The sequence below is a fragment of the Capricornis sumatraensis genome, chromosome 8 (genome assembly GCF_032405125.1).
Source record: "Capricornis sumatraensis isolate serow.1 chromosome 8, serow.2, whole genome shotgun sequence".
Lineage (NCBI taxonomy): Eukaryota > Metazoa > Chordata > Mammalia > Artiodactyla > Bovidae > Capricornis > Capricornis sumatraensis.
This window is the reverse complement of record NC_091076.1, coordinates 77,242,563-77,362,597: the sequence shown is the minus strand read 5'-3', so window position 1 is coordinate 77,362,597 and position 120,035 is coordinate 77,242,563. Positions and strand designations below refer to the sequence as shown.

The window sequence follows — 120,035 nt, the reverse complement described above, 5'->3', positions numbered from 1 at the left end:
GTGATCGAGTTACCACCCATCTCAGCTTCACTTCTCTAAAACTGTGCGCCTCTACTCTGCCATAGAGTTTCACCCGGAAAGATAGAGCGGTCCCGTCCCAGCCACCATCTTGTTCAAATTCTTAGACCGTATTGGTCCCTATGGCTTCCATAGAGGCAATTCTACTGAATCGTGGAGTAAGATTTACATGGTATTTCTCTTTTCCCTTAGCTGTCCTCTGCGGTCTCCAAACAATTCTCTACGAGCACCCTGAGAAAATGGAGAAGGAAATGGTAACCCACTCTAGTATTGTTGCCTGGAGAATTCCATAGACAGAGGAGCCTAGCAGGCTATATAGTCCATGGGGTCGCAAAGAGTCGGACACGACTGAGCGACTCTCACGCGCACACACACACCCTTAGAAAAGAATTCTCTATAAAGTGTGGTATATCGAATTCCACTGATGTTCCCTTTCATAAGAGGTGACCATGAAACCAGAAACTCTCAATGAATTTCCCTGGTCTTCGTTGTAGGGAAGAAAGCTGCTGCTTTTCTTGAAAATTTGTAGTCGTCTACCTCTGCTGCTGCTGCTGCTGCTAAGTCGCTTCAGTCGTGTCCGACTCTGTGCGACCCCCACAGACGGCAGCCCACCAGGCTCCCCCGTCCCTGGGATTCTCCAGGCAAGAACACTGCAGTGGGCTGCCATCTCCTTCTCCAATGCATGAAGGTGAAAAGAGAAAGTGAAGTCGCTCAGTCATGTCCGACTCTTCGCGACCCCATGGACTGCAGCCTACCAGACTCCTCCGCCCATGGGGTTTTCCAGGCAAGAGTACTGGAGTGGGGTGCCATTGCCTAGTTTCTAGGTTTTCAGCACTACCTTCGTGGCTACCTTGTTTGCTTCCGTAGACTGGTGGACAGTATTGTGGAACAAGACAACCAACTAAATAGCTGGGCTTGGAATCCAACAATCCTGAATTTGGTTCCTGTTTAAGATGTGACACGGTAGATGTGCACTACGAACACTAGCTTGAATTAATACATTTACGTAGCACATTGTACCATCACCCCCAAATCCTCCCACTCAATTTTCTGAAATTTCTGCCATTTTCTTTGAGAAAAAAACATTTCCTGGATGCGTTGTTTAAAAGTCCTATTCCTGCTCTTCTCAAAGATGTCCATATGACCCAAGAATTCCACTCCTAGGTATATTACCCCCAAATTAAGAACAAGTTACTCAAATCATTGCAGGAAAGTACTTAGCGCTATTCAGTAGTAGTAAAAAGGTGGAAACAACGCAAATATTCATCAACAGATGAGTGAATAAACAAACTGTGGTGTATACATGTAATAGAATATTAATCACACAAAAGAATGAAGTATAAATGCATGCTATAACCAGATGAACTTTGAAGATGTTACAAGTAAAAGAAGCCAAACAAAAGCGTCACATATGATTCCACTGATGTGAGATATGCAGAATAGGCAAATTCAAAGAAACAAAAAGCAGACTGGTGGTCAGTAACGGCTTAATGGTCATGGGGTTTTAGAAAGATGAAGTCCTTTGGAATTAGATAGAGGTGGTGGCTGTACAACCCGTGAATTTGAATGCAGTGAACACCACTGAGCTGTTTATTTAAAAACGTGAATTCACCTCAGTTTTAAAACTCTTGTACACAGATGTTCATAATAGCCAAAAAGTAGAAACTACTCAAAGTTCATCAACTGATGAAGGAATGAATAAAATATGGTATATCCATACAATGAAATATTATTCAACAATAAAAAAGAATGAAGGACTTCCATGGTGATACAGGGATAAGAATCCACCTGCGAATGCATGGGACACAGGGTCATTCCTGGTCCAGGAAGATTCCACATACTGAGGAGCAAATAAAGCCTGTACTCCTTAACTACTGAGCCTGCCTGCTGCAACTAGTGAAGCCCACTTGCCTAGAGCCTGTGCAAGCCCACTTGCCTAGAGAAGCTCACAGGCCACAATGAAGAGTAGCCCCTGCTCATCACAACTAGAGAAAGCCTGTGTGCAACAACGAAGACCCAGAGTATTCAAAAATAAATTAAAATATTTTTAAAGAGGGGAAAAAAAAGGAATGATGTACTGGGTACACACTGCAACATGGCATAACTATGAAACGTATGCTAAATAAAAGTCACAAAAGACCACATACAGTAATGTATTATTCCATTTACATGAAATGCCCAGAATAGGCAAATCCATAGAGACAAAATTTGATAGATTGTGGTTGCCTGGTGCCTAGGGGGAAATGAAGACATGGAGAGAGATTACTAATGACTATAAGCAAAGGAGCAGAGGGTGTCTTTTGGTGAGATGAAAATGTTCTAAAATTGGAGTGATGCTTGCCCTCTTCAGATATTGAAAAAAGTTGAATTGTGCACTTTATATAATTAAATAGTATGGTATGTGAATTACATCTTGATAAAGCTGTTACTTTAAAAATGTATTGTTCGGGGGCTTCCCTGGTGGCTCAGTGGTAAAGAATCTGCCTGCCAATATAGGAGACATGGGTTTGATCCCTGGTCCAGGAAGATCCCACGTGCTGTGGGGCAACTAAGCCAGGGCACCACAACTACTGAGCCAGTGTGCTGCAATTACTGAAGCCTCCCCGCTCTAGAGCCTGCTCCACCATAAGGGAAGACACTGCAATAAGCCCACACACCACAGCAAAAAACAGTCCCCTCTCACTGCAACTAGAGAAAGCCCAAGGAGCAACAAAGACCCAACACCACCAAAAATAAATACTTTAAATTAATATACAAAATTATTTTAAAAAAACAAAAATGTACTGTTAGGAATTCCCTGGCTATTCAGGTTTGATCCCTGGTCAGGAAACTAAGATTCCCACAAGCTGCACAGGGTGGCCAAAAAAAACAAAAATGTAATGTCATCTTTGTTCTTAATTGGTTTACTTCTCTGAGAAGAGTTCTAGATGACCTAAGTCACAAGCTCCATGATTTTAAAAGGGGCTGAGTGATGACAGCTCCCAAGAATTCCCATTCAAAAAAGAAGGGGCACAAATAATTTTGATGGAAGGCTAAGACATACACACTCAAAGAAAGGGAAGGGCAGAATATTGCACAGTATTGTAAAGCAATGAGACAATCGGTATCTGGGAGACCATGCTGGCATTGCATCTATGGAATTACCACAGCCCAGGGTACAGTCCTCTGCTTTGTAAGCCCCAGCATTTCATTTTGCCAATCAAGTCACTTCTTTAGGGAGCACTTTCCTGACCTACCAGACTAAGCCAACTTACTGTTATATATTCTCAGAGCAAACATTAGAGCATTTACCCCAGATTGTTGGTTCCCACAAATCCATTTATTTGTGTGATTACTTTATTAATGTCTGGTCTTCTCCATTAGAATATAACATATATAAGGACAGGAGTCTGACTGATTTTGTTTACCATTGTGCCCCCAGCTCCTAGAACTGTGCCTGGCAAATATTTGGTACATTGTAAATTTAACGTTGAGTGAAGGTACACCTGACTGAAACCAAGTGAACTCACAAAAAATTGACAAAGAAATGGCATATCAACTTCTTTCTAAATGAATTGAATTGGTCAAGAAGAACAGAACATCTGTGTTGGCTGATCCATCTGTTCATCCTGTCTGTAAGAAAATATAAGTGGAAAGAAGAAACCTACTCAAGGAATCTTGAAATCAAAGTAAAGGAATTAACTGCACTTACTTCATGACAGCTCTAAGAGCATAGTGCATTTGTCTTCAGTGTAAAAGAGGCCTACCTGCCTTACCTTCGGAAAGAATCCTGGAATAGTAATAATCCTGGATTGAAACTGCCCTGAAAATTATTAGACAATCTTTCTGGCCTTTTTTTTTTTTCCTGATTGGCACACTGAGTATTGTCTTCAGTCCACACAGAAGACAAGAACTGATTTTGAGAACTGATTCAAAATACAATTGGTCAGATTCTGTCTTGTCTTAATGACATTCACATTCCTTTCTCACTTTCTTATGATTACACCCACTCACTGAGTTTAGAATTCAAATATTCTTGAAAAACTCTCCAGTTACCCTTATATAGACTTTTTTTTTTCTTTTTTTTTGCCTCACTGCAGGGCTTGTGGAATTTTAGTTCCCTACCAGGGATTGAACCCAAGGTCCTCGGCAGTGAGAGGGCAGAGTCCTAACCACTTGACTGCAAAGGAATTCCCTCTATAGACTTTCATTGGCTTTGGAGGATGTCTTGGCAATTAATTGCATTCATTATTTCCTCATTCCTTTCTCAGAGGGTAACAGTTTAGAGAGTACCCACATTTTGCTGAGAAAGAAGTTTGTCAAATGAGTCTAAATCTGTTCTGGTAGACATTTTTGGTAAGCTTTTTAAAAGTTCTATTTTGAAATAATTTCAGATTTACAAAGAGCTGCAAGTATAGTACAAAGAGTATTTTAAAGAATGTCAATGAAGAGTTTTAAATGGGAACCAATGGTGTGGTGAAGGTTGATTATATAGGCATGTGTCTTTAGTCACCAAGTCATGGCCAATTCTTTTGCAGCGCCGTGGACTGTAGCCCACCGGGCTCCTCCGTCCATGGAATTTTCCCAGCAAGAATACTGGAGTGGGTTGCTATTTCCTTCTCCAGGGGATCTTCCTGATCCAAGGATTGAATCCATGTCTCCCGCGCTGGCAGGTGGATTCTTTACCATTTACCAGGGAAACTGTTATATAGGCATATGAGAGCCAACTGTGCACACCTCCCACTAACTCTGAGTTCAATAAAGTCTTATTAGTAACTTAAAGTTGGCACTACAGAAGTATTTACACCATGGAAGTTAGCAGATATTGCAGATCGGGGTCCCTTTACCCTGCTGCTGCTGCTAAGTCACTTCAGTCGTGTCCAGCTCTTTGCGACCCCATAGACAGCAGCCCACCAGGCTCCCCCATCCCTGGGATTCTCCAGGCAAGAACATTGGAGTGGGTTGCCATTTCCTTCTCCACCCTTTACCCTGAGCTGGCTGTTAAACATTTAGCAGCACACCACACATAAGGAAAATATAGGGAAGGCAGCTCTGATGTATTCAAATAGTGTTAGATCAAGATAGTCCAGCAACAGTGTTAAGAGGTGGGTTGAAACGGTGAGAGATTGGAGGTTAGAAGGCCCTTGGAAAGTTGTCATGTAGTTCAGACCACAAGCAATGAGAGTTTGGACTAGGAGTTCCTGGGGTAAGAAGTATTTAAATAATTGGACTTTGAAAAATGGGTGGAATTTGGGGGGGAAGGTAGAAATAAAGGAAAAGTGCATTCCAAACAATGGGAACTGTGGGAGCAAGAGTGTGGAGGAAGACGTGCGAGTGAAGAGAGAGAGTTGTGTCAGTGGTTGGGCATGGAGGGCAGAACTGGTAAACGAAACGTAGACGGGGAAGGGAAACCTGGACAAGACCATGGAGTCTTGCATCTGTGCAAAAGAGCACACTTTTTTTTTGTCTGTATTGGAGAGACAATGCCAGTCACTGATGCCACTGTGCTCTAGGAAACTCGTCTCAGCCATGTGTGACAGATCAAAATGAAAAGGCAGTACACACAGAATTTTTAGGGCAATGAAACTACTCTGTATGATACTACTGTGGTAGATACAATCATAAATTCACCCAAACTCACAGAATTTATGACACCAAGAGTGAACCTAATGGAAACTATGGACTTGGTGATAATGATGTATCAATGTATGTTCGTCAATCACGACAAGTGTGCTGCTCTAACGGGAGATATTGATAATGTGGGAGGCGATGCATGTATATATGCATGTATATATGGGAAATCTCTATACCTGCCTCTCAGTTTTGATGTGAACCTTATAACTTCTCTGAAAAATTAAAGTTACTATGTTTGAGGGGAAACAATGGAGCTGGACTGGAAGCAAGGGACCAGTGAAGGGCCTCTGGCAGTAGCCCAAGCAGACAAGAATAAAGGTCTGGATCAAGGCATTGGTGGTGAGGCTGGGAGGAAAAGATGAGCACCAGAGAACTTTTGGAGATCTAATAGACGGAATTTGGTGGGTAGTTGAATGAGGAAGATGAGGTCAAAAGGCAGGTCAAAGATGTCTTCAATCTGTGTATTAATCAAGTCATTCCTGAGGATAAATGTAGTAAAACAGGAATGGGGAAATCCACTAAAGGTTCTTGGATTCTGAGATTCTTGGGGAGAATTCTTGCTCAGAGCCAGATGGTGCACGCTCGTTAGTCTCACAGCAAAGCTGGGCTTAGAAAGGTGACTAGGACTGGGGTTGAAGACATCTTTTTTTTCAATATTTGTTTATCTATTTGGGTGCCCTGGGTCTCAGTTGTGACATATGAGATCTTTGGTCTTTAGATTTAGTTGTGGCACATGGGAGCTATTTCCCTGACCAGGGATCTAACCCAGGCCCCCTGTAGTGGGAATTCGAAGTCTTAGCCACTGGACCACCATGCAAGTCCCCAGATCAGCTATGCTTTGTAACACGTTTCCTTTACCTGGAAGGGAAAGGTCTCCAGTTGTATCAAGAGGAATGGTTTTACATGGTTAAAAAGACTGTTAAGTTTCCTTTATTATAAAAATACAAATCTATTGTGGAAAAAATTTTGGAAGCTATAGAAAAGAATAAGAAAAAAACTAACCGCAAACCCAACACCAGAGGCAACTGCTATGAATCATGTATTCCGTCATCCTTTGTTTTATGCCCTTTAAAAAATACATCTCAGGACCTAGTGAACAGATTCTGTGTTGCATGTGAAGATAAATTGTCGGCTGATGGAAGGAATTTCCAGATGCAAAGAAAAGCGAGGTCAGAACTGGCAGGGGAGTGGTGGGGGTTTTCTGTGGTACAAATGTTTCACAGTGAGAATTTATCCTTATCAGAAGACCTTGGCAGGGACTATTTTCCCTTCTACCTTCAAGGGTTGCATGAAAGTCATACATACCAAATGAAGCTTTGGATGTGTGCTAAGTCACTTCAGTTGTGTCCAACTCTGTGTGACCCCATGGACTGTAGCCTGCCAGGCTCCTCTGTCCATGGGATTCTCCAGGCAAGAATACTGGAGTAGGTTGCCATTTCCTTTTCCAGGGAATCTTCCCAATCCAGGATCCAAACTGCATCTCTTATGTCTTCTGCATTGGTAGGTGGATTCTTTACCACTAGTACCATCTGGAATGCCAAATGAAGCTTGAGGATGAGCAAATGGGTAATGCTAAGGTGAGGGTGTGTGGTGAGGGGTTCTTGGACCCACTTTTGTAGCACCCAGCTGCTGGGATCAGAGCAGAAACCTTGACTGCATTTGCTCACTCATCCATTCATTCAGTTACTGAGTCAGTTAATGAGCTTCCCTGGTGGCTCAGATGGTAAAGCGTCTGCCTGCAATGCAGGAGACCCGAGTTTGATCCCTGGGTTGGGAAGATCTCCTGGAGAAGGAAATGGAAACCCACTCTAGTATTCTTGCCTGGAGAATCCCACGGATGGAGGAGCATGGCAGGCTACAGTCCATGGGGTCGCAAAGAGTCGGACACGACTGAGTGACTTCACGAGTCCATTAAGTGCCAGATACTCCTGATACAAGGGTGGTGAGTTTAGCAGTGTGGTCCCTGCTCCACAACTGGGAGGAGGAGATTAACAGATATATAACCTTGGCTCAGTTCAGTATCAGTGACTGAGGGGTTTATGAGTGGCAGTTGGTATGAGATAAGAAGATCACTCTGAGAAGATGCCTGAGGGATATTTTGTGATTTTTGACCTTGCTTCTTTGGAAGCTAAGAGGGTGGAGATGGAGAAGAATGAAAGTGGAGTGGTTCTGGGCCTGAAAGAAAAGCCCAGAAATTCTCCCCACCCTTCATTCCCAGAGGTCTTGCAGAACCCAGGTGCTAGGGAGGGAAGTCAGAAAGTTTCTTACAAACTGGACCAAGCAAGTAGGGAATCGGGCTGGAGATGGAATAGGGACCCAGCTCATAGAGGAAGGAAACTCAGTGAGATCATCACAAATGACTCTAGAGCATTAGCTGTGATCATTCATTTGCTCAGTCATTCACTCTCCAGGTGGAAACTGAGGCCCACTTTGTGGCCAGAGTGAAGCAGTAACCAGGCAGCTGCAGAGCAGAGCAGTGTGGCTGATGGCAGGGTAAATGGGGGCTGAGAGAGCACCAAGATGGGAACAAACCCAGTCTGGAAGCCTGGCAGTTCTTTTGGTGGGGAGACACCGGAGCTAAGGAACCTGGAGAAAGATTGATCTTCAACAGGATGAGGGACGGCCTGGGAGCTCAGTAGGAGTGGGGAAAAGCAAAATCGACTGGGTGTGAGCCCTTCTTGAAGGATTTAGACCCAAGAAAATAATACCTCAAGGTTGGAGGCGGGGAGAGGGGTGGAATGAATTGGGAGATTGGGATTGACATAAATACAGGACTATGTATTTTATCTTCTTGGGCTCTGAAATCACTGCAGATGGTGACCACAGCCATGAAATTAAAAGATGCTTGCTCCCTGGAAAGAAAGTTAGGACAAACCTAGACAGCATATTAAAAAGCAGAAACATCACTTTGCCAACAAAGGTCCATACAGTCAAAGCCATGGTTTTTCCAGTAGTCACGTATGGTTGTGAGAGTTGGACCATAAAGAAGGCTGAGCACCAAAGAATTGATGCTTTCAAATTGTGCTGGAGAAGACTCTTGAGTTCCTTGGGCAGCAAGAAGATCAAACTAGTCAATCCTAAAGGAAATCAACCCTGAATATTTATTGGAAGGACTGATGGTGAAGCTGAAGCTCCAGTACTTTGGCCAACTGAAACAAAGAGCTAACTCACTGGAAAAGACCCTGATGCTGGGAAAGAGTGAGGGCAGGAGGAGAAGGGGGCGACAGACATGAGTCTGAGGAAACTCCAGGAGATACTGTAAGACAGGGAAGCCTGGTGTGCTGCAGTACATGGGGTTTTAGAGTCCGGACAAAACTTAGCGATTGAACAACAACGATGAGAACTACTATATAGCACAGGGAATGTTACTCAGTGCTCTGTGGTGACCTGAAAGGGAAGGAAATCCAAAAAAGATGGGATATATGTGTATGTATAGCTGATTCACTTTGCTCTACAAGCAGAAACTAACAAGACATTGTAAAGCAACTATACTCCAGTAAAAATTAATTTAGGAACTTGCCTGGTAGTCCAGTGGTTAAGAATTTATCTTCCAATGCAGGGGACATAGGCTCTATCCCTGATCGGGAAGCTAAGATCCCATATGCCTTGCAGCCAAAAAACCCAAACACATAAAACAGAAGCAGTATTGTAACAAATTCAATAAAGACTTTAAAAGTGGTCCACATTAAAAAAAAAAAGATTAGGAGACCAAGGACTTCCAGGTGGTCTAATGGTTAATATTCCATGTTTCCACTGCTGGGGGGTATGGGTTCAGTTCCTGGCTGGGGAACTAAGATCCCAGACCAAAAAGAAAAAAAAAAAAAGATTAAGAGACCACCTGAGAGAGGATGAAAGCAGTCCAGGCGCGGACACACACCCATATCTTACCCTTGAACCACTGCCATAAAAACTCTTCATTAATTCTTCCTGGGGTCTGGATACACAATTTTGAGAGGCAAGAGTCCAGTGTGCCTCTCTTTGCCTGGCAAAGCAATAAAGCTATTCTTTTCTATTTCACCCAAAACTCTTGTCTGTCTCTGAGACTCGATTTGGCGCTGGTGCATAGAAGTTGTTTTCAGCACCACTTTGGTCCAGTCACTTAGCCTCTCTGAGACCAGCTCCTCACCTATGAGTTTAGGGAGCTCAGCACTTACTTCATAGGGAGCTCAGCCTGACCTGTGCCGTAATTCCTATCTATGCGCAGGGCTCCAAATGCCTGACTTCAGTCCCAACTTTCTCCTGAGCCACAGACCCATCCCTCCAAATGCCTGCCTGAGCTCTCTTCTTGGATGTTTCAAAGAAGCTCCAAACCAAACTCCTGATTATGTTCCTCTTTCAGGGTTTTTCATGGAAATAAATAGCATCATCATCCACCCACATTCAAGTTAAAAACCTAGATTCCTTGATTTCTTTTCTCTCACCCCCACGTCCAGTCCACCATCAAACCCTGCAGACACTATTTTCAAAATATACTTCAAACTGGTCACTTCTCTCCATCCTCATTCATCCAGGCTGTATCATCTCTGCCTCCCTCCAATTTTTTTCGCCCAAAGCAACCAGCCAAGTAGTATTTTTTAAACATAAATCAAGTAAGGGAGGTTGTATGTACCTGGGGACAGAGAGTATATGAGAAATCCCTGTGTTGTCTCTTTAATTTTGCTGTAAACCTAACATTGTTTATATATATATAGGCTTCCCTGATGTCTCAGTAGTAAAAGAATCCCCTTGCGATGCAGGAGATGTGGGTTAGATCCCTGGGTCAGGAAGATCCCCTGGAGAAGGAAATGGCAACCATTGCAGTATTCTTGCCTTGAAAATCCCATGGGCAGAGGAGCCTGGCGGGCTATAGTCCAAGGGGTCGAATAGAGTCAGACATGACTGATCTACTGAGCACACAAATATATGTATATATAATTACATATTTATTTATTTTTGGTCACACTGCTAAGTATGTGGAATTTTTAGTTCTGCACCCCCTGCACAGGAAGTCCCTAAAACTGCTTTAAAAGATACAATTTATTGGGGATTTCCCTGGTGGTCTTCAGTAGTTAGGATTCCATGCTTTAACTGGTGAGGGTGTGGGTTCAATCTTGGTCAGGTAACTAAGATCCCACAAGCCATGAGGAGCAGCCTCCCCAAAAAATGCTTATTGAAAAACTAAAACAGACCATATCACTCACTCCCCCTTTTAAAACCCTTCAAAGACTTCCTATCATTCTTAGGATAAAATCCAGATTCCAAAGCTTTGGCTGGTCTGGCCCTACTTATGTCATTCTTCTTGTTCTTATTTTCTTCCAGTCTTTTCTGCCTCAGGGCCTTTGCACTAATTTTTTTTCATGTGCCTGGAGTTCTCTTCCCTAATCCCGACATTTGGTTGCCTTCTTCTCATCCTTCAGGTTACAGCATAAACTGCAACACAACTCCTAGCAGTGTCTTCCTGAGAGCCTAATTCTAGATTATTCCCCTACATCCTCCTCTCCTCCATCACATCAATCTGTGCATTTCCTTCATGGCTTTTATTATATCTGTTATTATCATGTATCTCTGTTGACTTATTACCTCCTTTACTAGACTGTAAGTTGTGTGAGGGCAGGGAAGATCTTGTTGTTCAGTCACTCAGTCATGTCCAGCTCTATTTGAACCCGTGGACTACAGCATGCCAGGTTTCCCTGTCCTTCACTGTCTCCCAGGGTTTGCTCAAACTCATGTCCATCAGGTTGGTGATGCCATCCAACCGTCTCATCCTCTGTCGTCCCCTTCTCCTCCTGCCCTCAATCTTTCCCAGCATCAGGGTCTTTTCCAGTGAGTCAGCTCTTTGCATCAGGTGGCGAAAGCATTGGAGCTTCAGCTGCAGCATCAGTCTTTCCAATTCACCACTACTTCCTCAGCACTTTTCGTTTTTTTTTGCCACACCTCGAGGCACGTGGGATCCTAGTTCCCTGACCGGGGGTTGAGTATAAATATGCATATTTTATTGCAAAACACTGGAACAATGTTTGGTTATTTATTGGCCAATCTGTGCAGCTTGTGGGATCTTAGTTCCTCCACCAAGGATTGAACCCAGGCCCTCAGCAGTGAAAACATGGAGTCCGAACCACTGGACCACCAGAACTATTTTAGTCCCACCTGAAGTCCCACCTGAACTATTTTTAGAAGATACACAGAGTTGCTAAGGAGCACTGTGATGATCCCACCCTCGTCTTCCCCATCTCATGTTCAGAGGAAGATACTCAGTAAATGTCAGTGAAGTTAATTCAAACAGGGAATCCCTGGAACTTTGAGAACAGGTTTAGTATTGTGGAAGCTGAGGAAGAGGGTGGTCTGGATGGGAGGCATCTGTGTTTGGGTTGTCTGTTTCCTAGGGTTTCTGTAACAAAGTGTCACAGACTTGGTACTGAAAACAACAGAAACATATTCTCAAAGTTCCATAGGACAGAAGTCTGAAGTCAAGATGCTGGCAAGGCTGTGCTCTCTTCCAAGTCTTGAAAAGAGGATCCTTCCTGGCCGCTTTCAGCTTCTGGTAGCTCGGGGGCTCCTTGACTTGCAGCTGCCACATTTCCGCCTCTGCTCCATCATCACACAGCAATGTCCCTATGTGTCTGTCCTTACATGGTACTTTCCTCTTAGAAGGACACCAGTCATATTGAATTAGGGCGCAGCCCAATGACCTCATCTTAATTTGAGTTCATCTGCAAAGATCTTATTTACAAATAAGGTCACAGTCACAGGTACCAGAGGTTGGGGCTCCTACATATTTTCTAGGGGAATACAGTTCGACCTATAACAGGTGATCGCTGAAGCAGTGTGAGCGGACAAGCTCTCCAAAGGTTATAGAGCCAGGACAGAAGAACTAGGGACTCTGGGATTTAGGAAGGGGCAAATAAAAGACTGAGGAGCCCACAGAGAAGTCTAAGAAGGGGATGGTCTCCAGTCACACCTGTCACACAGACAGAGGTGAAAGAACAAAGGCAAGAAAGTACCCCTTGAACTAAGTAACTGGGCAGATGTCAGTGTCTTTCCTCATGTACACCTGCCACCCCAAGGGAGGAAGCAGTGCCTGGGTAACACAAACAGCCTTTTAAGAAAGTTAGTTTTGAAGGCTGGAATATATAGAATGGATAAACAACAAGGCCCTACTGTAACAGCACAGGGAACTATATTCAATATTCTGTGATAAACCATAATGGAAAAGAATATGAAAACTAATGTGTATATATGTATAACTGAGTCACTTTGCTGGGCAGTAGTAATTAACACAGCATTGTAATTCAACTGTGTTGTTGCTGTTGATTAGTTGCTTCAGTCACGTCCAACTCTTTGCAACCCTATGGGCTGTAGTCCACCAGGCTCCTCCGTCCATGGGATTTTCCAGGCAAGGATACTGGAGTGGGTTGCCAATTCCTTCTCCAAGGGACCTTTTCAACCCAGGGATGGAACCCTTGTCTCTTGCTTGGCAGGTGGATTCTTTACCACTGAGCTACCTGTAAAGCCCCAATTCAACTACAATTCAATTTTTTAAAGTAACTTAAAAAAATTAGTTTTGAAGGAAAAGTCTGACATATGGAAAGGACTAGAGGGAAAGTGGGGCCAAGGGATTGTTAGGGAAGATGTGAAAGTGGAGTCCCAGCATAGTTGAAGGAGGTTGACAGCTTAGAAGCTGGGCTCTGGAGGTGGGCTACTCTGCACTGGATTCTTAGCTTGGCTTGTTCCACAACTGTGTGATTTTAGGCTGATTGCTTAACTTCATCACACCTCTGTTTCCTTATCTGGAAAATGGGCATAATTATACTAGTATCCACTTCCCAGGGCTGTTGTAAGGAGTAAATGAATGAGGACATTGAACGTGTTTACCATAGCATGTGGCACATACTAAGTGCTCAATAGATATTAACTCTTACTGCAATTAGGTTTAAAAAAAAAACAAGCAAGACAAGGAGGAGGTTTCAAGAAGGAGGCAGGAAGTAATATCAGATATAGTAGCTAGGACAGGAGGTAGAGAGAGGGTAGAGAAAAGGTCAAGGATCTGGCAGAGTGCTAGCAAAATCTGGAAAAGGAGAGGGCAGAGCTAACACTAGCTAAAGAGCAAATGGGGGAAGAGAGAAGGAGCTGTAGGTATGAAACACTCGGTAGCAGCTGAGAAATAAGAGAGCAAGCATTAGAAGAGAGGAGAAGAAGCAGACCTTGTTTTGGGCTGCATGGAGAAAGTCAGAGGGGAAAGTTGCTGAGTGTTTGGTTCTAGGAGCCAGACAGAGGCAACCGTATCTTGTAAATCATTCAAATATTTCAATTTGGTACCATAAATTTTCACCTTTGCTGAGCTGAGCCTGGGCATCCAGGGGAAACTGTTTTACAAAGAATGAATGGCTACCAAGGAATGATTGTGGATAAATGGTGACATAAACCAGCATGGGAGTGGGAAAAGAAGAACCTGGATGAGGACTTAGGTTTCAGAAGCCTGAGGTGCAGTTGGCTAGAGGATGCCTGGCTCAGAGTCTGCTAAGAAGGTGGGAAAGACACAGGGCTGGAGACACAGGGTTTAAGAACCATCAGTAGCAGAGTCATCAAAATCAGAGAAAAGGATAAAATGTACTACAGAAGGTAGGGAGCAGAAGACAGTCCAGGAAAGATTGAGGCTGGTGGAGAACAAGGCACAGGAAGACAGGTATGAGGGCATGGGGGGAAGGTTAGGCTGTGGAAGCTTTGGCAGGAATACTTCTGTGGTTGGAGTTGAAAGAGAACCCCAAACCAGGTCCCGAATGTCTCAGCAAGAGGTTGTGGACCATTGCCAAAGCTGTCTCAGTGGAGTGCTGGGGACAGAAACTAGGTTTGGGTTGGTGGGGTATGAAAGAAGGATGGGGAAGTAGAGACAGTAAAGACTTGTTTCTCAGGAAGTCTGCTGTTAAGGTGATGGACAGATGCAGAGCAAGAGTTGAGCAGGCGGGGGTTTTTATTTATTAACAGTGAACAAGATCGGCAAGATTGCAGGTGGGCAGGGAATGACAGAAAGAGAGGGACAGAAAGAGGAGAAAACCTGGAGCCCTTGTTATCTACAGCAGTTAAAAGTAATGAAATAACAGGACAACTACATGCACAAACCCTTCAACTGAACAGGGATAGTAATTTGTAAATCTCTGTGGCACCTGCTACTTCTTATCCAAGGGAAAGGAGAGTTTATAACTGCTGCATGTCTAAGTATTGTTTCATGCCTCGTCTGCCAAAAGTCTTTTTCCTGTAGCACCATCCCACCCTTGGTCTCCTGACGTTTTCAATTTTACTACCAACAGGGCTCACGCTTCCTGTGAGCCTCCTCTCATCCTCTAACCTTAGTTACCAGTCACACCTGAGCTCCCTCTGTACCTTCCCCACGTTTCTGTGGTTTTTCTTTTGTTCCCCCAGCCTTGGTCTTCTGCTTCTCCTATTCCTGGAGCTCGGGCTGTGCATTCTAAGTTGCTTCAGTCTTGAAGCGGACTGTAGTCCGCCAGGCTCCTCTGTCCATGGAATTCTCTCGGCAAGAATACTGTAATGGGTTGACATTCCCTTCTTCAGGAGATCTTCCCAACTCAGGTATTGAACCCGCGTCTCTTACTTCTCTTGCATTGGCAGGCAGGTTCTTTACCACTACCTCCACCAGGGAAGCCAGGGAGGACACAGGTAAGTCGGTCCTTAATAGTCTAAAAGAGGGTGGTCATTTCTGTATCCTTTACATTCTGGACTTGATTTAGTTGTTTTCGCATCTTGTCTGTTTTTCCGGACCCGACGCCCTGGGCAAATAGAATCTTCAACTACGAAAGGGCTGGAGCGGTGGGGCGGGCTGGGTAGCAGTTGGAAGGACAGAGAGGAAGCCAGGGCAGGCTGCCTCCCGAAGCGGCAGGCAGAGGGCGCGCGGGTACCGGGATTAGCAGCGGCCGCAGCTGGAAAGGGGACGCCTGCCTGGCGGGGGCGGGGTCGGGTGGAGCGCACGTGGGGCCGGGCAGCGCGTGGCTGCACGTGTGGTGCCCTGGGGCTTGCTGTCCCGGCTAAAAATACCCGTCCTGCTGGCGTCAGGAGACTGCCCTCGGCGGGAGAGATCTCTGGAGCGGCATCTTTCTGGGTGGGAGATTGTGACTCTGAGGCCCTGACACCAGGGCTCCCAAGAAACCCGGGGCAAACCTCGCACCGGGCCTCAGTTTTCTCATCTGTGGAATGAAAGTGAACGTCTCTCAGTCATGTCCAACTCTTTGTGACCCCCATGGACTCTACAGTCCAAGGAATTCTCCAGGCCAGAATACCGGAGTGGGTAGCCTTTCCCTTCTCCAGATCTTCCCGACCTAGGAATCGAAAAGGAGTCTCCTGCATTGCAGGCGGATTCTTTACCAACTGAGCTATGAGGGAAGCCCCATCTGTGGAATGGGGACTGTTTATCTGCTCAAGAAATATTGAGCGCCTATGTTGTGCCAGACTGTTCCAGGCGTCAAACATAACTAAACAGTTCTTGCCATGGAGTTCACTGGTCTAGAGTTTCGGAGGAGGGGGCAGGAATAATGTAAATAAGCAATTTCTATTTCCAAAAATGCCATAAGAAAAGTAAAGGATGAAGTGATAGTGAGGAGTGATATATAAGATGATACTTGAAGAAGTCACCTATAGAGACATAGTAGTCACTATGTCACTTCGGCTTGAGTCTGAAGAGCGTGACTAGTTGGATAAAAGAAAGAAGGTAAATGGAGCTGCCAGGGAGAGGGCAGGGAGCTGGAGAGCGAGGCCCAGCCGGAGTCCAAAGCACCCAGTACTGTGGATCCTGAAACTGATCTCCGGTGGAAAAGATCGTTTGTGAGGAGTCTGGACCTGCCCAGAAAGGGTTCAAGAGCAAGGAAAAACACCTTGATTAGGGTGTTGATTGCATAGATGAACGCGTTTATCAAAACTCAGCGAAGAATTGTGCATTTTGCTGTATGCAAATCACACGTCAAAAACAACCCAACAAGTGTGAGAGTGCTCGGCCTGAGAGAGCAACCGTGACCTGGGAAAGTCTGGTTGGCCCCGCGGGCTGATCCCACAGACCAGGGTACAGGGCATCCTCTAGGGAGACTGTCGGGCAGGCTGGGAGAAAGCAACCACACCCGGCGGTGTGCGGGCAAAGGTGGTCTCCAGAGTGTAAGCGAGCCGTGCCGCCCACAGCCAGGACCAAGGTTACGAGCTCAGGCCCCCGCCCGGGTTGTCAGGGGCAACCTTGGAGCTGCGCCCTCGCCCCGCCCTTCGCCTAGAGGCCAGGTGGCGGTTGGGGCGCGACCAGCCCGTTTGATTTCCCGCGGCCGGTGGAAAGGGGCGGAGGGGGGAGGGGAAAGCGGCCGTCGGCCAATGGGTTGGGTTGGGGATGTCACGTGATGGCCTCGGGGCGGGGCCCAGGTGTACTTACTAGGCTGAGGGCGGGGGCCTCAGCCTCCGCGCGAAGTCCGGGAGGCGGGGCTGGCGTGCGGGCCCTGGGGTCGCTCCTCTAGGATTGGCCTGTGGTCGGGAGGCGGGGCCTGCACGCGCCGCGGCTGCGGGCTACGATTGGCCTCGGTTCTGGGCCGGCTGCCGGCGTGCAGGCTAGGCTCGGGGCGCGAGGACCGAGCGGGGCGGTGGGTTCGCGAGCCAGGGGGAGGGGCCGGGGCGGTGGCGGCGGCGGCGGCGGCGGAGGAGGAGGTGGTGGTGGTGGCGGCGGGGGCCGGTACTGGACCCGGTGGGATGAGCGAGGCGGAGGCGGCAGTGGTGGCGACAGCAGCCCCCGCGGCGACGGTGCCCGCGACGGCGGCAGGGGTGGTAGCGGTGGTGGTCCCGGTGCCCGCAGGGGAGCCACAGAAAGCAGGCGGCGGGGCGGGCAGCGGCGGGGTCGGAATGGCCTCGGGCCCAGCTGTTGGGACCCCCTCGGCGCCAGGCCCCCGCACCCCTGGAAACCTGGCGACGGCGGCCTCGGGAACCCCCGCGCCCCCGGCCCGGAGTCAGGCGGACAAGCCGGTGCTGGGTGAGGGGCGGGGCACGTGCCAGGGCGGCTCTAAGGGGGAGGCGGGGGGAGGGGGGTCGACGGGCTGGGGGAGGGGCATCGTGGAGACCGGCGGGGTCCGGAAAGCCGAAGGCCGGTATGGCTCGAGGCTCAAAGGACCAGCGGACCTTAGTGAGTTTACCTGGTGGGAAATTCTGCAGTGTCTTCCTGGGTGAGAAGGAGTGGCTGGCCGGTCCAGCTAGGCTCTGACCACGCCCCCGGGGCAGGAGACTCGATCTTGTTGATTTGGTCTAGTATTAGGTAAATATCTGAGCCCGGGACGCAAGTGCACTAGTGACCCTTAAAATAGGAGGGCTAGAGAAACCCCAGTTATGACCTGAGGGCGGAACTTCGTGGACCAAGTAAGTACCCGCTTCTAGGTTAAGGGCCTAGATTTGTAGGATGTGAGGAACATGCCTTAGAATCGGAAGAGGTTTGAAACCCTGAGCCCCGCTGTATGGGCAGTTGCATTTAGTGGAATTGGGTAAGAATGCCTTGGAGCTACTGGGTAAAACCTGGTTGGCGTGAAGTTTAGCTTAATAGATAATAGGTTGGTTAGATTTTGGAGTGTCCCAAAACTGAGTCCAACTCCATCTCTTCCCCCTATCCTACTGCCCTCACTGCATCTCTGCCTGGCAGCAATCCAAGTCCTGGGCACTGTCAAATGGTTCAACGTGCGGAATGGTTACGGATTCATCAACAGGTATCTGAGGAACCCAGGGAGGGGGTGGAATGGGTGTCTTCCAAACTGATCTATGGGACTGGACACCTTCCCAGCCTCATCTCTACCCCAGCAAGGCACATGGTTGCAATGTCCAGCTGATGGTGATTGAAAGTCTTTAACCACAGCACAGATGTGGGCATGATGAAGCCTTCTCCACATCTTCAAGGGCAGCAGAGGGTTAATGATCTAGGAAGTTGGCAAATCTGGCTCTGATCCTCGCAGCTGGTCTGTGTCACCTTCTGGTTTAGTTTGCCGCCGCCTTTGGGGCAGTATGTACCTGCTCTCTGTGCCTCCGGCCGGAATCCTCACTCATTTCCTGTTTCGGGCAGCACACATAGCACTCTCATAACTCATCTCCCTTAGAGAGCTGTTAGCTCATTGAATCCCCCACCTGACGGGACTGAGTCTGGTGAGGGTTGGGGAAAGAAGGCACCAGCCCAGCCTGAGGCTGCTGCTTTCCTTCTACAGCACCCCCACACCCCCAAAACTGGGAGGGGCCATAGTGTCAGATTCTGAGCGGAGTCAGGTCTCCCCCAGCGGGCCCTTCCCGAGTCCAGGCACCCTGCCCGGGCTAGCCCTCCTGGGAGGCCTCAGTTCCCTCTTAGCAGGCTGACCTTTGTGCAGATCCAAGTGCTTTAAAGCCAGAACACTTGTTCTAAGGACGGGTCCTTCTCTAATTCTGGAAACTGAGGACTCCTGGGAGGTTCTGAGGGAAGACCTCTTCACACCAACCCCCCTACTGGGGTGCTAGGGTAAACTAGGGTGATGGGCAAGGTAGTGACAGAGAATGATCTAATATATTCTTTCTTACCCTTGATCTCTTGGTGTACTGAGAGGGGAACTGACCCTGGGATTTAACCCCAGGCTGAGAAGAGCCAGTTCTTGACACAGTTTTCCCTCCTCAAAGGTGTTCTGCACCTCTGCTCCTGTCTCTACTCACTCCCTCCTTGACTGCAGAAGGAAGGAGACTGAGAGGAATTCTCCACCCATGGGTTGGGGAGCAGGGGTTGTTGGCTGGCAGTACCAGGTTCTAAGGTGCCCCGGGGTAGAGGGTGGAGAGGTCCGCAGGTAAAGGCTGAACCAGCTCCTTCAAGGTGCCTTTACTGACCCTGCAGCCCTTTCCTCATGAAGCCCAGGTTTTTCATGGAGGTTTTAGGGATCTGCTCTTCATACCCGCTTCAGGGGGCCCTGTTTAACCCCAAGCAGCAATGGAAGGTAGAGAGGAAGGGGCCACAGGTCTTGGGAATGGGCAGCTAGGGAGGCCTCAGCAGAGGTGAGTGCCTTACCAAAATCATCACCTAACACCCCATCCTCTCCTGCAGGAACGACACCAAGGAGGATGTCTTTGTTCACCAGGTAAGAGCTGGGATGGCTTTCTGATGGGAGGAACCTGCCCTCCCTGATGGTCTTTGCCACTGTCCTCTTAGCAGCACAAGTTCTGGCTCTCCAGCTTTCACCTCCCACCAGGAAATAGTTCACTATCCATCCCACAGGTGCTGTATTAACTGCATTGGCCCCACTTGTGTTGGGTTGTCTCTCTAAGAAATGTGCTTGTTGCCCTCTGGGCACGGCACGGCTCACTCCCTTCTGGAACCTGTGAACATCCCAGGAACGAATCACAGGCGGTGTCCGAGGGAAAGGACACAGGCTAGCGCTACTTGGGCGCAGTGGTTCTCAAAGTGTGGTCCCCGCACCAGCAGCATCTCCTGACATCTGGATTCTCAGGCCCACCCCAGACCTAGCCAATCAGTCAGGCTTGGGGGCGGGGCCAGTTGCCTGTTTTAACTAGCTCTCCAGGTGATTGTGATGCCTGCACAGTTTGAGAACCACTGCTTTGGTGGAAAGCGCGCTCAGTGGGACTGAGGTAAGAAACACAGTACCTGTTACCCACTTTGCAACTTAAGACTATTGGCTTTTTGTTTGGCTTTTGAGTTCATGTTTCTTGCTTCCCTTCTGGAAATCCCTGAGGGGTCAGGGGAAGAGGGAGTGAGTCCTGGGGACCATGGTAACTACACAGTTGTTCCAAGGCCCCTAGTTTGTGGCTTTTCCCCTGCTGAACTTTGCCTTCTCCTTGCTTCACACTCCAGCCCCAGCTCACAAGTAAAATTTTGAAAAGAATGGAAGTGGGTGGTGGGCCCCACAGGGGTGCGAGAGATCCTGGCCATTCTCACCTTTCTCCTGGCCTTTCCTTAACCAGACAGCTATTAAGAGAAACAACCCCAGGAAGTTTCTGCGCAGCGTTGGGGATGGGGAGACCGTGGAGTTCGATGTCGTGGAAGGAGAGAAGGTTCGGGGGCTGCGGTTGGAGAGCCCGCCAAACCAGGGGAGGGTGCCCTGGAGGTTCCCCCCAAGGCTGTGCCCGGGTAGCACAGGCCGTGGGACCGGGACCATGTTCTCGAGCAGAACTTGTCATCCTTAAGGCTCTGGCTGCTTCAAGGGTGTCCTAAAGAAGGTACCCCTGTCACAGTCAGGGCTCTCTCTGCAGTTCAACAGGTTCATGTCTGTTCTCCATGGGGCACCTGTGCCCATGTTCTCCTCTCAGAATCAGCCTTCCACGAGATGCTCCCCTGCTGCCAGCCCTGTTTCTCCATCCCCACCACACCTCCAGGCTAAGCCTCATGACGGTCCAGTGGCAGCTATTTCAAAAGGACCAGTTGCAGATGTGGCCCCTTCCAGAAGGGTCCAAACACCACTGGCCCCTGCTTCTCTGGGGAGGGTGGAAAGAACCAGAAGTTAGAGGAGCTGGAGAGGGGGCAGTTATCTGGAAGGATGGAAGACAGTGACTCAAGCCAGACTGGGAGAGTGGTGCATCTGTTGTGGTAGCTGGTTCTCACCAGTTCCTCCCCACCTCCTCCCCAGGGCGCAGAAGCTGCTAACGTAACTGGGCCTGGGGGGGTGCCAGTGAAGGGCAGCCGCTATGCCCCCAACCGACGCAGGTTCCGCCGATTCATCCCCCGGCCCCGCCCAGCTGCCCCGCCACCCATGGTGGCAGAGACTCCATCGGGTGGAACAGAGCCAGGCAGCGAAGGGGAGCATGCCGATGACTCCGGGCAGCGGCCCAGACGACGGCGCCCACCACCCTTCTTCTACCGACGGCGCTTCGTGCGAGGCCCTCGGCCCCCCAACCAGCAGCAGCCCATAGAGGTGAGGGGGACTGGCAACATGGGAACCAGCTGCCCACATCCTGGAGAAGGAGCGAGAGTTAATGAGGCCGGAGCCCAGAGGAAGCAGGGTGGAAGATGGGCTGGGAAGAGCTGTGGACACCGAAGCAGCTGGTGCCACCAGGCTCCCCCCCCCGGCCTTTGCATGTCCCCAGGGCACAGACGGGGTAGAACCCAAAGAGACAGCCCCGTTGGAGGGAGACCAGCAGCAGGGGGATGAGCGGATACCCCCACCCAGATTCCGGCCCAGGTACCGAAGGTGAGACTCCCTTTCCTGGGCCCTGGCTTCCCTTTCACCAGCCAGTGTGGGAACCCGGGGATGGGAAGGGGAGGGGCCTGAAGCCAGAGGTCAGGAGGGCTGGGCCACTGAGCCATTACTGCCCAGGTGCTCAGGGTTAGCAGGCACCTCTAGGATGGGACAGGAAGGCAAGCTAGTCTCCCCCTGCTGGGGGGATCCTAGGAGGGAGGGACGTGATCTGCACTGGGCTCCTGTCCCTTCAGGGTCCTCATTTCTTGCCCTAGGCCTTTCCGCCCCAGGCCACCTCAGCAGCCCACCACAGAAGGTGGGGATGGCGAAACCAAGCCCAGCCAAGGCCCCACGGACGGCTCCCGACCTGAGCCCCAGCGCCCACGAAACCGCCCCTACTTCCAGCGGAGACGGCAGCAGCCCCCGGGACCCAGGCAGTCCACAGCCCCAGAGGTGAGGACCTGGGACTGTCCGTGTAGGGGGCCAGAGAAGGAAAGAAAAGCCTGGAGCCAGCCAACTTCCCCCTGTCCCTTCTTCCCCCACTCCTGTCTTCCTTTCCCTTCCCACTCTTTGTCCCCTCTTCTCCTGGCCCTGCCCCCACTCACCCTGGCTTCAAGGCAGCCTGACACCCAAGAGCCAGGACTGCCGGGTCCACCGCTGGCAGCCACTCCCCAACCCACCCACCAGGAGAGCCCAGCAGAGCCGTTGAAGCCCACATCGCCCCTTGTAGACTCCCTCGGCTCTGCTGGAGCCCTAACACCAGCCTGTGGATGGGAACTGAGGGAGGAACGGGAAGAGAAAAGGTGCAAGAGGTTGAAGCTGGGGGCCCTGAAGAACAAGAGGGTCTCAGTCGACCACCCGTGTTCTCTGTAGACCTCAGCCCCCATCAACAGTGGGGATCCCCCGACCACCATACTGGAGTGATTCCAACTCAAAGGACACCCAGAGCCACCATCTGGTGAATGGCAGGCCCAGGGCTGGGTACCAAGAGGTGAGGGTGGGGCTGGGTGGTGATAAGTTGCTGGTGTGACTTTTTTCCATCTCTCTTCCTCTCAGGTATCTGCCAGTTTTTCCAACTGACCTGTATCTTACCCAGCACCTCCCTCCCCTCTTTCCCATAATTCATGACATCAAAACACCGGCTTTTCCCCCCATTCCTTGAGACTCAGGAGGGCCAAAGCAACAGCCTTTTGCTTTTTTTTTTTTCCTCTCTCCCTTACCAAGGGTTGAAGGAAGGGATCCATCCTTATTGTTCAGAGGCATCAACTCCCTCCCCTAAATCAGGCTGAGAAGGAACCAGCCAGCTCTTCCCTCCTCCTGGTTGTTTTTCTTTCCCACCCCAGTTTATTTTTTGTTTCCCTGCTCCCCCTACCTCTGAAGCCATTTTATGAACTGTCATGTGCCACCTGAGCCTCCAGTAAAAACAAAAACGGGCTTTCCTGTTGTCTTGGTCTCTGCCTCTTTTCTGTTTGGAGCCTTGTTGGTAATGCACTGTTGAGGGTGGCAGGAGGGAGAGGGGTTGGTGGGCAGGGCCTACTCTCGGATCCTTGTTCCCATAGTTCTAGCTGTGCAGTTCTGCAGAAGTGCCTTCATCCCTGGGACACTGACTTTTCCCATCTGTGAAATGGGACAAACTGCCAAGAGCAGGGTCTGGCACCTACAGCTTCAACTTACTGAGGCTTTTACTGTTAACAAAGGCAATGATCCCAGCTCTTAAGTGGAGGCATGAGTGACAGCGTCCAGTCCAGAAGATTGTGACCTGGAACTGAGGCAGGATGGAGAAGAGGCGGGGGTGGGGAGGCTGTGGTCTGGGTCTCAGCCCGTCTTGGAGTGCCTCCACATGACAGGATGCATATCTCATACAGTAACTTTATATATGGATCTCTCTATATATACATTTAGTACAACAGACCTTCAGTTTTTTCTCCCTGCCCCTGCTTTTTCAAACATACAAAAATATCTGAAGGCTCCTCCCAGCCCAGTGTTTACAGGCAGCCTTTCAAATCCCTCTTGCCCTTAGTTGGTCAAAAGCCCATGGGTATAATACCCTCCCAGGATGGGAGAGGAGGGAAGAGCCGGAGCTCCCACCTGGCAGCCTTGTGGAGCAACGGGGGTGGAGCCCAGAACCCTGAGTCTAGAGGGGAGCCCACTGTCCCTTCCTCTCGCCATGGATGGATGTGTGTTCCCTCTCGGCCTGGAAGGCTGAGCAAGAGGACTGAGCCTGCCGTGTGAGAAGTGAGATTAAATCTTGGGAAGGGGGTGTGTCCTTTGCCCTGGAGGGGACAGACAGACCCCCTCCCCTTTCACCCAGAGTCTGTGGCAAGAATTCCAAGGAAGTGCCAGAAGGGGAGGAGTCCAAGGTGGCAGGAACTGGATCTCTCTTCTCCTGTCCTGCTCTTGGGCTTTGGTTCACCCCCACCGGAAAGTCAGTCCTAGAGTCTCTCCTCCCTGTAAACCCCCTTCACTAGCCAGGGCACAAGTATTCTGGAGCTGAGGTGGGGTGGGGATGGCTACTGAAGAAGGAGGGGATGGAGGGGAGACTGACCCACCCCACAGCCACTGCCTAACCACAACACAAATAATCCAAGAGGTCACATGAGGGGAATGAGGGGGTGCTCAGACCACCCTTCCCTCCAGCTTCCCAACCCCACCAGGCTGCAGGGGTTTTCTCTGCCCTGGAAGTAATGGGGAAGAGAGGGTTAAAGTGCTGCAGAGGAAAGGAGGGGGGTCTCTGGGCAAGTGGAGAGAACTGGCTCTCCCACCCCTGTGTGGACCCTCAGTCATTCTCATCCGGCCCTAAGTACTCCAGTTCTGTGCTGGGTTTCACTTCCTGCTCCAGAAGAGAAGGTGTCCGGCGGAAGACGGCTGAGATCTGGTCAAACGTCCTGCCACGGGTTTCAGGCACTTTTAAGAAGGTGAAGATGAAGAAGCCAAGCAGGAGGACCGCAAATAGAAGAAAGACGTAGGGACCCATAGCATCCTGGGACAAGTGGAGAAAGAGGTGTTGACAGAGGGGAGGGAACGGGTGGCCTTGGGCAACCAGGACTAAAGGACTGGCTTGGGGCCAAAGATCCTCACAGGGAACTGGGACACTGCACGAAGCAGGTGGCTCCTTGGTGGGCAATGGAAATTACCAGGAGAATTTAGTGAAAAGAGAATTCTCTGAACCCCATCTCTCCTGGTTTCTCCCTCTCTTACCATCCTGAGTTACTGCACTCAGTGGATTCCTGGCCATTTGCACTATTAATACAAAGTTTGTAATTTTACTCCTAAGTTATGCCAGTAGTTGGCTTTGAAGACAGCTCTGTTGTTTTCCATCTAGCTCAGTTCCCTTCTTTGCTTTGATTCTAGTGGAGCAGGTGGTATTCAGAACCCATGTGGTCCACTAAAGTGATCCCCCAACCAGCAGTCTATGGGTGAGGCGGGCTGGGGGGATGCTGAGTGGAAAGCATCTGGGCTAGTGATGTGTTGCCCTCCTCTGGCTGACTGTGTGGGAGATGGGGGCGGGGGCAGGGGACCTACCGCCACATACTGGAAACCCATGCCAATGATGAAATTGCATGTCCAGTTGGAGAACCCAGCCACTGCCATGGCCGCTGGGCGGGGTCCCTGGCTGAAGAGCTCGGCCACGATGAACCAGGGGATGGGGCCAGGGCCAATTTCAAAGAAGGCCACGAAGCCAAAGATGGCCACAATGGAGACATAGCTCATGGCTGGAACCCGCTCCTGGGGGCCGGGCAGAGAGGGTGGAGAACTCAGGTCAGGTCTTTCAGGATCTTCCTTTGCCCTCCACCCAGGAAACTGGCATCAACCCTACCAGCCATTCACAGGCAGGGGACCTGCCACCTAGGTTAGAACAGGCCTTCAAGCATTTGACATTCAGCTGGCTGCCCTGTGCTGATTCAGGATCTTATGTCGATTCCCTCATGATTCTAGAGCTGGGTTCTTAGGAATTACTGTCCCTGAGGTTTGACAGGGGCTCTCCCCGCTGGCTGCCAGGCTAATGCTACGGCGTCCTAGAGCAGGAGGAAGTGCATGCAGCCTGGGTCCCTCAGGGGCATGGTCTTGGCACACAGCCTGGGCCCAAGGTCAAAGGCATGTATGTTGAGGAATGACCCTGGCTGTCCACAGAGCCCCTTGGGGCAGTTTCCTGGGGTTGGGAGGCTGGTCCCCTCCCTCTCCTCAGGCCTCACCAGCAGAAGCAGAGCCACAGTCATCAAGATGGCGCAGCCACACATGCCTGCCAGGCCCAGGAGATGGAGGGTCCGGCGCCCAGCCCGTTCCACCAAGAACACCTGCAGAGAGAGTCAGGGCTTGCCAGCGGCCTTCAGGGCTTGGGATGTGGGAGGGATTGGGTGGTTGGGGTCAACCAAGGGTTGGATCTTTGGGACACCCAGGTATGTCCAGAAGCCAACGGTGGGGACCCTTCCAGACGCCAGCAGTTACCGAGACTAAGGTGAAGACTGTGTTGACCACGCCGGCTCCGATGGTGGCATAGGCTGGTTTCTCTACCCCTGCTGACTCAAAGATGCTGGTCGAATAATAGAAAACCTAGAGGTGGGCCAGAAGAAAAGGTGATGAAAAGAATGTTCCTTCCTCCCTTGAAGCCACACCAAGCTGGAATGACCCTGAATTTTAACGAAGCAGAGGCTTGCTCCCTTCTTCATTCCTCTGGGGCTATTCCCTAACCCTGCCCCTCCTGGAGGTGGCTGCGTCCACACGGCATTGATGTCCGTACCGCATTGATGCCTGACAGCTGCTGACTCAGCTGCAGCACAATGGCGATGACAAGGGGCTGCCGGTGGGTGTGGCTGCCCAGGAGCTGGAGCAAGGACAGGGGCCGCTCACGCTCCAGCTTCCGCTTCTCCTCCTTCAGCTCAGCCAACACCTCAGACACGTCGGCCCAGCCCGTCAGGCGCTTCAGACCTGGAAGTGAGGGGGGTCAGGCCTGAGAGGGCAGGCAGAGGGCCTGGGAGAGGCACAGGTGCCCGCAGGATGGCACGGGAGCTCACTCTTTCTGGCGGGCCCCTCCAGGTTCCGGATGATGTAGAGGTAGCGGGGGCTTTCCGGGCAGAGGGGCAGCAGGACCATCTGCAGGAGGGCAGGCAGCACGGTGATGCCCAGGAGGAGTGGCCATAAGGTGGCTGTGCCCAGCATGGATTCCAAGCCTAGCACCTGTGGGAGAAGGCAGGGAGGGAGGGCAGGATGTTCAGCTTGTACCCAGAGCCCCAACCCCCTGCCCAACCTCCCAGGAGGCCAGGCCCAGTCACCTGGGCGATTAGGATGCCAGTGACGATGGCCAGTTGATTGAGTGTCCCCAGGGCGCCCCGCAGGTGAGTAGGGGCGATCTCCCCCAAGTACATGGGTACCAGCCCCGATGTCAGCCCTGAGCAGAGGGAAGAAGAGAGCTTCTCAGGGCAGCTGCCCACCACCTCCCCCCCGCCGCCATCCCCAAGGCCAGGTCTAGTGAAGGAGAGCAAGGCCCTGCGCAGGGCCACAGTGCCTGTGGGTACCTGAGTAGGCGCCAATGAAGAACCGTCCAAGAATGAGCATCTCGTAGGAGGCAGCTGCCTTGGCCAGGCCCATGAGGGTGCCCCCCAGCACTGCCAGGGCGTTGTTGAACAGCATGGCCCTCTTCCTGGCAGACAGAGAGTGGGGCTGTGAGAGTCCAGGAACCTATGCTCTGGCTCTCTTCCTGTCCCTCCACCCTCACCCTCCAGCCCCATACCTTCCCAGCCACTGAGAGATGATGCCAATCAGGAAGGATGAGATCATGCCACCCACAGAGAAGATGGCCACAGAGAGAGCCCAGAGGGTGGTGAGGGTGCCTGGTGGGATGGAGCTTGGTCCCTCAGGCCCCTGCCTCCCCAGCCAGGTCTCATTGTAGCTCTGTTCAATCACCTGGGGGCACAGCAAAGGAGTGATTAGCTGCTAGACTCTTCCCTCTCTGCTCACCCACTCCCCCCCACCTTGTCTGGGCACCCCACTCTGCCAACTGTAGCCCCTCACCTTCTGGGGGGCATTGATGACCCCAATGTTGTAGCCAAACTGCAGGGAGCCAAGAACAGCAGAGAATACGGCAAGGACCAAGGTCCCAGTGACTCGCTGCCGAGGGGGTTCCCCATCCTGGGCAGGCAGAAGCAGAGAGGAGGCATGTCACGTGGAACTGTGGCATCTTTCCTTCCTCCAGGGGCCCAGGCCCAGTAGGAGTCTAAAGATGCTGGGTTTCATCCAACGTGTGGGATGAGGGAAAGTGGACCCATATTAGGAATCAATCGAAGATCTCAGTGTAAACAAGAGCAGGAAGAACCCAAGAGTACCAGGGCATGAAGGAGAAACTGATGTTTGAGTCCAGCAAGCAGAGAAACGTTTGAGAACCTGGGTCTCACAATTCCTCTCTAACCTAGGGACAGGCTTGGCATTAAGAGACCCCTGTTCAGATTTGTGCGACCTTAGGTAACTCACTTCCTCACTTTGAACTGAAGAGATGGGGGTGATGTTGCTTGTCAAGTGAAAGTGTGAAAATCAAAACTGAATGTTGAGTGGCCCCAATGGTGCTGGTTTTATAAAGTAACAAGTGTGTTAGCATCATCAGTCTCTGTCCTCTTCTCTTCCATCTGCGGGTTCTCTCCGCGGGCTCCTGGAAGCCCCCAATAGGCTCAAGAAGGACAATTCCAAAAAGGACATCGCGGTCATTCCTCCTGGCTTATGGCCTTCTCTGTCTCCGCCCCAGCCTCCTCCCTTCCCCCTCCAAGCTGCGACAAAGGGCAGGGGGCCATGCTGGCTTTTGCCTGAGCGAGCCTTGTGCAGGGGATGGGGGCGGGAAGGTGGTGTGAGGGGCGGTAGCCTTGGTGGCTGACCGCTGGCGGCACAGACTGTCTCCAAAAGGAAACCTGAGCTCGGGGAGAGAGGGCTGACACTCCCCTCTACCCCTCCACCAACCGTAGGGCCGAGGGAAAGTTCAGCGTCCTGGAGGACTGCCAAGAGTGGGGGTGGGGGTGGACCTACGGAGCACCTCCGGTCTTCGAAAAACTGCGGGCTGGCGAGCCGGGACAGACGGACAGCTCCTGGAGGGCAAGACTCGCCTGAATCTGCTTTCTTGAGGGCAGGAAGTCCTCAATCCCGGCGCAAAGCGCCGCGAACTAGAGAAGAGGGCGAACCCAGGACACGCAGAATCCAGCTGTGGTTCTTGCCCACAATGATCCCCCAGACTCATTTTGCCTTTTGGAGTGCCTGGAATCTGACAGTCATGGGTTGTCCCGCTCGGGTATAAATAGACAGTCCCCCACCCCACCCCCTGCGCCTGCGCAAGGACCGCCCCCTAGCTGACCCCAAGCGCGACCCCAGCCCGAGAAAAGCGGGACCCTTGTCCCCGTCCCGCCCCCTCATGCTAAACCCTACTTCAGAGCCGATCTGTTGGAAGCCCGACGGCATCTTGTCTTAGGAACTGGAGACGCAGGAGCTGCAGTAGACGAGGGGGAGGCGACTGGGGGGGTCTGCGACCCCAGCCTGGTGGGCGGAGGACGCGGGGGTGATGGGGGTCCCGGAGCTTTGTGAGGAGGGCGAGTCTGGCGGGACCCACAGCCACAAGCCCAGGAGCGAGACAGCAGCTCCTGGGAATCTGGCGAAGCTTGGGTTGGGGGAAAAGACCCGAAGAGCAGCCCCCGCAGCCCCTAGGGCCACGCCTTTCACGGCACCCATTGGCCAGGAGCCCGCACACCCCAGCAGGCCACGCCCCTCCCTGAGCCTGGGGCTGAGAGTTTGGCACCGGCTGTGGAGTAAGCCAGCGAGGCCACGCCCCTCAGCGTGCCGAGTGAGACACGCCCCTCGGGTTTCCGCCAGCCTGCCTCCGGGAAGTTTTGAGAACAGGGTCCCGGGAAACCTGGAGGCCCTGTTCCCCTTCATGTGAAGTCTCCGCCCACCGGCCGAGGTTCGGGGGTAAAGAAGCGACTTCCAAGGGATGGGAGGGGACGGGCCAGGTAAACTTGCCCAGGAGAGAACTCGGGCGGCCCGAGACCGAGCGCTAGCCGGCGCGCGGGGTGGGTGCAGAGCAATGGCCTGGAGTAACCCACAGCGGTTATTTTTAGCTCCCACGTTGGGAGACGCCAAATGTCAGGTCCCGGGTGTCCCAGCCTGTCCTGGGCGGGGGAGGACAGGGAGATGGAGCCTTAAAGGATCCGCGACAGGCTTCCCACGCGGAGATGACCCGGGGCACAGGAAATTCCGTTCCTAACGGCTCAGGTGTCTGGCCTCGGGGGTCGTCTTTCCATGCATCCGTGCTCGGAGCACTGCCTCTCTAGCCTTTCCCCTATACCCATTCCCCACGTTGGTTCCTGGAGGTGGCCGGAGGGACAGGTGGTCACACCAACCACGTCACCAGCCCTGAGGTGCCCGAGCCGCCAAGAATGTGCTGGCCGCGTGGACGAGTTGGACACGCTCTCTGGAGGTCGCTCCAGGTTTGAATGCCCAGCGAGGAGGGTGCGACCTAGAGTTGGCAAGTCCCTGGAGCAGCAGCGTAGCGCTCTGAGCACCGACAGCGCGCGCTGTGAAGAACGGGACTCAGAAGCACGGGGCTCTAGTGCCACCTGAAGGGAGAGCGCGGATCCGCAGAGGATCGGGCCGGGGTGGTCCGCTGCCCACTGTCCCTCCTCGTTCCACATCTTTAAGGCTTCCATTACTTCAGGCCCAGGCCTCTCTCTGGAGCTTCAGATCCGAGTGTTCAGCTGCCGCCTGGGTGGGCAATTCACATGATCAGCATGTTCAAACTTGCTTCTCCTGCTAACTTCCTCATCCCAGTGAACCGTCCTGTTAGCCAGCCTGTCCCTCCTATCAGAAAGAGGAAGTCATGCTTAATTCCTCCTCTCCTGCACTCCCCACCTTTATCCAGTTACCAGCATTGGTGTTTTGACCTCCTAAACCCTCATATTCATCTGATTTTTTCCACCTGTACTGTGGCCAGTTTAGTTCAGACAGCCATCACCCTGCCTGGTCTTCCTGCTCCTCTTCCCTTACAAGGAGGGGCAGAGTACAATTCAAAAAGAGTTCAACCTCCTCACTCTCCCCTCAGAAGTCTCTGTTGCCCACTGTCAAGTTCTAACCCCATTTCAGAGTGAACAAAACCTCTTGCCTTTCCTCCTATCTCTGCCTCACTTTCTATCCCCTCCCCTCAAGTTTTAGTCAATTCCTAACTATTTTTTGTATCCAGAACACACTGTGCTGTTTCACTCTTTGGTGGCCACTAATAATCATGGCATCTGGTCCCATCACTTCATGGGAAATAGATGGGGAAACAGTAGAAACAGTGTCAGACTTTATTTTGGGGGGCTCCAAAATCACTGCAGATGGTGACTGCAGCCATGAAATTAAAAGACGCTTACTCCTTGGAAGAAAAGTTATGACCAACCTAGATAGTATATTCAAAAGCAGAGACATTACCTTACCGACTAAGGTCCATCTAGTCAAGGCTATGGTTTTTCCTGTGGTCATGTATGGATGTGAGAGTTGGACTGTGAAGAAGGCTGAGTGCCAAAGAATTGATGCGTTTGAACTGTGGTGTTGGAGAAGACTCTTGAGGGTCCCTTGGACTGCAAGGAGATCCAACCAGTCCATTCTGAAGGAGATCAACCCTGGGATTTCTTTGGAAGGAATGATGCTAAAGCTGAAGCTCCAGTACTTTGGCCACCTCATGCGAAGAGTTGACTCATTGGAAAAGACTCTGATGCTGGGAGAGATTGGGGGCAGGAGAAGGGGATGACCCAGGATGAGATGGCTGGATGGCATCACTGACTCGATGGACGTGAGTCTGAGTGAACTCCAGGAGATGGTGATGGACAGGGAGGCCTGGCGTGCTGCGATTCATGGGGTCGCAAAGAGTCGGACACGACTGAGCGACTGAACTGAACTGAATAATCCCTTAGTCTGGAATACCAAAGGACTCCCATTGGTCCTCCGAAAAACTCTCCCCCCGCCCCCGCCCCGTGATACCTTCCTTGGCTTTGCTTCAGAAAACCATGTGTCCTCAGGATAGTACATTGTCACAATTTCTTCTCTGCACAGTAACCCTGAGGACAGATAATCATCTTGTTTACCTCTGTATCCTCAACACCCAGCTCACCCAGGATGAGCACTCAATATTTATTTGTTGAATGAATGAAATGAGGGTCTGCTCCTGATGGTCAGGAATATGGACTGGGGAACAGTCACGAATGGGGGAACCTTTGGTAAACGGTTCCACATACCTGACCAAGGGGAACTAAAGTAGAAGAACTAAAGTCTGCTAGTTGAGGAGAACAAATCGCTTATGAATAAAAAGGAGCAGAAGTGATTGTTGGAAGCAGAGAAGGAAGGTAATTGGGAAGGTAAAAGGAAAACCAGGGATGCTGGAATGCCATGAAGGGAAGAGGGCAGGGAGAGAGGGAAAGCTGAGAAAGGTGCCAAGAGGAAAAAAGGGAGCTGGAGGGAGGCACAGGTTGGAGGCAGATGAAAAGTCAGGGTAGCAGATAGAATGCAGGGCTTGGGGTGTCTCCTGGCACTCAGGTCAAGGAACTTTCCCAGTCTCATTCAGATGCTTTGTTCTGATGCTTCCAGGAGTTTAAGCCCCAGGGAAAGTAGAATCAAGGAAAGCAAGTCAGATCTAGATAAAGAAGATAAAAAGAAAGGAGAAAGTGGTGGGGAGTAGAAGAGACAATGGGAATAAGGAGAGTCGGGAGGGAGGGAGAAAAATGGCTGGGAAGGTGGGAGAAAGACTAATTGAGAGAGGATGTGAGTGAAGTCGCTCAGTCGTGTCCGACTCTTTGTGACCCCATGAACTGTAGCCTACCAGACTCCTCCATCCATGGGATTTTCCAGGCAAGAATACTGGAGTGGGTTGCCATTTCCTTCTCCAAGAGATCTTCCCAACCCAGGGATTGAACCCAGGTCTCCCGCATTGTAGGCAGACGCTTTACCTTCTGAGCCACCAGGAAAGTCCTGGAGAGACAGGATGGGAAGGGAAGAAATGAGACACAGGACACTGTGGGCATTTAGCATTGGAGCATGTGTGCGTTCATCTTGCTTAGAAATTAATCCTTGGCTCATTTGATCTCAGAACCAGTTGTAGCCCTTTCTAATCTCTGCCCTATGACATGGGGAGCTGATCCCTCCAGGCTTTTGTTTTCAAACTCTTCTGACTGGATATAGCCCATAGGAGGTGAGAGATTGAAGGACAGGAGAAAGCCAGGATGTTTCTTCACTCTCTCTGCCTCCAGCTCCTACTCTTCAGGCCCACTTCGCTTTCAGCTTCTAGAGGGAAGCCTTGGACCCATGAGCTCCAGCAATGCCATCTCCTCCCTTTGTCCCATCATTGTTTTCGTCAATATATGAGGGTCTCAGGTACAGAGGACTGAATTAATGGCACAGTTCTTGGTACATGATACTCACTGATCAATGTCTTATCTTGTATTTATTTTTAAAAAATCCTTTTTTATTTCCGCATCCATTTCTCATTTTTCTTCTCTCAAAAACCCACCATCCCAATGCATTCAAGGCTCCCTTTTGTTGTACTGTTGCAAAATATGAATTGTTTTATGTGCAGGTGGCTCAGTGGTGAAGAGTCTGCCTACCAATATAGGAGATGCAAGAGATGTCAGTTGGATCCCTGGGTTGGGAAGATCCCCTGGAGAAGGTAATGGCAACCCACTCCAGTACTCTTGCCTGGGAAATCCCAAGGACAGAGGAGCCTGGAGGGCTACAGTCCATGGGGTTATAAAGAGTCAGACACAACTGAGCACAACCCAGTACACAGCATCTGTTTATATCTTTCAATCTGATCTTACTTATTTTCAGTAAGCACTATGTTTTGAAAACCCATTCATGTTCTGTGATTATCCAAGTGATGGTTTCATAATTATTTTATTGCATAATTTATTGATTAATTGCGTAATGTACCATTGCCTAATGCTCCACAGTGTCAGTCATCCCACTGACAGGCACCCATATCACCTCCACTTCCCAACCACAACAAAGAATGTGGCAGTGATCATGGAGCTATGTCTGTGCCTCTGCCTATGTCTTTGTCTTTATTTATATCTATCTCCATGAGCAGAATTGCTGAGTCATAGGGTATACTTCTACCTAATTTGACTAAAAACTACCAGCTTGCTTTTGAGAATGGCTATCACAGTCTCCACTTCTATCAGGAGTTCCGGAGAGTTCTGCTACTACCACACCACCCTCTCAGGCAGCATCCAGCCAGAAGCAGCTGAGTGAAGAGTATGGACTCTGGACCTGAATTGCCTGAGTTTGAGTCCCAGCTCTGATACTTAATAACTTTCCACCCTTGGGAAAGTTACCTAAGCTCTTTGTGCCTTATTTACCTCATCTGTAAAATGAGAAGGGAGATAATACTAGTATCCACATCTTAGGGTTTTAATGAAGGTGACTACTGTAATACTCATATAGTGCTTAGAAAAGACAGAAATAGATACAGTTTATTGTTTTTGTTTGGTTTTTGAAAAGCTCTATTGAGATAGAATCAACAAACAATAAACTGTACATATTTAAAATGTACAGTTTGATAAGGCAAAACATTTTTTCTTCGGACTTCCCTGGTGGTCCAGTGGCTAAGACTCCCTGTTCCCAATGCAGGGGGCCCAGGTTCCATCCCTGGTTGGGGAACTAGATCCCACATACTGCAACTGAGACCTGATGCAGCCAAATAAATAAATAAATAAAGTTTTATCTTGAGGTGTTATTGACATGTAACTTTATTTTTTTTTATTTTCTCTTTTTTTGACATGTAACTTTAATTTCAGGTGTACATGTACATATATGTACATATTACAAAATATATGTATATATTACAGTGATATATGTATATATTACAAAATGATTACCACAATACATCTAGTTAACAGCTAATTTGATGTTTTGACATGTATACACCTCTGAAACTGTCCCCAGAATCAAGATAATGAACACACCCATCACCCTCTGTGTTTCCTTGTACCTCTTTGTAATTCCTCCTGTCAGCCCCTAGGCAACCACTGATCTGATTTCAGTCATGAGGGACTAGTTTGCATTTTTTAGAATTTTATGCAACTAGAATCACACAGATTCTACTCCTTTTGTCTGGACTTCTTTACTTCCCATAATTTTGAGATTCATATATGTTGTTTCGTGTATTGTGAGTTTATTCTTTTTTATTGTGAAGTATTATTGATTTGATTATCAATAGTAATCAGTTAGATTGTCCATCACCTGTTGATGAATATTTGCATTATTTCCAGTTTGTGGCTGTTACAAATAAAGCTGCCATGACCATTTACATACAGGTCTTCAAATGAGCATATACTTTCATTTCTCTTGGAAAATACCAAGATGGGGTGGATTATATGACAGGTGTGTGTGTGTAACTTCTTTTTCTTTTTTTTTTTTTTAGTAAATCAGGTTTTACTGCTCACAGGGTCATTTCTGAGTTGCAAACAATCTGTCCCTGTATTCCCCTATTCAATCTGGGCTGCCACCATCAGACAGACAGAAAGTGCCAGGACACTGTTTTTCTTGCATCTTTGGGAAACTTTAACAACAGACAGTAGTGTGTGACTTTCTATGAATTGACCAAATTGTTTTCTAGAGTGGTTGTCCCACTTTACATGCCCACCCACAATATCTAAAAGTTCCAGTACCTCCACACACCAGCACTTCGGATGGTCAGTCTTTTAAAATCCAGAATTGGACTATGAAGTGAGTGAAAGTTGCTCAGTCGTGTCTGACTCTTTGCGACCTCATGGCCCATACAGTCCATGGAATTCTCCAGGCCAGAATACTGGAATAGGTAGCCATTCCCTTCTCCAGGGGATCCATCAGAATGGACTATATGAGATTTTAAATAAATGAGAATTTGTCAATTTTTGTCAGTTCAGTAGGTGAAAGGTGATATTGTATTTCAGTTTTCTCTGATTACTTATGGCTTGGAGCATCCCTTTAAACTCTTGTTAGCATTTTGGCTTTCTATTTTTTGGCAAATCCCTTCCATGTATTCTTTGCCCATTTTTCTCTTGGAATATTTTTACTGTTGATGGGCAAGACATTTAAACAAATAATATTAGTTCGTTGTCATATTTGGATTTTGCAAATATTTTCTCTTGTTCTATCGTCTGCCTGTTAATTTTTCTTTCGTGAACTTCATTTAGCAGAAACCTTTAAATTTAGTATCATCAAAATGACCAACTTTCCCCTTAGGATTTGTGATTTTGAAATTTTGCATGTGTTCTTTTCCATTTTTGCATCAAAATTTACCTTTTATTCTAAGAACTTTATAGTTTTTTGATTTACATTTTTGTTTGTTTGGTTGTACCATGGCAGCTGGGATCTTAGTTACCTGACCAGGGATCAAACCTCCCCCTCCTGCACTGGGATCACAGAGTCTTAACCAGTGGACCACCAGGGAAGTCCCCACATTTAGGTCTTTTTTTTTTTTTAGTTCTACCAGTTTATTGCTACCAATCCATCTCCCTCTACCCTCCTCAATCGTGCGTGCTCAGTCACGTAACCCAATGGACTGCAGCTTGCCAGGTTCCTCTGTCCATGGACTTTTCCAGGCAAGAATACTGGAGTGGGTTGCCATTTTCTTCTCCATGTTTAGGTCTTTTTAATCCATCTAGAGTTCATCCTTGTTTTGGGTGTTAGGGATCCAATATATTTTTCTCATATTCCCACCACATTTACCACATGTCCACTTCTGATATGGGCTTCCCAGGTGGCACTAATGGTAAAGAACCTGCCTGCCAATGCAGGAGACATAAGAGATGTGGGTTCGACCCCTGGGTTGGGAAGATCCCCTGGAGAAGGAAATGGCAGAGAAAATTACCTGGAGAATTCCCTGCAATTCTTGCCTGGAGAATTCCATGGACAGAGGAGCCTGGTGGGCTATAGTCCCCAGGGTCAAAAAGAGTCAGACACCACTTAAGTGACTTAGCATACAGCACACACTTTTGATATATATGTAAGTACCTCTGTCTCTGGTATTCTGTTCCATTGGTGTATCTCTCTGTTCTTGGACTAATACTATACAGTTTCTGTTGCTGAGTGCTTTGTAGCAAGTTTAAATTTCTGGAAGAGCAAGACCCCTCTTGTCTCTCTTACTTCTCAGCGAAGACCTAACTATTTGTGTGTGTGTGTTTTAAGGTAAACTTATTAATATCTTAAAAAAAAAACACCAATTGAATTTTTTTTTAGTAATATATCAAATAGTATGTTATTCTGGGGACAACTGATACCTTTATAATGTTAAGTTATCCCATTTAAGAGCATGGACTATTTCTGCATTCATTCATCTTCTATATTCTTTCAGTTCAGTGCAGTCGTTCAGTCATGTCCAACTCTTTGTGACCTTATGGACTGCAGCACGTCAGGCTTCCCCATCCATCACCAACTCCTGGAGCTTACTCAAACTCATGTCCATCGTGTTGGTAACACCATCCAACCATCTCATCCTCTGTCTTCCCCTTCTCCTGCCTTCAATCTTTCCCAGCATCAGAGTCTTTTCCAATGAGTCAGTTCTTCGCATCAGGTGGCCAAAGTATTGGAGTTTCAGCTTCAGCATCAGTCCTTCCAATGAATATTTAGGACTGATTTCCTTTAAGATGGATTGATTTTATCTCCTTGCAGTCCAAGGGACTCTCAAGAGAGTCAACACCACAGTTCAAAAGCATCAGCTCTTTGGCGCTCAGCTTTCTTTATAGTCCAACTCTCACATCCATATATGACTACTGGAAAAACCATAACTTGACTAGACAGACCTAGTAGAATTAAATTTTTTCTTCCATTGAGGTCTTATGAATACTTGGTTAGTTCCAAGATGCTCTATAATTTTTGCCAGTGATGCAAATTGAGTGTTACTTTTTAAATTATATTTTCTAATTAGTTATTGCTGGTGTAGTAAAATACTAGTGACTCTCTTTGTGGGTGGATCTTGTGTACAGCAAACTTGCTGAACACCATGGATAGTTCTGACAGACTCTCTTGCTTTTATCTGACTTTCTAGTAGGTGATTATATCGTTTGCAAATCAGTTTTATTTTGACCCTTTCAATCTTTGCACAATCTATTTCTTTCTCTTCCTTGTGGTATTGATCAAGCTCATTGTCGACTTCTTTATACCTATGTTCTCATCATCATTGTTGTTGACTTCAGAACCCACCAGGACACTCCATTTACTCACGGCCTCTCAGCCCTCAGTCTCATCTCCAACTGTCTTTCTCTTCAGTCCACCTTCAGGCCCTTACCCAAGGCTTTGTTATCTCTAACAATACCCTCTTCCAATTTAGTGAATTCAAGTCTGCCACCTCTGATGATCACCTCCTAGGCTTCTAGATCATCCATTCACGTATCCCCACTTCTCTCACTTTACGGAGACTTCAAAACCATTGACTGGATCAGTTTTTCACTATCCACTGACTCCTTTCTATGTTTGCTCTCGTTAATACCCAATTTATAGCACATAATCACTCTCATGCAAATTAGAATTCCTTCTCTATTCTCTGTCTCTTTCTTTCTTTCTTTTGGCAGCACTGCTTGGCTTTTAGGATTTTCAGTTCCTGACCAGGTATTGCACCCAGGCCACAGTAGTGAAAGCCTGGAGTCCAAATCACTAGGCTTCTAGGGAACTCCCCCTTTTCTCTCTTTTTAGCAAAATCCCAACCCTGGCTAATTCCAACTCTCCATCTACTTTCTCCTCATACCTGGCTCTTTACTTAAAGGATTCTAGAGCAAGAAATTCACAGTGATGGTGACTGGTGATACTTTAAATCAGTGGTTCTAGGCTGGGACCAGTTTTGCTCATCTCATCACTGGGACATCTGGCAATCTCTGGAGACAATGATTTCTTTTTTTTTTTTAATTTATTTTATTGAAGCATAGTTGATTTACAATGTTGTATTAATTTCTGCTGTACAGCAGTGATTATATATATATATATATATATATATATATTCTTTTCCATTATGGTTTATGACAGAATATTGAATATGGTTTCCTGTGCTATCCAGTAGGACCTTGTTTATTCTGGAGACATTTTTGATTGTCACACTGGGGTGTGGGAGAGGATACTGGCATCAAATCAGTGGAAGTCCAGGGTGCTGTTAAATATCCTATAATGCACAGAACCATCCCATAACCAAGACTTATCTGGACCCAAACACAATAGTGCTGAGGTGGAGCAATCCTGCTTTAAGTTAATACAAGTCTCAAAGAGACAATAGAAACAGGGCTGTAGCACTTGTTGTTCCCTATGCCTATAATGTGGTTCTTCCTGGGTGGCTCATTATTTAACAGTCCCTTCCTAGGTAGGTCTCCCTGACCTTACTCTGGAATGGACCCAACCTCATCACATTGCCCTATTTTATTGCTTTGAAAACATGCACCATTTTATGTCTTTATTGCCTGCTTCCTCCTTCTAGAATCTAAGTTACCTGAATGAAGCGTCCTCTTTTTCTTTTTTGACGGCACAGAATGCCATGCAGAACTTCCTCGACCAGGGGTTGAACCTGTGCCCCCTGCACTGGAAGCACTGAATCTTAACCACTGGCCCACCAGGCAGTCTGCAGTGTCCTCTTGTTTACAGCTGTAGCCCCAGTGTCAAGCATGGTGCTTGGTACATTATACAGGGTCTCGGAAAATATTTGTCAAATCAGTATATGAAAATCATGTTAATTTGCAATTTAGTCATTTATTCATCAGCTATTTATTGGGGATAAAATCCAGACACATCTCTTGGAACTTATAGTATAGTGGGGAGACTGACGTTGAGTAAATAATCACACAAAGTGAATAGCTTCCAGTCATGATAAGAACGTTGAACGTACAGTACAGGGAGCAGTGAGAACATTCAGCAAGGTGACCTGACTCAGTCTGGGGTGGGGTGCTCAGGCCAGGCCTCCCAGGAGAAGTCATATTTGAGCTGATAGCTAAGGATGAGTCGGTTAGCTGGGTAGAAGGAAGGTTGGGTGGGGGTAGATGAGAAGAGCACCCAGGCATAGAGAACAGAGAGCAGAGGCACTCTGGTGGGAAGGAACACTGTATAGTTCAGGAAGTGTGGCTGACACATGGAGTCTCATAAACCATAGTGTAACATTTATTTGCAAATCCAGTGGAGCAATAGGAGCCAAAGAATGCCATTGGAAGTGTTAAGGATTTTAAACAGGAAGTGATAAGATAAAAACTTTATTAAAAAAACAAACTTGTTTCTGGAAAATAGATTTTAGAAGGACAAGCAGGGAAGCAGAGAGATTGGTTTGGAGGCGGTTGCAGTGTCCAGGCAAGAGGTGATGGTGGCTTGGCCTGAGATGGTCTCACTGAGCTTGGAGAGGAGCTGGATATATTTAACTAACAAGAAACATGAAAAAAAAAAAAAAAAGAAACGTGGATTTTCAGAGCTGGAAATCACCTTAAAAAAATAAAAAAACTCACCATTAATCAAAGGTAGAAAAATTGAATAATAAAGAGTTTCTTAAAGTCTGCATTTTACAGAAAAACAGGTTAATTAGGACTATGAAGGGCCCATTAATATTTTTATTGAATGAAAGAAAGACCGAGAAATGCTTGAGGAGGAGCAAAGATGGGAAATATGAGAGACTTGAGGTTAAAAAATTAAGTGAAAGAGACAGAGTAAGAAAGGTGTGTGAGCCCGACAGTTGTCAGGTTGGAGAAGGAAAGACTGGAAGGAAACTGGACCATGAGGGAGCAGGGATGCGCTCTAGGGTAGATGCAAAGAAAGGCTACTGGGTGATGCTGGGCTCCAAGGGGGCTGGAGATGGGGCACAAAGGTAGACTAAAGGATGAGGAGTAAAATAGGAAGAGGAAAGGACAAGAAGGGGAGATAACAGAGGAGGGAGGAATGGGTAAGTGGCGGATGCTTGGTGCGATGGGGCAGAACTCAGGGAGCGTGACAGAAGAAACCTGAGGGTGAGGTGGGGATCTGAGGACTGAATCAAAGGCCACATTAGAGCCAGATGTTCTGAAGGACGGCACGGTGAGAGGGCGGGAGAGGGCACACAGACAGGCAGGTCCAGGCTTCGGATGAGGGTGAGAAACTAGTGCAGGGCTGGGGGAGGAAGAAGAGGGAAAGGTGGAGGACCGGCGGAAAAACTCCAGGGGAAGAGAATGGTGGGTGTGGCCAAGACTCTGACCCAGGCCTTATCCTGCTCCCTCCCTTCGCTGGATTCTGGCTTCAGTGGTTTCTTCCTTCTGCGGAAAGGACACCTGAGGCGGCATGAGACTGACTGCGGGGCGGGGGGGTGCCAAGGGCCCCGCCATTAAGTCACGTCCAGCAGAGATCGGAATAGGGGGCGGAGGAGACGGGTGCTGGGGCACCGCTTCTGGAAGCCAGGTGTCTGGTGGAGGCGACAGCGGTGAGGGGTGGTTGGGCGCTAGGCGGTGGCTCTGGCGGTGGAGACTCTAATTAGATGGCTGAAGTGGACAGTTCTGAGGGGTCCCCGGAAGGTGGGGTCGGCGAGGAAAGGAGACTGAAGAGAAAAACAGTAGAACAGAGGGTGGGGGCGAAAGTAGGGCGGGATAAAGAGCGAGTAGAAGCCGAGAGTCCCTGCGGGGGGAAGGCGGAGCCAGGGCTAGCCTGGGGCATCTCTCCGGCTCAGGCTCCGCCGCGTTCCTGGCGCACCTGTCCGGGAGCGGGGAAGGGATGTCCTTGCGCCCGAGGGACCTCCAGTCCGAGGGGCTTCCTCAGAACTCGGGACTCCCGAGAAGACTCCACCTCCCTCCTCCAGCGGGCCGAGCCCAGTAAGTGAAGGGGCGTGACGCTGGTGCTCAGGTTTCTTCCTCCACACCTGAGCCAGGAGGGGTGGGGGCAAGGACTTCCGGCTCAGGTGAGTGTCCCTTCGGTGACGTCAGGTCACCCTCGGCCGCCCCTCGATCACTCCCTGTCTCGCGCCCCCGACGCCCTACTTATATCCAGGTGCGCAGCACCTGTCCGCCCGCACCTGCCCGCTCACCGCTGAGCGACCTCTAGTTCGCACAGCAGCCTCGGGCCGACAGCCCAGGATACTCTGGGGACTTCCAGCACCCGGAGGTCGCGCCCGTACGGCCCCTCCACCTTTTGTTTGGGAAGAGTCGCCGAGCGCCCGAGGGAGCCGCCAGGCCTTCGCGGATCGCTTTTGTCGGTCACCAGTCCTGTTCCCCTCTGCCGAGACTCTCGCCTCGCCGGAGGGGTCGGTTTGTTTACTCCGGAGACCAGATTTGCAAGCAGTCGACCAACAACTTTTTTGCCTCTTTGGGTGACTTAAAAACTCGCCAGCCAGGCGCCCCCCGTCTATTCTGAGGGCGGAAATGGCCAATTCGGGCCTGCAGCTGCTGGGCTTTTCCATGGCTCTGGTGGGCTGGGTGGGCCTGGTGGCATGCACCGCCATCCCGCAGTGGCAGATGAGCTCGTACGCTGGCGACAATATCATCACCGCCCAGGCCATGTACAAGGGGCTGTGGATGGACTGCGTCACGCAGAGCACCGGCATGATGAGCTGCAAAATGTACGACTCGGTGCTCTCCCTGCCGGGTAAGACCGCGGGACCGACGGGGCGGATGCTCCAGAGCCGGGGTCGCGGGGTGGGTGAGGGGCCGGGCTAGAGGCCCCACGGCCCGACGCGCTGGGTTGCGCGGTAGCGCGGCTGGAGAGGAGGAAGCGGTAGGGCCGAGGTCCTGGGACTGCACGTGCGCGGGTCCGGCTGAGCCCCTTTTCGCCCGCGGACGCGCCTCGTCTCCCGGCCGAGCGGCCAGCGGACCAAGCCGCTCCCGGTAAGCTGAGTCCTGGGGCGCGGCCTTCCCCTCCCCCTACCCCGAGGAGGCCAAGGTCTTCGCCATCTCCCGCCCTTTTCTCGGACAAAAGGCGGCGCGGGCTGGAGGCCGCGGGGTTGGGCTGGGGGCGAACCAAGGGCCGAGGAGCCGCGCCTCCTGTTTGCCCCCTGGGCCGCCGCCTGCGGCTTCTAATCTTATCGGCCGATTAGCCGAAGCCACAAACCGTGGCCTCGATAGTGGGGTCAGAGCTGAGACGAGAGCCAGGACTGCGGGCGGCTCCGGGGCTGCAGCCACCGCTACCGGGGTTCAGGTCATCACCTCTGTTTTCCTTCGACGTCCCCTTTCACCCTTCCCCCTCCGCGGAGGCAGTTTCATCGAAACCCTGGCGCCCCGGGCGGATCCTAGAGCCGAGAGGGCGGGGCAGAGCGGGAAGGCCACGGAGTCGGGAGGGGGCGGGACCCGCCGGCTCCGGCTCGGGACTCGGGGTCTGAATCGGTCCGAGGGTCGCCCCGTCATTTCCAGCAAGGATGGCATCCTTACCCCTTTTCCGCAGCGGCCTTGCAGGCCACTCGAGCCCTAATGGTGGTTTCCCTGGTGCTGGGCTTCCTGGCCACATTCGTGGCCACGATGGGCATGAAGTGTACAAACTGTGGGGGAGACGACAAAGTGAAGAAGGCCCGGATAGCCATGACGGGAGGCATCATTTTCATCTTGGCAGGTGAGCCACAGGTCCAAGGTGGGGACAAGGACTCTGTTAACCATCCTGAAGGGGTAAGTGTGGACACAGTGCGGGTTTGGGGGGGTGGCTCACAGTACCTGAATCCCCACTTTTTCCCCAGGTCTTGCTGCCTTGATAGCTTGCTCCTGGTACGGCCATCAGATTGTCTCAGATTTCTATAACCCGTTGGTCCCCATGAATGTTAAGTAAGTATGAGAGCCCTATCTCCTAAGGGGTCTGGGGTTGGGAGAGGCAGGCCAGGGTTCGTGACCAGAATCCCTTCTCTCCACAGGTATGAATTTGGTCCTGCTATCTTCATTGGCTGGGCAGGGTCTGCTCTGGTCATCCTGGGAGGTGCGCTGCTCTCTTGCTCCTGTCCTGGGAGTGAGAGTAAAGCCGGATACCGTGCACCTCGCTCCTACCCTAAGCCCAACTCTGCCAAGGAGTATGTGTGAGCTGGGACGCCCCTGCCCCAACCTGACAGCCTACAGGTGCCTCCTTATGAAAGGACCTGGGGCAGAGAGCTCAGCCTGTGGGCAGGGTGCCAAGCAAAAGCCTTCAGTCACTCTAGCCCAGCACACCGTGTACAGTTTCCTGGGGGGTTGGGTGGGGGGGACAAAAAAGGGAGGGTGTGCTTTTTGTACAGTAATAAAAATATGTTTTGGAAAGTAGGCTTTTTTTCCATCCCCTTCAGGGCATCTGCTTCCCTCATCCACTCCCAGCCTCCAGTCCTGTCCACTTACGACTTTTGCTTAAATAGCAACCAAAGAACTTTTTCTTTTAATACAAAATAAAATATTTTATTAGGCTTGGGGGGAGGTGGTGTTCCTATCCTGTCACTTTCTCTTATGCCTCCAGCCCACTTCTCACTGGAAGCTGCTCCCTGGCTCATGGGTCACAGGGCAGGGCCTCCATAGAAACAGGGAACAAAGATGGAGCAGAGACAGGCTAAGGCCAACACACACATTGAAGGATGGTTACAGGCCCGTAGTCTTCCTCTTCCCCTCCTACTGCAGTCTAGTCAAATCTCCTAGACAATCAAACATCTAGGTCATCGTCTGGGTCTTCTTGATCCAGGTCATCATAAGCATCTGGCTCATAGAAGATGTGGCTGGTAGCCTGGCCCAGCCCAGGGCGCAGTAGAGCCTGCTGTCTGAGGAGAGATAAGGGGAGAATTGGTGCTGGGGAGGGTGGGTAATGGGTCACATCTGGACACCCTCTTTCTGCGTAACAGTCACTCCCTCTCTGGCTTCCATGTCTCCTTGGGCTAAATCCCTTTGTCTGACCTTGTGTAGCACCAACTGGTATAGGGATGGATACTCTTAGACAGCTCTTGCAACACCCTAACTTCTTAGCAGCTTGAGGGCAAGAATACTGTGTAGTCTTGCTTCACCCGCCCACATGCTGGGCACAGAACAAGTGTCTACTAAGCCCTTATTAACCTGCCTCTGGCACACCATCTAGCTTCCTACCCTCCCAGTGCTGCTACCTGGAGATAGGGCCACTTCCCTGGGGTCTGGTCCCGCTCAGCCCAGGCCCAGATTACTTTGGGGACATTAGTGAGCTGGGACCCAAAGCGCTAATGGAGAGAAAAGAGACATCGCGGCCCTTTGACACTGCTGGGGTTTGGGTGGGTAAAGAGCCACTCCCCAGACTTGACTCTGGAGGTGGACTTCAGCCCCTATAAAGTTGAAAAAGTTAATCAACAACCTGCTGTCGCCCCACCTCTTAGGCACAATGCTGGGCTCAACTCAGGGACTTGGGCACTGAGGCCCCAACCTTACTTTTCCGAGCTGAACTGGAAGGGCAGAGTCAGGCTATCTTTGGCTTCTCTCTCCTTCTTGGACAGATGAAGGTTAAAAGTCAAATGAGTCGTGGGGTCCACCTGCAGGTACAGAAGAAGCTGCTGGTCTGCACCATCCCTGGAATCCCTGACCCCACGCCCCCAATGTCTGCAGTTTTTATCCCCCTCTCCTTTTTCCAGACCCCAAATCCCATCCCCTTGTTCCCGCCCCGGCTCTCTTAGGTACCGAGGGAGTATGAGGATCTGAGCGGGGCTGGGATTCCAGTGGCGGCTCCGCTTGGAGCTCCAAGCTGAAGTCAGGAAGGATGGAGAACCACTGAGTCTGGGGAGAAGTAAGAAGAGGGTTAAGAAAGATTTTTCTATCTTACTGAGCAAACCAGAGAACCAGGAACTGCCACTCCAGCTCTTAGCCCCTGATCTGACTGGCTTCTTCCGGCTCATGCGTTCCACCTCTTAGCCCCTCAAACCTCTCCATGGGGACAACTTTTGGCTTTTTCTCCTTTTCCATTTCCTGGAAGGCAGTGTGTTTTGTTGGTTCAGCTTACAGTATGTGAGCTTTCCAGGCTACAAAATGGGGATAATAAAACAATCTACCTCACAAGGCATCTCACAAAGGAGATAAAATGGGGGAAATGCTACGATGAGGGCCCAGGGAAGTGCTCCATCACATCATCTGTTTTACTGCTCTCCCTCTCTGTCTGACCTCAACCTCCAGTCCCCTGCTTCTCCTGACCTGGTGGGTGGGGCGCTGTCTCGGCCTCCGACAGAGGATGTGAGCCGATGCTTGGCCCATCGTACCACTCAGGGTCACCTCGGTCTGAGCAAGGCTGCTCAATGCTCCCAAAGGGCCTGGGCCGTGAAGCTCTTCATGCAGCAGGCCCAGCACACGCACCTGCTCACCTGGGGGGGTGTCACCTGTAGAGGGACAAGAAATGTGGTGCACGAAGGGCAGTAGGGAGCATTCCAGGGATGCTTGGGATCAAACAGTGAAGAGGAAAAAAAAGGCCCACATCAGAGGCCCACATCTTCTCAGAACTCTGCCCAGATCCTGACTGACCTCAGTCAGTTTCACCACCCTGCTCTGACTTCTTTCAGGCCTCACGTTAATACACATTCTTATTCCAGCGTACATCGAATCAAGGCACTGCTCTGACCTCAATCCTCAGGAGCGCCCCGAGGCCTCCAGGAAGGAGTTCACACTTTCAATGTTTGTTCTCCACTTGCTTTCAGCCTCATCTCTTGTACACTGAACTACCTGCTGTGTCTGGAACTTGCCAAAAATCCCAGTTGGTGCCTTAGATCCCCTCCCATCTTCCCTCTTTTTTTAGCCGCATTTAGTGTAAGACACTACACTAAAGATTTGCATTTTTAGGTTGAACTGTATGAAACTGCTAACATCTGATCATATCTGACCTATAAAAACAACAGTTCCAAGTGGTTCATCCCAATACTATAAACTCCATTCTCCCTCGACTTTTACGGAGGAAACTGAAGCGCTGTCAGACCAAACACCTGTGTACTGAGCTGGGTATCTGACTCTAAAGCCCATCCGAGGACCCACTGTACTTTAGGGCTAGTCCCAGAGCTATCAGCTGGACAAACTGGCCTGACTGACCCTTCGCTCTTCAAGACATTCCTTAAGGTACTCTGTACATGGTCCTTTATCATCACAGTCCCTATCAGGCTCTCCAGTAAATTGCTTGTTTACTGGTCTGTACCCTTAACGGGACTTTGAGCTCCTGGAAGGCAAGGACCCAACACTGTATGTATATATTTAACATTTGTTGAATGAATGAATGAGAGAAAAAAAAAACCCACAAACTTGGAAAATAAAAAAAGAGTGATTGATAACATTATGATGCAATCAAGAAATAGAATAAAGATCAAAGTGTTGGAAGAAGGCCCAACTGGAGATCCCTGATATATTTCTTGTTAGGGTGGAGAGGGGCACATGGTTGGTAGGGGGAATGTATGAAGGGAAGAAACAAATGAGGAGCCTCACCAGGGCAGGAGTCCTGACGGCTCAGAGCATGCAGGGTCTGGCAGAGTGTGGGGCAGGGAAGGTGATGCAGCAACCAGCTGAGGGAATCAAGAGCAATGGTGGCAGGGCCAGAAACTGTCCTCTTGTCCAGGGCCCTCAAGGCTTCCAGGGGCCCTCCAGGAAGGGCTTTCCCAGGTTTTGACCAGCTGAGAGGGTCTCTAAAGAGATCATGGTAAACCAGCCTATAAAGGGAAAATAAAAGGCATGATTATACTGCTCCCCTGCCCCCGTCATCTCCAACTTTGGCTTCTGATCTTTGTGGTTCGGTTTCCTTGATTTTCACTAATATTTTAAACATCAGTGAAAAGCTGATTTTAAAAAACTTAAAAGTAGAATATAGTGATTGACAGCACAGACTTTGGTGTCAAACAGCCCTGAGCTCCAAGCTTGTTCTACTTGCCCAAGGTCACCTGATACATTAGTTCATCTAAGACTCAGTTTCTTCACTTATAAAACAGGAATACCAACCTTCTGACATTTAGTACAGTGCTTGACAAGTAGTAAACACTTGATAAATGTTAACTGTCATCATTATCAAATATTTCCTGAGTGGTGCCTAAAATGTATCATTCTCTGAATGGATAAAGAGGAAGGCGAGGACCTGAGACATGGTTCCTGCCTGTAAAACAGCTTAGAGAACGTCAAGAAGCAAGTCCTGTCATACTAACTACAGATAGAATAACAATTCAGGAAAAGAAACTGGCATGGACTGGAAATCCTGGGAAAGCTTCACAGTGGCAGAACTTGTTCCCAGATACCTCCTTTGTATCTCCTGCTTCTCTTGTGAGTATCATCTTTACAGCATCATGTCTACTCTAACAATGGATACAAAATTTGGGCAGATGTAAACTACCATTATCCAGCTAACTATGCAGACCAGGAAACAATTTTTCTTAACCATCCAACATAGGTTCAGGGACCTCCTGATCCGGGTGCTTTCCTCTGCCCCACATCAGTCTGTAAGTCCTCGAAGGTGTACCTGCTAACGTCCTTTTACATTTGTCCCAAACTCTCCACCCTGCCTTAAGCCAGGCCTGTCTCCTACCATTATTCTCTGAGATTTCATTGGAATACGAATCCTGTCTACTTCAATCACTGCACTAATCTAGCACAGTCCCTGGTTCACAACTAGCTCTTAACCAGCACTTCTACATCTGAGAGAACCTGCATTTTTGCAAAACCCTTCCCACTTGGTCTCCCTAAGTCCAGGCTCCCCGCCCCCCTCCCCCTGGGGCCCAGCCCATTCTCCACAGTGTGGAGTCTTTCTAACAGGTATGATGTTATCACTCTCCTTTCAAATTTTCCTTTTCATGTTCTGTAAGACTTTTCACTATTATCAGATACTGCTCTTTGGCTGACCTCAGGAAGCTCCTGCATCTCCCACGAACAGGTATGGCTTCCATGTTGTTGTTTAGTCACTAAACGGTGTCCGACTCCTTTGTTGACTCCATGGACTGTAGCCCACCATGCTCCTCTGTCCACGGGATCTCCGGGCAAGAATACTAGAGTGGGCTGCCATTTCCTTCTCCAGGGGATCTTCCCGACTGAGGGACTGGACCCGCAGCTTCTGCCGCATCTCCTGGACAGTAGGCAGATTCTTTGCCTCTGAGCCACCAGGGAAGCCAGATGGCTTCCGTATCTCCCCAATTATGCATAAATTGTTCCTTCTGTTTGTACGACAAATACCTATGTAGCCTGCAGTTGGTGCTGACATATGTTGATCACTAGACTGATTCACTCAAAAGGCAGAACATGTTTATTCTTATTCTCCAGGGCAGTCTCTAATGCTAGCCTGTACTGTCGGCCTTTTATTACTCAATTCATCTTCTGTAGTCCCTGTTTTGGATTCTCCAGATAACTACTCTTCATCATTCCACTTACTAATTCCTACCTCCTTTGAAAGACCCACTTCCATTCAATGAATTGTCGACTAGGCTTTAAGCTTCTCTGGAGGTTCAGATGGTAAAGAACCGGCCTGAAAGCAGGAGACCTGGGTTCAATCCCTGGGTGGGGAAGATCCTCTGGATAAGTGAATGGCAACCCACTCCAGTATTCTTGCCTCCGGGAAATCTCATGGACAGAGGAGCCCGGGCTACAGTCCACGGGGTCGCAAAGGGTCGGACACGACTGGCAACTGACACTTTCACACTACTACATATCAGGTTTTTTCCCTGTTGCTGGAAGGGAAATTCCTCAGCAACATTAGTCCCAAATCCAATTAAATTTCTTCCAATTTGTACTTACCGGCTGTTGATATTGGAGTCAAAACCTTCACGAAACTCTTCTTCGCTCACTTCACAGCCCAGGACGTGGACTTGCTCACCACTGAGGCAGAGATGAGGGGGACTGTCAGAATGGGACCCAGGCTCCCTCATCGGACGGAACGGCGAGACGCTGCGGGATACTCACCACAACGCAGATTTCTTGACAAGCGCCTTCAGGAGACTACGCCCCTCCCACTCTACGGAGTCTGGAAAGAGCGAATAACAAACAGCCTGAGAATACTGAGGTTTTCGCATTCACCAAGTGGTCGAGACCTCCACCCCTGGCTTGTGACCTATGACCCCTCCTCTCCACTTCCGCCCCTTGCGCCCTGTTCCGAAGCGCCTGTGCCTTCGACCCTCACCCCGAAGCAACATCAGGCCACCAGCAGCCAACAGCGACTCCAACATCCCCAAAACGCGTCCCGTCCCTTTTCGGACGCCCTCTGATGGCGTCACTGTCCACTGCCCCGCCCCCTCCACAAGAAAGGGGCGGGGCGTCCACGATCCCTCCCACCACTAAGACCTGGTATAGTCTGGAGAGGTGATTAGGTTCACTATCCCAGGAAGGCTCACGGGGAATAGCGCCTCCTGAGTGCTGGTACACACACGTAGGGACGACGTCCCTCTCTACACTTTTATTGTGACCGGGGCGGAAAGAGCCGTTGGGGCAGTTGTCCGTGGGAGGGGGAGGTGGCCGCGCGAGCCCTTCCGACGGTCTGAGGCTCGGGGACAAGTGACGTCACTCCGCTCAGCCCGTGCAATTCAAGGTGGGCCTGCTTTGCTCCAGGCCCCGCCCCCGCGCACGCGCAATATTGTGGCCCGGTTCGGGACACGCCCCACTTTCTTTATCCCCACCCCCATAGACTGAGTAGGGGGAACTTTAGTCCAGGTGAAGCGAATACACGTCACCACCGGAAGTAGTGTCAGAGGGGAAGAGGAGGGGGGAAGAAAGGAGGAGGGAGTCCTTTGGGCGGTAAAATGGCGCCCGTCAGAGTGGGAAATCCAGCTGCAGAGGCTGCAGCCCCGCTCCCCAGCGGTTGAGGCGCCCCTGACCTCGGGGAGGGGGAGGCCGCTCTGGTCCAGCCATCCGCGTTCTTCGGCTCCCCCTCCCCTTCTTCCTGGGTCCTTGGCTCACCCGGCCCGTTCGCCACCGCCTCCGCGGCCCTTCGCGCGCCGCTGCCCCCGCCCGCCCCTTTCCCGCGGGCAGCCCCCTAGCGCGCCTGCGCAGCGGGCCACCCTCCGCTTCCCCCTTCCCCTCCCCCTTCCTTCTCCCTCCCTCCCTCCCTTCTCCCTAACCCCCTCCCCCACAGCCCCCTCCCCCAATTCTCCATCCCCTTCTCTCCTGGTCTCGGAGGACCCCACTGTAGCCCGACCTGCCTCGGCCCGCAACCTCGGCGAAGCCGTCGGTGCCACTCCCCGCCCATGTGGGCCCCCGCGGGCTGCCCACGCCTGTCCCCCAGCTCCCCGTTCCGCTGGGCTTTCCCCTCGTCGTGGGTGGCTTTGTGAGCCGCCCGCTCCGTGCCCCTCTCTGCAGCCTCTTGTGCCACTCGGGGCCCCCGTTCCCCCTCCCGGTGGCGGGGGGCTGCCCCCGGGGGGCTGGCGGAGCTGGGCCGCGGGGGCCCCGGGGCCGGCGGTGCCGGGGTCATCGGGATGATGCGGACGCAGTGTCTGCTGGGGCTGCGCACGTTCGTGGCCTTCGCCGCCAAGCTCTGGAGCTTCTTCATTTACCTTTTGCGGAGGCAGATCCGCACGGTGAGCCTTGGGTGGGCGCTGGTGGTGGTGGGGACCTCTGTCAGCTGTGCTCAAGGGTTTTCGGAAAGTGTCGGGCCTCTGTTTGGGCCTAGGAACCGAGTCTTGGCGGCAGCTTCTACCGCTAGAGAATTAGAGCACCCGTAGCTGGGCAAGAGGTGGGATGGGAAAAAGGAAGACCCTTGCGGTAGAACCGAGATGGTGGAGGGGGGCTAGACGGTAAAAGGATTTGGCAATTCTTGGGGGCCAGGGTGGTGGGTGGGGCGCTCTTTAAGAAAGCTGAAGTTGTTGCTAAAGAAACCGATAGGCGGGGAACACCTGTTTGATGGCAGCAGATCCATCGATGTGGGTTAGTCAAAGACCCTCCCATTATTTGGAATCTCCATGTGTGTTTGGTCTTAAGACAAGGAATATACTGGCTCCTGTGCCAAGGGTGGGGGTGGGTGGGAGGGCGTATGTGACAAACAAGAATGGGAATTTAGGAAAAGCCCTGGGTGTGCAGGAGAAGCTCCTGCGGTTCAGATTATGGGAACTCTTCCCAAAAGGTCCTGAAAACCCAGTTCATAGTGTGAGTGTGAATATTTAGGCTTATCAAGACTCTGGGATTGAAAAACGCATAAAAATGCGTTTATGATGGTCATCTTTAGTTGCAGAAGGGAGCACATTAAAGTTTGAGTGTCCTCATCATAAGACGGTGCTTGTCAGTTGTAAAGACTTCAATCTGAGGGCATGCTTGTTTTCCCAGGAGACCCCAGCATTGTGAGGGATACTGTGGGGAGTGTATCTCTGGGTTCCCTCCTCCATAGCTTTTCTCCAAGGTCAAATCTCCTTAGGCTAACATAACTTAATAAATATGCTGTGTGTTCTCACCCCCATGGGGGAGAATACACTGAAGGAGGCTGGGGAGGACTCAGGGAGTTGGGGTGTTGAGAATCTCCAGTCTGTACTCTGGCATAACTCAATAAAACTGGAAGAAATAAAATCTGGTAGGGGCTGCCTAGGTCAAATTTCCAGACAGCCCTGCCTGAGTGGTAGTGGTAGAATGGGCCTGGCCTTGGCTTCAGTGTCTCCTTTATCAGTCTACTTTCACTTTTTGATTTAGGGTGAGGATTGTTTCTGGGTGGTCATGGTTGTAGGCAGGGCTATTTCCCCAAGACAAGGTCAGGAACTAAGAAGAATCAGGTCAGAGATGCTGAGATGCGTGTGTGGTAGCTCCTGGGGTTTTCCTTCCATGTTAGGTGCTGTCCTCTCTTCCTGGCCTTGCAGAGAGTATCCCCCTTGCTTTCCTTTCTTTTAGGGGAGAAAATAGCAGCTGTTTTCTGGGTGCAGAGGTGTGCACCAACCCAGCTAGAGACAGGTTCCTTGACCCCAAAGCCTTTTGTCTTCCTTCCAGTCTGGTTTCTCCCCCCGCCCCCTTTCTGGCAGATGCTTAGAGCATTCCCTACATGCCCAGCATGTGCAACCCGAGATAGCAGGACAGGACACCCGAGCTGTTGCGGCTCTCATCGGCAGCCCTGCAAGAAAAGAAGGGCAGATGTCTTGGGGTTAGGGGGAGAGGGCCCTTTGGTTTGCAAGTGGGGAGCAGCCTGGTTCTGATGAGGCTTGGAGCCTAGGGATGGACTGTGCTTAGAAGAAAAGGGCAGAGGAGGGAATCACCAAGCTCTGCATGCGAGAGACCTGAGTGTTGGAAACAGGAGCCTCTAGAGAGATGGAGAAGCTGGAAGGCCAGGCTGGTGACATCCTTGTCCCTTCCTCACCTCCCACTCACAGCCCTTCACTCTGGCCTTCTCGGTGCTCTATCAGTCAGCTTGGTGAGTGGGGCTTTCCGGTATTCTCTGCCTTGCCCTGGGTACCAGGATAAGGAGGCTGTTCAGAGGGCTGAGGTTCTCTGCAGCTTGTGACTTGGCTAGTAAAGACAGAAATGGACAGGTGGCTGGTTAAAATAGACCTGGTGGCCCCCAGCCAGAGGAACTTAGCTGACCTGACAACCCCTGGATTCCCTCATCCTCTCTTCCCCTTAGTGACCCAAGGACCTCCCCTCCTGATACCTACCCTCTGTCCACTAAGGATTCTGAGGTGCTCAGCTCCCAACACAAGGTGATGGGAGTTGTCACAAAGAATTCTTGAGGTGGAGGTAGGCAGGGGCATGCATTTCCACGTAGCAGGATAATATCGTGGGTAACAGGACAGGTTCTTGGGTGGGACTGCAAGGGTACAATCGTGGCTCCATCATTTCATTGATTCTAGTGTTGAGTAGCCACCCTTGCAATAGTGTTCTAGGAATACAGCCATGATCAAGACAAAATCCATGCTTTCATGGTCTTCATTCTTACTGGAGGGGCAAACCACTAATTCCTAGCTGTGTGGTCTTAGGTTATTTAACGTCTCTCAGCCTTGGTTTCTTCATCCTTAAAACATGGATAATATTGTTGTTATAATTATTATTAGGGTTGTTTTGAGGATTACATAAATAACCCTAAATTATACCATGCCCAATTTATAGGGGCTTCCCTTGTGGCTCAGCTGTAAAGAATCCGCCTGCAACACAGGAGACCTGGGTTTGATCCCTGGGTTGGGAAGATACCCTGGAGAAGGGAAAGGCTATCCACTCTAGTATTCTGGCCTAGAGAATTTCATGGACTATACTGATGGGGTCGCAAAGAGTTGGATACAACTGAGTGACTTTCACTTCATTTCAATTTTTAGTAAATGTTCAACATGTGCTTCCTATTGTTAGTAGGGAAGATTTCCTTGTCCAGGGTTTAACCTTCTCTCTTGCTATTCCTAGGTAATTCAGTACCAAACTGTTCGATATGACATCCTTCCCTTATCTCCTGTGTCCCGGAATCGGCTAAGTGAGTATGCTGGCTGGGAGGAACCCTAGGTGAGGTCGGGTTCGAGGTCTTGGCTGGAGGTAGGTTGGTGTTACCCCTTCCCCTGTGGTTCAGGCCAGGTGAAGAGGAAGATCCTGGTGCTGGATCTGGATGAGACACTTATTCACTCCCATCATGATGGGGTCCTGAGGCCCACAGTCCGGCCTGGAACGCCTCCTGACTTCATTCTCAAGGTGTGTGGGAGTAGGAAGTGATGGAATAACTTGTGTCTGTAATTCTGCTCAGATTCTTTCCCAATCCCAGAGTACCTCGTCCCTGGCCTCGTCCTTGGGCCATGGGGGCAGCCTGAAAAAGGGGAGCAAGCAGTGGGAGGGTAGGGGGTGTCCTTGAGGCGTGGGTGGAGGTGTTTAGGAGTTCTCCCAGCCCTGCTGTGTTCCTCTGCAGGTGGTAATAGACAAACATCCCGTCCGGTTTTTTGTACATAAGAGGCCCCATGTGGATTTCTTCTTGGAAGTGGTGAGTTTGCAGAAGCTGAAGGCAGTTCAGGGATGAAGGAATGGTTTTAGGGCTCTGGAAATGTAGAGGATTTGGAGGAATTAAGGGATCAAGAGAAATGGGCAGGGGCAGTTTTGGAGAGGGGAGGTTGTTGGATGGTCAGAGAAGGGCTTTCCATAGTTAGAGTTCATTTATTATGCTGATGCAGTTCTATTTTTGCATGGCCTTTCTGCTACCTTGTTCTTGCATCTGTGAATCTTAAGTGGGTATGATACCTAAAACTTGGAGTCTTAAGGACAGTTTCAAAATTTTGTGTCCTCAGAGACATGCAGTGTTGCTGAAAAGCCTGAAGGTCTACACTGGAGTCTTAGTAAAAGGGAACTGTATGTCCAAATGAACAATCACCTCTTCTGACAGCTTCCTCTTCTCTAATCTATTTCAGGTGAGCCAGTGGTACGAGTTGGTGGTGTTCACAGCAAGCATGGAGATTTATGGCTCTGCTGTGGCAGATAAACTGGATAATAGCAGAAGCATTCTCAAGAGGAGATACTACAGACAGGTAAGGGACTAGAATCTAAGCCTAAGAATGAGGCTGGGGAGGCAGGCCATCAGGGAGGGGCTTCAGTTTGAGGCAACTGCCCAGGAATGGGACCTTCTAAGGGTGTGTGTGTGGGTACTACATAATCCCCTTTTGTGGGAACTGGCTGCCTGTGGGCATTGTTGGGATTGGGGGAGCAATCACAGAGGGCGAGTCTCCTTTTGATGCCCAGCCCACCCTGCCTTCCAGCACTGCACTTTGGAATTGGGCAGCTACATCAAGGACCTCTCTGTGGTCCACAGTGACCTCTCCAGCATTGTGATCCTGGATAACTCTCCAGGGGCTTACAGGAGCCATCCAGGTAAGGGAGAAGGCAGTGAGTCTGGCAGGACTAGAAAGTGGTTCTAAGGAGGTATTTTGAATGCACGGGGCTGGGATTCCCTGGTTTACAGTAGGTCAGGATGCAAGCTGTTTTTCTTTCATATGAGAGTGTTCCCTGCCCCCCCCCAATATGTTTCATAAATCAGATTTTTCATATAAAATTTGCTTTAGGTAAAACACAAGGCACAAGTTTGACTAGAAGCCTTACCCTAGTATGAGATATGGTGATTAAAATTTAATTTTGTTTTGGAAAATAAATACAGAAGGTTTTACTTAGGTCATTGAGTTTGGGAGGGAGGTTGTGTATTTTAAAGTAACCACCCCCAAATAAAAGGGAAAACACCCTTTCTCTCTTGAACCCTTTATTCTCATGTGCCTTTTCACCCACCCTAGACAATGCCATCCCCATCAAATCCTGGTTCAGTGATCCCAGTGATACCGCCCTTCTCAACCTGCTTCCAATGCTGGATGCCCTCAGGTAAGGGAAGCTAGACACTTAGATTTCTGAGAAGAGTGGTAGGGGATCCCAAGAAGGAATAAAAGTTTGTCCTGTTTTACTTCCTTATCTCTTTTCCCTAAGAATATAATTTTTGAACCTAGGTCTTAAGAAAACTCCTCACCTTTAGCCATTGGGTTTTGGGCAAACTGAACCTCAGCCTCATGAGAAAATGGTGGTTCTTTCTGTCCCACATCTTCAGTGAGGCTGCTTTACACTAGTGTGAGGAGGCTGTCCCCATGAGGACTCTACCAATGCAAGTTATTGTCGTCCCAGGTTCACCGCTGATGTTCGTTCTGTGCTGAGCCGAAACCTTCACCAACATAGGCTCTGGTGACAGCTGCTCCCCCTCCACCTGAGTTGGGGTGGGGGGGAAGGGGAGGGTGAGCCCTCGGGATGCCGTCTGATGCCCTGTCCAACGGTGAGGACTGTCTGGGCAGGGTCTGCCCCTCCCACCCCTCTCTGCCCTGGGAGCCTTGCACTCCCTACGGAGTCTGGATGGACACAAGGGCCAGATTCTGAAGCAGCCTCACTCTAACTTCGTGTTCGCACTCCTGGAAACCCCAGACTGGGACATAAGCGGAGACCTAGGAGAGCCGCAACAGTGTCTGGTGGAGAGACACAACTGGCCAGAGTGAGACAGACATTCGGTAATCCGGGAGGCTCAAAAGAGAAGCCAAGCCAGCTTTGTTGTGATTTGATTTTTTAAAAACTCTTGTACAAAACTGATCTAATTCTTCACTCCAAGGGCTGGGCTGTGGGTGGGAAACTGGGATTTTGGGCCACTGGACTTCCCCCAAACTTGTCCCCTCCTTTACTTTTCCTCTATTTGCCCTTCCTCCTAGATTCCCTCAGATCTGTAACCAGCTTTCTCTTTTTTCCTTTCCTCTCTTTTAAACCATGCATTATAACTTTGAAACCAAAGCTGCCCTAGGTCCTTCTCTGGGGTTTGGGGAAACGAGGGAGGGGTTTTTGTTCATATCCACCCTGTTCACTAGGCAGAGAGAGAAGAGCCTGCTGTAGACCCTAAGTGTAGGGGGAAGGGTAGTGTTGGCTTTCCCTGGCAGGAAGGGTCTTAGTGACAGGATGGGCACCCTGGTGGGGAGTGAAGAGACAGCTGTGTGTCCTGAGAGAACCTGAGCTTCAGTGCAGTAGGACGAAGTATTAAAGGAGTAGAAACCTCGACGACAAGAAAGGCTGGGCTTCGACTGGAAGACTGGCATGTACTAGCTAAGCAGGCGCTTCCTTCAAGCGGCGGGCTCCCCAGCCCCCTGGCTGACCCGGCCCCACGTCCCCACCTCCCCGGGGCCCTCCTCCCGAAGCCCAAGCCGGGTCTACTTCCTCGCGCCCGCCACGTGACGCTCCGCCCTTTGAGATCACATGATTTTACGCGGACACAGCAGCAGTGTTCTTCCGCGCTGACGTAGTCCTTACCTTTTAGACCTCCTCTCCAGTCCCTATTGGTCCACTCATTATTGGAACTTAAGCGTCCAGTGCGTCTCTCCAAACACAGGTTTCGTTTCTGCCCTCTTATTTCCAGCGACCTCTTCCTCCACTTGGGTACTACTTTGTTTTGGTGTCAACGGCCGCCTTCAGCGTACCAACAGATTTCGTGAATAGCTATCCTTTATCTGCTTTTCCTCTGCATTACTTCCAAAAAGAGCTTTCGGAGAGCCAAGTCTCAAATTACGATTACCATCTTTTAGCCCTTTTCATCGTTACCTCCCTGTGGGGAAAGTCGGGAAATGGATTTTCAGTTATTTCCGACGATAGCAAAAGGCAACCATCTTTTCTACGCCGCCTGCGTAATTTACAAATTGATTCCAAAGCGATTACGCTGACGGCGTGAGAGAGGAGGTCAGTAGGTGGTGCTACGCTACTGCCGTTAGGGCAGTTACGTCAGTGGCGTAACATAGCAGCCTGGGAGCCCCCTGTTGGCCGGGGGCGGGGTTGGTGAATAGGGAAGTGGCGCAAGTCCGGGGATCGCTCCGCTGAATCCGCCCGCGCGTCGCTGCCGTCGCCGCCGCCCCCCGTCCCGGCCCCCCCCGGGTTCCCTCAGCCCAGCCCGGTCCAGCCCGGTTCCCGGGAGGATGAAGTTCGTGTATAAAGAGGAGCATCCGTTCGAGAAGCGCCGCTCTGAGGGCGAAAAGATCCGAAAGAAATACCCGGACCGGGTCCCGGTGAGGACAGTAGCCAGGGCCGAGGGCGCGGGGCGCTGGCGCTGACGCCACGGCCTGGGCTTGAGTCCGGGACCCACAGCGCAGGCAACAGGCTGCCGGTTGTGGCGGCGTTGGGAACGAGCCCCAAACCGCTGTTTCTGGGACCGGAGGTGAAAGGAATGGGGTACCAGTAGAGCTGAAAGTGAGAAGATGTAGACTCGAGAGACAGACCTTGGGGTTCCCGTGGGAGGCTGCGGGGCGTTTGACAGTCTGAGCTTCACATAGGGTTTTTGAAATTGAAGCTCTGGTTGGTCCGAATAAGTCATCCTCATCTGATTAACGTAATTGTTTTTATGACGCCGTATTCAGGGATCCTGAATGTTTAGGTGAATTAGAGTCAATGGGGTCAGAATTCCTATTCAGGGCTGCGCCGCGTGTTAAGAGACAAAGAGAAATGAGTCTGGGGTACGTGTGGGTGCTAGGAATGTTGAGTTCTTGACAGGTGGAGCTGTGCGTCTGTGTACCTAGTGTCTGCTAATTTTTATCTTCTCTTTAACAGGTGATAGTAGAAAAGGCTCCTAAAGCTCGGATAGGAGACCTGGACAAAAAGAAATATCTGGTGCCTTCTGATCTTACAGGTGGGAACCTGACCCAGTACTCAGATTTATTTCCTGGGGGTGGGAGTGCAGTCTCTGATGGAGGAGACTCCACATAGCAGGTGTTCTTTTGAGGGTATTTGTGACCTCTGACTTTTATCAAGCCTTGTATCTTGGCAGTTGGTCAGTTCTACTTCTTAATCCGGAAGCGAATTCATCTCCGAGCAGAGGATGCCTTGTTTTTCTTCGTCAACAATGTCATTCCGCCCACCAGTGCCACGATGGGTCAGCTGTACCAGGTATGGTGCCTGGGAAGTAGAGGAGGCTTTGGGGAGGAGTTGGAAGCACTTGAGAGGCAGAAAGTTTGAAGTCAGCAGTTCTTGGACCAGCTGGCTTACTTAGCTCTCAATTTTATATTCACCCTTAAGATTTCCGTATCGTTCTGGGTTAGGGATTTGGACAGGGCAGTGAACCAGAGTAACCGCTGTGGTCCAGACTCCCCTCCAGCCATTCCGTGTTCCAAGGCAGTAGAGAATAGTTTGAGATCTTATTGTCCAAGACTGTGGATAGGATAATACTGCCCAGCACTTATGGTCTGGAGCAAGTGAGAGGGAGAGTCAAAGCACTGGTGTTTGGGGTCTTCAAAAAGAATGGTTGTGGAAGAATATATCCCAGTGGTGGGTGGTTCAAGTAACTAAAACTCTGATGCCTGAACGCTGTTGTTTTCTGTCTTCATCCCAGGAACACCATGAAGAAGACTTCTTTCTATACATTGCCTACAGTGATGAAAGTGTCTACGGTCTGTGAAGCTGCTGCCCCTAAGGTGGGGGGGTCCCATTCTACAAAAAGAGAGGTGGCCCCCCTTCCTTGACCTACTCCTCCTTGAGGTTCAAACACCACCTCCCTTCTTCAGGACCTGCACTTCCTAATGTTTGAGACTCTCCTACAGACCCTCTTAACACAAGGGTTAATGGGGGAGATGGCCTCTAATACCTCTCCTTTCTTTCTTCCCCTTTCTTTACCACCTTTCCCATTCTGCTTTAGATTTCTTGATTATCAATCTCTGTCACATCTGGTGATTGTTTTGGTTTCTGTTCCCTTTCTAACTGCCCAAGGGGCTCAGAGCCCCAACAATCCTTTCTTTTCACTACCTTCTTTTTGGGGGGTAGATGGAAGGGACTGAAATTGTGGGGGAAGGTAGGAGGCACATCAATAAAGAGGAAACCACCACCAAGCTGAACTGGATTTTTTCTTTGTGTTGTTCCCCTCCCCCTTTTGTTCTCTTCAAGTGGTGGGAAAAGAGTAGGTTAGAGGGAATAGTATATTTTGGTTTGTTCTGCTTATGTTGGGCTTTTCCTTGTGTATATTAAGAGTGTGCTTTTGTTATGATGGATGGAATACTGAATATCATTTCATGAAAGTTCAGTTTTATATACGTGTATATGGGTTGGGTCCTGAGGTTATTAAAGTTTTTTACAGTGGGTTCCTGTGGATAAAGTTTGAAAGCACCTTCTTCAGATAAAACATCCAACTGTGTCGTAACTTTTTGGATTAAGGAAGAGATTTTCGAGTATGGGAGCTAGTGAAAGGACTCCGTTCTCAGATGTATGTCGCTTTGCCGGCGTGAGGGATCCAGTGGAGTGGAATCCAAGGGAGGGAGAAAACTGGGAGGAGGGAGCCATTATCACCAGGAGAACTTCATCTCCCAGCAGCCTTTCTCTGACTGGCCGGAAGTGGGGTGGTCCTCACGGAGATAGAAAGCTGCAGAATTGAGGCAGTATGGTGGCCGAGAGTTCTTATCCCTTCTTCCCGTTCTTTCTTGGCTCCGCCTAGCCTACATATCCCAGGAGCCTGCGCGTACTCTTCCGCCCTCCCCTCTGCTCCCAATCTCCCCGCCACTCCCCGGGGGAGGAGAGCAGTTTAGTGCGCCTGCGCCAGTCCGTGGTTTGCTGGGAATTGAAGTTCCGGATGCTTATACAGGCCCCTTCTCGCTCACCGCGGACTGACTACAATCCCCTTGATGCATTGCGCGTTAGCACCCGCGAAGGGAGGGGGAGAGAGGAGGAGGGAGGGTGGAGAGGAGGAGGGAGCAGGCGGCCGGCGGCGCGGGGGGAGGGGGCCCGGTCCGGGAGTGCGGGAGGCTGTGGTAGAGGGAGGTGGCGGCAGCGGCTAGCGGACTCGAGTCACTACCGAGCCGAAAGAGACACCTCTGTGGAGCGAGGCAGTAGGAGCACCGAGCACCGGAGGCGGCACCGGGATCCCCGGCTCAGGGGAGGGGGGCGCCGAACCGGGAGGAGGGTAGGGGGCGATGCTGGAAGCCATGGCGGAGCCCAGTCCCGAAGGTGAGCTCTCGACCGGCACAGGGCGCTGAGCCGGCGGGGGGCGGGCGAGGAATCTATTGGCAAACTTGGAGGTCGAGCCCCGGAGCCCAGCAGGGGAGAGCGGGGAGGGGGTCGGGGGCCTGCCCCTGAAGGTGGGAGAGTGACGAGTTGAGAGACCTTGGAGGAAAGAGGAGTGCGAGACTGGGCCGGGGGTAGTTGGAGATTAGACGCTGTGTGTGTGTAGAGGGGGTGGGGTGGGATGGGGGAGTGGGAGCTGGAAACCAGAGCTTCGAGGGTTAGGGGCCGAAAGGGCCTCCGGCAGGTTGGGGCCCTAGAACTGAGAGGTTAGGGGAATCTGGGAGCCGGAGAGTTGTTGAGGAGAGAGGATGGAGAAGAGGATTGAGTGAGGAGCTCGGTAGTTCGCCGAGGTGGGGGAGTTTGTGGCGGTGGTGCCGGAGCTCCCGGTAGTTGCCGCCGGAGGTAGCCCGGTGATTGTTGGAGGGGTGGGCAGATAGTTGTGGGGAGAAGAGGGGGCCTGGGCATTGTCTGCGGTAGAGGGACTTATGCCGGTGGGTAGCTGTGGGGAGAGGGAGCTGGGGAGCGACGAGAGCAGGGTAGTTTTGGGGGCGGTGGGGCGGGGTGGGGGTTTAAGGCCGGCGAGTTGCGCCGGAGGGGGGTTTTGGTCGGCGAGGGTTAGAGCCTGGGAGTTGCGGAGGGTGAGGGGGGCAACGGCGGCGGCAGCTGGGGTTGCTGGGCGGGCAGAGTAGCTGGGGTGGGGGCTAGAGTTTAGGGGTCCGTAGTCTTAGTGACTTGGTGGCGAGTCCGGGGGCGGAGGGGGGGCGGCGGCCGAAGAGAGCTCGGAACTGGGCCCGGGGGCCCGGCGGGGAGCCCGAGGAGCTTGAGACGGGGAGGGGCCAAAGCCCCGGATGGGGGCGGAGGGACGCCGAAATTGTGGGGAGCGCGGCATGGGGGGGCAGGTGGGGCCGCGTCCGGGTGAGAGCTCTCTGGTCTGTCCCGGCCGCGAAGTGGCGTTGGATGTGTGAGCCCATGTGTGTTTGGGGGTGGGGGTGGGGGGGGGTGAGGGGCGCGCCGGGCCTCGTGCTCGAGTAGAAGGGGCCGGAGGGCGGGGAGCGGTTCGGCGTGGTCATCCTGGACCCTGGGGGCCGGCGGGCGGCGTGTGCGGGCGCGGAGGGCCCGGGGCGGTAGAGCGCGGCGGGGTGGGAACTCGGGGCACTGAGCGCGTGTGAAGGACAGGGGCAGGCGGCAGCCCGGGCTCGGTCCAGGGAGCGGTATGGCGGGGTGGGGCGCGGAGAGAGCCGAGGAGCTCGGCGTCTAGAGAAACCGTGAGTTGGGGGGGGCGGGGCGCCAGGCCTCTGGTTGGGGGGGAGGGGAGCGCTATAGCGAGGCCTGAGAGGGCGCCGCGCCCAGGCTCCGCCCCTCGCGGGGCGGAAGGGGGAGCAGGGGCGGGCCCAGCGCCGCTGGGGGCTTGCTCGCCTGGCTGAAGGACCTGGGAGTGGAGGAGGTTCACTTGGGACCGCGAAGGTTGAGAGGTGGGGTTTCACACCGACTCTTTCCTAGTGCCTTGACTCAGCTTTTATTGCTTTTACAGATCCACCTCCGACCCTTAAACCAGAGACTCAGGTGAGGGTTTCCCATTCCTTTGCAGCCCAATATTATTGCAGCCGCGCCCCCACCCCCACCCCCCGCCCGGGCCTCTCCTCTCTCCCTCCACCTTTTCCTTTGGAGGGGACTTTCCTTTGGGGACTATGCCTTTGGAGATGCCCCTCTTAAACTCTGTGTGATTTTCTTCTTTCAGCCACCAGAGAAACGTCGGAGGACAATTGAGGATTTCAACAAATTTTGCAGTTTTGTTTTGGCCTATGCAGGTTACATCCCCCCTAGCAAGGAGGTAGGGACAGGACAACTGACTGGAGGGTGGTGTCCTAGGGCTGTAGAGGAGCTCTTGAGCTTATGAGAATTTGTTACTTTATATATAAAGCCTCAAAATTACATGTGAAAGACTTAAGGAAATGGAAATTCTGGTGGGAGAACTAGTATCTGGGGTGGGAGTGGGATTAACAGGTGGCTTGAGTGCAGTGAATGGTTTTGGGGTGTTCTTAATGGAAGGTCCTCTGGGATAAGTGTTAGGAAGCTGAAGATAGTAACAAATGGAGCACAGAAACAGCTGAAGAAATACTGCTCTGGTCTAGGGGACGCAGTGTTGTGAAGGCAGTGGGTGTTGGGGAGATGGTGAGAATTTGAGGGCAGAGGTTACATGGAAGTGTTCAAGAGGAGATGCTGAGGAGAATGGGGATGGTAATAAATTTTCTGAATATAGTGAGATTTGGTGGTTTTGGAAGGATATTTTCATCTGTTAAGTTTGGTATGTAGAGGAGCTGAGATAAGGCTGGGCCCCCTCTGACCCTGGTCTTTTCTGTCCTTTAAGGAAAGTGACTGGCCAGCCTCTGGCTCCAGCTCTCCATTGCGAGGTGAGAGTGCGGCAGATAGCGACGGCTGGGACTCAGCCCCCTCAGATCTCAGAACCATCCAGACCTTTGTTAAGAAAGCAAAGTCATCCAAGAGAAGGGCGGCTCAAGCAGGTCCCACCCAGCCAGGACCCCCAAGGTCCACTTTCCCTCGTCTGCAGGCCCCTGACAGTGCCACTCTGCTGGAGAAGATGAAACTCAAGGACTCCCTCTTTGATCTAGATGGGCCCAAAATGGCATCTCCACTGTCCCCCACGTCCCTGACACATGCCTCCCGGCCCCCTGCTGCTCTCACCCCAGTGCCCCTTTCCCAGGGGGACCTCTCCCAGCCTCCTCGAAAGAAGGACCGAAAGAATCGAAAGTTGGGGCCAGGAGGGGGGACAGGCTTTGGGGTACTTCGGAGGCCCCGCCCAGCCCCTGGGGATGGGGAAAAGAGGTCTCGAATCAAGAAGAGCAAGAAGCGGAAGTTGAAAAAGGCAGAGCGAGGGGATAGACTCCCACCTCCTGGGCCTCCCCGGGCACCCCCCAGTGATACAGACTCTGAAGAGGAGGAGGAGGAAGAGGAGGAGGAGGAGGAGGAAGAGATGGCAGCGATGGTAGGAGGGGAAGCCCCAGCCCCTGTGCTACCAACACCTGAGGCTCCTAGACCCCCTGCCACAGTGCACCCCGAAGGAGCCCCTCCCACTGACAGTGAAAGCAAGGAGGTGGGCAGCACTGAAACAAGCCAAGATGGAGATGCCAGCTCCAGTGAAGGCGAGATGCGGGTCATGGATGAGGACATCATGGTAGAATCAGGTGAGAAATTTGGGGCTGCCCAGGGGCAACTGGGTTGATGGATCTTGGGGTAGTGTGGATCCAAGAACTCAGAACACCAAACATACCTTCTTTTTTCCAGGTGATGATTCATGGGATCTGATCACGTGTTACTGCCGAAAGCCCTTTGCAGGCCGGCCCATGATTGAGTGCAGCCTGTGTGGGACGTGGATCCACCTCTCCTGTGCTAAGATTAAGAAGACCAATGTCCCTGACTTCTTTTACTGCCAGAAATGCAAGGAACTGCGGCCAGAGGCCCGGCGATTAGGGGGGCCTCCGAAATCTGGAGAACCTTGACACATGCCATCTCCAGGCTGGAACTTCAAATGGAAACGTGACTTGGGAACTGAGCCTCAGGGTCAACATGTTCCCTGAAGCTGGGATGTTGTCCCACTTCGAGGCAGAAATTCCCAGGGGAGACTGGTTTGGAAATGAGTGGTTTTCCTACCCTACCTTTCCTTCCCACCTTGTGGACTTGAACTTGGACCCATTGCAGTTGCGGGTGGGAGGCTCTCTGGGTCCCTAGACACTTAAACTGTCCGTGCCACTGCTCAGTTTCTGGGCCAGGGTTAGAACTGGGATGGAGTGGGACAGTTGTCTATAAAACTCTAGTGTAAATATAGCACTCCCCTCCCTCATCTTTTCTTCTCACTCCCCATTTATTCTACACCGGTTGTATTTTTAATTTAGGACTTCCCCTTTTGAGCGTGGCAGCTCAGAGGTGGAGTGCCAACCAGAGCTTGGCCAAGGGAGGAAGGAAAACAGAAAGGTGACGATTCCTCACCTTTGTTTTTAATAATTCTGGCCAGCTGTTTGTACAGACAGCCTGCGTGTTGTAAATAAAGCAGAGTGGGCTCTTCTGTGTTTATAGCCCTCACTGACTGCCGTGCTGGGGAGGGAGGCTTTGGAAAAGCTGGCTGGAGGTGGGGCTGAAACCCACCTGTACTGAAAATGATCTAACTGCGCCTTTCCCACCAATCCTATGACCTCAATTCAATTGGCTTTGCCCCGCCTCATCCCCAGTCAAGGACCATCCCCCTCCCCCAATTCCCACCCACACCTCCCACACGCGCGCTCCGACCCATGAAGGTTGCGTGGAGCTCCCTGCCGGAGCAGATACAGCGTGCAGGCATTGCTTGCTTGCCCCCTGAGGGCAAAGCCCAGCCTGGTCGGGGTAGTCGGAGGACGCGGGTGCGGACACACGAGGAGGAGCCGCAGAAGGTTGGGAGACCGTTGCTGAAGGCAGCAATCATGTGGCGGGGGTACTAGGCGGAGCCGAGAGGTCACGTGACCACGAGAGGATCACGTGGTGGAGGCGTTTCGAAAAGGGGGTGGGGTCGGTTCTGATCACGTGATGTGGGGAGAGGTGGGCGGGGCGCTTGGAGGGCACTCGCGAAAGCGGTGGCGGCGGCGGTGGCGGCGGCGGCGGCGGAGCCCGCGGCTTTGGGAAGCGCCCCACGGCCCGACCCCCCCCTTTCGCCGCCGCCACCCTGCTGACCCCCGCCTTCCTCCCTTTCAGACCTCTCTGGTGCTGTGTCGGTCCTGGTGCTCGTGCGTCGGTTCGCGGGACTGCGCAGGCGCGGCGGGGGCGAACAGCCCCTTTGGGTGGGCGGCGGAGCCCGGGAGCGCGCGGGCGAGACCATGGCGGGCAGCGGCGCGGGGGGCGGTGGTGTTGGGGAGACGAAGGTGATTTACCACCTGGATGAAGAAGAGACTCCCTACCTGGTGAAGATCCCCGTCCCCGCCGAGCGCATCACCCTCGGCGATTTCAAGAGCGTCTTGCAGCGGCCCGCGGGCGCCAAGTACTTTTTCAAGTCTATGGATCAGGATTTCGGGTGAGCGCGAGGCCTAGAACAGGATGGATGGGGGCTGTGCTTTTGTGGAGTGGGTGATATTGAGGGGGATCGGGCTACCTTGGGACATGCTGTGATTTTCTGGGCACTAGTGGAGCGGATTTTACTGTGCTGGTGTAGATTGGTTATCCCAGGACGGACAACGTTATGCTTGGATAGATTGAGGCGCACGGAGCTGTAGGAGGACAGACTGGGCACTGCTAAACCAGATTAGAGAAGATTAGGCTATACTGGAGTAGTACACTGATTTATTTTCGGATGTTCTGGACAGCGATGAGGTAGGTTGATGTATCCTCTGGTAACTACATTGTGAGCAGTCCTGTGCCACACAGGTTGTGGAGGGATATTGGGAAACCTGCTGATATCAGCTGGGCTATACTGGGCCAATTTGGGATGTTCTCTGTGATACTAAGGCAGACAGGATTGTTTGGGGGATATTCTAGTCTGTATTAAGGTAGTGTGCTGTATTGGGCTGCTATTATGGTCTGCACTGGGTTCTGTTGATCTTTGTTTCTTTGGGGGTCTAGTTTTTTTGGGGATACTCAATATAGGGGTACACAGGGCTGACCATGTCTATGTTAGTACAGACAGCTGTATTGGGATATTCTAGTCTATATTGGTGTAGACAGCTGCGTGAGGGGACATTCTAGCCTATACTAGAATAGTTTTGGGCTATCCTGGATAATTTGGGATAGTCTGGAACCTTAAATAATTTAGGGTAGCCCTTTTTGTGTTTTATACCTTTAGGACTGTACTGTTTGTCCTCAATCGCAGCTCTTGAAGGAAGGCTGGCTTAGGCTGGGATAGCTTGGATTCTAGGAAAGCTGAACAGACTGGACTTTATCTAGAAAGACCTGGACGTTGGGATGGTGGTACTGTCTTGGGAGTTACCTTGTATTGAAATTCAAGGTTTTCCTGTTTGTCAGCACTATATAACCTGGGGCATTTAACTTTGTTCATTGATTTCGTCTGTGAAACAGTTAACCAGAGTGAAATGCTCAGTACAAGTGCATGGTATGTCTGTTCTTGGTAAATGGTCGTTGTGTTTATTAGCATGGAGTCTACTTCTTGAACTAGGCTACAACGATACAGGATAAAATCACTTGGCAGGCTGGACTGTGTTGAGATTGGATTATGCTGTGAAGAATACAAGTGTTAGGCTGAGATAGATTGGTAGTCGCTGGGCTGTATCATCACGTTAATAATAGATGGGATTGAGTTGACATATATCCAGGGTCCTAGAATCATATTAGTCTAAAGGGTTAATTAGACAGGAGGTCCTAATTTTGGGGGTGAATGTGTGTGAGAGTGTTCAGGGCAGAATGTCTCATGATCAGTATGTTTATCAGTTTAGCCAACAGGTGTTTGTTAGTGCTTAGGCAGCATCAGGTACTTTGCTGTGTGGTCAGGGATTTGGGGTTGAACTTGGTGTTGAACAAAATTAGCACTGATGATTCCGTGTGGTGGTTGAAAAGAAGGAGCAAGTTCGGTCCACTGAAGGAACCCATGGGTGAGATCGCCCTCAGGGCTGGGCTTTGGGGTCTGTCAGGAGGAGCAAATTGCTTAATGCAGAGTTTGTGCCAGGTGAAGCACAGAGGAACGGGGATCTGGACTTCACCACTCCTTAGGAGCTCAGTCTACTAAGTACCGTTCTTTGATCTAATGGGTGTTGTTACTAGATGACAGTACATTTGAACATCCATCTGAAAGTGAGTTAGAGAAAACTAAGGAAAGCATAAGATTAGAGACATAGACGAGGAGCACAAAGCCTTTGTGGGGCAATTGTGTGTGGAATGGGGTGGCTGCCTGTGAGGCTTCTAAGGTTAAATATTGGGGGCAGCTAGGGGAGCCTTAGGGGAAGGCCTTTGAAATTGGGCTGAGAGGTTTCAATCAGACTCTTGGAAAGCTCTGGAACAACGCTGAGCCCAAGGATGAACTGGGGAGAGAAGGAGAAATAAGGAAAGGGAATTCAGTTTGGTGATTTCTTGGGTGTAAGAGTGAAGTGTCTCAGTGTCAGAGAAGAGGATTTGCCATGGTGGGAGGAAATCAACATCCTTGAGCTGGATGAAAATTGGGAGAAACTTCAAATGCAGGTGGGAGTGGGGAAAGCCGTTCCAGTTTCACTGACCTTTATCTTATCTCTTGGCAGGGTGGTGAAGGAAGAGATTTCAGATGACAATGCTCGCCTTCCCTGCTTCAATGGAAGGGTAGTATCCTGGGTAAGCGGCCTGGCTTTGAGGACCAGTCCCTTTGGCACTTCCCAGCTCCTCCAAGCCTCAGCCTGTGCCCATCCATCTCAGCTGCTGGAATCTGTGACTGTTTGCTTCCTTACCTGTTTGTTTCTTTGTGTTTGGCCATGCACCATGTGGCTTTCCCAACTGGGGATTGAACCCGGCCTTGAGAGTGAAAGCTCCAAGTCCTAACCACTGGACAGTTGAGATGTTTTTCCTCCTTAGCTGTTTGGAGAGCCAGCCAGTTGGAGCCTCTCAGTGTTCTCTTTCTGGAGCCTCTTAACACTTGCTGCTGCTTTTTTTCTGTGTGCTTTTCTCCGGGTTCTCTCAGGCCCTGTTGCCTTTTCTAGTTCTTTCTCTTACTCCTACCTCATAGGCCTTCACTTCCCTGTTGAGCTGTGTTTTTTTGGTACCCTTCTAGCTAGTGTCATCAGATAACCCGCAACCTGAGATGGCGCCCCCAGCCCACGAGCCTCGGACAGACCTTGCTCCTCCACCCCCACCTCTGCCCACTCTGCCCCCAGAGAGGACCAGTGGCATTGGGGACTCCAGGCCTCCATCTTTCCAGTGAGTCCTTGGGATTCTTGCATCCAGGGGAGGGAGGTGAGGAGGGAATCCAAGCCCCATGGGAGGGGAAGCCGAGGGTTTGGGGCCCTGTCCCACTGATGGAGGTCGGGAACCCTCTCTGCCCGTCTAGCCCTAACGTGTCCAGCAGCCGGGAAAACCTGGAGCCCGAGACAGAAACAGAGTCAGTGGTATCTCTGAGGCGGGAGCGGCCTCGCAGGCGAGACAGCAGTGAGCATGGCGGTGAGGGGAACCGGGCCTGGAGGCCGGCTAGAGCGGGAGCTGGGGAGGGGTTGGCTCCCACAGAACAGAAGCATCTAGGCCAGATGCGGTGAGGAGCCTGATTCCTGAGGTGCCTCTTCCTCTTCAGCGGGGGGCCACAGGCCCAGCGGCCCCTCCAGGCTGGAGCGCCACCTGGCGGGGTACGAGAGCTCCTCCACCCTCATGACCAGTGAGCTGGAGAGCACCAGCCTAGGGGACTCAGACGAGGACGACACCATGAGCAGGTGAGGTTCCTCGGAGCTCCCCAGGGCACTAGCCCCCCTTCCCATCCTTTCCTTTGGCCCCATGACTACTGCCCGACCTCCCAGCAGGTTCAGCAGCTCCACAGAGCAGAGCAGTGCCTCCCGCCTCCTCAAGCGCCACCGGCGGCGAAGGAAACAGCGGCCACCCCGCCTGGAGAGGGTGAGGGGCTTCTTGTGGGTCAGCTGGACCTCCCTTGGGGAAGTTGGGAGTTCAGGCCTTGGCGTAGACGGTCCGAGGTCCGGGAATCCCGTGGCTTGTCCTGGGGTGTTAGAGGCAGTTCCGCTCCTTCCCCTTTGCCCACCACAGGCCTCATCCTTCAGCAGCGTCACTGATTCTACCATGTCTCTCAACATCATCACAGTCACGCTCAACATGGGTATGGAGGGGCTGGGAGGATCTGGTCTCTAGGGTCCCTGGGGGGCATGCAGTTGGTGCTTCCCCTCATCACCTGGCTTCCCTCTACAGAAAAGTATAACTTCCTGGGCATCTCTATTGTGGGCCAGAGCAATGAGAGGGGAGACGGTGGCATCTACATTGGCTCCATCATGAAGGGTGGGGCTGTGGCGGCTGATGGGCGCATCGAACCCGGGGACATGCTTTTGCAGGTGAGCTGGAGCAGGGCCACGCACTGACTTGGCCAGCGCTCTCAGCCCCTCCCTCTCGCCTTTGACCCATGGTCCCTCCTGCCAGGTGAACGACATGAACTTTGAGAACATGAGCAACGATGATGCGGTGCGGGTGCTGAGGGACATCGTGCACAAGCCAGGGTGAGCCTGTGCACTGGTCCAAGTCCTCAGTCCTTTTTCTTTGCCTTTTCACTTTTTTTTTGGTTTTGTCATAATACAGAGTGGGGAAACATAATATAGAGCTGGTCAAAAAGTTGATAAAACTAAAATGTGTGATGTCATGAATCTGGGGTGAACAGGTGACCATGTCCCCACCGCTTAGGTCATGACCTAGAAGCTTGCTGACCCACACAGGGTCCCCCCAGTGTCCCCTCCTGGCCCCTCGCGTCTCATTCTCCCAGAGGCAACCAGGCTCTTGATTCTTTGGTCATCACCACAGCAGTATGCTTGGTCCTCATTTGACTGGCCATACACATGTCTTTGAACAACACACTTTAGTTTGACCTGTTTTTGGACTTTCTCTGAGTGAGATCGTGCAGTGTCTTCTCTCTTAAATTACTCAGCAGTATGTTTTTAAAGAGTGACCTGTGTTAGTCACCCTTATTGTGGAGCCTTTCACCATCATTTTCTCAGGCCCAGTCATGCCTTTGGTCTCTCCTCTTTCCTTCTTTCTGTCCTTCACCCATTCTCATTCCAGGCCTCCCCTCTCCTCAGGCCTCTGCCCTTACCCCCACTTGACTGACCTTCTCTTCCCCACAGCCCCATTGTGCTGACGGTGGCCAAGTGCTGGGATCCCTCTCCCCAGGCCTACTTCACTCTCCCCCGAAGTGAGTGATGCTTAGGGGGTCCTACAGCTAGGAGGACAGGGCAGGAGTGGGTACTCCTGGCCTCCACGCTCCAGGGAGTGGCACGACAGGGGGGCTCAGCGGAGCTGGAACAGGAGTCTGAGGAGGGACGGGGGTGGCTCTCTGTGGTTGAGAGGTGACCATCCTGGTGGCTTTTGGTGTTGCAGATGAGCCCATCCAGCCGATCGACCCTGCTGCCTGGGTCTCACACTCTGCTGCACTGACTGGCACCTTCCCAGCTTATCCAGGCTCCTCGTCCATGAGTACCATCACCTCTGGATCCTCTCTTCCTGATGGTGAGCCTGCTGGCCCATCTCATCCTTGCTCCCTGGAAGGCCACCTGCTGTGGTGTGACTCCACTGCTCCATGGGCCTTGGTCCTAACTCTGACTCCCTGATTGTCCTCCATCAGGCTGTGAGGGCCGGGGCCTCTCTATCCACACAGACATGGCGTCTGTGACCAAGGCCATGGCCGCTCCAGAATCGGGACTGGAAGTTCGGGACCGCATGTGGCTCAAGATCACCATCCCTAACGCCTTCCTGGGTGTGGCTGGGCTCTGGGCAAGTGGTGGGGGAGGAAGAGGAGGAGGCCAAAACTGGGAAAGGGGGTGAAAACTAGAGAGAAGAACTTGAGGCCTTTCTCTGTCTTCCGCAATCCAGGCTCGGATGTGGTGGACTGGCTGTACCATCACGTGGAGGGCTTTCCTGAGCGGCGTGAGGCCCGGAAGTACGCCAGTGGGCTCCTCAAGGCAGGCCTCATCCGGCACACTGTGAACAAGATCACCTTCTCTGAGCAGTGCTATTACGTGTTTGGAGACCTCAGTGGTGGCTGTGAGAGCTGTGAGTGCCCCTGTCCTGGCCCAGCTAGAGTGGCCCTGGTGGCCTTGTCCTGCGTCTCCAGCTTGAGGCCTAGCCCAGAAACCCAACCGGGGCCGCTGTGCACGCTGAGCAGCAAGCGTCCTTCACTGGCCCCTGAACTGGCTGATGATGGGCGTGGGGGTTGACATACACCCCTGTTGTGCTGGATGAGCTGTGCGCAGGTTCAGGGTTGTGTCTGCTGGGGAGGGGAGGCGTGGGACTAAGGGTGGCTCTGGCCACGTTCCTGCCCTGACGGCTGTGGCAGGTGGGACATTCCTTATCAGAGGCCCTCCCTTTAACCCCTGCCACAGATGGTTGTGGGGAAACCGTTCCCGGTTCCTCATTCGATGTCTTGGCATCCTGGCTTCTCAGCGCAGTGATCCTTGATCTCTTCTCTGCCTTCCAGACCTAGTCAACCTGTCTCTTAATGACAACGATGGCTCCAGTGGTGCTTCGGACCAGGATACCTTGGCTCCTCTGCCTGGAGCCACCCCCTGGCCCCTACTGCCCACTTTCTCATACCAGTACCCAGCCCCACACCCGTACAGTCCTCAGCCCCCACCCTACCATGAGCTCTCGTCCTACACCTACGGCGGAGGCAGTGCCAGCAGCCAGCACAGTGAGGGTAAGTTGCCGACAAATCCCCACATAGCTGGGTTTGGATGTGGGGGCCAAGGCAAAGCCAAGGAGCAGAGGCTGGAGCAGGGACTGGGGAGGCCGAAGAACCTGGTCTGTGGCTCAGTTGCTCCTATCCCCTCTCTCCCCACAGGGAGCCGGAGCAGTGGGTCGACACGAAGCGATGGGGGGGCGGGGCGCACGGGGAGGCCTGAGGATCGGGCCCCTGAGTCCAAGTCCGGCAGTGGCAGTGAGTCTGAGCCTTCCAGCCGGGGCGGCAGCCTTCGGCGGGGTGGGGAACCTGGTGGGACTGGTGATGGGGGCCCTCCCCCATCCAGGGGCTCATCAGGGGGTGCTCCCAATCTCCGAGCCCACCCAGGGCTGCATCCCTATGGCCCACCTCCTGGTATGGCCCTCCCTTATAACCCCATGATGGTGGTCATGATGCCGCCACCCCCACCCCCTGTCCCTCCAGCAGTGCAGCCTCCAGGGGCCCCTCCAGTCCGAGACCTGGGCTCTGTGCCCCCAGAGTTGACCGCCAGCCGCCAAAGCTTCCACATGGCCATGGGCAACCCCAGTGAGTTCTTTGTGGATGTCATGTAGAGCCCATGGTGGGGCCACATTGGATCGGCTGTCAGTGTTTGGTGCTCCTGTCCTGTGATTGGATGTCTTGTCAATCATGTGCTCATCACTCCTCTGGTGCTTGGACTCAGCCTGTCACGTGGGCTGCTGTCTGCTGTGAGGTTGTTGCCACTGTGACTTTCCAGCAGTGCCTGGTTCCTCCCCTTTTCTTTGGGGTTCAACAAGGGACCTTTGGTTATTTTTAGCTTTATTGTTTTTTTATAAGCCTTTTGGGGGGTTAAAATAGATTTTCTTACATTTTGGGGACTATTTTTTTAGTAGATACTTTTTCTTTTATATGAAGAATCCTTGTCTCCTGGGCCCCCTCCTTCTAACCCCTAAATGTGACCTCCTTATCCATTCGCCCAGTCAGCTCTGTCCTGAGCAGGGTGGGAGGCTAGTCATTGGTACCCTGGGACATGGAAGGGGGTTGGTTCCCCTAGACAGCCGTCAAAGGAAGCTGGGGTAGTTGGTATTGGGGGCCGTGTAGCTGCTTTTGTTACTCTATTTATTTTAGTCACCTGTATAAACACTAAATAAAGCAATAGGGGCAAACTCCCTGCGCCTCTGGCTCCTTTCTTTGGGAGGGAGGCAGGCAGCAAGGGAAAGGACAGAGATACAGTTGCAGAGTGTGACTTGTTGGAAACTTTATTCGTGAGGCAGTAAGTGCTCCCTCTGAGAGCAGGCACAGTCATGGGCTGGGGCCCCCTTCAAGGTAGAACCAGGATGGGCAGGAAAGGGGTCTGGGCTTTGGCTTGAGAAAAGGCACATTTTGGGCCAGGCTGTAACTGAGAGTACTCAGAAACCAAGGGGATTGCTGGTGACCACACTGCCCCGCTCCACCAGGGCCTTGGAGATGCTTTTGAAGTTACGGAAGAGCTCCTGCTGCTGGGGGTCAGACTGCAGAGCAGCCATGTTCTCTCGGATCCGGGCTGCAGCCTGGGGAGGGAGGGGGAAGGAGGGGGTTCAGACCTGTCCCTTGATCCCCTCCAGCCCCCTGTACTTAGTAACTCTGGATCTCACCTCGATACACCAGCTGTCACAGAGCATTTTCTCATGCTGGGCTGTGGGGTGGCCTTCACTCAGGGATCTTGAGGCCCTAGTGGGAAGCAGGAGAAAAACACATCTGGGCTGTGACCCTCGCCCAGGGACCTCCCCCCACCACCACCACTGCGACTCAGGTCTCCCCTACTGCCTCCTCACCTGGACAGAACCACCACCATGGCGTAGAGGTCAATGGCACTGTCTGCCAGACGCTGCAGCAGAAACTGTTCATCTGCCAGGTAGATGGGTTGGCAGAGGGGGCAGTGAGTGGGTTAGGGGGAGGGAGAAGGAAAGTGGGGGTGGGAATGAGGTCGTGCTCACTCACTGATGATATCCTTCTTGTGCTTTATCAGCTTGGCCTCCACCACGGTGGCAAACTGCTCCAGGGCCCGCACTGCCTGAGGAGATGGGATGGTGTCCGGGGTGAGATGAGGCCCGGTCCTGGCCCCTCAGCTTCTGATGCAGGCTGCCCCTCCACCTTGACTGCTTACGTACCAGCTCACCACTCCGACTCAGTTCCTGGTGGACGATGCCGCTGAGACTCAGGCCACTGCCCAGCCCTGCCCGCCTTAAGAGGAAGCCAGAGGGTGACTGGTTAGTTGCCATGCACCGCCCCGCCCCACCCCACCATACCCTGGTTTTTAAGCTTACCGCCTCAGCTGTTTGCCTGCCTCTCCTAGCAGGAGGCTGGCATTCCCAAAAGGGTTCTTTAGAGCATTGCCAAGCCCAGAGAGTTCCTTTCCTTTGTCCTGTGGGGGAGGAGAGCCCCATAGTCAGGACTCACCGTCCTCCCCACCAACTCCCCCTGATTCTCTTCCCTCTTACCATGCAGCCCTGCAGAGCCACAAACAGCCGGAGAATGTCATTTGTCCCCTCAAAGATCCGGAAGATGCGAAGATCTCGGAGCACACGCTCTACCCCAGGCTCCTACCGCAGGAGAAGACAGATCACGCGTCCCCGCTGGGATGCGCCTGCCTCCTCCTGGCCCTGCAGCCACCCCGGCAGAGAAGCGTCTGTACCTTCATGAAGCCCATGCCCCCCATGATTTGGATGCACTCATCTGTCACTTTCCAGGCTGCCTCCTAGGAACAGAAACACCCCAGATTGCTTTTGGAGCCAGGCTCCCAAACCTGGCTCTCCCTGCCCACAAGCCTGGGACCTCACCGAGCCAAAGATTTTGCTGATGGCGGCCTCTATCTGGAAGTCCGTGGATCCCTGGTCCATGTTGGCACTCACCATGTATGCCATGGACTGAGATTGGGACATAGGAAGTGAAATGGAAAAAAGCTGCATCAGACTTGATCTGGTCACCCAGATCTTACAAGACCAGGTCTGCCTTGGCCTTTGGCCCTTCCCTTCACCTTCCAATGCCATGGCTTAGGCACGTCCGAGCATTTGGTCCCCCGGTCAGTTCATCAGGGGCTTGCAGGCATTTGACTTCTTGGAAGGGATGAAATGATGAGGGCGGGGTGGGATAGACTGCACTTCAGGGACCTCTGGAAGCACCTCGGTGGAACAGCATGGCTCTCCCCATCCTGCGGAAGCTGAACTGGCTATGCCTCCCCGCATCCCCTAGGGCATTGGTGTAAAGCTGGAGACCCACTGCCCCAGGTGCTGCTGGGGGTTGTAGTCTGACCCATCTGGGAAGAAGGGCTCTGGGGACAAGGGGGCAGCCCTCACCTCAGTCACATACTGCAGCATAGCCATCCGGGCCAGCTTCTCCTGGATCAGCCCAAAGTTGTGAATTTTCTCTCCAAACTGGGTACGGTTAGCAGCATGATCCACCTGGAAGAGGACACATGTGTCCCACGATGGTTCTCTAGTCTCCTCTTTCTGGGAGGGGGGCTGGGCTGCACTGGGAGGGATGGGCTTTGGCCACAGTCAAGAGTCAGTCCAGGATGGATGGAGACCTGAGTGATCTGCTGGTGGGGAGGGGTCTCTTGTGGAAGGAGGGCCTGCAGGGGACAGGGACACATGGAAAGGGAGACAGTATGACTTAGGCTTAGATTCAGGCTGGCCTGGGACAGGCAGGGTACTCACCGCCTTAGCAATGATGCCTTTCATGGTGCCTGCCAGGGCTGCAGCCATGCCAAACCTTCCATTGTTGAGAATATGCATGGCGACCTTGAAGCCGCCCCCCACCTCCCCCAGTACGTTCTCTGCTGGCACCCGTACTCCGTCAAAGTACACCTCTGCTGTGTTTGAGGCTTTGATGCCCATCTTCTTCTCAGGGGGCCCACTGTGACAGGATGGAGAAATTGCCATTGGGGTGGGGGGAATTAGTCCCTCATTCCTTATGAGCCAGCCCGAAAGAGGTACAGGCAGCATTCCCCTGCATACCCAGAGGGCTGAGGAGGCCTGGCTTTATCCTGCTGCTGTGCTCTGGGCTCAATGGTTGGTGGAGCCAAACTTGAAATAAGTTTCCTACATGCTAGGCCCAGAGGGAACATGCTATCCAGATGCTCTGGGTTTTGCACACATCCCCAGGGTGACCTATGGCAGCCATCTGCCCTGGAACTCGGTACCACCGCTTCCCTGGCTCCCCCTCTTCCACCCCAGCCCACTCACTGGGTGACGCCGCCAAAGCTCCTCTCCACCACAAAAGCTGTGATCTTCTCCTTCACAGCGCCCGTGGCTGTGTCTGTAACTGGTGTCTTGGCAAAGACCGTAAAGATGTCTGCCAGGCCCCCGTTACTGTGGAAAAACGAGAGGCGGTCAGGGCATGGAGGATGGAGCAGTGGGGCCTGGATTGGGCAGAAGGTGGAGAGGAGAGAGAAATGGAAGAGTGCCTGATCCAAATCTTGCTTCCGTTGAGGGTATAGTATTTTCCACAGGGGCTGGGCACAGCTGAGGATCGGATGGACGCTGCATCTGATCCACTGGAGGGCTCCGTTAGACAGAAAGCAGCTATAGTCTCCCCTGTTGGAGAGAGCACTCCTTTACACTTTGGTGCCACCACCCACCCCTGGAGCACAACCATCCCCCTTTAAGGCCTCTGGCAATATTCAGTGAATTCTGAATGTCCTTTCCCAGAATCTCCCCGACGCCCCTACCCTAGCCAACACACCCAGCTATGCAGTGATCTAAGTACAGCCGACCTAATCTGCCAAGCCCCGATCTCTGGCTCTTCTAGGGCTGCCTCACCAGATGCCAGTTTGGGGAGGTATTTTTCTTTCTGGGCCTTTGTGCCGAAGAGCAGGATGCCTTTGAAACCGATGCTCTGATGGGCCCCCAGGACGATGCCCACACCAAGGTCATACATGCCCACGATCTCCACCAATCGGGCATACTGGAGGGGAAACAGGCATTAGGGGCTGTAATTGGCTAAATGGGGACCCGCTCTTAACAGGGAAGTATGGGCAGCAGGAAAGAACCCAACTTGGGTGTCCCTGCAAAGTGAGTAGACAGAGCAAGTGGGCCAGTGGCAGAGGACACTGGCGGGTCTGTTCTAGGTCTTGGTGGGAGGCAAGTACCCTACCATATCCTCAGGCAATCCCCACATTCGAGATCCATTAGGACTTGGGAACCTGGGTGAGGTCCATGACCCTTGGGAACTGCAAGTAGTTTCGTGTTAAGAAACATCCCACAGGCCCCCAGGGCAGCTCATGGCAGAGACCTTTGCCCCAGGGGCAAGAAAGTAGAAGACTGGGACGCAGGAGTTGACTGTGGGGACTCCCTCACCTGGGTGTTGCAGAGGCCCACGCCACCCAGTTCATTGGGTACTTGCAGACCAAAGGCCCCCAACTCCTTGAGCCCTTGCATGGTGGTCTCCTCCACTCTTTCCAGCATGTCATTCTTGGCAGCATCGTTCACCTCCTAGGGAAGGCACAGGATCTCACCTCCAGGCTCCTTAACCTCTCTCCACCGGGAACCACGCCCTCTATTCCTCAGGCTGGCATTGCTCACCTCAAAGAATCGGGTCACGGGCCCCACCAGCTCTTTGAGAAACTGTGTTTGGTCCTCGTTGAGCACTGCGGTGGTGGGAGTGGCGAGAAGGCAGGGCAGGTCAGGCCAGGCGGTCAGGGGAAGCTGCCCATCCCCGCCCAGCTCTGCCTACTCATTTCCTTACCAGACGGGTATGGAAACACCTGATCGGTGGTGAGCTGGCCCTTGAACATCCCCACAGCAAAGGACTTAGATACCTGCGCAGGGAGAAGGAAAGGGGTGTCAGGAAACAGTGTGGGGTGGGTCTGCCCCCGGTTTAGATCCTCCACAGCTTGGAGCCACGTACCGAGTTGGCCCGTTTTTCCCTGGTGGAAGCCTCAGAAGGCTGGGAATCAGACTGGTCCACAGCCGCCTGGGGAAAGGGATGGTTAAGGAGGCCGGGGAAAGGGATTCCGAAGTGCCAAAAAGAGCAAAGCGGAAGAGGGGAGGGCGCATCCGACACCTTTCCCCTAGTTTAATCCTCAGGGCACCCTGGTTTGCCCTTTCCCCTACTTTGGGCGCCAGGCGACTGGCAGGTGACTAGGAGGGACCAAGAGGGAGACCCCTGCCGGCGGCGGGGAGGTGGGAGCCGAAGCGGACTCCGGCTCTCACATCCCTTAAAGGTCGCTGTCACTTACCTGGGCGACCCCACTGGCATAGGGTCGTCGGGCAGGGCCGGGCCGGGGCTGCCCCAAGAGCGCACTGGACCACGAGCTGTGGGGAGTAGGTGTTCAGTCCTGGCTCAGTGCCTGGGCTTCCTGTCCCCCTCCCCTCTGTCACACACATACCTTCCGCCCCGCAGCCTCAGCAGCTGCCGCCCCATGCTCGGAGCCATTCTCGCTGCCCGCATCTCTGAACCGCTTCGGTCTCCGGCGCCCTAAAGGCTGACCTAGAGCTGTCGCGCGCCTGCCAAAGTCTAGTTTCCCGTCCCTGACTCATCCTCCACAATGCATCGGGTCACGGTGGGCGGGGCTTCCGGCCACCGGAGCATGCTGGGAGTTGTAGTTCCGGAGCGCCACATAGCCCCTGCAATCTGGTTGACTAGGGTCATCTCCAAACGAATGTTGTCTTCCCCCAAACAGCTTCATCCGAACTAGATGAACTAGTTTGTACGAACTAGAGCATAGCCAGCAGAAGGGGTGATGAGATAGGCTGAGACGGAAGAGGGAGGAACTTAGGCATCTGCCCCCAGAGGGGTGGAGGGTAGACTGAAGGGAGGACTTCCCAGCTGGAGTTAAAAGGGAGAGATGGAAAGAGAGAAGTGTAAGAAAGATACCGGAGGCAGGGGAATGGAAAGAGGACTCTGAGGTCCTGCTCAAATCCGTCTCCGCCAACACAAAAGGGAGGGAAATAAAGGAGTGGGTGACTCCAGGTGGGTGTGAATTGCCCAGGCATATTATCTTGAGTCGTAGGAGTTGTCACTCTGGAAACACCTAAATTTTCACAATAGAGAGGACCCCCCAGGTTTGCTGCCTTTCCCTTAGGGTCTCTGACATCTTCCTGAACATCTCTGTCTGTGCCCTCTTGTTCTTCCCTGAGACCATGTGCTGGACCTCTGGGCAGATGGATTCTTCCCAAGCCTGAGAGGAACTGTAGGAGTTCTCATGTCCTGTCCCCTACACACACGCGCGCGCGCATGCACACGCACACACACACACGTCTAGCTTTGGGTCAAGAAATTCTAGGTAATGTATGACCATCTTGTTGCCATTCTCACGGAGGACAAACCCAGGAGACAGTGACAATTCCCTTTCTTTTAGGGCTTCCAAAGCAGAGCACTCTGGGGCTAATCCTCTTTCCTGGCCCTCAGGAAAATGTACTGGTCATGCCTGGCTTTGGGGAGAGAGGCCAAGGGTGTAAGGAGGTGGTGATGATAGTACCTGAGGACCCTGGAAGAATGGGACAGTGGGCGGGTCAGAGACTGCCTACTTTACCTGACAGCTCACACTGGGTGGGGAGAAGACAGCTCAGCTCCAACCCTGGTGGATTAGAGAGATTAAAGTGAGAGGAGAGAGAGATGTCTGAGGGACCAGGACCAAGAGGTGAAAAACAGGCGTCCTTGTGCAGGGGAGGCCTGGGGGTGGGTGGGGCCTGGGACCCAGGGATCCCTCTCCCTGGACCTTTCTAGAGAGTCTGGGGTGAGAAGGCAAAGGCTGAGGAAGAGGAGGTGAGTGTGTCTGAGTGTGTTGGTCCCTCTGTCTCTTCCTTGTCCCAACCCCTCCCCCTCACTTGCATTTCACCAGCTCCCAAGTCGGCCCTCTGGCTCCTGGCACCCCCACTATTGCGATGGGCACCCCCTCTCCTTACGGTGCTGCACAGTGACCTCTTCCAAGCCTTGCTGGGTGAGTAGCCCCAGTTTTCTGAGGGGCAGCAGTGACAAAGGCTGGCCTGTGCTTGCGAGGGCGATTACTGAACTTGGGGGCTGGTTGGGAACCTGGAAATCCGCGATCAGTGTCCACCAGTGTTGACTGGAGGAGTTCCTCCTTTACCTGATGGGGATGGAGGTGAGGTGATGGCAGGGGTGGCCAGGGAGGCCTGGGGTGGGAGAGATAACTCAAGCTCTGTTCCTGTGACAGACATCCTGGACTATTATGAGGCTTCCATCTCAGAGAGTCAGGTAAGGGGATTGGGGGGTGGGCTCTGAATTCCTGAGGGTGCAGCAGGGCTGGAGGGGTGAGCAAACTACTGCTAATAAGAACCTGAGACTTGGGGGTCCCTGGGGACGACCTCCTGAGTCAGGGGCGAGGGGAGTGCTCTCTTTCCAGTCCTGTAGTCCATTTGCTCTCCTGCTTCCCCCTCTTCTTTACCTGCCCCAGTTTCAGGCACTTAAGAGTCGGGGACGCAATCACTTTTCAGGTTTCCTCCTATAAATCCTGAGGGAGCCCTAGGCCCCCAGGGATTCCTCCTGCCAGCCCCTCCCTCACTCCCTACCCACTACCATGGCCTCTTTCCAGTATCTCAACCACCCTGGGTGCTCCCAGTCTTTGAGAGGCTGGGTGGGTGCTTCCTCCTCTGAGAAATAAACTCCCTCCTCACTGCCTCTCTGCTGTCCTCGCTGGGGGCTGGCCGGGACTCCATGTTTGCCTCAGGGCCGCTGGGCTCCTGCCTCCATCTCCTTTCCCATTATCCGGGTTCCTGCCAGCGCGGAAGGAGTTAACTCTACCGAGGCACCCCCCCATTCTCGCTCTTCGCTACCTCCCTCCCTCCCCCTGCTTCCTCTCTCCTCCTCTCTCCCCTTCCCTCCTCGGCTCCACGGCTCCCTCGGCCGCTGCCGCCTCCGACCCCCCCCACCCTACTCCCCCGCCACGGCCCCTTGCCCCTGGCCGTTAGGCAAGACCTTCCCCTACCCCGGGGCTCCCCGACATCCAGTTCCCCTCCCCCACCTTAGCTCATGCCCCAGCCCCCGAACCCCGGGGCTGCCAGCCCCCGGTGCCCCCGCCCCTCCTGAGAATCGGGGTGTACTCCCTAAGCCCCCTCCCCTCCACTGGGGACCCCTTTTAGGGCCCCCTTCCCCTCCCTCCCACGCTCCCCTACCCTTCCCTTCTCCAACCCCCTCTTTCCCCTCTCACCCCTCCCCCCATCCTGGCCCCCCCTGCAAAAGTGGGGTGCGGAGGGGGGAGGGGTGAGAACCCACGGAGGGGAGGAACGAAATTCCGATGAAGTCAGAGCCCCTTACCCGCTGCCGCGGCCAGGCCCCCCAACATGGACTGTCTCTGTATAGTGACAACCAAGGTAAGCATGATAGGGGGCCCTGTAAACTCGGGGGAGGGTATGAGTTCGTGGGGAGGGGTTAGTCAGGCCTAATTTGCGGCTGGGGGCCCTGGAATGAGAGCATCAGCAGATGGGAGGGGGGGTCATAATTTAGTTTGGGGTTCACATCTGAGATAATGCTGGGTTTGGCCACAGGTGCCCCCTGGAGTGATCCCTTTGTACCTGTAGAGAAATGGAAAATTGGGGGGTATTCTGTGACTTGGGGATCTGGTGGATTTTGAGGTTCACCAATGATGTTGAGGGAGACTTATTTAAGGAGAAGCCTGGCTCACATGGGTGCCCTGCTTGGTGTATGTTAGAAGGTGGACTATGTGAGGGGGGGTTCCTCTTCCCTCCTGGGGGACAAGCTGGCTTCCAGTTGCCTTGTCCAATTTCAGGGGCTCCTGGCTTGAAGGTAGAAGGTTACTGGTTGTGAGTACCTGACTGGTCTGGGGGTGTCAGCTGGCAGGGAAGGAGTGGGCCTTCAGATTATAAAAGAAGCATCTTATATGCATTTGGGGGTGCTCTTAATTCGAGGAGACTGTTAATTTTAGGGTCAGTTGTATGGAATGGGGATAGTTGGGAGTTGTCAGGGAACTGGAACCTGACAGAATCACCTGAGGGATTGGACCAGGTGAGGTCAGGGTTCGGGGTACTCCCTGGGGAGGTAGGAGGCTGCAGCAGCTGAGGTTGCCAGCTTCTTTGGAAGAGGATGAGAGGCTTGGGGAGAGGGGATTTGAGGAGGGGTACCAGGTGCGTGGTGAAAATTTTGGGGGTGGCCCAGGCAGGTGTCCAGCATCCTCACTTCCTCCCACACTGTATCTACCTTGGTTGGGAAAGAGGGAGACGAGCAGATGGAAGGGAATGTTCCTGTTACCCCTGACCCTTGGGATCAAGGTGGGAGAGGACGCCTGGATTTAAAATTACTGGGGTGAAAAGGTGTAGGAGGAGGGCTGGGCAGGCAGCAGTGAAGATCTGTAGAAGGGTGTCCCTGTGAGCCTGCCAAGTGCAGGAACTCCGGGATGGGGAACACTGGCAAGCTTCTGGTGGGCTGCAGAATACCTGGGTCTTGGCTCTAAGACTCTGGGACTAGAAAGCTGGAAGCCTGGTGTGTGGAGGGAGGCTTGGGCGGGTGGCAGGCAGCTGGGGGTTGGGGGGTGGGACAGGAAGTGGGGGCCGGGGAGGCGGGGTCTGGGTGAGTCACAGGCTGGGGAGGGGGTTATATTTAGTGGGAACTGCAGATTCTCAGGGCAGGGAGCTGAGGACACACATGTTCCCTGCCACAAACTCACATACATGTATACACATGCATCTACACATGTGTTGTGCATGCGTGAGCATGGTTGGAGGAGACTGAAGGCTGAGGACCTTTAGGTTCAAGTCCCTACCCTCTCTTGAGGGCTACTTGCTTATCCTCCATTCTGTGGGCTTGGGCTTTCTCCCATATTGCTTCTTCCCATCTCCTGTAATTGCAGTGGATTTTTCTGCCTCAGTTTCCCTGGCCTTCTCTCCTATAAGGTCTGTCTGAGCCTCAGTACTTCTTGACTCCTGCCCTTAGTCTGCCCCTTAGCCTTAGGCTTTCTGGCTATGGTCCCTTATGTGCAGGTGTACACAGAAAGCCAGTTGGAATGTGTGGGCTCTGCTTCCAACACGTGAACGCACATATGAGAAGGGAGGGTGAGGGCCTTGTCTGCATTGGTAGCTATTCTGGGAGGATGGGTTTATTCATCTCCCTTCAAGAATCCTGCTTCGATGGAACTCAGGGTTGAGCATCCCCGAAGGAAAGTCTTGCGCAGAGAGGATCATGCATTTTGGGGTTTTACAGAGGCGTGGAGACCCAGGCTTGCCACATTCCTTGGCCGGAAAACTTGTCAGTCTCGGGATGGCGGGGACTCCAAGTCCCATAAGGCTTTGAGGCAGGAGACTCGTCAATGTTAGAGGGTTGCTGCCCCTGGGGCTGTTGGGAGTTGTGGTTCATCTCTATCCAGGGCAGCGGAGGGTTAGCTTTGGAAGAGCCAGCAGGGGGGGCACATGGCACTTGTCCCCCCAGAATGTTGGGTGGGGTAAAGGGTGCTCATGCTTTGCGGTCGTTGAGCTTCCCAGCTACATCTGACTCCTCCATCTTTCATCGCCTATATTTAGATTTCTGCCGCAGTAATTTAAGGAATATTTACTGAATGCCTACTATGTGCCAGGCCCTGTGCCTTGCGCTAACTCTGCCTTATAGCTATCACTTAATCTTACTCTGTGCCTCGCTTTCTGCCGGTGTCTCTGAGCATCTCTTTCTCCCACTCCGCCCCCGTCCCTCCCCCTACTCCCCGCGCTGCTGCCGCCGTTGCCATGGTAACCGGCGACGACTGAAGTTGCGTGGCGGACTTGAGGGCCGGGCGAGGGTGGCGGAGGGCGGAGCAGAACAAGTGGGGGAGGGAGGAAAGTGGGGAAAGACCGGGGGTATTTGGCTAGAGTCCCGGAGGCGAAGCGGTTAAACCCTCCGGGTGGTCCTTATTGGGCAAAGCTAAGGTGTCGGGGGCGGGGCAGTATGGCCTACGGCCTCATTCATTGGTCGACTGGGGCGTGGCGGAGGGGCAGTGTGGGCGAGGCTGGGGGAGCGAATGGGCGGGAAGTGGACGTAGGCGTGGTCTTCTGGAGGCAGGTGGGCGGGGTCTGGCTTACTCTACCAAGGGAGGCGGGCAAACAACCTCAGAAAGGGGTGGGGCCTTAGGACTGGGTAAATGAGGGCGGGGCTGACCCGGCAGGGGCGTGGCATGGTCCCATGTGCAAAGAGGAGACAGGGTTTGAGGGGCCTGTTGTCTAAGAAACTGCGGGGAGTAGGGGTCTTTGGAAAGGAGAATCCGGGGGTTGGGCGATCTGACGTCTCAGTTTTCCTAAGATGGAGGACTGTTAAGATTTCATCAGAGCACAACCTCCTACCTCAACGCTATGTTCCAGGGAGACGGTTGCTAGGCGACGGCAAAGTCCTTGATTGCTGTGTTGCCAGGCAACGGGGAAACGGAAAATGGAGGGAAAAAGGAAATGGGGGATGGGGGAGGGTCTTAATGGCCATAGCGCCCACTGGTGGAGAACTAGGGCCTGTGCATTTTCTTTTCTGTAAGGAATTTCCAGTTCAGCCCCTTCCGCACTGACTCCCTCTGAGGATACAAGCATTCTATCCAGATATGAAACTAGGACTTTGGGGGTCATCGTGGGGGCGTATCTAACAGATTCTAGTCAACGGGAAGAGGGGGGGCATGGGTCAGGTTCTAGGGAAATCCGTCCTCTATCATTTGTAGGCATTTTAGAAAAGCAAGAGAAGCAGATTTTAGGAGATTGCTTGCAGGGCTTTAAGAGTTGAAAAGGTGGGAGTTCAATGGGAGAATAGAAGAGATGGTTTCAGGTTCGGTTTGGGACAAAATGGAAGAGATCAGAGGCAGTCATTTTGGTGTGTTACGGGAGATTTGTGGGCCACTGGAAATTGCAGGTCAGATCTTATTTTGGTAAATATTTTTTGAGAGGTAGGTGTGGGGGAGATAGATATATTTGGGAGTAATCTTCCAACAAAGTTGAAATTCAGAATCATGGCGGGTGGGGTGGTGAGGAATGTTGAGATGTAGAGGTGGGCAGCCAGAAAAAGGAATAATGTATACATTTAAAGAGTACAGAAAAGGAATAGAGAAATATCTCTTAATCTAGAAGTCTGGTAATAAACTGAAGAGGTTGCAACTGAATTCAGAAGGTCAACTTTAAGGTCCCTTAAGTATTCCCTGAAATGGGATCTGGTGGTACTGGGGCATGGTATGTTAGAAAAGTCATGAGTATCTCATTAGGTTCAAGGATTTGGAGAGGGGACCCCAGATGAATCTGAGGACTGGTTATTTGGATGTTTACAAGGGTAATAGCTGCACTAATTTCAAGGTCTCTGTTAGCAGACTGGGGGAACAGATATAATTTTAAAAGGGTTGATTTAAAGGGTAGATTAATTTGAGGGCACAACAGGATCTGTGGTCCTTCAACTCTTGGAAAACGTTGTCTGGCTATCCTGTGGGACTTTACTGATGGTTAGAATAGGAGACGTCTTGACATCTGTGGGGATGTCGTCTACATTAACAATCATTGGGGAGGTGGGGGGAGGGGATTGTGGGAGGCAGTTTAGACCCCTTGGGGGTCCTTCTGACCTGAGGGAGAAGTGCTGCTTGCTTCCCTGCACCCTGAGAGTCCAGGGAGGTTTTGTAATAGGGGCTTGGTGATTTTAGGGGTGGGAGATTAGATAGCACAAGGGATCCCAGAGAACCAGAGCGACAAATTGGTAATTTTAGGAATGTCTGTATTTGTGAATGAATAGGAGTATACTGTGCACGGTGAAGTTCATAGAGAAACAGCTGGAACCAGGGAAGTTGATGGCCAAGAGGGTCTCCCCGCACCCCTTCTCTCCCATCGTGACGCTCTCCCGCACTGCGCAGGCGCCGTCACCCCCCCACTCCGGCCGCAGCCTCCAGTTGCCGCGGCCGCCGCAGCCCCCGCCCCTCTGCCCCTCCCCCTCCCCAACCCCGGGACCCTTGCTCTCCCACCTATCCCCTCCCCTCAGTCCCCCTCCCCTTCTCCATGTCGGCTCGGAACAGATTCGCCTCCATGTGTCTCTGCGTGGTACGTGCCGCGGTACGGGCTCCGGCCCCGCTCCCCTCTTTCCGGACCCCCCAAATCTCGGGGTGCAAGCTTCAAGTGCTGTCGCTCTTCCTTCTGGTTGGCGGGGTCTCTGGGTGGCAGTGTCTTGCGGACAGGCGCAGTGGGTCGCCCCTCCTATAATCATTCACTTTCACTCACAACCCTCTATTTTGGGGGTGCAAGCCTCCGTTCCAGGTTATTCTTGCAACTGGGGCGGTGAAGAGGGGGCCAAAGCGAAAAGAGCAACAGCGACCTCAGGCCTTTGACTTATCCTATGCCTGTGCCTTAATAATATTACCTGTGCCTTAATATATTGGGGGTTCAGACTTGGTCCCAATTGCACTGGAGCTGTTGCTGGTCGCGGCCCTGAACCTCAGTAGCGTAAAGAGGGGACCCTCCTTCCTAGCCTCCTTGCGTTAGTAGTCCTTTAGTCTGGGATGAGAGGCGCTGACCTCAACCCCCACCTCCCAGTTTGTAGTTTCCTAATGACTCTCCCACCCCCACCTCTCCAGAGGTTTTTCCTTAATACATTTACTTTAAAAATTTCCAGGGACTGAACATAGGCCCTAACCTCTTTCAGCCACATTCTGGGAACTCTGGAATCCTCTCCTTGTTCCCTATCTCCCTGACTTTGTCACTGGATCAGGAGGAGCCTTTTTCTCAGTCCCAGACACCCCGCCCCCCACGGGGGTATGGAAGGGAGAGGTGTCTGCAGTCTCAGTGTGCTACAAATTTTCTTTCATCTCCTCTCTAGAATAAACAGTGAAATGTCCCTTTCCACGCTTCCATTTTCATTGTGTGCATCCTGACATTTCTTCATCGGGATTCAGGAATTTTCTCTCTGAGGTGGGGCGAAGATGGAGGGGCTTTGGGCTCAAACCCTCCCTGCCCCGTCCCAAACTCCAAAAACGTGAAGCTGCAACCCTTGGCCCTGCCTCAGTTGTCACACAGGGAATTGGGGGCTTTGTGAAGAGGAGAGCAGTCTCCTTGTCTCCTTCCTTCCCTGGCCCCTCCAGTTTTGGGGCTCTGTCTCTCAGCTCTTGCACTATCCAGGCTGAAGACCACCTTTTCAGAATGTGGCACAACAACCTCTTTCAGTTCATCCAATTCTGTTACCCAAGAGGGCCCAGCTTGGAGGAGGATTATTTAATTTCTACTTCCCCTAACTTCCCTTCTCCACTTTTTGTGTTCTTGGTATGGAAACCTGGAGGGAGCTAGGAGTTTTTCTCCAAGTCTGTCTCCAAGGCCAGAAAACAAAGTGTACCTTGATGAGCCCCTTTTCTTTCTTTAAGACTTCAAACATATCAAGGTGGGACTTCCCTGGCAGTGTCCAGTGGTTATGACTCCACACTTCCACTGCAGGGGGCATGGATTTGATCCCTGGTCAGGGAACTAAGATCCTGCATGCTCAATTGTGCAGCCTTAAAACAAAATATATCAAGGTGTTCCTTGATCTCAGCTGTCTCTGTCCTGGATTGGAGAGTCTTAATGGACCATTTTCCTCTTCCTATTCTCTTACTTTATCCTTAACCATGGCCAAAGTGGACTGCATCCTCAGCCTTGGTTACTCATCCTCAGAATTTTCAGAATCATACTCTGTGTCAGGCATTGACCTTGATAAGCTTCCTCCAGTTGTCCTCCGAATGTTGGGGTCTTCTCAGCTTTTCAGATACTTTTTTTGAGAGGGAAATCTTGCCTTCTCTTTTTACCCATGTGTACTGGGGAGCGTAGTCTGTCTTCTGCAGTCTCTGGGAGAGCCCTACACATGGTAACCTCCCCTTCCTTCACAGAACCTGGCCTTGGGAAGGGTTTGCTTCTGTGAGGGGCAGAGGCACTACCCTTCATTACTGTCTCCAGCTGCCCTCCTCTCTGGTCCCTCCGTTAATCTCATTTACTGGTGTCTGTATTAAGCTAGTAAGGGAGGCCCTTGAGATGGTATGCAGTGAGTTAGGAAGGGGAGTCAGGGGTCAGGTTGGGTCTTTCACTCCTAAAGGCCAAAGGAAGACCAGGAATTTACTCTGAGGTTCTATCCACTTGCGCAGTTATTGAACCTAGAAGCTGGCATCTATTCCTGCCCCCTTTCTGAGCCCTACCATCTCTGTTCCTCCCCCACCCTCCCCCTTCTTCTAGTATATCCGATTAGCTGGCTGGCCTCTGGGCATTTGTAGAGGTGGGGGAGTCCTGGGGCCCCCTTGCCGAAGACTTGGGAACCAGCAAGGCCAGCTAGACCGGTTAAACACTTTGTCCTGTCAGGGGGGCTGATGCCAAGTACCTGCTAGTTGAAGGGCCTGACTGCCCGGGGCGTGCAAAGTGCTGGGGAGTGATTTCTTCCTGGGGCAGAGGCTGCAGTAGGGAGACTGAGGCAAGGAGGGTGGAGCGGGGTGGAATGGAGTACAGAATGGGAGAAGCAACTCGAAGGAGGGAGGTTACAACATGGGGAATGGGCTTAAGGTAAAGAGGAAGTGGGGGGAAGCTGATGAGGTAAGCAAAGATGCTGGGGATGGAGGTAGAGAGGGGAGGGGTGCACGTGGCCGAGGGGCTAGAGCTCTGGGAAAGGGGTGAAGAAACGGACTTCAGAGGAGGGGTGTGCTGGGGAGAAGGCGGGGGTCCTAGGCTGGGAGTTGGAAGAGTTGCGGGGAGGGTGCGGATTTGGGAAGAGAGGAGAGGTGCCAGGGGCCTGGCGGGAGAGGGGGCTGTGGGGAGGGTGGAGAGAGGGGAGCCAATGGGCTGGAGGACAGGGAGGGGGAGGAGCTGGTCAGGCCCCAGGGCCTTCCGCACTGCACTGGCGGGGGAGCGGAGGCGCGCCGGGCCGGGCCGCCTGGAGCCCGAGGCGCTGGGCCGGCCCCCGTGACGCCTTCGTCCCCGTCCTCAGAAATACCGCTACCAAGATGAAGACACGCCCCCTCTGGAGCACAGCCCGGCCCACCTCCCCAACCAGGTAAACGCCCCCGAGCTGGTGCACGTGGCGGAGAGGAACTTGTCCCACCTCGAGGCCGTCCAAGGGGTCGTGGGCCACGCCCACTTCTCCCCCCTCAAGGTAGGAGACTCAGGCGGCCCCCTCCCCAGTGCAGCCCTCGGAGCCTCGGAGCTACAACTACCCCCAAGGCCCGGTAGGGCGAGAGCCGGAGGTGGGGGGCGGCTGGGGCTGGTGGGCTGGGCTTGGGCTCCTGGGGCCAGGGGAGGGGGCATTGGGGGCGTCGGAAACACCTGGTTCTCAAAGAGGAGAAACAGAGGCCAGGCAAGTGGGAGAGGGTGTAGAGTTTACAGCCGGTGTGTGTGTGCGTGTGTGCGCACACGTGCGTTGAGATGCGTGCGTTCCCCAGGATGCTCTCCGCGCCTGGGCCCTCTTCATTCCTTCACACACCCCCACCTCCGTTTCCATTTTGTGTGTCCAGAGCTCTGTTCAGAACTCCTGCTGCCCTCATTTGCTCTTGGCCCTTCGCTGCCTCCTCTTCCCCCCCCCCCCCCGCGCTTTCCCCCCTCCCCCCCCCCGCGCTTTCCCCCCTCCCCCCCCCGCGCTTTCCCCCCTCCCCCGCCCCCCGCTTCCGGCCTCTGGGCCTGGCTCTCCAGCCCTTTCCATCTGTCTGGCCTGAGATTTCCGGTTGCCCGGCCTTTCTGCCTCTGTCCCCTGCCTCGGCCTTTGCACCCCTCCTGTGCCCTCCTGTCCTCGCTGCCTTTCCCTCTCTGCTGGCTGGTGCTGGATGCTGTCTCTCTCTTCCTCCCACGCACTCTCCTTCTCCCTCTCCCCGATCCCCAGCTCAGGCTCTCTGGCCAGGATGAGTCCTCTGCCTGGGTCAGCCGGCTCCCTTTCTCCGTGTTAACCCCCTTCCCTACTCATCACTTCTGTCCTTTCCTCCTATGCCTCCTCTCTCTCCTCCTCTTGGACTCTACCTCCATGCAAATTTCTTTCTGTGCCCCCCCCATTATTATTCACCACCACCTGTTTCCCCTTCTTTTCTGTGCTCACAGTATGTTTTCCCTTCTCCAGTCCTGGGGAGACCCTGTTTTTGAGATCTCCCATTCTCCAGGCCACTTCCCATCTTCTTCCCCCTCAGTCTCCTCTTCTGGGGGTGTAGGCTGGGAGGAATGGAGTGTACCAGGCTGGCTGTGAGATTCAGGGGAACACTGGGGTCAGGGGTGAGATTCTAGGATTTTGTGGGATGTTCTCGGGAAGGGGGAAGTTGTTGACGTTTCACCAAGAAGACGGAGAGGAGGTTCCTGAGTTCCTGAGCCTGGGAATGAGGAGGCAGAGGCTGGGCAGCAGTAGGTTCTGGGGTGAGAAGGAGGTGGTAGGAGAGTAGTTGGAGAGGGAAATACCATTCTTCTGCAGGTAGAAAAGTGGAGACACGAGAGGAACCTGAGAGGTCCTAGACAGGAGACAGGCAAAGATGAGACGTGAAATCAGCAGGGAGGTTGAGCTGATTGAGAACAAGGAGATGAGGAGATGGGTGCAGAGAATTCCTGTGGATGGCTGGGGGCTGCAAGGACTAAGGAAAGAAGACTAGAGATGCTTTTTTTCCCTCAAGATGGGGCCATTCAGTCCTTGGGGAAGGGGAAGAGGAGTGAAGGTGGTCATACAGAGGTAGGGAGACTTGGAATCTGCGTCCAGGAAGCAGAGGGAAGTGAGTGCTGGAGGCCCTGGGTGTGGGAGGGAGGACCCACAACAAGGCCTGAGCTGGAGGACAGGAGAAGCCTCAGTTTTCAGAGGGTTAAGAATGAAGGATTGTGATTTGGGTATAGAATCTTGAGGGTCAGAGAATGAAGTAAGGGAGAGTGGTGGTGATCCCTCTGAGGATCATAAGTTAGGATGGAGGATAAGAGCAGGAGGCTGATGCCGAATGGGCCTGGACAGGGGCACAGGGCGGGGAAGCGGATGGAGGACGGAGGCTGGGGTTGGAGGATAGATTGGGTGGGGTGGAGAGAGGGGTGTTTTATCTACAGCTACACAGATGAGATGAGATGAAGGTAGCTGCGGATAAAAGATGGAGCCTCGGGCAGGGAGGTCTAGGGTAAGGATGGGGACGGCAATTGAGAACAGGCTGTGGGACAGAGGAGGGACACGCAGATGGGATGTTGGCAGTCAGTGGGTATTGGCTGGATAGTAGCATTTGCTGAGATTTGAAGGGTCAGAGGATGGATTTGATAGATTTATGGGTATGAAATCTATTACGAAGCTTGAAAATATGTAGTACTGAGATATCGCAGTAGGAGAGAAGAAAGACCCCTTGGGAAGGAGAGAGCGAGGAGTCTGGGGAATCCTTGATGAGTGCCTCGCGCTTGGTAGGCTCTAAATAAATATTTGTTTAAGGAGGAGACAGGTTGGGGACCCCGAAGGAGGCTTTTGGATGCCTTCCCCCATTGCTATGGAAACGTGGCTTCGGTTGGCCTGGCAACTGGGGAAGCCCCTAGGACCAGCCTAAAGCGGCCCTGCCCTAGAATCTGGAGACCCTGCTGTGTCGAGGCTACTGACGTCAGCGAACTGGGCACACCCCACTTTAACCCTTTCCCGGATGAAATAGGCCAGGGGTGGGGGTAAGAGTAATGAGAGACTAGGACCCGGATGTCTTTCACCACTCCCCTTTCCTGACGTTCTTTCCACTGCGTAGGGTGAGGGGCGTAGGGGAGGGAGGAAGGAAGGTTATTCAGGAGGCGCTGCGCCCTCAAACCTCTTCAGCCTGGACTTCTTTCGGCCGGGCTACCTGGGGGGCGGGGCCCAGAGCAGGAGAGGCGGGGCTAGCGGACCAGATTCTGCCTTTGGGAATCTGGTCGCTCTTAGGCCACGCCCCATCTCCTCCTCCCGTTGTCCTGGCGACAGGGCCTCCAGGAGGTGGGTCTCCCCAGGCCTTGGTTGGGCTTAGATACCGTTGCTTGGCAACAGGATCCCTAGAGGAAGGAGTAGATTGAATGGTGGGTGGGCGAGAAGGAGGGTGGGGCCTGCATCTTGGGGAACCCCGGATTCCGGGGGCCCAGGGTTTTAGGGCACATGTGTGTGAAAATGAGGGGCAAGTCTGAGGGAGGGTTATGAAAAGATCTGGGTGTTAATGGGTAGATAGGGACAGGGATGGGGTAGGACCTAGTGGACAGGAGCCCTGTGGTATGTGTGTGTAGTACATAACGCATGTAGCACTCTGTGGTGTTACATCCGGTGAGAAGCTTCCCCCCCCAGCCGGCCCCCCCTCTCCTGGCTCTATACCATCTGCTGCTCCCCCATCTGGCTGTCTCTCTCTTCCTGCTTCTCAGACACCTCCTTCCACATGCAGGGGGCCTGGGCTGGGCAGAGCTGGGGCTAGCACGTGTACTTGTGTGTTTGTAACGTGAATCAAGGCTGGGTCCTTCAGGGAGTCAAGGGGAACAGAGCGGGCCAGGTTAAGAGGCTGAGAGGGTAGCCATGGTGGGGGGATCTTTTGGTTACGGGCTCCCTCTTGAGCCAAGGCTCAGGCAGCTTTCCATCTCCTTTTTTCCCTCACAGGCCAATTCTCCCCCTGTGATTGTCAACACAGATACCCTAGAAGCCCCGGGATATGTGAGTTGTTTAGATTTCGGGGCTGTTATAGAAGGGAGGGGGAAGGCCAAGTCCCAGCAGCAGGGTAGGGTCAGGTGCTCAGGCAGGAAGTCTGGCTCACGGCTCTTGTGTTTCTGGCCCGTGCTGGAGTTGCAGGTGAACGGGACAGAGGGGGAAATGGAATACGAGGAGATCACGTTGGAAAGGGTGAGCAGGCTCATGCAGCCCAGGTCGTCCCCCCTTGCTCCCTGTCTGTGCTTCTCTCTGTGCCCGTGTTTTCTCAGTGGCCAGCCTCTTAACCCTGTCCCTTCCTGCTCCGGTCACAGCTCCCCAACCCTCTCCCCTCCCCTCTCACCTAGTCTAGAGTAGGCGGTGAGGGGATCTGACCCTTTTCCCCTCCTTCTGCCCAGGGTAACTCAGGTCTGGGCTTCAGCATCGCAGGTGGCACTGATAACCCCCACATCGGCGATGACCCTTCCATCTTCATCACCAAGATCATTCCGGGTGGGGCTGCAGCCCAGGACGGCCGTCTCAGGTGGGGAGAGGAGACGGGTTAGGATGCTGGCTCCCTTGAAAGGGGGGACCAGGGCGGCAGGAAGCTCCTGGCTCAGGCCCACCTTGCTGCCCTCAGGGTCAACGATAGCATCTTGTTTGTCAATGAAGTGGACGTGCGGGAGGTGACCCACTCAGCGGCGGTGGAGGCCCTCAAAGAGGCAGGCTCTATCGTCCGCCTCTACGTCATGCGCCGGAAACCCCCAGCTGAGAAGCTCATGGAGATCAAGCTCATCAAGGGGCCTAAAGGTAGCTACCCAGTTAGGTTGCCACTCGCCTCCCGCTGTCCTCTGCCCCAGGGGACCTGGAGACCCACCTCTGCCCTCCCTCTGCCCAGGTCTTGGCTTCAGCATCGCTGGAGGTGTCGGGAACCAACATATCCCTGGAGATAACAGCATCTATGTGACCAAGATTATTGAAGGAGGTGCTGCCCACAAGGATGGGAGGTTACAGATCGGAGACAAGATCCTAGCGGTGAGTGGGGACCCCATCACTCTTCTAGCCCACACCTGGGTCTTGCCTGCGCGCCTGGTGCACGCCCAGGCTTCCTGATGGGCTCGCCTTAAGCACGTCCATCTTGAGATTGTTTCCGGTTCTGTCTGAGCTCTGCTTCCCTTGGCCCCAGGTCAACAGCGTGGGGCTGGAGGACGTCATGCATGAGGATGCCGTGGCAGCCCTGAAGAACACGTACGATGTGGTCTACCTAAAGGTGGCCAAGCCCAGCAATGCCTACCTGAGTGACAGCTATGCTCCCCCAGACATCACAACCTGTGAGAGCCCTCCAAACCCTGGAGCTCCCCATGCCCCCCACCAGTCACCCCATGACATCCCCATTGACCCTGCCTCTTCAGATCCTTCCCCTGAACTGGCCACAACCTTTGTCACTTCCTTTGGTTGGAGAATAGATGGAAAATTGGTCACCATCAAAGAACTAGAAAAGATTGTCAATAGTCCCTCCCCCAGAAGGCAATAGATGGTTTTATGGCTAATTTTATCAAATCCTCATGGAATAGGTAATTCTTATGCTTTTTCTGAGCATAGGAAAAGATAAAACATTTCACATTTCATTTTATAAGGGCATCTGAAAATGGTCACAAGGATAATGTAAGAAAGTACAGAGCTTCCTGGTGACCTAGTGGTTAGGATTCTGGGCTTTCATTGCTGTGGCCTGGATTCAGTCCCTGATCAGGGAACTAAGATCCTGCAACCCCATGGTTCAGCCAAAAAAAAAAAAAAAAAGAGGAAAGTATAGGTTAATTTTGCTTCTGAACAGAGATGTAAAACTTTCTAATAACATAATTGCAAAACAAACACAGTGACATATTAAGGGAGTAACATTGTCACAAAGTCAGGTTCATTTCAGGGAATTAAAGGTGTTTCCATATTATGAAACCTCTAAGTATGAGTCATTGTATTTAAAAAGTTAAGGGAGGGACAGACTTCTTGGGCAGTCCAGCAGTTAAGACCCCGTGCTTCCACTGCAGGGCTCACCAGTTCCATCCCTGATCTCTGGTCATTGGGGAGCTAAGATCCCACCTGCCATGTGGCGTGGCAAAAACAAAACAAAACAAAAAAGGTAGAAAAAACAGTAAGTTCATTTCAAAGAGATGTGGGAAAGGCATTTGATGAAATTCAACATCGTATTCTGAGAGGGAAACAGTATACTAGGAACAGAGGAGTTTTCTTTAACATGATTGAAAAGTGTTATCAGAAATCAACAGTGAACACATTGTAATGATAAAATCTTATGTGTGTGTCCATTAAGTTAGGAACTAGGCAAGGAAGTCTCTTCCTGCTACTGTTAGTCCACAGTGCTTTAGAGCAGGGTTTCTCAATGTTGGGACTATTGACATTTTTGTACTTGACAATTCTTTGTTGTAGGGGCCGTTGTTCCGTGCACTGTAGTATGTTTAACCGCAGCCCTGGCCTCTATCAGATGACAGTGGTACCCTTCCCCTACAGTCAGCACAACCAAAAATGTCTTTAGACTTTGCCAAATGTTCCCTGGGGGCGAGGGGGGGTTTGCAAAATTACCCTGCTGCGAATCACTGCTGTAAAGATTTCAGGCAGGGTAGCAAGAGAAAAAAGAATAAATGTTACATTTCAGTGGGAAGAAGCAGATTAATCCTTATTTGTAAATTATACTTTTGTCCATCTAGATTAAAATCTTAAGTGAATTAAATGAAAACCTTAAAAATAATAGGTAGGGTTAAGAATGTGGCTATATGTAAGATAAAAGCAAGAACTAGTGACTTCCCAGCAATAAGAAAATATAATGGGTAGAAAGATCCTTTTTGCCATAGGAAAAAAGCTATAAAATTCTTAGAGGACTTCTCTGGTGGCCCAGTGGTGAAGACTTCACCTTCCAATGCAGAAGGTATGGTTCAATCCCTGGTCAGGGATCTATGATTCCATATGCTTCTCAGCCAAAAAACCAAAACATGAAGCAGAAGCAGTATTGTAACAGATTCGATAAAGACTTTAAAAATGGTTCACATTAAAAACATCTCTAAAAAAATTCTTAGAAAAATAAGCTTGACCAGAGGACAGATTTATATCAGTAAATGACCTGTGTCAGATTTATATCAGGTAAATGATGAAACTTTACTGAAGGGCGTAAAAGAACACTAAAGAACTGGAAAGTCACAGCATGTTTCCTGATGCAAAAAAACATAATATGCTAAAGATCTCAACCCTTTCCAAGTTTTTCTCTAATTTTATGCAATCCTCATCAGAATGTTAATGTTCACCCCCCCACCCCCAACTGGAAAATTACATTTGGGAGAAGAGCTAAGGAATTTTTGGAAAAGAATAATGAGATGTGACTACTTCATCCAAATCTGAAATCATACTGTAAGACCATATTAAAATCACATGGTCTTGTTTCTAGACACCATAACCTATCAGAGGGAACCTTGGCTCCTTGGAGAAAGGGCCAGATCTAAGACTTGAGCAAGGAATGTGTAAGATGAACTTGTAACATCTTTCATATTAGCAAAACTCTTTGTGACCCCATGGACTGTGGCCCATCAGGCTCCTCTGTCCGTGGAATTCTCCAGGCTAAAATACTGGAGTTGGCTGCCATGCACTACTCCAGGGGCTCTTCCTGACCCAGGGATCGGACCCAGGTCTCCTGTATTGCAGGTGGATTCTTTACCATCTGAGCCACCAAGTTTTCACTTGAGAACTTTCCCATTTTCTAGCAAAAGCATTAAAGGAACAAGTTATCTTTTAAACCTTAAAAGAAGAAAGCAAGGAAGATATTCGAGTTGTGTCAAAGGCAGGAGCCAAATTGAAACTGGCCATTTAACCAGAACTCAGTAAATATTTAAAAATCTACAGGATTATAAGGATACTTCAAAACAACTAGGTACCTTTGGAAGATGCTAGGGAACTTGTACATTCTGAATACTGGCAAGCAAAGGGAAAGAGTCAAACATTTATTCTCTTTTCCTATGCATATTGCACCATACAGTGACCAGTGGTTGACCTGGGAACATTCTTTTTTACTGACAAATTCTGACTAATAAATGTTCCTCCCTCAAAAAAAAAAAAAAAAAGAAATATACATGGGCACTATTTGCCATCCTCAGTGAACTGTCAAGTCCAGGCAGTGATGGTCAGTGGCTGGTAAAACTCTTAGGTGAGAGGCTAATGGCAACCTTTATAATGAATGGATCAGGCTGACAACACCCCAACCTACAGATTTGTATCTTAAAAAATGCAACCTGACATCATGTTCTGTCGTGATGCAGAAAGTATGCAGCAGCATCTAGGAAATACTTCTGTCAAAAAGTGACCTTGGGTCTCTATACAAGTGACCACTTGACAGGAGATGCAGGGCAGGGATGTAAACAGTGATCTACTTGTTAGGGTTTCCCACTATTTCCTAAAAGAAGGTGGGAAATCCTGCTAGACAAATGACCTAATTTTCTCACCAAATGAATGACCAGGAAAGGGGGGAAACAAAGGGAGAGGAATGTTATAGATGATATAAGAGATGGTTCAATTGAACTAAAAGCCCCAAAGCCTGGTATTAATATTCTCCTTGGTTTCATACCCCTGGCATACCTAGGTTATGTACCCTTCAGTTCCACTCGCCCCTAGGAGAACCCACCGCTACCATGACCTGTGAATTCCTGTCCCCTGACATTGCTGTGACCAGATGTCCCCTTACACTCCAGCCTCGTTTCTCTGGCACAGTGATGTCCCCTTCCCCTGAGCCTGGTTCTGCTGCTTTCCTGGGGAGGAGGTGGAGTGGTGGGCGTTGTCTCCCTCCGTGCATTTTCCATTGCATCCGTCCTTCTGCCCATGTCTTCCCTCAGCTTATTCCCAGCACCTGGACAATGAGATCAGTCACAGCAGCTACCTGGGCACTGACTACCCCACCGCCATGACCCCCACCTCCCCTCGGCGCTACTCCCCCGTGGCCAAGGACCTGCTTGGGGAGGAGGACGTCCCCCGAGAACCGAGGCGGATTGTGATCCATCGGGGCTCCACGGGCCTGGGCTTCAACATCGTGGGTGGCGAGGATGGTGAAGGCATCTTCATCTCCTTCATCCTGGCTGGCGGCCCCGCGGACCTCAGTGGGGAGCTGCGGAAGGGGGACCAGATCCTCTCGGTAAGGGAAGGCCAGCTCTGCGTTCTGACCCCTCCCCTCCAGCCAGGGCTCATGTAGGCTGGAGCCCAGCCCCCATCTCCAGTGACTCAAGCTCTCCCCGCTCTCTCTAGGTCAATGGCGTTGACCTCCGCAATGCCAGCCACGAGCAGGCTGCCATTGCCCTGAAGAACGCGGGTCAGACGGTCACAATCATCGCTCAGTATAAACCCGAAGGTACTGGGCCCGAGACACAGGCTCAATCCCTGGGTCAGGAAGATTCCCCTGGAGAAGAAAATGGCTACCCACTCTAGGATTCTTGCCTGGGAAATCCCATGGACAGAGGAGCCTGGTGGGCTACAGTCCATGAGTTTGCAAAGAGTTAGACACGGCTGAGTAACTAAATGGGAATTAACAAGCCTGAAGCTCCCCCTCTCAGATGGTGCTCAGAACTCTGTCTCCTGGCTTCTGCAGAGTTTGGGGGAGGGGGAGGGAAGAGGCTGACAGTAGGGACTGGCCAGAGCTCAGGAACCTTCTTGTCCTTTCTCAGAGTACAGCCGGTTCGAGGCCAAGATCCACGACCTTCGGGAACAGCTCATGAACAGCAGCCTGGGTTCAGGGACTGCCTCCTTGCGGAGCAACCCCAAAAGGGGTTTCTATATCAGGTCAGATGCTTCCTGGCTGGGCCCCTCTTCATTTCATGGCCACTTGTCCCCCGGCCAGCTCTCCCTCCTCAATCTTGCCTGGCTCCTGTCCCGCCTCCCACTCTAGGGCTGGAGACGCATAGGTTAGCATTGAGAAATGCTCCATAGCGACTAGAAAACAGCCTCAGCCTCAGTGATCCCTACTGCTTCCTAGCCCCTAGTCACCCTGGCACCTCCCCTGGGACCCCCAGCTGCCGCACAGTCTGGTAACTCAAAGGTTAATGTCTGGCAGAGCAGGGGGCCTTTCAACTTTTGGAATATCGCCCAGCCCCACGGGATAACACATTCCAGGGGAAGTGGACCACTGCTCTCTCCAAGCTGACCCTGTCTCCCGGGTGGCATTTTGCTACCTTCTTAGGGCTCCTCCTCCCACTGGGGTCCTCTTTCTTATCTGCCCCAGGTGTAGGCGCTTTGTCCGAGCTTCTTCCCTTCCTTCCCTCTGGGCTCCCGGTCTGCTCACACGGCCTCCCCTTCTGCTCGCTCTGCCAGTGTCTCTCAGCAGTCAGCCCAGGCCTGACCTCTTCCCCACGGTCCAGACCTGCAGCTCCGGCCATCTGCTTTCTGGACACAACCCTGGGGTTGTCCCACAGGTGTTCACACTCAGCATGTCCCAGAGCTAGCTCACCTTTCCTCCTGAGCGTGCGTGTTCGCTCTCCGTCCTGCCCAGTTGGTATCTCTCTTCCTGAATGACACCGCTGTCTGCCAAGACGCCTGGCTCAAATCAGAGCCTCGCTCGGCCCTTCTCTCCTTGCCGGGTCCGGTTGGCTCCCAGGGCTGGTTGGTTCTGACTCCCAGATGATGCTGATGATCCTGGAGTCCCTTCCCATCTTTCTAGCCCTGGTGCTCTGCTCGGCATCTCTGGTGTCTCTGCAGTCATTTCTTCCCTTGTCCTGACCCTGGAGTTGTCACTTACAGGCTGTCACTTAAGGCCACTCTACTGCTGAGGGTAGCCGGATTTGGGTCCATGTTACCCCGTGACTGTGACGTGCATGCATATGGCAGCTGCTTTCTTAGGAGGGTGCTGTTCTCAATCTTACTCTTAAAATCGCCCCCAATCCGTAGGCTGTCTGATCCCTGACACAGCGAGAATTGAATGGCTGTTCATAGTTGTAGAGTTTTAGGTTCCCACACAGTTCTGGGGTTCCTCAGAATCCACAGCATCTCTGGGAAAGCCACCAGCGGCCATGTGGGTCTGTAGACCCCTGGGCAGAACCTCTGGGCTGGGTCTCGGGGGCCTTGGCCCTCACCAGACTGACTGGAGGCTACCTGCCCTCCAGGGCCCTGTTTGATTATGACAAGACCAAGGACTGCGGCTTCCTGAGCCAGGCCCTGAGCTTCCGCTTCGGGGACGTGCTTCATGTCATTGACGCCAGCGATGAGGAGTGGTGGCAGGCAAGGCGGGTCCACTCCGACAGTGAGACTGATGACATTGGCTTTATCCCCAGCAAGCGGCGGTGAGCCTTCTTGCCCCTGAAGCTCCCATGGGCCCCAGGGTGGGCAGCCAGCAGGGAAGGCATGGGTCCACCCCCAGCTTCTTGGGGATCTGTCTGCTGACCCTTCATGGGCACCATGACTCACATGAGCCCTTGGGACAAACACCTCATTTAGGAGCGTGGGGCCCAGGGGCTGCTGCTGGGAGACAGAGTTCTCAGCTGCCCTGGGGGTGGGGGCAAGAGGTCCCCTCACTGGCCATTTCTCTACCCCCATCCCTCCATGTATCCCCCAGGGTTGAGCGACGGGAGTGGTCACGGTTGAAGGCCAAGGTAAGTGGAGAAGGCCGGGAGCTCTGGTGGAAGAGCGGAGGTGGGGTGGTGTGGCGCTCGTGGGTCTGGGCTCCTGACTGACTGCATGGCCTGCTCTGTCTCCCTAGGATTGGGGCTCCAGCTCTGGATCACAAGGTAGGTTGGGTCAGGTTGGGGAGACCTGCGGGGAGAGGGGCCCTGGGCTTCTCTTGAGTCCTTGGGAAGGCTGGTGGGGGCCCTGCATCCCCTGCCTCCAAGGCCCTTGCAGATGCCCTGCCTCCTGTTAGGTCGAGAAGACTCGGTCCTGAGCTACGAGACGGTGACACAGATGGAAGGTGAGCCCTGGCAGCGCGCCCTGGCCCAGCCCCCCTGCCCCACCTCTGCCCACCCCCACGCCTGACCCCGATCTCTGCCCCCGCCTAACCGCCACGCTCTCCTCAGTGCACTATGCTCGCCCCATCATTATCCTCGGGCCCACCAAGGACCGCGCCAACGATGATCTCCTCTCCGAGTTCCCCGACAAGTTTGGATCCTGTGTTCCCCGTGAGTGCAGGGCCTTGGGGGGCGGTGGGGGGGTGCCCAAGGGGTCACAGGCAGAGCCACTTCCAAACACAGGGTTCTCAGACAAGGGTGCTGCTCAGCCACCCTCAGGTCCACCGGGACCGTCCCAGGCCTGGGACTCGGATGACCCAGAGGTGCTGGGGGAGGCAAGGCAGCTCCACCCCTCTCCCCTGGCCTCGGTCTCCCCAGCAGCCCCCTTCCCTGGAGGACCAGCTGGGCTCTCTGGGGGGGGTCGCTGTAGGCAGGGTTGAAGCTGGAGGGATGGTGGTTAGATCTTTGGGGGATGGGGTGACTTCCTGGCAGATACGACGCGGCCCAAGCGAGAGTACGAGATAGATGGCCGGGATTACCACTTTGTGTCATCCCGGGAGAAAATGGAGAAGGACATTCAGGCCCACAAGTTCATTGAGGCCGGCCAGTACAACAGCCACCTGTATGGAACCAGCGTCCAGTCCGTGCGAGAGGTGGCAGAGCAGGTAGGAGCCGCGGCCCATCCCCCTCCTCCTTCTCCCCATGGCCTTCCTCAGCTCTCTAACTCTCTTTCTCTCTCTGTCTCTCTCCCTGCTGGGTCTCCACTCCGCTCCTCCACCTCCTTCTCCTCTTGGGCAACTCTGTCTGACTGCCTGCTCTCTGGTGCCCTGCTCCCCCGCCCCCGCCCCCTCCTCCCTCCCTCCCTTGGTCCCTGACCCCAAACTCCATGCTGCCATCTGTCCCCTCTCCCCCTCTCCTTGCCCCATTTCACCTCTCTTCCTGTGGCCTTGCCCTTGGTGGCTTGGCCCCCCACAACTCGGGCCCTCCCTCCTGCCGGCTTCCCTTTGGCCCTCTCCCCTCCCCCCTCACCTTTCCTGGGGTCTCCACTTGCCTCTCCCACTCTCATGCGATCACCTTCTCCCTGCTGCCCCCACCCTGCCCTCTTCCCTCCACGGCCCCTTTCTCCATCTGCCTCTCCTCCCTCCCATCTGTCTCTCCTTGTTCCTTCCATCTGTCTGTCCTCTGTCCGTCCTCCCCGCCCTCCTCCCTCTATCCTACTTCCTTTCTCCTTCCTTTTCTCGCCCCGCCTGCCTGACTCCACCCCCTTGGCCTTGCTCTGCGCCATCTTTTGGGTCCCCTCCCTGCCTGTCCTCCCTGTTCCCTCCATCCCCTCCCTCCTGTGTGGGCCCCTCCCTTGCTCTCCGTCTGTCCCTCTCCTTTTTTCACTCTGTCTATACCCTTCCTGCCTCCACTCTCTTTGCTCACGCGTCTTTTGACATCCATCTCACTTCCCTTTTGGCCAATCTCGTGTCCTCCACTTTTCCACGTCCTGTGTGTGGGTCCTGTCCTGCCACCTCTGTCTGTCCTTTCCCACCACCTGCTGGTCCCCCTCCACCCACCCTGCCTGCCCCCAGGGGAAGCACTGCATCCTCGATGTCTCGGCCAATGCCGTGCGGCGGCTGCAGGCGGCCCACCTGCACCCTATCGCCATCTTCATCCGCCCCCGCTCCCTGGAGAATGTTCTGTGAGTATGGTCTCAGGGGGTTTCCCCTCGGCTCTCCCACACCAAGCCTCGGGTCTCAGATGGCCTCTGTGTTGAGCTTTTCCCTCAGAACCCTGGACAGCAGCTCCAGCAGCCCTTGAGGGGAATTGGAATTAGAACCCAGAGGGCCCAGGGAAGCCCAGGCCTCTTCCCTCCTCTTCTGCCCTGGGCTAGGTGGGACTATAACTCCCAGCAACCCCTGGGGCACACACCTGCTGGGCATCGGGGCTGTTGGGAGTTAGAGTCAATCCCTTCACTGGGCTGCTGGCTGGAAGGATGAGATTCTGGAGAGGTCCCTGAAGTGGCCACACCTGGCTGGGGTGGGTCATGGGGAGGGGGCCCATCTGTGGCCCCAGAGGATATTGGGAATTGTATTTTTTGCTTCATGCTCTAAATAAGAAAATAGTGGGGACATCCTTGGTGGTCAAGTGACTAAGACTCTGTACTTCCAATGCAGGGGGCCCAGGTTCATTCCCTGGTCAGGAAACTAGATCCCACGTGCCCTATCTAAGACCTGGTTCAGTCAAATAAATATTAAAAAAGAAAAAGAAAAAAAGAGAAAATAGTGGTTGCAACTTAACATCCCTGGACAGAGGAGATCGAGGCAGGGCAGGACCCACCCTCAGGTCTGTGTCTCTCTCACTCCCCACAGAGAGATTAATAAGCGGATCACAGAGGAGCAAGCCCGCAAAGCCTTCGACAGAGCCACCAAGCTGGAGCAGGAATTCACAGAGTGCTTCTCAGGTGAGGCTGCAGCTAGCCCGTGGCCAGCACGGGAGGTGCCGTTGGCTCAGATTCAAAAGAGGGGCCCCCACAGGGTGGGTGGTTTAGCAGGAGGTATCCCCTTTGGGTGGGTGCATCCCATGGCTCATGGACTGGAGAATTAGGAGAAGGTGCCCTTTGCCCTGAGCCTGACTCCCTGCCCCTGCCCCCAGCCATCGTGGAGGGCGACAGCTTTGAGGAGATCTACCACAAGGTGAAGCGAGTCATCGAGGACCTCTCAGGCCCCTACATCTGGGTCCCTGCCCGAGAGAGACTCTGATTCCTGCCCTGGCTTGGCCTGGACTCGCCCTGCCTCCACCGCCCGGGCCCTTGGTCTGGACTGAATTGCCCAAGCCCTTCCAACCCCCAGCCTCCCTCCCACCCCTTCTTATTTATTTCCTTTCTAACTGGATCCAGCTCACTGGAGGGGGGACACTCCTCTGCATGTATCCCTGCACCCCAGAACTGGGCTGCAGAACCCCAGGAACCTGGGGTCTTGGGGGGAGCCCCAGGCTCCTGATCCCGAGCCTTGGTTCCTTAGGACCCCTTGCTCCTGCCCCTGCCGCCCCCAATGCACACACAGACCCACTGGGGGGCCACCTGCTCTCCCCATCTCCTCCCACACACTTTCCGAAAGGCAGGGCCCCCTCCAGGAGCACCCATTGCAGGGCTGCAGGCCTCCGCGCTCCCCCCGAGGCAGGGTCTGGGGTCCCTCCTGACCCCATCATAACTCCCCAGGTCCCTTGATTTCTCAATTTTTTTTTCCATTTTTTTCTTCTCAAAGGTGGTTTTGGGGGGATTAGTGGGGGGATTCCACCATGGGCCCCCTGCCTTCCACATGCCCCCCACCTTTTTTCTTTGCCGGTTTGCATGAGTGGAAGGTCTAACTGTGGCTTTTTTTTTTTTTTCCTGGGATTTTTTTCTTTTTTTTTTCCTTTTTTTTCTTTTGGGAACGGGGAGGGATGGGTCTAGGGAGTGGGAATGTTGGGGGGGAGGGTGGGGGGGGCAGGGTTGGGGGTTGGGTGTCTGGGAGCCAGGGGAAGACTGGAAATGCTGCCGCCTTCTGCAATTTATTTATTTTTTCTTTCGAGAGAGTGAAAGGAAGAGACGGATACTTGAAACCCAGTGTGTGGCCTGGTTATTTGGGACCCGGGTGAGGAGGGAGACCGGGTGGGAGTATAGGGATGGGTCTGGTAAAGTCAGATCCTTCTCCCCCAACACCCATCACCTCCCCCACCTCCCCACAGACAGAACAGAGTGGCCTGAAGGGGGCCTTGGAGGAATCTGCAGATGAAGGCTCTAGCAAAGAATGGGCCTGGGGTGGGGGCGGGGATGGAATTCCATCCTAGGTCCCTGATAGAGCCAGGAAGAGGAGCTGCAAATGTAGCCCAGCCCTGACCCCTCTTCTGAGCTGTCTCAGCCCTGTCAGGCAGCCTAGAGTCTGCTGTCAGTCTCTAAAGAAAAACAGAGAAGACAGTTCATTCATGTTCATGGAGCTCTGTGGACAGAGCTGGGCTCTGGCAATGACCTTCACAGAAGTGTGCCCATAAGAAATGCTGCATAATTATTCATTGGATTTCTTTTCTTTTTTTTTAATTTCTCTATGTCTGCCCCCTCTCTGTAGGAGATATTTGAAGCAATTTTGCAGATAATAAGGGTGAGGAAATAGAATGTGATACCAAAGATAAAAATAGAAACAGATGTGTTAGCTATGAGGATGAATATGATTTCTGAACTTCCTGGTACACAAGGCAAAAAGGGAAATGGTCCATTATATATCTGTATATGTGTATATATGTATGCATGTGGGCTTCCCTCTTGGTGCACACGGTAAAGACTGCCTGCAATGCAGGAGACGCTGGTTTGATCCCTGGGTCAGGAAAGATCCTCTAGAGAAGGTAATGGCAACCCACTCCAATATTCTTGCCTAGAGAATCCCATGGACTGAGGAGCTGGCAGACTACAGTCCATGGGGTCCCAAAGAGTCAGACATGACTAAGCGACTAAGAATGCATACATGCATATATGTATACATATAAAATATATTACAAAGGAGAAAATGTGGTTCTAGGGAGTCAGATGTTCCTGGCTTTCGGTCCTAACTGAAGCTTCTCAGGTGCTCTGTTGGATACTGGTTCCCAGCTTCCCTTCTGCCACTGTTTATATGCTTGACAGGTTCCTCTTACTCCAGCCTCAACTACAGCATAAATGAGCCATTGCTGGCACCGCTGAGGGGGATCCCACCTACCCATTTCTCTTTCATTCAGGGACCCCAGAAAGGAAGGCTGAGGTGGGGTGGTTAAGTCCTGAACTGTGCAAAAGGGCAGTTTTTGTAGCTATCTCTGACAAAGTTAAGAGTTGGATGGAAAAGACTAACCCTCAGGGGCAGTGTTCAGGTGATGGGGCTGAGGAGGTAGGTATGGGAGTGGGTTGGGAGGGTGGGGGGCTGCCCTAGCTTGACTGGATTCAAAGCTAGAGGCAGAGATCCCCAGAGGTGTGACCCTTAAACCAAGGGTCCTCTCTGGACTGCCCCATGGTTTTCTGAGCAGCACTGGATCCAGCAGAGGCCAGTCCTGGGGGCCGGGCCCAGCCGTCTGCCTTTCAAGAAACCTCCTAGGTGATTCTGAGGTCTTGCTTGGATGGAAAGCACCACTTTTCCCAATAACCCTTCTTTTAGCATGGTTCTGTGTAGGAGCAAGTGGTTTGAGGCTGTGCTCACATTCTCTACCATTGGGCCCGAAGGGAGAAAGCTGTGAGCCGAGGAAGGTGTGTGCAGGTAATGCGTCTGTATCTAAGGGGTTAAGGAGAATTCACCAAAAAGGGGTAAAATCCCCTACTTGTGCATGCGTTGTGTTCTAGATTACAGAACTGATACATGTACCTTATAAAACTGCAAATAAATATAGAAATACATATGGTTAAAAAAAGTTCCTTCCCCATCTCATTCCATATACCCCTTAGAAGCGTGTTAGCAGTTTGGGATGAATTCTTCCAAATCTATAAAGAGCTCTTTACAGTGGGTTCCCACACAATTGTCGCTCAGTCGTATCCGACTTTGCGACCCCATGGACTGCAGCACACCAGGTCTGCCTGAACCTTACCATCTCCCAAAGTTTGCCCAAGTTCATGTCCATCGTATCAGTGATGCTGTCCAGCTATCTCATCTTCTGACGCCCTCTTCTCCTGCCCTAATCTTTCCCAGCATTAGGGACTTTTCCAGTGTGTTCAAAAGCTGACTCCCCCCCACCACCACTTTTATTTATTTTTAAATTTATTATTTTTTAAAAACCTGTGTTCTCTTCACCCCCGTCTAGTTCCTTCAACAAATACTTATTTTGAATCTCCTCTGGTGCCAGGCAGTGTTGAAATGCTGGGGACACAGTATCCTTGCCTTCAGGGCACTTGGGTCTCATCAATGGGGACAGACAGTGGGAAGTAATGGTGTTGAGGGAATTTAAGGTAATGATTCTGTTGAAGAAGTGACTGCTGGGGGTGTGTCCTTGCTGGTTGACAGGTTGGTCAGGGAGGTCTCATCTTGGAGCAGCCTTTGAGTTGAGAGGGGACAAAGTCTGGGGTGGGGGAGTGTGCCAGGTAGAGGAAGTGAAGTAGGAAAAAGTTTGTAGTGTTGAGCAGGAGGAGGTCAGGGAGTGGAGCAGGGTTTGGGGAGAGAGAGAAGTACAAAGTGGGTCAGAGGAGTCAGTGGGTTTTTTTTTAAAGTGTAAAGAGTTTTTTTTCTTTCTTTTGAATTGTGTATAACATAGGCAAAATTTATCTAAGTCAATAAAATTTTAATGAATCGCATTCCTTAAAATTCCACTGATTCTTTCCACTGCCTATCACCTTGGTTCCTCCACAGTCATAATCTTCAAAATAAGATAGCTCTTTCAAAAAGTTTTGCTCAATCCACAGCTGTTATGTAAGTCAGCCCATAATTCTTTTAGTTGAGCCTCTGAGCACCAGTGGTATATGGACAAACTTAAAAATTCCCCGCCTGTAATCTTTGGGCTCCAATTTCCTCAAGCAATTTACTTTAAGACTCTAGAAGTTAAGTGTAGCAAGTAGGTTGCTATTTATTCCTTCATCTTTCCTAATATTGAAAAGCCTTGTTATATCCAATTTTTACTCATGAGCCTAGCAAAAAAAAAAAAAGTTACAGGTCTCACTGTCACCACTGCAATAAAATTACAGTGATGGAAGCAAAACCTGTGTTCTCCATGTAGCCACGTTAACATCACGTGGCTGTTATAAACGCTGTGAAAAGTCCTCTTGGAGGACGGTTAACATGGGAGTGGCCAGGGTGCCCAGGGTCGTGGTGGAGAAGGTACGATAGGGGGCAGTAGAGAGCCAGGGAGGAGGTGGTCATGAGTTTCAGATGAGAGATGTGGTGTCACTGGCCAAAGAGCTTCTCTCCTCTGGGTCTCGGTTTCCCTAGCTGTTAAATGGCAACAATAACCACCTGGTTGGATTCTTGCAAGGAATAAAGGGAAAAAAACACATAAAACCTTTGGCACACTGCCTGGCCAAAGGATGTTTGCTCTTGGCCTCTTGATCTATTCTTTGTTACTGAATAAAATTGAAAGTTAAATAAACTTGGAAGCATTTGGAGCTTTAAAATTTCCTAAAATTTTCACCCTCTAAATCGAAGTAGCAAGGAGGAGTCCCAGAGAAGTCCTGGGTCACAGGATCCTGGCTGTCCCAGCACCAAAGAGTGGAGCCAGGGCCAGGACCACCCATGGGAGGGAGGGGGTGGGTGCGACAGGTGGGCTCTCACTCTGTCCCAGGGAGGGCATGCTGTAGCCCTTGGGTGGGCTTATCAGGTCACATTTTAACTCCGGCACTGAGCCCTTCCAGCCCAAGTGCATCTCCCCAGCCTCTCCTGTCTTCCCTCCACTCAAGGCCAAGTCAGCCTTAGCTAGACCTGGGGAACCACAAGTCACCCTCTTTGGAAGGTCGGCGCTGAGCCTCCTCTGTGCCCCTCTGGCTGTTTGTCATCGCCTCTTCTACTGGGGTATGTGACTCTGCAGCCTGCAGGGTGATGAGAGGCGGCTACAGTTCCAACCTGTGTCTGGGGTCCACTCCAAATGCCAGGTTGAAAGCACTCAGAGAGTGCTGAGACACCTGGGGTGTCAGAGAGACACCCCAGGACCCCAGCTCTGTCCCAGGGAAGTTGCTCACACCCTCTGGGATTTGGGGAAAGACATGCCCTGCTCTGCTGACCAGCCTTCCCCTCTCCCCTTTTGCAGAGGCTCTGAGATAATGCAACTCTTGGCTGTCCTGCTAATAACAATGATAAAAATAGTGTGCACAGAGCACTTGGTATGTGCCACTGTGCTAAGGGCTTTCCACTCATGAGCTTAATTTAACCTTGACCTGACTCTCAGGTGGGCATTAAAGCACTTTCCACATAGAATGAACTGTGTCTGACAGTGGTCTCCAGGTTCTTTCTGCTGCACTAGTTTTCCATCCCCTTTACATCCTTCCTGGGGACCTCTGGCCATCAATAGCCTTCCTTCCCAGTGTCCACACACACCCTGTCCCCACCAACCCTTTCTTTGTCCTCTAGCTGCCCAGGGCTCTGCCTCCAGCTGCCAGAAAAGCACTTCCCTCTTCCTGACTCACCCTGATAGGAGGCCCAGTCCCGTTTCTCCTTGGCCGTCTTTAATCTGGCACTTGGGTTCCCCAGATGTGGCCCTGAAGGTCACCCCCCGCTTCCTAGGGCTCTTTCTTCTGCTTCTCCCCACAGGAGGAAATTCCATCCTGGGCTGCTTTCTTCACACTGTGTCCTCATCACAGGGCAGCACCCAGGACTCTGGCTTTATCATCACCAGAAATCTCTGGTCTCCAGAGGTCCACTCATTCCTCTACAAACTTTTGTCCGGGTTACCTTCCCTCTCTGGCCTCAAGCCTCACACTTTCTCACTGGGACCAGATCAGTGGCCTCCTGGCCGAGCGCTTTGCCTCTTGGGGGGGCACCTCTGACCCGTTGGCCACCCCAAAGCCAGGCCATTGCTCAGCTTACAGCTCTGACCTCACCACTACCCTGCCTGCAGCTCCTCACAGGCTCCTGTGCCTGCGTGTGTACGTGCTAACTCACTTGAGTCATGTCTGACTCTTTGTGACCCCAGGAACTGTAGCCTGCCAGACTCTTCCTCCCATGGGGATTTCCCAGGCAAGAATACTAGAGTGGGTTGACATGTCATGGGCCACTGTAGTCAGTCTTTTAACTTAGTTGTTCAGGTGCCAACATCAGTAAAATGTTTTCAGGTGAGTGTCTCCCAGTGTATATTCACTCATCTAATAATTCTGGCCATTCTGTGGGAGCCACCCTTCAAGATGGGTGAGTATTCTCAACCCCTGGCATTCACACTCTTGCGTGGTTCCCTTCTGCACTGAGGAACCATTAGGACATTGTGGAGATGATGGAGCATTACTTCTGAGGCTGGGTCATAGAAGAAATTTCAGCCTCCACTTTGTGCTCTCGGATCATTTGCCCTGGGGGGAGCCAGCGCCCATGTTGTAGGCGCTCAGGCACTTCTGTGGAGGGGCCTCCTGCCAACAGTCAGCACTCACCTGCCAGTCCTGTGGGTCTCCTTGGAAGTTGGTCCTGCAGTCTCGGTCAAGTCTTCGAACGAACGAAGCACTGAATGACATCCGACTGCAACCTCATAAGAGACTCTGCTGCTGCTGCTGCTGCTAAGTCACTTCAGTCGTGTCCGACTCTGTGCGACCCCATAGACGGAAGCCCACCAGGCTCCCCCGTCCCTGGGATTCTCCAGGCAAGCACACTGGAGTGGGTTGTCATTTCCTTCTCCAATGCATGAAAGTGAAAAGTGAAAGTGAGGTCACTCAGTCGTGTCCGACTCTTAGCGACCCTATGGACTGCAGCCTACCAGGCTCCTCTGTCCATGGGATTTTCCAGGCAAGAGTACTGGAGTGGGGTGCCATTGCCTTCTCCAAAGAGACTCTGAGCTAGAACCAACTGGCTAAGCTGCACCTAGGCTCCTGACCCCCAGAAACTGAGATGATAAATATTCCTTGTTTTAAATTGCTCAGGATTTGAGGGATCATTTTACAGCAATAGATTACACATATACACTGTACAAGTCTATTATGTACATTATAATGCATATCCCCAAGTAGACATCTAAAGAAAAGAGGTAAAAACATATATAAGGTTTTTTTTTTGGCAGGACCATACAACTTTTGAGACTTTAGTCCTCCAACCAGGGATTGAGTCCAGGCCCTCAGCAGTGAGAGCATGGAGTCCTAACCTCTGGGCTGGCAGGAAATTCCCTAAATGTTCTTGCCACCCTCTTAATGGATGATCTTGTGACCCCCTTGGGGCGCATGTCTTCCCAGTCAGGAGACCTCTGTGCTCCTGAATGACATTCAAGCTACCTTCCCCTGAGATTCAAGGCTCTCCTCAGGGCGACCCAAGCCACCCCTCTGGCCGTTTCGCCCACTGAAGAGAAACTTGCTTATTACAACTGATAAAATCCTTCCTGTTCTTTCAGGCCGGCTTCACAGACCTCCTCTAGGGAGCCTTTCTCGACCACCCTGGAGGTGGGAGTCCCAGTTTTGGAGCCCAGGCTTTCTGAATTGCTCTCTGCAGGTGCTCAGTATCCTGAGGGGAAGAGTACTCAGAGGGAACAGGGTCGCTCTGCATAACGAGGTGGAGTTCTAACAATGGCTCGGACATTCCACGCTGTCCTCCCCAGCATCTGTGAGCAAGCTGCCGGCGCTCTCAATCATTATGTTGTAGGTAGTGAAACTTACAGATGGCCATACATATCGTACAGGGGGCTGACCTGTAATTCAGCATCCAGTGTATTGTGTCCTTCATCTGGCTTTCTTCAAAGTGTTTTATCACCTCTGACTCCCTTTTTTTTTTCAATTAAAAAAAATTTTTTTTAATTCAAAAGATCTGTTTTTGACTGTACCTCACAGGATCTTAGTTCCCTGACCAGGGACTGAAACTGCACCCCCTGTATTGGAAGCATGGAGTCTTAACCACTGGACCACCAGGGAAGTCCCTTGGTCTCCCATTCTTAAGCTTTTGTGTATGTTGTATACACAGCTGACCTTAGGACAGGAAGAGTCTCCAGGTGGGCCTAATCTAATCCCATGAGCACAGGGGGAATCAGAGAGATCTGGAGTTCCAGGAGGATACCAGGCACTTTTGCTGACTTTGCAGATGGAGGGGTCATGTGATGAGGAAGGCAGGTGGCCTCGAGGAACAGAGGGTGGCCCCCAGCCGCCAGTCAGCAAGGAGACGGGGTCCTCAGTTCTATAGCTGCGAGGAACTGGATTCTGTCAACAACTGGAACGTATTTGAGAGTAGATTCTTCTTCTTTGCCTCCAGAAATGAATACGGTCCTGCCAGCACCTCTATCTCAGCTTCATGAGACCCTGAGCTGGGAACTCAGCTGGGGTTCCTCTTGGACTTCTGCCCTACAGAGCTGTGAGCTAATAAATGGGTGTCGTTTCAAGCCACTACCTTTGGGGTGCGCTAAAAAATGAACACATGAGGCTCTGTCTCTGAAGACCTTGCAAAGTATATATTTTCTCTCTTTTTTTGACTGTGCTACACAGCTTGCAGGATCTTAGTTCCCCAATCAGGGATCAAACCCTTGCCGCTGCAATGAAAGCACAGAGTCCTAACCACTGGACCACCAGAGAATTCCCAAGGTATATATTCTTAAAGGGATAGATGTCAAGAGTTCTTAGGGTGCATGTGTCTACCGCCATGTGGCATTGTTTTGTTTTTAGCTACTTCTTGGTTTCTCAGGGTTATCTCTGGTCTCACAGAGAGAGCTGGCTTGTAAGTCAGCCACCAGTGTTTCATGTTGTTTATCTGGCTTTCCTCATGGTGTTTCATCACCTCTGACTCTCACCCTAAAGTTGTTGACTTTGGGGTGTTTTTCGTTACTGGTTCACAGACTGCTCCCTAAGCAATGGCTTTGGGAACATGGCTTTAGGGCAGAACCAGCTTGTAAGAACATCTTATTCCAGTATAATATGCAAATAGAAGAATGCACAGATCTTCAGGGTATGGGTTTCGGCAGTTTTACAAACTTGCAGCCTTGCAGCCAGCATCCAGATCAAGCAGTGGGACATTTCCATCACCCAGAAACTCCTTCCAATCCTCACTCCTGTAAGGGTGACTGCTATTCTGACCGAAACAGCGTAGGTTTGTTTGCCTGAATAAACCAGATTGTAACTGATAATACCAGAGCAAGCCAAATCAACAGCCCAGTAGTCACCAAAATTACTGGCCACAGTCCCAGTGCATGCAAACAACGTGAGGCTTTTCAAGTCACAAATGAGGGTACAGCCAGGACTTATTTTTCGCAAGGGACGTGTTCCTGAATATCTCACATAATGTAAACTCTTCTAACTCGAGTCTAGTTTTCTCAGTGAAGTATCCGTAACATAGGATTCCCATGATGTCATATTTGGGGTCTAAAGCAAGACTTACTAACGTCATTAACATCGTCCAAATTCTTACATTTTTTTATTGCTTATTTTATTTTTGGCTATGCTGGGTCTTAGTGGCTGTGTGGGCTTTCCTCTCGTTGCAGCGAGGGGGGGCTACACTCTAGTGGTGCCTAGGCTTCCCATTACAGAGGCTTCTCTTGTGGAGCGTGGGCTCTAGGGCCTATGGGCTCTAGAGCACAGGCTCAGTAGTTGCAGTGCCTGGGCTTAGTTGGCATGTGGGATGTTCCTGGACGAGGGATCAAACCTGTGACTCCTGCATTGGTAGGGAGATTTTCTTTACCACTGAGCCACCAGGGAAGCCCAGTTTCTAATTTAGCATAATTCCAATCCACACACTCCCAGAATTTAGCCCTCTGTGAACTCTCAAATGGGGCTGTGAGGGACCACTTTTAGTATCTCTGGGACCCCAGGGCCCAGCTGTGGTGACAGGATGGGACCCTGGTTCTGGGAGCAGCACACAGGTCCTGGGAGTCCGGCTGTCCACATCTCAGGCTTGCCTCTGTTGTTTGGATTCTGGATAAGCTCTTACCATTCAGGGCCTCAGTTTCCTCATTTCCGAATCAAATAGGGGTGTGCTCTGGGGCTAATGAGAGGAGGTAATGAGGGAAAGGGCTTCCCAGGTGGCTCAGTGGAATGCAGGAGACGCAGGATTGATCCCTGGGTCAGGAAGATCCCCTGGAGAGGGGCATGGCAACTCACTCCAGTATTCTGGCCTGGAGAATCCCATGGACAGAGGAGCCTGGCGGGCTACAGTCCATAGCGTCGCAAACAGTCTGACACAACAGAAGTGACACAGGCAACAAGGGAGAAGCACAGAGGAGTCACTGGAGGTTTGCTGGCACTAATCCAGCTGAGTGGGGAAAAGCCTGCCTTCCTGCCGCCCCCACCCCCTGACCCCCAGGCAGCTTGGAGGACTTTACTCCCCAGGAGAGCCATTCAGCCCCAGGCTGGGGTGTCTGGTAGCTGAGCCCCAGGAAGCCAGGCCCAGGCTCAGATGCCAGGGTCATAGGTCTGGATTGGGAAAGAGCAGAGCTCGGCCCCTCTGATCCTGGTCAGAGATATTTGGAGAAATCAACAGTTCTGGGAAATTCAGAGACAGGAAGTAAAAGGGGAGCGGGGCAGAGGGGAACCAGCCAGCTGCACCCCAGCCCCTCCTGGTCTGGACCTCTCCCAAACAGTTCCTTAAGTGGGATGGCTGCATGCAAGGATAGGGGACAGAACTTCCACCCCTGGGAAGGAAAGTGAGGCAACCCACCCCTGCTCCCACCCCCACACCCTCCCTGAGTTCCAAATCCATTTCTACCTCTGTTTACGTCCAAAGTCCCGGGCACTGGAGATGCCAGGTTTGGTGTGTTTGGACACACAGTCATACAGACAGGCAGACGCACAGGGCTCAGGGCCCTTGAATGGACCCTGCCCCCTCCCCTCTCACCACCCAGGGCTGTCAGTGCTAATTATCCAGGCTTTAGCCTGTTTCTTAGCCTGGGATCTGCGCAGCATTGAGGGACCCAAAAGTCAACCTTGAGACCTTTGGCAAGTAAAAGGGGAAGAAAGGGGGGTGGGGGGAAGAAAGGAGGTGGCAGAACTAACTGTGGAGTGGGGTGGGGGAGGGGATGAATGAAATCCATATCCGGAGGGGTGGAGACGGAGTAGAAAAACTTCAGAAGATAGATTTTGGATGTCAGGCCTGGAGGGAACGCAAGCAAAAAGAAAGGTCTCCACGCAGTCGCTGATCACCTGGAAAGGGACTGAACCCCACACCCAAGCTCTTCAGCCCCTGCCTCAGCCCTAACCCCAGCCTTGACCTGGCCCCAGGCCCAGCCGTCCCCACCATGACAAAGGAGTATCAAGATCTTCAGCATCTGGACAATGAGGAGAATGACCATCAGCACAGAAAAAGTAAGGGGACACCTCCCCCTATTTCTGCAAGGCGAGCATTAGGTGGCTCTCGCCCCCTTCCCTGACCCCGCCTCTCCCTGGGTCTGCCCGGCTCACAAGGTTGGTGGTGTCTGAGCCACCCCTCTTAGGGGAGGTGCAGGGTGTAGGATTGGAGACCCTTTCTTGGTGGCAGTTGTCCCCAGGCTCCTTCATGATTCTCCTGCCCTTCGCCTTGTCACCGACTTCTCAGGACCCTGGGGAGGGGGCTGCCCAGGGGATGTGGGGGTTAACTGCAAGAAGTTAGACCCTCTTCTTCGTTCCTCTTCCAACACCCGTGAGCCTTGGCCAAGCGTATGTGTGTGAGTGTGTGTGTGAGTGTGAGTATGTATGAGTGCACAGGTGTCAGGGATCCTTTGGGTCAAGGAGAAAATTTCTGTGGCGGGCCTCAGGGAGCTCTGGCTGGAGGAGGATGAGTCAAGCCCTCTTTCTTTCTCCTGCGAGCAGAGATGTTTCTGTTGGGGCTGAGCCAGGATGGAATGTTTGGCAGAAGGGAGTGGGCAGTGCCCTTCGATGGGGGAAAGGACTACCAGCAAAAACGGAGGGGAAGCCCCCGCATTTCAGCTCACTGAGACAGGGCTCCCGGGTGGGCACAACTTGGTCGACCTGAAGTCTGGTTACTCTGCATCCCTGCGCCCAGACAAAGAGGAGTGGGATTCACGGGGAAAACAAGAAACCCGTTTCTCTTGCCCCACCTGCTAGACCCCTTCGGCCCCAGTCTCCAGCTTGCAAACTCCATTCTCCAGGCTCTGCGTTCTGATGCGGCAGTGACTCTATCGGGCCACTAGGTGCCAGCAAAAGCCTAGAGCCTGGATAGGGCTCCCGCAGAAAGATTCGCATCCCTTCTCACCTCTCGATGCATCCAGCTCCTCTTGGTCACCTACCGCCCAGATTTCTTCATCTATAAAGTCCCTCCTAGTCTCCTAGAGGAGGCTCAGGCTGCCCTCCTCCTAGGACCCCAGAGCTGCCCCAAGCTCCCATCTATCCCTGAGTGCCTGACCTCCTCTCTTGTAGGGCCGCCGCCTCCTCCTCATTCATTCAGTCGGCGTCTCTGCACCGGACCCAGCCTCCTCCTGGTCTCCATGGGCCTTAGCCTCCTGCTGCTAGTCGTTCTCTGTGTGATCGGATCCCAGAGTGGGTTCCCCAGGGGGTAGGGGGTGTTCGGGAAGGGAGCAAGGTGATATGGTGAGGGGGCGGGGGGCGGAAGAGCTGGCTGCTGTGATGTGGGAAGCAGCCCCCTCATTTTGTCCTGTCTGCACCCTCTTCTGCCCAGACTCCAAACTGCAGGAGGAGCTCAGCGCCCTGAGAGAGACCTTCAGCAACCTCACAGTGAGCACAGAGGCCAAGGTCAAGGCCCTGAGCGTTCAGGGTGAGGAGGGCTGGGGCTGGGAGGCTGGGAACAGTAGGGCCATTGAGACACTGAGCAAGTCTCTCCCCTAGGAGGAAATGTGGGCAGAAAGGTGAAGTCCCTGGAGTCCCAGCTGGAGAAACAGCAGCAGGAACTGAATGCAGGTCAGCGAGGATGTGTGTGTGTGTGTGTGTGTGTGTGTGAGTGCACATGGGCTTGCAGGATACAGTGGTCTCTCAGACCAAACCAAGGGGCATTGTGGCAGAAGTATCTGCGATCTGTCTTCACGCCCCAGTAGGCAGATGACAGAACCTTCCCAGGCCCCAGTGTTCATCGTGGCTTTCTTGCCTTCCCCTACCCTCATGCCCCTCCCCCTCTGCCCTCTGTCTCCCCAGATCACTCCAGCTTGCTGCTCCACGTGAAGCAGTTTGTGTCTGACCTGCGAAGCCTGAGCTGTCAGATGGCTGTCCTCCAGGGCAATGGTGAGGGGGTGGGGGTTGCCCAGTCCTGCTTGCCTGCCCAACCCACTTCCCCTCAGCCCCTCACCACCCTCTCTGACTCCCACCCCAGGCTCTGAAAATGCCTGCTGCCCAGTGAACTGGATCGATTATGAAGGCAGCTGTTACTGGTTCTCTCGCTCGGGGAAGTCCTGGCCGGAGGCTGAGAAGTACTGCGAGTTGGAGAACGCCCACCTGGTGGTGGTGGGCTCCTGGGAAGAGCAGGTGAGGTTCTGGTAGGGCCCAGCTGGGAGGTTGGCAGGTCTAAGGAGAGGTCACCAGCTCTCCTCTCTCCCCAGAAATTTATACAGCACCACATGGGCCCTGTAAGTACCTGGATAGGCCTCACGGATCAAAATGGGCCCTGGAAATGGGTAGACGGGACGGACTACGAGATGAGCTTCAAGTAAGTGTGTGCGCCCCCGAGGCTCTGCCCCTCCATCTTCGGCCCATCATCCCAGCCTGGCAGGTCCCGGGGGCGGGGGGGTCCATGGCTGGGCTCAGAGTCTCACCCCCGAGGCTCTGCCCCTCCATCTTCGGCCCATCATCCCAGCCTGGCAGGTCCCAGGGGCGGGGGGTCCATGGCTGGGCTCAGAGTCTCACCCCCAAGGCTCTGCCCCTTCATCTTTGGCCCATCATCCCAGCCTGGCAGGTCCTGGGGGCCAGGGGTCCACGGCTGGGCTCAGGGTCTCAGGCGCTGGGGTTCACGTCTCTCTGGTCTCTTTAGGAACTGGGCACCAGAGCAGCCAGACGACTGGTATGGGCATGGGCTCGGAGGGGGTGAAGACTGTGCCCACTTCACGGCGGAGGGCCGCTGGAATGATGACATCTGCCTGAGGTCCTACCGCTGGGTTTGTGAGGCCCGTCGGGACAGAGGCAATGACAGCTAAGAGCCTCCTCTCCCCTAATTTATTTCCTCAATGCCTTTACCTGCCCTAGGGGTCCTGGTTTGGAGCCCTTCTATCTAGGGGCTTCTGGATTTTCATCTAAGATTTTAGAGGGAAAGGGGAAGGATAGTGTCTGAGAAATGTAGAATGATGTTTAGAGGGGAAAGGAGATTGAAACCCATGCTGCTTTCTATGGTTTGCAAGTTATTACTGTCAACTGGATTTTTTTAGAGTAAAAAGAAAAGAAATACACAAAACATTGAGTTGTCTGCTTGCTGGGGATTAGGAAACGGGAGTGGGCTGGTCAGCACTAGGAAGTCTTGGGCAGGCAATGGGTCATCCTGAGAACTGTCTGCGCTTTGGGCCAAGAGGCCTGGATTTGTTATTTACAGGTATACAAGTTAGGGCAAGCTAGTCTGCTTTCTTTGTTTCAGCTGTAAAATAGCGTTATTACTGATTTGTTACTGAACTCAGGTTCAGTTGCTCATCTCAGTTCAGTTCAGTCGCTCAGTCATGTCCGACTCTTTGCGACCCCATGAATCGCAGCACGCCAGGCCTCCCTGTCCATCACCAACTCCCGGAGTTCACTCAGACTCACTTCCATCGAGTCCGTGATGCCATCCAGCCATCTCATCCTGGGTCATCCCCTTCTCCTCCTGCCCCCAATCTCTCCCAGCATCAGAGTCTTTTCCAATGAGTCAACTCTTCGCATGAGGTGGCCAATACTGGAGCTTCAGCTTTAGCATCATTCCTTCCAAACAAATCCCAGGGTTGATCTCCTTCAGAATGGACTGGTTGGATCTCCTTGCAGTCCAAGGGACCCTCAAGAGTCTTCTCCAACACCACAGTTCAAAAGCATCAATTCTTCAGCGCTCAGCCTTCTTCACCGTCCAACTCTCACATCCATACATGACCACAGGAAAAACCATAGCCTTGACTAGACAGACCTTAGTCAGCAAAGTAATGTCTCTGCTTTTGAATATACTATCTAGGTTGGTCATAACTTTTCTTCCAAGGAGTAAGCATCTTTTAATTTCATGGCTGGAGTCACCATCTGCGGTGATTTTGGAGCCCCCCCAAAATAAAGTCTGACACTGTTTCCACTGTTTCCCCATCTATTTCCCATGAAGTGATGGGACTGGATGCCATGATCTTCATTTTCTGAATGTTGAGCTTTAAGCCGACTTCTTCACTCTCCTCTTTCACTTTCATCAAGAGGCTTTTTAGTTCCTCTTCACTTTCTGCCATAAGGGTGGTGTCATCTGCATATCTGAGGTTATTGCTATTTCTCCCGGCAATCTTGAGTCCAGCTTGTGTTTCTTCCAGTCCAGCGTTTCTCATGATGTTCTCTGCATAGAAGTTAAATAAGCAGGGTGACAATATACAGCCTTGACGTACTCCTTTTCCTATTTGGAACCAGTCTGTTGTTCCATGTCCAGTTCTAACTGCTGCTTCCTGACCTGCATACAGATTCCTCAAGAGGCAGGTTAGGTGGTCTGGTATTCCCATCTCTTTCAGAATTTTCCAGTTTATTGTGATCCACACAGTCAAAGACTTTGGCATAGTCAATAAAGCAGAAATAGATGTTTTTCTGGAACTCTCTTGCTTTTTCCATGATCCAGCGGATGTTGGCAATTTGATCTCTGGTTCCTCTGCCTTTTTGAATACCAGCTTGAACATCAGGGAGTTCAAGAATACAATACTGAGAGACGAGTAAAAGGAACTATGACTTCACTGAGGAAGCTGGCAATCTAGGGAAGAAGGTGACTCATATCCCAAAAAATCAACTCCTCCTTGCTGATCAAGAGATTTTAAAGGGGAGTTTCATGGGTACATAGGTGGGGCAGGGGTTACGTGCACAACAACAGAGTTAGCTCCGACAATCACCTTGAAATGGGTCATGCAGTGGTCTTCTGGTTAGTGCCATCTTTTTCATATATTTTAAACTTTTTTTCTTATTTTATTTTTAATATAAACTTTTTATTTTGTATTGGGGTATAGCTGATTAATACTCAACATTAACACTCAACATAACATAAACTCAGCATTCAAAAAATGAAGATCATGGCATCCAGTCCTATCACTTCATGGCAGATAGATGGGGAAACAGTGAAAACAGAGAGACTTTATTTTCTTGGGCCCCAAAATCACTGCAGATGGTGACTGCAGTGATGAAATTAAAAGACGCTTGTTCCTTGGAAGGAAAGCTGTGACAAACCTAGACAGCATATTAAAAAGCAGAGACATTACTTTGCTGACAAAGGTCCGTCTAGTCAAAGCTATGGTTTTTCTTGTATGGATGTAAGAGTCGGACCATAAAGAAAGCTGAGTGCCAAAGAACTGATGCTTTTGAACTGTGGTATTGGAGAAGACTCTTGAGAGTCCCTTGGACTGCAAGGAGATCAAACCAGTCAATCCTAAAAGAAATCAGTCCTGAGTATTCTTTGGAAGGGCTGATGCTGAAGCTGAAGCTCCAATACTTTGACCACCTGATGCAAAGAGCCGACTCATTGGAAAAGACCCTGATGGTGGGAAAGATTAAAGGCAGCAAGAGAAGGGGACGACAGAAGATGAGATGGTTGGA

The 120,035-nt window shown here is 52.3% G+C and overlaps 11 protein-coding genes and 1 non-coding gene across 20 annotated transcripts; 8 read left to right on the top strand and 4 right to left on the bottom strand.

Annotated features, from left to right (window-relative positions):
• Positions 1 to 17,337: 17,337 nt before the first annotated feature.
• On the top strand, positions 17,338 to 22,908 carry YBX2 (Y-box binding protein 2). Its single transcript, XM_068979102.1, has 9 exons — positions 17,338 to 17,614; positions 18,272 to 18,335; positions 19,679 to 19,712; positions 20,554 to 20,643; positions 21,216 to 21,500; positions 21,673 to 21,776; positions 22,040 to 22,217; positions 22,638 to 22,722; positions 22,821 to 22,908. The coding sequence occupies exons 1-8, from the start codon at positions 17,338 to 17,340 to the stop codon at positions 22,686 to 22,688; spliced, it is 1,083 nt and encodes a 360-aa protein (XP_068835203.1). The 3' UTR covers positions 22,689 to 22,722; positions 22,821 to 22,908.
• An 843-nt stretch (positions 22,909 to 23,751) lies between these two features.
• SLC2A4 (solute carrier family 2 member 4) lies at positions 23,752 to 29,261 on the bottom strand. Its single transcript, XM_068979101.1, has 11 exons — positions 29,166 to 29,261; positions 27,774 to 27,890; positions 27,493 to 27,665; positions 27,278 to 27,402; positions 27,035 to 27,150; positions 26,777 to 26,939; positions 26,503 to 26,690; positions 26,211 to 26,315; positions 25,958 to 26,059; positions 25,287 to 25,490; positions 23,752 to 24,744 (listed from the first exon to the last, which is right to left on the bottom strand). Exons 1-11 carry the CDS (start codon positions 29,196 to 29,198, stop codon positions 24,541 to 24,543), a joined length of 1,530 nt encoding a protein of 509 aa, XP_068835202.1. The 5' UTR covers positions 29,199 to 29,261; the 3' UTR covers positions 23,752 to 24,540.
• A 12,471-nt stretch (positions 29,262 to 41,732) lies between these two features.
• Positions 41,733 to 43,815, top strand: CLDN7 (claudin 7). Its single transcript, XM_068978443.1, has 4 exons — positions 41,733 to 42,305; positions 43,098 to 43,262; positions 43,384 to 43,468; positions 43,555 to 43,815. Exons 1-4 carry the CDS (start codon positions 42,083 to 42,085, stop codon positions 43,715 to 43,717), a joined length of 636 nt encoding a protein of 211 aa, XP_068834544.1. The 5' UTR covers positions 41,733 to 42,082; the 3' UTR covers positions 43,718 to 43,815.
• A 270-nt stretch (positions 43,816 to 44,085) lies between these two features.
• On the bottom strand, positions 44,086 to 49,792 carry ELP5 (elongator acetyltransferase complex subunit 5). The gene is made up of 8 exons (XM_068976644.1): positions 49,734 to 49,792; positions 49,517 to 49,577; positions 49,352 to 49,432; positions 47,069 to 47,289; positions 45,800 to 45,981; positions 45,293 to 45,388; positions 45,047 to 45,147; positions 44,086 to 44,415 (listed from the first exon to the last, which is right to left on the bottom strand). Exons 1-8 carry the CDS (start codon positions 49,777 to 49,779, stop codon positions 44,301 to 44,303), a joined length of 903 nt encoding a protein of 300 aa, XP_068832745.1. The 5' UTR covers positions 49,780 to 49,792; the 3' UTR covers positions 44,086 to 44,300.
• A 901-nt stretch (positions 49,793 to 50,693) lies between these two features.
• CTDNEP1 (CTD nuclear envelope phosphatase 1) lies at positions 50,694 to 56,764 on the top strand. Its single transcript, XM_068976645.1, has 8 exons — positions 50,694 to 51,123; positions 53,909 to 53,975; positions 54,069 to 54,187; positions 54,399 to 54,470; positions 54,892 to 55,008; positions 55,237 to 55,348; positions 55,762 to 55,846; positions 56,141 to 56,764. The coding sequence occupies exons 1-8, from the start codon at positions 51,022 to 51,024 to the stop codon at positions 56,199 to 56,201; spliced, it is 735 nt and encodes a 244-aa protein (XP_068832746.1). The 5' UTR covers positions 50,694 to 51,021; the 3' UTR covers positions 56,202 to 56,764.
• A 666-nt stretch (positions 56,765 to 57,430) lies between these two features.
• On the top strand, positions 57,431 to 59,847 carry GABARAP (GABA type A receptor-associated protein). 2 transcript variants are annotated; one of them, XM_068976509.1, is made up of 5 exons: positions 57,431 to 58,044; positions 58,583 to 58,661; positions 58,800 to 58,918; positions 59,361 to 59,439; positions 59,484 to 59,847. In XM_068976509.1, the coding sequence occupies exons 1-4, from the start codon at positions 57,955 to 57,957 to the stop codon at positions 59,424 to 59,426; spliced, it is 354 nt and encodes a 117-aa protein (XP_068832610.1). In that variant the 5' UTR covers positions 57,431 to 57,954; the 3' UTR covers positions 59,427 to 59,439; positions 59,484 to 59,847. The 2 variants fall into 2 exon arrangements, with proteins under 2 accessions (XP_068832610.1, XP_068832609.1); XM_068976508.1 differs by having other exon boundaries at positions 57,440 to 58,044; positions 59,361 to 59,847.
• A 920-nt stretch (positions 59,848 to 60,767) lies between these two features.
• PHF23 (PHD finger protein 23) lies at positions 60,768 to 65,001 on the top strand. Of its 2 annotated transcripts, none has more exons than XM_068977642.1 (5): positions 60,768 to 60,961; positions 62,550 to 62,581; positions 62,757 to 62,849; positions 63,588 to 64,221; positions 64,322 to 65,001. In XM_068977642.1, exons 1-5 carry the CDS (start codon positions 60,928 to 60,930, stop codon positions 64,534 to 64,536), a joined length of 1,008 nt encoding a protein of 335 aa, XP_068833743.1. In that variant the 5' UTR covers positions 60,768 to 60,927; the 3' UTR covers positions 64,537 to 65,001. The 2 variants fall into 2 exon arrangements, with proteins under 2 accessions (XP_068833743.1, XP_068833742.1); XM_068977641.1 differs by having other exon boundaries at positions 63,387 to 64,221.
• An 879-nt stretch (positions 65,002 to 65,880) lies between these two features.
• On the top strand, positions 65,881 to 73,441 carry DVL2 (dishevelled segment polarity protein 2). Of its 2 annotated transcripts, none has more exons than XM_068977204.1 (15): positions 65,881 to 66,074; positions 68,242 to 68,311; positions 68,745 to 68,890; positions 69,021 to 69,118; positions 69,258 to 69,393; positions 69,481 to 69,571; positions 69,719 to 69,788; positions 69,878 to 70,017; positions 70,103 to 70,179; positions 70,798 to 70,865; positions 71,051 to 71,179; positions 71,295 to 71,426; positions 71,543 to 71,741; positions 72,142 to 72,365; positions 72,510 to 73,441. In XM_068977204.1, exons 1-15 carry the CDS (start codon positions 65,881 to 65,883, stop codon positions 72,956 to 72,958), a joined length of 2,223 nt encoding a protein of 740 aa, XP_068833305.1. In that variant the 3' UTR covers positions 72,959 to 73,441. The 2 variants fall into 2 exon arrangements, with proteins under 2 accessions (XP_068833305.1, XP_068833304.1); XM_068977203.1 differs by having other exon boundaries at positions 69,021 to 69,130; positions 71,543 to 71,722; positions 72,147 to 72,365.
• Positions 73,442 to 73,619: 178 nt separating this feature from the next.
• ACADVL (acyl-CoA dehydrogenase very long chain) lies at positions 73,620 to 78,862 on the bottom strand. 2 transcript variants are annotated; one of them, XM_068976257.1, is made up of 20 exons: positions 78,733 to 78,862; positions 78,583 to 78,658; positions 78,252 to 78,317; positions 78,090 to 78,162; positions 77,927 to 77,991; positions 77,702 to 77,836; positions 77,165 to 77,309; positions 76,810 to 76,939; positions 76,589 to 76,714; positions 76,061 to 76,259; positions 75,701 to 75,805; positions 75,185 to 75,271; positions 75,040 to 75,102; positions 74,846 to 74,947; positions 74,672 to 74,769; positions 74,516 to 74,588; positions 74,346 to 74,418; positions 74,180 to 74,252; positions 74,000 to 74,075; positions 73,620 to 73,915 (listed from the first exon to the last, which is right to left on the bottom strand). In XM_068976257.1, exons 1-20 carry the CDS (start codon positions 78,792 to 78,794, stop codon positions 73,775 to 73,777), a joined length of 1,968 nt encoding a protein of 655 aa, XP_068832358.1. In that variant the 5' UTR covers positions 78,795 to 78,862; the 3' UTR covers positions 73,620 to 73,774. The 2 variants fall into 2 exon arrangements, with proteins under 2 accessions (XP_068832358.1, XP_068832359.1); XM_068976258.1 differs by lacking the exon at positions 78,252 to 78,317.
• A 2,743-nt stretch (positions 78,863 to 81,605) lies between these two features.
• On the top strand, positions 81,606 to 104,180 carry DLG4 (discs large MAGUK scaffold protein 4). 4 transcript variants are annotated; one of them, XM_068976256.1, is made up of 21 exons: positions 81,606 to 81,676; positions 89,226 to 89,291; positions 92,823 to 92,876; positions 92,963 to 92,965; positions 93,006 to 93,062; positions 93,266 to 93,390; positions 93,487 to 93,656; positions 93,745 to 93,881; positions 94,033 to 94,177; positions 97,733 to 98,028; positions 98,139 to 98,241; positions 98,555 to 98,669; positions 99,986 to 100,162; positions 100,435 to 100,471; positions 100,579 to 100,606; positions 100,738 to 100,785; positions 100,892 to 100,993; positions 101,315 to 101,487; positions 102,397 to 102,506; positions 103,177 to 103,268; positions 103,460 to 104,180. In XM_068976256.1, the coding sequence occupies exons 1-21, from the start codon at positions 81,647 to 81,649 to the stop codon at positions 103,564 to 103,566; spliced, it is 2,175 nt and encodes a 724-aa protein (XP_068832357.1). In that variant the 5' UTR covers positions 81,606 to 81,646; the 3' UTR covers positions 103,567 to 104,180. The 4 variants fall into 4 exon arrangements, 3 of the variants coding, with proteins under 3 accessions (XP_068832357.1, XP_068832356.1, XP_068832355.1); XM_068976255.1 differs by lacking the exon at positions 92,963 to 92,965 and having other exon boundaries at positions 93,012 to 93,062; XM_068976254.1 differs by lacking the exon at positions 92,963 to 92,965 and having other exon boundaries at positions 89,226 to 89,390; positions 93,012 to 93,062.
• Positions 104,181 to 107,431: 3,251 nt separating this feature from the next.
• LOC138084892 (small nucleolar RNA SNORA1) lies at positions 107,432 to 107,527 on the bottom strand. The gene has a single exon (XR_011145294.1). It is a non-coding gene; the product is annotated as a small nucleolar RNA SNORA1 (small nucleolar RNA).
• A 6,878-nt stretch (positions 107,528 to 114,405) lies between these two features.
• Positions 114,406 to 117,685, top strand: LOC138084763 (asialoglycoprotein receptor 1-like). Of its 2 annotated transcripts, XM_068979143.1 has the most exons (8): positions 114,407 to 114,683; positions 115,734 to 115,853; positions 115,993 to 116,088; positions 116,160 to 116,231; positions 116,463 to 116,549; positions 116,638 to 116,789; positions 116,864 to 116,970; positions 117,292 to 117,685. In XM_068979143.1, exons 1-8 carry the CDS (start codon positions 114,617 to 114,619, stop codon positions 117,452 to 117,454), a joined length of 864 nt encoding a protein of 287 aa, XP_068835244.1. In that variant the 5' UTR covers positions 114,407 to 114,616; the 3' UTR covers positions 117,455 to 117,685. The 2 variants fall into 2 exon arrangements, with proteins under 2 accessions (XP_068835245.1, XP_068835244.1); XM_068979144.1 differs by lacking the exon at positions 115,734 to 115,853 and having other exon boundaries at positions 114,406 to 114,683.
• The last annotated feature ends 2,350 nt before the right edge of the window (positions 117,686 to 120,035 follow it).

What these genes read in the sequence shown, in the direction of transcription:
- YBX2 (XM_068979102.1), top strand. Translation starts at nt 17,338, where the DNA reads ATGAGCGAGGCGGAGGCGGCAGTGGTGGCGACAGCAGCCCCCGCGGCG. An exon ending in GGTTACGGATTCATCAACAG is followed by an intron (nt 18,336 to 19,678) that starts GTATCTGAGGAA and finishes CCTCTCCTGCAG; the next exon opens with GAACGACACCAAGGAGGATG. An exon ending in GGCAGTCCACAGCCCCAGAG is followed by an intron (nt 22,218 to 22,637) that starts GTGAGGACCTGG and finishes TGTTCTCTGTAG; the next exon opens with ACCTCAGCCCCCATCAACAG.
- SLC2A4 (XM_068979101.1), bottom strand. Translation starts at nt 29,198, where the DNA reads ATGCCGTCGGGCTTCCAACAGATCGGCTCTGAA. An exon ending in CAGTCTTCACCTTAGTCTCG is followed by an intron (nt 26,060 to 26,210) that starts GTAACTGCTGGC and finishes CTCTCTCTGCAG; the next exon opens with GTGTTCTTGGTGGAACGGGC. An exon ending in TGGGTTTCCAGTATGTGGCG is followed by an intron (nt 24,745 to 25,286) that starts GTAGGTCCCCTG and finishes CACTTGTCCCAG; the next exon opens with GATGCTATGGGTCCCTACGT.
- CLDN7 (XM_068978443.1), top strand. Translation starts at nt 42,083, where the DNA reads ATGGCCAATTCGGGCCTGCAGCTGCTGGGCTTTTCCATGGCTCTGGTG. An exon ending in CTCGGTGCTCTCCCTGCCGG is followed by an intron (nt 42,306 to 43,097) that starts GTAAGACCGCGG and finishes CCTTTTCCGCAG; the next exon opens with CGGCCTTGCAGGCCACTCGA. An exon ending in TTGGTCCCCATGAATGTTAA is followed by an intron (nt 43,469 to 43,554) that starts GTAAGTATGAGA and finishes TTCTCTCCACAG; the next exon opens with GTATGAATTTGGTCCTGCTA.
- ELP5 (XM_068976644.1), bottom strand. Translation starts at nt 49,779, where the DNA reads ATGTTGGAGTCGCTGTTGGCTGCTGGTGGCCTGATGTTGCTTCGGG. An exon ending in TGGCCTGATGTTGCTTCGGG is followed by an intron (nt 49,578 to 49,733) that starts GTGAGGGTCGAA and finishes CGCTCTTTCCAG; the next exon opens with ACTCCGTAGAGTGGGAGGGG. An exon ending in CAGATCCTCATACTCCCTCG is followed by an intron (nt 45,148 to 45,292) that starts GTACCTAAGAGA and finishes CTGTACCTGCAG; the next exon opens with GTGGACCCCACGACTCATTT.
- CTDNEP1 (XM_068976645.1), top strand. Translation starts at nt 51,022, where the DNA reads ATGATGCGGACGCAGTGTCTGCTGGGGCTGCGCACGTTCGTGGCCTTC. An exon ending in TGGATTTCTTCTTGGAAGTG is followed by an intron (nt 54,471 to 54,891) that starts GTGAGTTTGCAG and finishes AATCTATTTCAG; the next exon opens with GTGAGCCAGTGGTACGAGTT. An exon ending in AGAGGAGATACTACAGACAG is followed by an intron (nt 55,009 to 55,236) that starts GTAAGGGACTAG and finishes CCTGCCTTCCAG; the next exon opens with CACTGCACTTTGGAATTGGG.
- GABARAP (XM_068976509.1), top strand. Translation starts at nt 57,955, where the DNA reads ATGAAGTTCGTGTATAAAGAGGAGCATCCGTTCGAGAAGCGCCGCTCT. An exon ending in AATACCCGGACCGGGTCCCG is followed by an intron (nt 58,045 to 58,582) that starts GTGAGGACAGTA and finishes TCTCTTTAACAG; the next exon opens with GTGATAGTAGAAAAGGCTCC. An exon ending in GGTGCCTTCTGATCTTACAG is followed by an intron (nt 58,662 to 58,799) that starts GTGGGAACCTGA and finishes GTATCTTGGCAG; the next exon opens with TTGGTCAGTTCTACTTCTTA.
- PHF23 (XM_068977641.1), top strand. Translation starts at nt 60,928, where the DNA reads ATGCTGGAAGCCATGGCGGAGCCCAGTCCCGAAG. An exon ending in ACATCCCCCCTAGCAAGGAG is followed by an intron (nt 62,850 to 63,386) that starts GTAGGGACAGGA and finishes CTGTCCTTTAAG; the next exon opens with GAAAGTGACTGGCCAGCCTC. An exon ending in GGACATCATGGTAGAATCAG is followed by an intron (nt 64,222 to 64,321) that starts GTGAGAAATTTG and finishes TCTTTTTTCCAG; the next exon opens with GTGATGATTCATGGGATCTG.
- DVL2 (XM_068977204.1), top strand. Translation starts at nt 65,881, where the DNA reads ATGGCGGGCAGCGGCGCGGGGGGCGGTGGTGTTGGGGAGACGAAGGTG. An exon ending in GCCTCGCAGGCGAGACAGCA is followed by an intron (nt 69,119 to 69,257) that starts GTGAGCATGGCG and finishes CTTCCTCTTCAG; the next exon opens with CGGGGGGCCACAGGCCCAGC. An exon ending in GACATCGTGCACAAGCCAGG is followed by an intron (nt 70,180 to 70,797) that starts GTGAGCCTGTGC and finishes TCTTCCCCACAG; the next exon opens with CCCCATTGTGCTGACGGTGG.
- ACADVL (XM_068976257.1), bottom strand. Translation starts at nt 78,794, where the DNA reads ATGCGGGCAGCGAGAATGGCTCCGAGCATGGGGCGGCAGCTGCTGAGG. An exon ending in CCGTGACCCGATTCTTTGAG is followed by an intron (nt 77,837 to 77,926) that starts GTGAGCAATGCC and finishes TGCCTTCCCTAG; the next exon opens with GAGGTGAACGATGCTGCCAA. An exon ending in GCACAAGAAGGATATCATCA is followed by an intron (nt 74,253 to 74,345) that starts GTGAGTGAGCAC and finishes TCTACCTGGCAG; the next exon opens with ATGAACAGTTTCTGCTGCAG.
- DLG4 (XM_068976254.1), top strand. Translation starts at nt 81,647, where the DNA reads ATGGACTGTCTCTGTATAGTGACAACCAAG. An exon ending in TTTATCCCCAGCAAGCGGCG is followed by an intron (nt 100,163 to 100,434) that starts GTGAGCCTTCTT and finishes TGTATCCCCCAG; the next exon opens with GGTTGAGCGACGGGAGTGGT. An exon ending in GTTTGGATCCTGTGTTCCCC is followed by an intron (nt 100,994 to 101,314) that starts GTGAGTGCAGGG and finishes ACTTCCTGGCAG; the next exon opens with ATACGACGCGGCCCAAGCGA.
- LOC138084763 (XM_068979143.1), top strand. Translation starts at nt 114,617, where the DNA reads ATGACAAAGGAGTATCAAGATCTTCAGCATCTGGACAATGAGGAGAAT. An exon ending in CTGTGTGATCGGATCCCAGA is followed by an intron (nt 115,854 to 115,992) that starts GTGGGTTCCCCA and finishes TCTTCTGCCCAG; the next exon opens with ACTCCAAACTGCAGGAGGAG. An exon ending in GGCTGTCCTCCAGGGCAATG is followed by an intron (nt 116,550 to 116,637) that starts GTGAGGGGGTGG and finishes CTCCCACCCCAG; the next exon opens with GCTCTGAAAATGCCTGCTGC.